Source organism: Schistocerca gregaria, chromosome 2 (assembly GCF_023897955.1).
Source record: "Schistocerca gregaria isolate iqSchGreg1 chromosome 2, iqSchGreg1.2, whole genome shotgun sequence".
NCBI classification, from domain to species: domain Eukaryota; kingdom Metazoa; phylum Arthropoda; class Insecta; order Orthoptera; family Acrididae; genus Schistocerca; species Schistocerca gregaria.
In genome coordinates this window covers 393038586-393182764 of record NC_064921.1, presented here as the reverse complement: position 1 = coordinate 393182764, position 144179 = coordinate 393038586, and the positions used below count along the sequence as shown (strand labels likewise).

The 144179-nt window shown below is 38.5% G+C and overlaps 1 protein-coding gene across 1 annotated transcript; it reads right to left on the bottom strand.

The window, feature by feature from the left end:
• Window positions 1-32586: 32586 nt before the first annotated feature.
• LOC126321930 (heterogeneous nuclear ribonucleoprotein U-like protein 1) lies at window positions 32587-138293 on the bottom strand. Its single transcript, XM_049994241.1, has 17 exons — window positions 137461-138293; window positions 135969-136240; window positions 126681-126865; window positions 119897-119976; window positions 108811-108953; window positions 95459-95555; window positions 85401-85513; window positions 85049-85309; window positions 75510-75632; window positions 72103-72231; window positions 60977-61145; window positions 60031-60327; window positions 57452-57545; window positions 46603-46816; window positions 39721-39859; window positions 38344-38549; window positions 32587-33000 (listed from the first exon to the last, which is right to left on the bottom strand). The coding sequence occupies exons 1-17, from the start codon at window positions 137600-137602 to the stop codon at window positions 32881-32883; spliced, it is 2784 nt and encodes a 927-aa protein (XP_049850198.1). The 5' UTR covers window positions 137603-138293; the 3' UTR covers window positions 32587-32880.
• Between the last annotated feature and the right edge of the window lie 5886 nt (window positions 138294-144179).

The window sequence follows — 144179 nt, the reverse complement described above, 5'->3', positions numbered from 1 at the left end:
CTGGTAAAATAACGTCGAAAAAGCAGTTAAGTTTATCATTGGAAATTTTATTCTACTCACAAAACATCGTTTATAAATTGCACTATTGATAAAAAGGAAATGTTTTAATACAGGATAGTAAAAACCAACTGCGTTCAACAAAAATGTGAACGAATATTCCGTAAATGGGTTTCCAAGTTCTACAATCGATCGAAGGATGACCTACAGCATATCACATCTATAATCTAGGTTTAAATTAAGTTTCACACAAGAGAAAACTATCAAAATGGTCTACAGTGACCCTCAATTATCTTTAATTACTTATCTAACCTGTCGTAAATTACAGTGGCTGATGTGGCTTCTCAATAACTATAAAATAGAAAAATCATCGCGTTTCAGATCTTTATTTCAAGTGGCAAATGTGAACACCATGAGTTTTAATTAACGATCGACACTAGTATTAAGCAAAAAGGGGGTGTAACAGATGAGACTTCTGCAGTTCTGAGTGAAGCCTTATGCGCTCAAAAATGCGGCATCGCGTGCGTTCATTACCTTGTCGGTGTTTAGGCAGCGTCAGGGCGACAGCGGCCGGCGCAGCAGCCATCCAGCTCGCCGTCTCGGAACCAACTCTCCTCTAACTTCTCCTTACTACAATTTACCGAAGTAGATTTAAAAAACTATCTGGCTGTGTTTTCATCTGACCAATCAGGGTCTCAATGTTAACCTTAAGCTCCGCCTACAAAAATTCTGTCCATCCAATGAGAAACGTTATACTTTTCATGGTGGGGCAATGTTTTTAAAGTTTGTAACGTAACAGAGACGCTAAAAAGGCTCACGCTAAAACCTGCAGCTGGTGTAGTCCTTTTAGCGTTATCGTGAGATCTATACTGATCTTCTGGAGGGCTCTATCTTTTAACATGGGCTGGAGGATTGTCCTAATGTAACAGACACGCGAAAAAGTCTCACGCTAAAACTTGCGGGTGGTAGTGGCCCTTTTTGTGTTATCGTAAGATCTATACTGCTTTTCTGGAGGGCTCTAGCTTTTAACATGGGCTGGGGGTGGTCCTTGACGTACCTGAGACACGAAAAAGCCTCACGCTAAAACGTGCGGGTTGTGTAGTCGTACAGGTAGTCTGGCGGCGTGGGTGTCCAGCCCCTCCCTTATCGTAGGGCCTTGTACCTTAACACGGTTCTTCTCTCGGCTTCTGTTCTCGTTTCTCCCCTCGGAACTGCGTCTGCCTCACGGTGGGAAGGTACGACATGCATTTAGGCATTCTTGTGTTAGTCTGTGGTATTCCATTTGCTCACTCGTTACTCGTATTACTTTGGTTAATTTAATGTCACGATTTATTTGGAGCTATGTGACATACTACTGGATTTGCTTATCATGTCAAGGTTTTCATGTAAGGTGTTGGATTTGCCTGACACCTTACAAACAAATGTTGATGAAAACTGAAATTCGAGGTGAACTATCCTTTGACAGTAATTGTAAATCACATATGATGGTTTTTTTGCAAAATAAGTTATCCCAGACACTTATAACAGACAAAAATGTTCAATAATATAATTTTGTAAGAGACTGAAAATTCTCAAGAATAAACCTATTTCTCATTTAGGTATACAACGATACTAGGGAACAACTGTTTTTACACGAATATAAGCCTACTGTTGTCCAAACTTTTGAAGGAGCACAATTTAAGTATAAGCCTACAACTGATGATAATAGTGTCAGTTTATCGTGACACCTGAATTACTCGAAATTTCACAATATGTCATAATACACATGGGTACTGGTGCAATCAATGAAAGATTATGCCGAACCGTTGTGAATAGTAAAACATTAAAATCTAGTATTTCTAATGGGCACACGGATCTGACACACACTAAAAGAAAATTTGGACATCGGCTTCAATACAGTATGTAACTAAACGTGTGAATTGCACAAATTCTATTTATAGTTGATACTGTGGAAACTTCTTCACTGGTGTGCCGAAGATGAACAATGCAGAGTCAGTTTGTCTGTGTCAAAACTTGTGCAACACCAACAAAGCTCATCTTGTGCTTGGGACAGCTAACGATGCAAGATAACCAAACAATGGAAAATCCAAAATGGAATGTAATGTTACAATATTACTCACTATATAGCAGAGATTCTGAGTCGCAGAAAGGCACAACAAAAGACTATCAGAAAATGAGCTTTCAGCCAACAAGGCCTTTGTTGAAAATAGGTAACATACACACGCACACACGCTGTGTCTTTTGTTGTGTCTTTCTGCGACTCAGCATCTCCACTATATGGTGAGTAGGAACTATCCTATTCATAACATCGTTACAATGCAAGATACCTCTTGGATGGGACTATTAACTCATTGTGTTAATACACATAATCAATATACATTTTTTACATGTTACCAGGAAATTTTTTTCATGTACCTTTGTAACTTAATGATCACGTCTGTTAAATTAGCGACTGTATGCCAGTAATAATTATGGACTATTTAATCATTTACTTCCTCAAGTTTCAGAAACAACAAAGAGGTCAGACTTCGTCAGCTTGTATATGTCACTCTTAAACAATGATTCACAAATAACTTAATCTTTAATCGTTACACTGAGGAAAACATATAAGACAACGCCATCTAAATAAAAAATCCAATTACAATGCACACTTCCAGGCGTACTCACACTGAGAGGGATTAGTGCATTATTTAGAAGACAACATATACCATGTGATCAAGAAGTCAGTTTAAATTTGAAAACTGAATAAATCACAGAATAATGTAGATAGAGAGGTAGAAATTGACACACATGCTTGGAATTACATGGGGTTTTATTAGAAGCAAAGAAATACAAACGTTCATTAATGTCCGACAGATGGCGCTTCATCTGATCAGAATAGCAATAATTAGCATAACAAAGTAAGACAAAGCAAAGATGATGTCCTTTACAGGAAATGCCCAATATGTCCACCTTCATTCGTCAACAATAGCTGTAGTCAACGAATAACGTTGTGAACAGCACTGTAAAGCATATCTGGAGTTATGGTAAGACACTGGCGTCAGATGTTGTCTTTCAGAATCCCTAGAGATGTCAGTCGATCACAATATACTTGCGACTTGAGGTAACCCCAAAGCCAATAAGCGCATGGACTGACGTCTGGGGACCTGGAGGCCACGCATGACGAAAGTGGTAGCTGAGAACATGATCATCACCAAACGACGAGCGCAAGAGATCTTTGACACGTCTAGCAATATGGCGTGGAGCGCCATCCTGCACAGAAATCGTATGTTCCAGCAGGTGTTTATCAGCCAGGCTGGAGATGATGCGATTCTGTAACATATCGGTGTACCTCTCACCCATCACGGTAGCAGTTTTGCTGTCCAGCGCCATCTGTCTGATATTCTGTGAACTGTGTATTTTTTTGGTTCTAGTAAAACCCCAAGTCATTCCAAGCATGTTTGTTCATTTTTACCTCTCTATCTACATTATTCCGTGGTTTATTAAGTTTTCAAATTTATACTGGCTTTCTGATCACCCTGTATTTATCACAAATAGACCTGTAGCACGCTTTTCTCTCACTAGGATCCTAATTACGGTGTTTATAATTCTAAATAACCGTATTATATGTGCAGATGACCCCAATGATATTCAGACTCCACCATTCAACAATAGTAACTGATTGTGTATATGACCAGAGAGCTAATTCTCCAGGTGTACCTGGGTGCTCTATAAAAACTCTCCTCTCTGAATTTTCGTGGGCTATAAGAAAAATATGATACAATATATCTGAAGTATTACATTATCAGAAGCACGTGTTCTACTACCAGGTCCAGAGTGCTTTTCCCGAGCAATTCCTAATAAAAAAGTACCTAAGTGAGAACTTGTTTCAGAAGTCAAGTAACGATGACTAACACTACCTTCACACACCCGCCTCGGCCTTGACTCCCATTGTACCCCAACAATTATATATGCATCCAGTTAAGTCTCAACATGAAACTGACACCTGGTCTGAAGTTTTCCAATATTAAGCTCACAAACTATCATAACCTTCACGTCATTCCCTTTACAATACAGATACAAGCCCTATTCTGAACGCCTCATTTCATACACCTCCCTTGTGAATGTAAAATAGTTATAGTTACTTTTTTTGCTTCTAAAACTTATTCTGAATAGGTATCCCTCCTCACTACATATGAAATAGCTGTTATTTGATGATAACATTACATTCTAAAAAAAAACTGCCGCTTCTCAGTTATCTTTATTTCAAATGAAAAATTATGCACAGTATTATTCATAATAATTATTATTGTTATATGTTCTCCTCACATCCACGTCTTCATAAACATTTCATAAGAGTCAGATCCAAATTCATCCAAGAATAAGTAAATATCGACATCATTTTATTCTTCTTCTAGTCTGTGAATCGATGTCATCATCACATTGCAACTCTTTGCTCCCTTAACTTATGACACTACTAATTGATTACCTTGCTGACCTACCAGCCAGTAAAGCCTTATCCCCCTTAGTTAGTAAAAGGCTTACAAAAGTACATTAATGGAAAAAGAATCTCAAGACCAAGAAGGAGTTGTGTGACATAAACGAAAGTTGGTGGGTATTTTTCTACATCTGAAAGATTATGTCTGTTAAATTTCGCACACTTGAAGCGCCACTATGAGCATGGAAATCAGGTTTGTTTTAAATACACACTCTAACAATCATGAGCATTACCTTTGAGATTGGATGTGATGAGTTGATGTTACTCAAGAATGCCTTTAGAGAGGCTAAGACGCCATTATCAACACCTCGCTGAGTTTGAATGAGATCACGTAGTAGGGCTATGAGAAGCTGGATGCTCTTTCTGCGATATTGCAGGACTTGACAGGAATGTAGTCACTGTACACTACTGCTAGCAGCGGTAGTCATGGCCGCAAGAAGGCCAGGTTCAGGATGACCACGTAGTACTACAGACAGGGAAGACAGTCGTGTTCATGTACATCTGCAGCAGCAATCTGAGTAGCACTTGGCCCCACAGTGTAACAGTGCACTGTTAGAAACTGACAACTTCAAGGACAGCTCCGAGCTAGACACCTCGTAGGGTGCATTCCAATGACCTCAAAGCATCACCACTTGCATGTTCACTGATGTCAAGTGAGACTCATTGGAGGGCAAGGTAGAGTTCGCAGTTCTGCCTCAGCGCATTGATGGCTGTGAGTTGGTTAGAAGGAGGTCTCTTGAGGGCCTGCAACCATCCTGTCTGTGAGCTAGACACACTGGACTTAACACCTGGACTTATGGTTTGGGCAGCGATTATGTATGACAATGGGAGCACTCTGTGTCATTATCTCATGCACCTGACTGCAGATTTGTATGTCAGTCTCGTGATTCGACCTGTTGTGCTGGCATTCGTGATGAACAAACTGCATTCCAGGTGGTGTTTTCCAACAGGATAACATTCTCCCACATACTACTATAGCAACTCAACATGTTCTACAGAGTGTCAACATGTCACCTTACCTGCTTAATCACCAGATCTCTCTCCAACCGAGCATATGTGGCACATCATAGGATGACAAATTCAGTGTCATTCACAACCAGCAAGCAGTAAACACCCCTGTATTGACTGATCAAGTAGAACAGGCATGGAACTCCAGCCACAAACTGGCGTCCAGCACATGTACAAAACAATGCAAGCACTTTCAACATTCTATCAGTTACACTGATTATTAATGTACCTGATCTTGCAATGTTAACGACTTTGCGATTGCAATTGGAAAAGCATTTGGTTACAATGCTTCTGGTGTACACATTAAAACAGCTGTTTTGTTATGTAACACTGTGAATTGATATGTGACACAGCATAATAAAAACTCAGTGATTTAATTGCAAACAGTCAGTATTATTTTTTGTGTGTGGACAATAGTACTGACTTGCTTTAGGTCCTATGCTCACTTGGATATTTTTAACAATGGTAAAAGTTTTTTACAAAATGGGTCGTTTTAAAAAATACTCTGAAAATTGTACCAATGGTACACCAGCTGTGTTTGGTAGCGAATATGGCTTCATTGGTCACTAAAAAAAGGGAATAAATTGTTTAATTTTTCACTGTGTCACTCACAAGGAAACACGGTATGAGAAAAATAACGGATTGCTGTTCACTATGAAAGATGTAACGAAAATTATGAATATAATACGCCAAGGTAATCGATCATTATATCACTGAAAGTTAACTGTTTCATTGGTTATTGGCAGAATATTTTATACATTATGAATCAAACACACACAACACTGGTGTGATATACTATGTATCATTTGTTACACTAACCACTTTTCACCTGTTATGCCATCCTCAGTTACAAAGATAAGTGTACGTAATGATCATATAGCAATTGAAAGCTGGTTTGTGTAATAAATGATAAATATTGTAGAATATTACAACAGTGTTGTGTGTGTTTTACACATAATGTAAACAATTTTTGGTAGAAACTGACACAGAATACGGAGATATACCTCTTTATTCCCAAATTCATTGGCTGTATGCAAGAAAATGTTTAACTCTCTTTTTTTCTTACAATATAACTTTTCAGTTTTTGAACAGAGAAGTAAAACTGGATACTATGGAATTTGAGAATAGGTTGGAGGGTTCGTTTTCATGTATCAGAACTAGCTTTTCTAATCTATTTTACAAATGATTTAAATAATATACATTTACATTTGCAAGAAAAGGAATGCACTATTTATTATGAAGATATTAATGGATTCTGGTGTAAACTTATGTTGTTTAAATTGCAACTAAACAAGAAAAATTCATGTTATTTTCCGAGTTACTGTGAACTGAAGCAAAAATGCATGGAAGTAACATTTTCAGGATTTACTACCAATATTGGTGAAGCCTCCAGTGAGTTTCATAGCAGTTTTAAAGCTTTTAAATGTGTAAGGCTGAATAACACTTTGTTTAATAATCCAATGAAAATTAGTCTTGGGAGTGTTACAAGTGATCCTCAACTAGAAGTCTGTAGATTAAAAAATCATCCATTCATACTATACAGAATAAAAACAGATGGAATTTTTTTGAATTATGCCACAAGATCGGTACCCAAAAACCAAGACTTCGTTCATAAACTAAAATCTCTCTTCTGATTAACATTATTTGCGAATGAAGGGCATCAAATTTTATCAGTGTGATAGAATCTCCAATGCCTCGTTGGAACATATTCCTTGCTTCTCTACCACACAAACTGAAATTGAATTACAGCTTGTCAAGACTAAGTTTAATAAATCTAACTTAAGCACATAAATATGTCATTAATATAAGAGTTGGAGGCAAGTAATTAAATCATCAACAATGTTTCAGTAGTGTGTATCTTTTCGTGTATATGTATAGGGCGTTGGTATTACAGAGCCCATGATGCACGACAGACAGTCGCCCGGCGTGGCTCTGAGGCCACCGCTAGTGTCAAGTTGGAGGAGGAAGTACTTAGTGGAGGGAATGTCTCGCGAGTGACACCCATTTTAAGTGCAGATTACGACATTAGAACTGTGACAAGAGTTAAGTACAAAGACGACGAAACCCAAATATTGGTTCCAGAATCTGATTTTGCACAGGGATAAATCAAGGGCTACAAACACATTTATGAAATAAATAACTTTCAGAGACGAAAATGCTGTCTGCTATGGCAGACTAACAAGCAGCTGACGTGTAAATATCATCTGCAGACACATCATTCTTCCAAGATTTTAGAATGTTATTGTATTCGTTGACATAGGCGTTTCAAATAACTTATTTCTAGGTTAATGGGTGCCTCATCACTGTTGGATGCTATTTTCTGCATATAATCCACAATTTATACAGTGATTGGTCTCGCAAATCACGAAGTTCATACGACTCGCTTTTTTCGTTGCACATGAAGTTTATTTATTTATACACCCTAAACGTTCTTGTCGTTCCATTAGCTGCGAAAATGTACCTGCTGACCAATGTCTTCATTTTTATTAGTCATATAAGGAGAACAGCATGAAATCAAATGGAGTACAGCAGCAACTACTCTACGGTTAACGCGACAAAATATGTTTGTTTCGGAATACAGCCATCAGGCGTCGATGGAAAGAAAGTGGTGTAACAAAGTACAACCAAGATAAACTTTTTCGGCAAGTTGCTTCTCTTAAGTTGCACCACTAAAATCAGGGTGTTCACACTTGCAACTGCAGTATGGCTCTACCTGTGGCGGGACTTTTCTTGCATGTTTGTGGCTTATGGAACATATTTTATCCAACTACTCCTTTGACTTACTGCTGGACTTCTGTGAGGGATTCGTGTAATTTCCTGTGTGTGGTTGGTCTGATGGAAATAGAGTGTCTTATTTGCATATTCTCATTTTTCTATAATCACTACTGTATGGCCTTTATCACCCTTCGGTGCCAGCTCATTGATTGTTGATGTTTCTCAGTAAGTGATTCTCCTCTTAGGAGCTCTATCGGATATTTGTAGTCGTCATTATTAGCTCTGATCTATTATTGTTGTTTAGTTAGGAAGATCAGATACCATTTTGACTGAGCAAATGATCTTACTCTGGTTGAGTCCTGTTTTCGTTTAATGCCTTCATTTAGTAAACCAAGTGCATTTGTATTGAAGTGTTTGTGGAGTCAACTCCTCCTGGGAAAAATCTGAGAGCACTCTGACTCAAGGGCGTACCCAGGATCTGATCTGGGGGGGGGGGGGGGGGGGAAATCATACTAGTCTCAGGAAACAAGGACTCGAGACAACATACAGCACTTCTTATTAAATAAAAAACTGCTTTTAATTAACATTTTAAATACAAGAATGCACTTGTACAATCCGAGAAAAACATGCAGTATTTCTCATTAAATAAAACAGTAAACTAGTGCAAAACTGCGAATATCTTCTGGGGAGTCGTACCCCTCGCTGGGTGCGCCCATGCTCTGACTTTTGATGATTAAGCAATACAGATAGCCGTACCGTAGGTGCAACCGCAACAGAGGGGTATCTGTTGAGAGGCCAGACAAACGTGTGGTTCCTGAAGAGGGGCAGCAGCATTTTCAGTAGCTGCAGGGCAACAGTCTGGATGATAGACTGATCTGGCCTTGTAACAATAACCAAAACGGCCTTGCTGTGCTGGCACTACAAACGGCTGAAAGCAAGGGGAAACTATGGCTGTAATCTTTCCCGAGGGCATGCAGCTTTACTGTATGATTAAATGATGATGGCGTCCTCTTGGGTAAAATATTCCGGAGGTAAAATAGTCCTCCATTCGGATCTTCGGGTGGGGACTACTCAAGAGGATATCGTTATCAGAAGAAAGAAAACTGGCGTTCTACGGATCGGAGCGTGGAATGGAATGCCAGATCCCTTAATCGGGCACGTAGGTTAGAAAACTTAAAAAGGGAAGTGGATAGGTTAAAGTTAGATATAGTGGGAATTAGTGAAGTTCGGTGGCAGGAGGAACAAGACTTTTGGCCAGGTGACTACAGGGTTATAAACACAAAATCAAATAGGGGTAATGGAGGAGTAGGTTTAATAATGAATAGGAAAATAGGAATGCAGGTAAGCTACTACAAAGAGCATAGTGAACGCATTATTGTGGCCAAGATAGATACAAAGCCCATACCTACTACAGTTGTACAAGTTTATATGCCAACTAGCTCTACAGATGATGAAGAAGTTGAAGAAATGTATGATCAAATAAAAGAAATTATTCAGATAGTGAAGGGTGACGAAAATTTAATAGTCATGGGTGACTGGAATTCGGTAGTAGGAAAAGGGAGAGAAGGAAACGTAGTAGCTAACACTTGGTTCAAGAACCATAAAAGAAGGCTGTATACATGGAAGAAGCCTGGAGATACTGACAGGTTTCAGATAGATTTTATAATGGTAAGATAGAGATTTAGGAACCAGGTTTTAAATTGTAAGACATTCCCAGGGGCAGATGTGGACTCTGACCACAATCTATTGGTTATGACCTGTAGATTAAAACTAAAGAAACTGCAAAAAGGTGGGAACTTAAGGAGATGGGACCTGGATAAACTGAAAGAACCAGAGGTTGTACGGAGTTTCAGGGAGAGCATAAGGTAGAGGATATAAAATGAAGACTGGCAATGGCAAGGAAAGCGTTTCTGAAGAAGAGAAATTTGTTAACATTGAGTATAGATTTAAGTGTCAGGAAGTGATTTCTGAAAGTATTTGTATGGAGTGTAGCCTTGTATGGAAGTGAAACATGGACGATAAATAGTTTGGACAAGAAGAGAATACAAGCTTTCGAAATGTGGTGCTACAGAAGAATGCTGAAGATTGGATGGGTAGATCAAATAACTAATGAGGAAGTATTGAATAGAATTGGGGAGAAGAGAAGTTTGTGGCACAGCTTGATCAGAAGAAGGGATCGGTTGGTAGGACATGTTCTGAGGCATCAAGGTATCACCAATTTAGTATTAGAGGGCAGCGTGGAGGGTAAAAATTGTAGGGGGAGACCAACAGATGACTAGACTAAGCAGATTCAGAAGGATGTAGGTTGCAGTAGGTACTGGGAGATGAAGAAGCTTGCACAAGATAGAGTAGCATGGAGAACTGCATCAAACCAGTCTCAGGACTGAGGACCACAACAACAACAGTGACAGCAAAAATGTTTAGTAATCCTTGTGTTTTTCCACACACAGTTCCGACTCTTATTACTGGCTGCTGTACCTATCTATCTGCATCAAGGATATTGAGAGAGAATCATGAAGATTCAAGACAACTCTTAGAGGATTTGCAGTTTAAAGTGCCATAATTATGAAATAAAGTGCAGAACGAGTGATTGAACTGTGTTTAATTGAAGTTAAATCTCATTTTCCCGACGTTAAGCTGTTCTATAACCGTATATAATCCGCCATTTAATTATTGGTAAAAACTTGTAGGAGAGTGACAACCTCCCCTTTTCCCCACAGTGCGGTGACGTTAACCTGTAGCATAGCTTGAGGTCTGGAGTATGTGGTTTGAGGCTGTTGATATGAAAGTGGGAAATCAGGAGTAGTTTAAGTGCGGTACTTGAAGGTAACACAGGAAAACATTACTTGCGTAGGTGGTTGTAGTGTCGGCAAAAAGTCCTTGTGTGTACAGTTGTCATGTAAAATTTTTATTCTGTGTCTTGAACTGAGTCGGAACAAAAGTGAAGCATACATATGACTCAATAATATTGTTTTCATTTCATTACACTGATACATATGTCTGACTTTTGCTGTGTTAACATTGAAAAGACCTGTACACTTGTGAAGTATTAAAAGCAACTGTCATATTGGAAGCAGAATAAAACACATTTTTTAGGTTACTTGTCCCTAAATGATATATTCAGGAGAAAAAGGCAATGTTGCTTCTTATTCAATTAGTACATTGAGTCACAGCTGTGTTTGAGCAACCATAAGCGATGCTGAATGTGCGTGTCGTCATATAATACGCACACATGAAGTACATCGATCTCGTGAGGCACAAGGTTCTTATAATGAAGTACGAAGCGCTTTTTAGTTGGTGCTTGCGGCTTCTAGTTGCCATTTGTCACAGAAATCGCAGTATCACTCGATAGCGAATCGCAGAGAAAGAGCGTAGTTCGAAGTTTGGCTAACAGGTGGCGTGAAGACATCATAATTTTGCGATAGATATATATATTTATCTTGTTTTTTTTTCGTCTGTACATATATCTTTGATGTTGTAACGCATTTTTCTTTTGTCCTGTAATATAGAGATAAAAGTTGTTTTATTGGTGTAATATGTAACTGGAAATTATTTCTTTTTTGTAAATAGATAAATATGTTTAGAGTTTATTTATTGTGGAAAGCTTTAATTTTTTTGTGTTTATCATTTACTGTAATAAGTTTGGTAGAAAATAGTTGTGTTAAGATATGTGTAATTAACTTTGATGTTGTATAAACTGTGGGTAAGAGTATTGAGAAAGAGAGCAATATCGATAGTCGATCCAACAAAGGGGTTTTGTGTTGTTCAGCTAGAGAGGCGGACACATGTTTCACTGTGGGAATTGTGACTTATACGAACTGGTGAAGATTGAGTTCAGTGGAAAGCAATGTACGTTTTGAACGGCTGTTTTATACCAGTACGTGATATGATAATAGTGAGTGTAGAAACTGGGCTAAGTAAATACTGAGACTGTGCCGTGAGGCGAAGTAACTATGACAATGCAACCGAGAATGGGCGGTATTGTAGCTTTGTGTCTGTGAATTGAACTGCACTTGTATTTTGACTGTTTTTTCGTACACTCGAGTACTGTGAACTTACATATTTATTCACGTTTCGATGAACTGTCGGTCGCCTATAATCAGTAACAGTCATGCAAACTGTGATATTGTGTGTGAGTACATTCCCGCCCAGGATGGTTTTTCGCGATGGCGGCAGTCATAATACGAATTGACTTTCTATAGAATTCGCCGTCGCCAAGTTTTATAAACTGTATGTGGCATAAGTAAACTTAAATTGTGTGTGCCAGAAACATTAATACTGTGCACGTACGGACATATGTAACAACAATTACATCGACCAACCTGTGGCCTGCAAAACGCCACTGTAATCAGATTTGCAGCTTAATGAATACCACCGCCCGCCCGATTACGAGGAAAAATCATCAGCAGCAATCACACGACCGTGGGAGCGACCATCCTCACAACACACAAGATAAGATTTAAAAGCAGCGTTCTCCTCTCAAAGACTCAAAATTATTGCAAACAATTTTAATTTCCTTTTGGCTGACATACACGTAACATTTGTCTTCTTTGGAATAAAAGTGTTCCCCACGAAGTGGTGTTCTATGTAGTCATTGTTGACTTTCATTAGCAGTATCCATTTCCCTTTTAATTATTTCAATTTTTTTTTTACATTTTAAATCCGCTGCCGCTGCATGTGTATGTTTTATAACTTTTGGAGGCTATGTGTCTAAATTCGTGTGCCGTAACATTTACCAAAAGTATTGTAATGCTTTGCTACTTGGACAAGGGCGCCCGCCATTAGTTTCTGAAACGTCGACCAATGACAGTGAAGCTCGCTTGCTATTGGTGCTAACATTCTATAGTGGGTAATTCAAAGGTGGTAGCTCTCAAACCACATGGGTTGTGATTACTTTGAATGAGAGTCGTGTAAAATTGTGGGTTCATCACTCAACTTTGGTATTCTTCTGTTTATTGATGTTAGAAACAAATTTTTTTGTCAATGTCCTTAAATCTAATTAATATGGCTATTCTATGCTAAACTAGGATAAATGCACGGTCAGATATTGTGATGGGAATTAAAATTTGGAGAAACGTCCATTTACATACGGCTTGATTTGGGCTGCATTATTTAAGACGGTATTTTTCGAGTATTTTGGCGATACTTAGTGACAGGGTAGAATCGCAGTCGTCGTAGTGGCACTTTTACCTGCCCTTTTTAGTTGCTACTTGCGACTTCTAGTCGCGACTTGTCACTGAAATCGGAGCTAATTCCATAGAATGACACCAGGTTTACAGAAAGCAGTACGAAATTCGGTCAACAGATGGCACATGGCGTACAATGTGAAATGCTACTTAGGACTGCTGTGACTGAAATCGCAATTAGATACTGTTCACTTATTGTGATATCTGTGACTTCTCAATCACTGATTTCTAACATATGCGATTTCCTGCTCCGCCACTAATTAACACTTACATGTCTGAGAGGATATAGTTTCTTAATAAGAGTTACCTGGAACTGTACTTCTTGTGCCCATAGGGTGTATCCTGGATGTCCATAGCAACAAATCTTGGTCCGATTCATCCAGATCATAGAGTACAAAGCGAATGCCACATTGTTGTTTTGTGGCATTCAGATGCTTGTGCTTTACCAATACTGCAACTTGTTTGAACAAGCACCACTAGTACACTCTTCTGCCCCCATACTGACTTTCCACAACAATACTGACCAATCTGAACTAGAATCTTAAAAACAGGAGTAACCTGTAATTGTTGGTTGTTTCCTTTGTTGTTCCTGCCTAACAATGACTCATTCTGTTCCTGAAAATTACCATTGTTTAACTTTCTGTTGCCTAATGGTTCCCCAACAATTGCTGCAGTTTTATCTGAAACAAGCTGCCTGCATTATCACTATTACCTGCTAAATCGTGTTAAAAGAAACGTAACCAAATACGTCTCTGTCAACTTTTATTGTACACAAATGCATTGCAATAACAAATAGAAAATTTTGACACATATTATATTATGGTCTACTTATGCAGTGTGTGAAATTTGGATAGGACACCACTTACCCTATTGTGCTAATACACTTAAAAAATCCTTGTTTTTCAGGTAATTTTTCAAATTTTTGTATTTTCGTGTGCATGTAACTCGGTTTTTGTGACTGATATGGGCATAATGAGTTCTGTGTGAGTTTAGGCCACATTAAGCTTGTTGTTGTTGTGGTCATCATTCCTGAGACTGGTTTGATGCAGCTATCCTTGCTAATCTATCCTGTGCAAGCTCCTTCACCTCCCAGTACCTACTGCAACCTACATCCTTCTGATTCTCCTTAGTGTATTCATCTCTTGGTCTCCCTCTACAATTTTTACCCTCCACGCTGCCCTCCAATGCTAAATTTGTGATCCCTTGATGCCTCAGGACATGTCCTACCAACCATACATGGCTACACTCTATACAAATACTTTCAGAAATGACTTCCTGGCACTTAAATCTATAATCGATGTTAACAAATTTCCCTTCTTCAGAAACGCTTTCTATGCCATTGACAGTCTACATTTTATATCCTCTCTACTTTGACCATCATCAGTTATTTTGCTCCCCAAATAGCAAAACTCCTTTACTGCTTTAAGTGTCTCATTTCCTAATCTAATTCCCTCAGCATCACCCGACTTAATTCGACTACATTCCATTATCCTTGTTTTGCTTTTGTTGATGTTCACCTTATATCCTCCTTTCAAGACACTGTCCATTCCATTCAACTGCTCTTCCAAGTCCTTTGCTGTCTCTGACAGAATTACAATGTCATCAGCGAACCTCAAAGTTTTTATTTCTTCTCCCTGGATTTTAATACCTACTCCAAATGTTTCTTTTGTTTCCTTTACTGCTTGCCCAATATACAGATTGAATAACATCGGGGAGAGGCTACAACCCTGTCTCACTCCCTTCCAACCACATTAAGCTTACCACAAAAAATAATACCCTTGATTGAATTATATCTGGCATAGAGGGCACCTACAATATGTACCTTTTAATGTAATGCATTTTTTAGTCACATTGTGGAATTTTTTAGTTTCCCTGAGAAATATGTTGTTGGTGTTTTGATTCATGGAGTGTGTTATCTAAATGGATGTTAATGAGTTGTAAAAATTTCACTGGACTGTGTGGAATAGTTCCAAAGTTATTAAGACCTGAAGTTGGATCTCAAGATAGATTGCCAGATGCAGGTAGCAATTTCTGGGTCACGCCACCTTCTTTCACAAGTCATAATTCTGGAACTAACTGGCAGGGGAAACAAATACTTTGTACATGAGTGTTCCACACATGGTAGAATTAGTGTACTGAATTTCAGGCAAATCTGAGACTATGAGCTGGAGGTGGAGCCCCTGGCTGAACTGACATGGAATGACCCTCTTATTGTGTGCTATCATAATTCTTAATTTTATATTGACATTAATTTTCTCTGGCTGTTTTAGTGAAATGCTGTTATTGCAGGCACAACCTGTTACAGGTTAATGGTTGCTTCATTTCACATTCACAATGCTTACTCACCAATCGAAAACCTTATTTTGGGTGAATGATTACTTAGTTAAAACAGTAATTATTTTCTTGAAACAAAAAGTTTATGGAACTTATTTGTCCTCAACTGCTCATGACCTGGTCAAAATGATCTTTTCTGTTGCTGACCTTTCACATAAAGAGGTGTTAAAGGCCTTGTATATATCTTGTCATGAGTCTGTCTCATTTTGGAACAACTGCCAGCCTTAGTGTTTCTTTGCACTGAGTAGAAATTCAGTGTAAGTTATTTATCAGCACATGAAACCAGTTAATCAAAGGAGAAGATCAGAAATCGATAACAGCATTTACCTTAAGTCTGGTGCTTTAGGAATGGCTAAAATCCCAAATAATTCAACAGAATTCTTTCCCCTCCTTTTCCAAACATTGATGGCTAGAATTGTTAAAGAGACACCCTGCATTGCTGCTGGCAGACTGAGTAGATCTCTGTGTTGCCACTATTGGAAGAAAACTGTGTTGAGAGATTTCACAAGAATGAAATTTCAGGACTGAGGAGTGGAACTTGGAATGTGAGAACAATGAATGAAAAGTGTAAACTAGAAAATGTGAATGAAAAGGGCTGCCATTAGAGTTATAAAACTTTGTGAAGTATGGTGGGGAGGAGACTGTTTCTGCAGAGTACAAGATGATTAACAAGCAGTGTGTCTACAACCGGGAGATCTGGGAAAAACCCGGGAATTTTTTCATCTGGGATAAACTCGGGAATATTTTTGGAATTCCGGGATTTTTTGTTTTAGCTTTTAGTTAAATTTTTGTAATTTTGACTGGTAAGAAACAAAATTCTAACAAAGGATATTGTGTATCCCACTGCTGCGGAATAATACTGGAGCATTAAAACATGAACAAAAGAAAAAAAAAATGAAAATAAAACTTAAGATACAAAGGAGATGCGCTATATACAGCAACTAAACACAGTGCCCATACAAGCATCAGCCAACAGCAAAATGTGTTAAAGGCCTTAGGAAGACTGTTCAGCCGCCCGGTGTGGCCGTGCGCTTCAGTCTGGAACCGCGTGACCGCTATGGTGGCAGGTTCGAATCCTGCCTGGGGAATGGATGTGTGTGATGTCCTTAGGTTAGTTAGGTTTAAGTAGTTCTAAGTTCTAGGGGACTGATGACCACAGATGTTAAGTCCCATAGTGCTCAGAGCCATCTGAACAATTTTTTTTGAAGACTGTTCAGTGCTTCATAACAAGAAGTTGCCTCCGTCTCCGATGAGCATGATGTTCCAACTGTTTACTTTAGATTCGTTTGAGCAGGGCGGGCTCATGCGCATGCGCGCAGTTGAGTCGCACATGTGTAGTACCTTCTCCCGCTTCTGACTACAGAAGTGTGACAGCTCTATAAGCAGCAGCAGCTGCTGCAGCAAAATGCTACGCGGAAAAATTTTACTGACGCGTGCAAGTTGCCAGGTTCACTGGGGGCAAACCAGGGTATCTACCCCAGGCGGCAATTTCAGGGGAATGGGAAGGGGCTGCCAAATTCACATTCTTGAGGAAAAAAACCTTGTTTCACATAGTGCCTAGTATCCAGCGCACGTTGGTCTGTTGATTATTCATATGATTTTGAAACGCATCGCTGTTGGTTTTTGAAAATTTTAGAACATATTCTAAGTTTATTTCTGAATGCATGTATAGTGTACGTCATGTATCTGCCAGGGGAATCCCGTCGCATCTACAAATAAACTTTGCTGCAGACAGAAGGGGACGGGGCTATACGAGTTGAGGGAATAAAGCCGAACGGGTGAATGGTAATCGCTGTTTGTTCATGTGGTTGACTGTGTTTGCGAATGATCAGCATTGTTATAATTACCCGTGAAATCCATGGATTCAGACTACCAGAGTGGAAATAAATGACAAACAGGAATCATAGGTAAGAAAGAGTACGTATTTCTTCTTGGTATACCCAAGAATATTAAATTTTGATAGAACATTTTTGGCCAGACCGCTACACCAGTAAGGACCAGTTGTACTGTCCCCGATAGCAGCCGCCTGAGTAGTGCGGAAAACGTGTTGTATGAACACGTAATGACTTTTAACCGGAGAATGACCGCGGGATAACTAAACCGTTGATTGTGGCAGGGCTAGCGAAGTTAACCGGAGAATGAGTTACAGAGTTAGTGATGACAAGATTGTTTGGTAGAATGAGGAAGGGGAAGAAACGGGGACATCACACAAATTATGGAAGAATAACACGATTCCTAATTTATATGAAAATTTCATACTACTACTTTTCGATCTCATGCTTGGGAAGCTGGAGCGTATAAATGAAATGTGAAACTACTTCCGAACATAAAACATTTTGCTTGTAGTAGGCCTAATAGGCATTTGATATTGGTACTTTGTGAATTGTATTTTCTCGTGTTATAAAAATGACAATTTGTGCCAAAACAGTCTCGTTTATTTGGTGTGCGTTAACAGTAGCCGCAATATTAGACAGGCCTATTTCGTTTTATGTAGCAGACAGTGACAAAATACACGTAATCAAATTGAGAAACCACACAAGTCTTGGGTACTGTTTGTATTGACAGCTTTTTCAGTATCAGACATTTCTTTTTGCATGTAGCAAAACATTTTACGACCTTTGATGAGGTAATAGATTTATTTCACACAAAGGAAAGCACGCTATGTAAAGCTGTAACAAGGTTGGAGAGAAAAAGTGCTAGGATTTACGGACCGAAGAAATGTGTACTCTCTTGCTTGTCTCTAATTTTATGTCACACAAACAAGCAAGTTATTAGCTATAGGCAATAAAGAATGCAAATTTTCTGAAGAGTTCTTGTTCTCCCGGTTACAAATTATCCCATGCAATATTAATTGCTAGGTTTTTTTTCTGATGCACAGAGCAGTCTGAGTTAGAGTTGGAAAGTGGATAATCTCCAAGTGACCGGCATTTACGTTTAGTGAATTTGCCGTTTCCTCTTCGTTTATTGCTGTCACGTCAGGTGAAAACAAACTGGAATTCTGTGGCCCAGAGCTATCAAGTGAATTAAAATACACTGACATGAGTATGGAAGGCTAAAATACGTTATTAGTTTCAGATTTTATTGTATTTTATTTCCACCTTTCTGACAGCCAAGTATTAATCGCCTTACAGAACAATGAAGTTATTTGTGTCTATTTGCTAAAGAAATTCGGCTCTTATTACTCTTTTCCGATGAGGCAGTCAATTTATTTGAAACGAAGTGTTTCATTCCACACTACTGGCTTGTTTCAACTGTTCGCTGCATTTCAAACGTGCATGTTTTCATCTTCTAGCACGTATGACATTATGCCATAATGAAGAACCAAACGTTAGATAATACAGTACTGGTACTCCAAGAAAATTTTCATCCGAATCTGCACAAAATTCCGATGCTCTTGGAGTATCCTCTGATGTCTTGTTTCTTTTATGACATAATGCGCTATCTTTTAATGTCTTACACCTACGAACATACACGCTTCCAGAATCCTAGTAGCTGCGCAAGTGCGGTGACGCCTTTTATCTGGCGCTCTCTGGCAACTACTGATGCGAATCTATTTCTATCAGGTAGCGGGAAAATATTGCGAATAGTTATTTGAAAAGCGTTATTTTCCTAGTAAATTTCCTTTTATGTAAGATGAACTATGAGCGAGAATGTACGATGAATTTCATAAATCACAGAGCATTTGACTCTCATTCAAAAATCAAGTCTTTGAGTACAAACATTTAGAGAAGTTTTGAGTCCAGAAGATCAAGACATTTATGTCTTTATTAAAATTTTTACTGTCACATTTATGGGATGTATCATAAAGTGTAACACACGCAGAAAAGATCAACATTATATGTGAAAGCTTAGCTTCTCTTGCAGCTTATTAACCTCGAGACCAAGATAATATGTGTACGATCTTCGAGACCAAGATAATATGTGAAAGCTCTGCTTTTATTGTAATAACAGTATATATAATAATTTCAACCATTAACGTTTCCTATATGTGTGCACGCCCTACTTAACAGGGATAACGCTATTGGCTGACTACATCACGTGTCCTATGCTCGAATATCCTGTCATCGGCTGGCGAGATCACGTGACATGAGCTATGACTGGCTACAAATCGCTTTGCAATCAGCCTACATGTTGCTGCACATCAAAGATCATTCCGAAACGTCTTTTTTTTTTTTTTTTTTTTTTTTTTTTTCCTTCTGAGTTTGGTTTTAGAAAGAGCCAAGAAGTACTACACCAGAGTATAAAACCATAACCATTGAAAGGACTGATGAGTTTTACAATTCCAAGGTGGGTATACTGTCACTTAACATAGAAAAAGTATATCTTCACCCGGGAGAAAGTGTAATTTTAACCGGGAAATCCGGGAACTTTTTTTTTTTTTTTTTTTTTTTTTTTTCTTGTCTGCGTATACACCCTGACAAGGCAGGAGACCATAAAGGAGGAGAGGTAGGCTTATTGTACAAGAAGAATTTGGTTAAGAACATAAATGAACATCATGCCTGTCAAGTGAAAGGGCGATAGCAACTAAGCTATTGATCCTGTAGATACCTTATTTGTTCAAATGTGGCTGCCTACACCAGAAGCAGTGAGAAGAGGTGGACAAGATATATAAATAGATATAAGTAGTTTTTGAATCAAATGATAATGGGAAATTGGAACAGAGTGGTGAAGAGACACAGGCAAGGAAATAATGATGGAAGTTGTGGACCAAAATGACAGATAAGGTTCTGTGAGAGTCTTTGCTTTTGGATTGCCAATATCTTGTTCAGGAATCATGGATGAATACTATATAATGAAAATGTCTGGTGATAAATCAATGAACTAGATTACAGTTTAATGATCCAAAGGTTTAAGAGCACCAGGATGTCATCTACACTTTTCCTAGAGCAGATGCCAATACATATCACAACCTGTTTGTAGGCTGGAACATTTTAAAAAGAAACAACTTGTGTAGCAGTGGAATCTGTAAAAACTAAAAGATGAAGATGCCAAGCCTCTTTACAAATAATTGGCAGAAATGTTGGGAAGGGTCAGACAGTGTGGATATAGCAGAAGAATGGGTTACCATCAGAGGTATAAGGCTGGAAACTAAGGAAAGAAGCTGGAAAAGTGGAAAAAGGAGGAATGGATCCCACAGAATGTATTAGATAGACTGGATGAGCAGAGAAAATGGAAAAAAATGATTCTGTAGGAGAAAGTAACAACAATGTAGAAAACTGATTAACAAATTGAGAAGGTTTACTGAAAAAGCAAGAGATGACTTGGCGAAAATTCAATGTGAAGAAATAGAACAATTAGGAAAACAAAGGAAAATATATGAAATGTACAGAGCTACAAAATGTAGAAAAATGAAAGAATTGAAAAATTAGCAAGCAAGCAACAAATATTTATGGAAGGCATACAGAAGATCTACATGATGTTATACCTAATCAAGAAAGGTTGGTCTTAAAGGATGAACAAGAATATGACAAAACTCACTGGCAGTTGGACAAAGCAATCCAAAGTCTTCAGGAAAGAAATGTGATGGGCTGTGTTAAAATACCGCCTGAGGTACTGAAGGCCTTCAAGGGACTGGTGCTACAGCTAGAATTATAAATTTGATCAACAGAATATGTCACACAGGTATCCGGCCTGAAAATGACCATGACACCATAATGGTCCCCTTACCAAAGAAATCAAGTGTTGACAGATGTGAAAATTACCGAACAATCAGTTTAATAAGCCACAGCTGCAAAATACTAACACGAATTCTTTACAGACGAATGGAAAAACTAGTCGAAGCTGACCTCTGGGAAGATCAGTTTGGATTCCGTAGAAATACTGGAACACGTGAGGCAATACTGACCTTACGACTTATCTTAGAAGAAAGATTAAGGAAAGGCAAACCTACGTTTCTAGCATTTGTAGACAGAGAAAACTTTTGACAATGTTGACTGGAATACTCTCTTTCAAATTCTAAAGGTGGCAGGGGTAAAATACAGGCAGCGAAAGGCTATTTACAATTTGTACAGAAACCCTTTTGGCAGTTATGAGTAGAGGGGCATGAAAGGGAAGCAGTTGTTGGGAAGGGAGTAAGACAGAGTTGCAGCCTCTCCCTGATGTTATTCAATCTGTAAATTGAGCAAGCAGTAAAGGAAACAAAAGAAAAGGTATTAAGATGCACGGAGAAGAAATAAAAGCTTTAAGGTTCGCCGATGACATCGTAATTCTGTCAGAGACAGCAAAGGACTTGGTAGAGCAGTTGAATGGAATGGACAGCGTCTTGAAAGGAGGATATAAGATGAACATCAACAAAAGCAAAACAAGGATAATGGAATGTAGTCGAATTAAGTCGGGTGATGCTGAGGGAATTAGATTAGAAAATGGGACACTTATAGTAGTAAAGGAGTTTTGCTATTTGGGGAGCAAAATAACTGATGATGGTCGAAGTAGAGAGGATATAAAATGTAGACTGGCAATGGCATGGAAAGCGTTTCTGAAGAAGAGAAATTTGTTAACATCGAGTATAGATTTAAGTGTCAGGAAGTCATTTCTGAAAGTATTTGTATGGAGTGTAGACATGTATGGAAGTGAAACATGGATGATAACTAATTTGGACAAGAGGAGAATAGAAGCTTTTGAAATGTGGTGCTACAGAAGAATGCTGAAGATTAGATGGGTATGTCACATAACTAATGAGGAAGTATTGAATAGGGTTGGGGAGAAGAGAAGTTTGTGGCACAACTTGACCAGAAGAAGGGATCGGTTGATAGGACATGTTCTGAGGCATCAAGGGATCACCAATTTAGTATTGGAGGGCAGCGTGGAGGATAAAAATCGTAGAGGGAGACCAAGAAATGAATACACTAAGCAGATTCAGAAGGATGTAGGTTGCAGTAGGTACTGGGAGGTGAAGAAGCTTGCACAGGATAGAGTAGCATGGAGAGCTGCATAAAACCAGTCTCAGGACTGAAGACCACAATAACAACCAAAGAAATGCAATGCTAATCAATGTACAGCTTAGATAGTGCTACAGGAAGGAGAATGAGAGTATAGGATATCAGTTCAGATTTAAAAAAGGGACAAGGGATAAGATACAAGTTTGATGTGTGAGGATGATGGCACAAAGATTTGTGTAAGTGAACACAGAAATGTGTTTTTCTACTCGGGAAAAGTGTTCCACAGAACTGACCAGTATACACTGTTAAATATTCTATAAAATACTGGTATCAGCGTGTATACGGCCTGAGACAACCGGAGATCCGGGATTTTTTCATCCAGGAGAAAACCGGGAATTTTTTTGAATTCCGGAAATTATTCAGTTTTAATGTTCAGGAAAATTTTGTGATTTTGACTGGTGGGAACCTACACTCTAACAAAGGATATTACTGTATCCCGCTATTGCAGAATAATACTGCAGCAACAAAACATGAACGAGAGAAAAACTTCAGTTGCAAAAGAAATGTGCCGTATAGAACAACAAAACACAGTGCTCATACAAGCGTCTGTCAACAGCAAAGACTGTCAAAGGAATTAGAAAGCCTATGCAATGCTTCCTAACGGCAAATTGCCTGTTTGAGGAGTGGCGGGCGGGCTCTTGCGCATGCGCAGTTGAGTCGCATCTTCTTTCGCTTCTGGTTACAGTAGTTCGGCTGGGCGCCACTACTTAATATTGCCCCGGTTCCGAAACATAGTAAATCTGACCCTGATGCACAGAATAGTCTGAGTTGTTGTGGGGAGATGGATCGTCTGCACGTAACCTGTGTTTACGTTGTGACATTTTTGTTTCCTCTTAGTTTATTGCTCTCGCGTTAAATGATAAACGGATTTTTGCGGCCGGGAGTTATCAAATGAATTTAAATAGGTTTGCATAATTACGGAAGGCTAAAATATGTTATTAGTTTTAGATTTTATTTCCTCCTTCCTATCAGTCAAGTATTAATCGCCTTGCAGAACAATGAAGTTATTTTTGTCGGTTTGCTACAGAGATTTGGCTTTCATTAATCTTTTCTGTTTTATTTGAAACGAAGTATTTAATTTCACACTATTGGCTAGTTTCAACTGTTCGCTGCATTTCAAGTGCACGTATGGCATTGTGCCATAATAAAGAACCAAACATGAGATAATACTGGTACTCCAAGAATATTTACAAACGAATCTGGACATATGAATGTGCATTTTAAGCCAAATTATGCATTTTTGCATGGTTCACGAAATTCCGATGCTCTTGAAGTATCCTCTGATGTCTTGTTTCTTTTAGGACATAATGTAAAATCTTTTAATCTTTTTCACGTACGAACATTCCTGCGTCATCGAAGCTGGATAAGCGCGGTGACGCCTATTGCCTGACGCTCTCTTCCAACTGCTGAAACTAACCTGTTTCTTACAGGTCGTAGGAAAATATTGCGAATGGTGGTTTGAAAAGCGTTACATTCAAACCAGTGTACGATGAACAAAACGTTTGACTCATTTAAAAATCAGCTATTTGAGGACGACCATTCAGAAGAATTTCGAGCCCAGAAGATCAAACATTTACGTCGTTATTAAAAATTTTACTGGCACATTTATGTGATGTGTCTTAAAGTGTAACACGCACGAACAAGATCAACATTATATGTTGGAGTTTAGCTTCTCTTCCAGCTTATTAATCTGAGAGACCAATATTATATGTGAATGCTACATATATTCATGTAAACCATTAACTTTTCTTATTTGTGTGTTCGCGATACTGAAGAGTGATTTTGCTATTGGCTTACTATATCATGTGCCCGTGCTGTCATCAGCTGGCGAGATCACGTGACAATGAGCTATGACTTGCTTACGAAAGCGCCTCGCAATCTCGATTGCAATGCTTATGAAAGGGACATGCAGTGTTTGGTGGAATTTAAATTAATACCTTCGTAATACGGAAATATGCAGCGTACATGTTGCTGCACATCAAAGGTCTTGCAAAACATCGATATATAAAAACAAACATTCTAAGAATTTAGTTTTACAGTGCCGAGGAAGAGTATACTTTCACTTAACGCGGAAAAAGTTTATTTTTAACCGGGAATTTTTTTTCCTCGTCCACGTATACACCCTGGGTAGGGATGGGCTATAGTCGCGCTCGAGAAACGCGCGACGCGAAGGCAATTTCTCGGGTACGCTCGAGAAGTTGACAGTGCTGCGCTCTGAGAAATTGCGCAAACCTTCAGTACACGGAGCACTGAGCCGAAGCGATCGTACTCGTCGTACGTACGTGCTCTGAAAACTGAAATTCTATGATTGATATCAACTGTACTACCGTTATTAATGTGTTCTTAAGTATATGTCTCATAAGACAAAAATCATAGAATTGTTTAAAACAAAGCACAGAATTCGCATAAAACAGAAACTTTATTCTTACAATAGAAATTACCTTGTACATTCTGCATGTACGCTTAAACTTAAAAGAAGTGCTATAGCCTTTTATGTACAGAAACTGCATACATGCGTTTACTTACTGAAGAAAGGAAGGGCACAAAAGTTGTTCAGCAGAAGGCACTTTTACATCCCACTTGTTTAGAAATATATTATTAACCAATTGGCCTTTTAGTCTGCTTCTTTGTTTATAAGTAGTCCGGTTTTCGAAAATATTCCTTCACTGGGAACAGAAGCTGCAGATTTTTCTTGCCACGACAGCTAGACCAGGGTAAATTTTCAGTTTTTTCCAGTAGTGTAAAAAATTATCTGTGCGTTGTAGGTATGGTTCTTCCAAATATCGTACCTCCAGGTCTAGGAACTACTGGCGTTTTGTACGAAATGGTACTCGTGGCTAGTGTCGTTAGCAGCCGAATGAGTAGATCGTACTGTCTCTACATCTGTGCACTCTGCAATTAGGCTTGCCACAGCATGTTTTGAATGAATGGGATTCGTAAATGGTAACGTTTTAATCTTGGGTCGAGAACTGTGGCAACGGCATGTACTTTGTTGGTTTCTATTAATCCTACCCGGGCTATTAGTGAGTTGTGCAGTTGTTGCTGTAGCTCTTGCGCTGTCATGGTAGCCCACTTCCTATTACATACGGTTACGATTAGCTGTCTGATTATTTGAATAGCTTTCGAAAGAGGTATAGGTTTTAGTTGAGATTTCAATTGTTACCACTTCAAATGGCTGTAGTACACACAAACATTCGCTCAAAATATCTCCACCCGTCAGCTGTGAGGTTCTCTACACCTGAATACAAAGTTGATAAAACAGGCTGCAATGCATTCATTTTGCTCCACTAGACATTGTAGCATGTCAAACTTACTGTTCCATTGGGTTTCGGTTTCTTGAATCAACTTATGAACAGGTTTTTTCAATAAAGCCTGGATCTCATGGAGTTTTTCATTAGCATTGCAACTTGTTTTAAAATAGCTAATAATTTTTCTGGCCTTTTCCCACATTATGCAGAGCTCACTGTTGCTGTTCAAAGACCTTTTCAAAACTAAATTGGTTTTGGTGTGTGTGTGTGTGTGTGTGTGCGGGGGGGGGGGGGGGGGGGGGGGGGGGGGGGGAGGCATATCTATGTTGCCACTGTGAATAAGTTGTACGGCCGTCATGTAAGTCATGTAACTCGTGTTGTCAGTTGTGATACTTACAACTTTGTTTTCAATGTTCCATTTTGAAATCACATTATCTGACGCCTCACTAATATTTAGGGCTGTATGCTTTTCCGGGAAACGGAATGTCTCTAGAGCTAAAGCATTCAGGCACCAGTTAGTGTTAATGAAATGACCAGTTACAGCAATGACAGTTACTATTGAGTGAGGTCCAAATATCGGTCATTAAAGAAACACGAGTCTTCCACGGCCAAGTTTACAGCCTCTTTCTGTTTATGGTAATCGTCCTCAATCATGAGGCGTAAATTTTTTCGATTTGGTATCGAGTATTGTGGGTCCAACAGTGAAACAAAACGTATAAAACCAGTGTTCTTGACGATTGAAAATCTTATTTTATCATGGCCACTAGTGCTTCATCTAGCTGTTGTTGCCATTTATTTCCCTCTATGAAGAGAAACTTAAGATTTAGATCAGTGCTCCTGCGCGGGGATACGTTATGCTCAACAACTAGCCCAATAAAATTACATATCACATCGTGCAAAAGCTAGGATAGTTTAGGTTTGATTTTGGGGTATGTTTTAGATTATCGGAGTACGATTAAAAAATCAATGTTTTCTAAGCGTGGCGTCCACTTCGGACACTATCCAAACTTTTGCATGGAATTCACCTTTTGTACCATACGTACCTGGATATTTTGTGTGCCTCGCACTATTTGAAGAATGAGCCTCTGTATCCACAGATGTCGCCGTTTTATTGCTCGATAAATTGCGCAGTTTAAGATGTCTTATCATGCCCGTTGTATTTTTTGATACATTATGGAGATTTTTTACGACAAATGTTGCAAGTAACGTTACCTCCATCCTCCGTAAAGTATAGCCAGCACCATAACGTTCGTTTTCGAGTGTCCATGTTGATTTGAATAACAACTTTACATGACAAACCTGAGACATACTAGTTACGAGCCTAGCGAGCGTGTTTGTCTAGCGGCGGAATTCAATTCATAAAACAACAGCAGCGCGGCGTATGTTGTCACAGCCAACTGGCGCATAGCGGCACACGCCGCCGAGCCATTTCTCGTGAGTTTCTCGAGAAATTCTCGGTGCTCTTGAGTCGCCGCGTCTTGCCATCCCATCACTGACCCTGTGTATACATCGGGATGATAGGATGTTGATAAAGCAACTCTTATGGGACAAAGTGTTAGTTCAACAAGAGAATAAAGAATGCTATGACTGTGCTAGCTGAAACAGAAGAAGAGTGGGTAAACTGTTTGAAATGAAACAGAGCATTTGTACTGCCAAAGTGATGAAAATCGGAAAAGGTGATGACACGGTTAACATATCACTCCACACTATGGTACCAGAGCAGGCTCCATTATTTCAGTATTTGGTAAGCTTGATAACTTCCATTCGAAGTTGTGCAGAGGACATGAGACACGGAACCTCCATGGTAAAGAAAGCTGTCTACAGTGGAAAAGTTTGTTGACAGCCGAAAGCATCCCCATTACTCTTAGAAAGTGGTTAGCCAAATGCTCAGTGTGGCGTGTGGTGTATTGTGATTCTGAAACATGGACAGTCAGGCTCTAACAACAAAAATATACATACGTGGTTATGGAGAAGACTGGAGAAAGTGACATGGATCAACAGAATGATAAATGAGGTGCCGAGCTGGGTAGGAGAAGAGAACTTTACGAGGATGATACAGAAGAGGAAAATATGTTTGATTAAACACATTGTGTAGGAATTGTTTGTTACAAAGGAACATGGAAGGGAAAAGGAAAAAAGAATGATTTAATACAAAAAAATGTTTTAAAATAGATATAATTGGATATTATTGCGTTGTTAAAATTCTTCTTGGCAAATAGGACTTCGCTGACCTACTAGTTGAAGCTGCAGGTGGCTGAGGACTCCAGGAACACTGGCACTTGCCCTTATCATGAAACTCCTCTTCCTGTAATTTCCCTCTTCACTTACTTCAACAAATAAAAAATACATTATACTGTTTCTCCATATAATATTATTCACACACCCATGTGATACATAAAACTCACATTACTTCATATCTTTAAGTCGCACATCTTCAGCGTCCTTATACATACGAGGCAGTCTGTGAGTAAAAAAAAAAGTTCAATCAGTGTTCAATTTTTTAAAAATAAATATTAACTTTGCGGCATCCTGGGGGACTTTCATCATGTACTTATACAATGAGGACTGCAGCTTGTGGTCTTACGGTAGCGTTCTCGCTTCTCGCGTACGGAGTCCCGGGCTCGATTTCCTGCGGGGGCAGGGATTTTCCCTGCCTCGAGATGACAGTGTTGTGCCATCTACGACATCATCATCATCATCATCATCATCATCATCATCATCATCATCATCCTCCTCCATCAGTCCACATTACGGTCAGAAGAAGGCAATGGCAAATCACCTCATGCTAACAGATGTGAAGAGAGGGGGATGCTCAGGACAGAGAAGTGGAGGACAGATTTACTTACACACACACACACACACACACACACACACACACACACACACACACACACAGAGAGAGAGAGAGAGAGAGAGAGAGAGAGAGAGAGAGAGAGAGAGAGAGACTAACATTGTATACTATACATTTGACACTGGCCACATACTATAATTAACTGACACACTGGTTCATACTGTGGGGGAGAATTACCATGCCTGTCTGTTCAGGGAAGTATTCAAAATTCCTAAGCGGGTCTGGCTTCCACTGCTGCAGCGAATGAGAATAATGACTGTGTGTATTGGATACTATTTTGTGTCTGGGCTGTATGCAGGTTCTTACAAAGCTTCCCATTTCTGTTTCAGTGGTTGGTGGGATATAGATAAGACTTCTGTGCTTATTTTGCTGCAATGATAGAAACAACAGACATATTGTGTGCTCAATATGCCGTGTGTGAACTTATCATACTATTGCATCGTGTACTCCTGTAAAGTGAGTAAGGTCTATGCTTTTGTGGATTCTAGAATACTTTATCCTATGAACTTCAGAAATGACATAGGCGTACAGCCAGGTTGTCCATCAATAACACAAATAAGCTGTCAGAAATAGTGCAACGTCTTTAAAGATTTAATAACACGGCATATGGTCCAATGAAATCAGGACCGGTTGCATTTATCTTCACAATGCATAATGAAGGGAAGATCACTTAAGTCACTCTTAGAGATTTCAGTAGCCGACTAGACTTTCTAATCTGCTACATTCCCCAGCAAGGAGAGGTACTAGTATTCGCGTTTTAAGGTCGGAGTCTGCCTCATTTTAAGATCAGAATCTGCCTCAACAGACGACCTCACACATCCCTAAATATAAATGGCAACAAATTACAAGCACATGTATGAACAAACTACATGAATAAATGTAATCTGCACATTCTCTGAAGAAACCAAACAAAGATGAACATTTTATTCCGCGTAATGTGATAAAGATTACTTTGTTTTAGATTACCGACATTGTTCCAAAAGCTGTTATCTGAAAATAAGAGTCAAAATATCACTGAAATCATGTTCCTACTAAAAATGAATAGATAAAAAATGTTTCAAGTACCTACTGTGTAGCAATGGAATATTTTATTCTTTTTATGCTGCCGAGTCAAGTACATCCGATACATTATAACAATATTAATAGATTACCTACAGTTAAACATTAGGGAGAGAGTTTGTTTTCATTCAGAATTGATCCAGCAAATGTCAATAGTGCTGCTCACAGTTTGAACAGTCATATGAAAGTGCTAAACTAGGCATACTGCGATGACAATTTCTGGCTCATTTTACATAATATTTAGGGATTCTCTTCATAAGTTCTTCCAAGTTTTAGAACTACTGGCCAAACAATTTATTCACTATAAAATACATTGTTATAAGTTAATATGTAAATTTCATCCACAGAACACTTCCAACTTCCTAACTTATTTTCTTATACTAAGCTTGCTAGAGTCACTGGATTTGACTGATGAAAAATACTTAGTAGTTCACTTTATTTTCGTTTCAAGAAGCTGAAAACCTGGAAGACCCAAACTTTGGGGTTAGGGACAAATCTTGTAATGGAAAACCTAACTTGATCTTAGCAGTAAACCTATGCTCTAAAAATATTCACAATATACCCCAACACCAGGAATCAAAGCAAACAATATCTCTGATATCATCAACTTTCCTACTATATGACAAATCAAAACAGTGTAGATGCTGTTTTGATACTCATGATCTGTGCTGGTACCGTGACACTCAAATAATATTGGTGTAGTCAAGGTGTCACACTTCAGTTTTCCACTCTTATATCTTCCTCAGTTTTAACAATTTTTGCCACACTATTCTCTCTCTCTATCTGTGACACACACACACACACACACACACACACACACAAACAAACAAACAAACAAACAAACAAACAAACAAAATAACCAATCACTCAAAATCAAGGTCACACATTTTTCATGTGCTGAAACTTGACTAAAGCAATTACAAAACTACTTAAATTTCTTGCAGAATAATAATTAATGGCACAAAGCAGGACATTTATGAGAATTTTGATTTTTATTGATTTGTACAATGTACAATAATTTTAAGTGCTTCGATACAGATATCACTTTAAGAATAGCTATGACAAGAAAGAGAAAATAGATGTGCCAGGAATGCCTTTTTTTCTTCTCTCAACATCCAACACATCACCAGTAGTTGGATGAAGTGTTTGCTGCAATACTGTGTAAACTAAGATCACATTTTAAAACTCCACATAAGTAGTGACAATAGTTGCAAGATTATTACATCTCTAAATTATGGCATCAGCAACAAATTCAAAATCAACATGAAATGTGGAAAAGTCAGTAATATAAAATGTAAATGCAGGAAACAGTTTTGGCAATGTTTTAAATCAACTTCATGAGGTGGTCCAACAACTTTAACACAAAAATTCTTGCAGAAAAAAAGAAAAAGCAGTTGCCTGCCACGGCTGCAATAAGGCAAACACCAATGTCGTTTACCTTAGCTTCTGAGGCCTACAATTTTGATTAATCAAGACACAAAACTGGAATGAGAATGCAAACAAAACTGACGATCGGAGCATAATGTACAATACTGGAACACTAGGCAATTAATAATTACCCAGCAAGTTCACGTTCACCTTTTCTTCTTAAGCATGAAGTATGACCAATTTTACTCCAGCATGAAAGGCCTTTTACTAGTAATGATTTATAGTAAACACAAAGAAAAGATTTGGTAACAGGTGCATTGCCGTCATATGGGTGAAAGAAAATATTTAATTCCTTGTAATGTGAAAACAAAACTTGTTTTCAGAAGGAAAGGAAAAAATCAAGAGGAAGGAAATACTGTTTTTGTACTGGCAAGTATTTCTCACTGAAATTATTTTCAAGGTACCGTCAAGAACATTAATGGGAAAGTACAATAATTTTGAGTGCATGTGTCTGGAATGTGCAAAGAAATAAATTCAGCAATATTCTTGATCTCTATTACCTACCAAAATTGAAATGTGTTGTCTGTCACACAGCATGTATGTGTATGAGAAAGTTATAATTTATTTACTTTTTAAAATTATACTTAATTCATTGAGTGTGCCATCATATTGGCATCATTGCCACCAAACTGAAAACAGCAATTCAAAAACGATTAAAAAAGCAAAACACTTGGAACACACACTACTGCGATGGCAGCAAAGTAAATAAATTAACCAGAAATAACAACAGTACTGACTAGTTTACATTGCACACACAACAGCCAATCTGAGTTGACCTCTCCAATGGAACAGTTGATGGTTAGTAAGGAGGGTGAATTGCCAGAAATGTAGGAAATTACATTTGCATTTTGCAAGTGGATAGATGTTGCTACACTGCTGTTAGAACTAAAGTTACAAGAAACAATGAAATATCTCATGTAATATCTCATGTATCACACTAAGTGCTTCTTCTCCCTTCACCACCGAAATCAATCAGTTTCTTTTAAGTGGCAGATAGTTAATTATTACTTTTTGTAAGCCTTCCCTATTGACGTGTCAAAATTATCAGGTTACAAGAGGAGGACAATGCTCTTTTCATATCACACATTTTCACTTAACAGAATTCAACTGCCAATTTCTCTAGACCACCACTAGAAAATTTTTGAACAACTCTCTCACAATCGGTGGTGGGATGTTTTCAGATGTATTTTACTTAGGTAATACTGTAGTAGAAAAATTAATATTACGCTATGGATGATGCCTGAAATAGCTATGCATATCTTATTGTACTTTATCCAAATTAAAATGATATTTAACGAGTTCCAATAAAATTGAATTTTCAAAATGAATTGCACACCACTATACGTAATGGTCATGGTAATTATACGTACATTTATTCTTTTCTCACTTTCACATAAATCTGATAATTTCATTGTAACACAAAATACAATAATGAACTACAAGAGCTTACTGTCAGAAAATACTTTTTTTCAGTTTTACATGTACTCTTAAAACTACTGAGCTATGAAGCACTGTCTGTCATACCTCAAAATCAAAAATGCTTTAACACTGTGTACTTGTGTATCTAGTGTCAAGTCTCCTTTGTAACACTTGTCTCCTGCTCACATCTAAAAAACTGATTTCATTTTGAATATGACATTTACTTAGGGTAGCCCCCACCAGGTGCTACATGCTGACTGGATCCATAATTGTAACCCTGTCCATATCCCTGCCATGTCCCTTGCTGCTGAGCAGGACCACCATAGGAGTCTGTATTCGCCTGCATAAACAATAAAAGAATACATTAAGTATTATGTAACAAAAATGAAATTGTTTATTCTGAAATATTACATCATCTTAAAATTAAGACACTAATCACAATTCAAATTGTAACATTATGCCTAAAACCAACAGGCAAAATGTGGATGTACTATTTAAAAAGCTGGTATTACCTCATATTCAACAATTAGAGCAACTTCAAAGCACACAGAACATATCTGCAAAACAATGCATTTAAAGAGATGAACTACATTTTGATTTTTGTGAGAGGTCTTTGAACCATTCATCATGCAGTACAGCACATACTTTAAATAATGTCTGCATAAAGCTAGAATCTTTGAATACAATACTCCTTGCTATTTCTCAGAATGTACAAAATGTTACATCTAGACTAACTTCACTGCGGCAACAACAGGACACACACAATATCTTTAATGACATCACCTCAGATCCCCCTATCATTTGAAATAGATAAATTGGCAGCTCACCAGGCTCATTTCAGCATTGTGTAGTACCCACAAGGTGAGGTGCTTTACTGAACAACAAATCTCTTTCCAAACTACGATTTCATCTCCGTTATTGGGCTAAGAATTATTTGTATTTTGATAAATTCTTAATGTTTACCACTTATTTTGAGCTTAAGATATTGTCTACTAGTATACTATTAGTATAAACCATTTGATTGAAAACACCAATGGTAAAAAGTCTTGCAAAAGACTAATGAAACAACAAAACAATCAATTACTGATAAAATTATTTAATTGAATAGTTAGAAAATCTACTCATGAAACGGTGGCATATAAAATTCTTGCGTGTGTCTGCCGCCGCTTGGCGAATAGATTTTTTATCTATTCAATTAAAAGACCTTTCTTTAGCACTAACACCACTGGAAAGCTTTTGTTTCCTAAAGTCTTGAAGTGTAGCCATGCAGAAACTACAGCTGCAGGAGCATAATATTTTTGCAGAATTTTAACATGTACATACAATCATCTCTCCATACAATCCTGCTAACAGTCACAGCAATTATTTATGCAATAACGCCTTTTCTTAAAAGTGCTGTTTATTACAGAGGTAGGCTAAGGTAAATACAAGTCAGAAGGTTTATTGGTGATTAATCTGCATGAAAGTATGAAGAAATGGCTTTGCCAGTCAGTTTACTAAAGGCCACTGCAGCCTTTTTACAAGAACAAGTCTATCAAGACTGTTTAATGAGTACCCCCTGTACCCATCCACTTCCACTTCAGGACCACCACTGGTAAGTCTTACAACAAAGGCAGAACATCTGAAACCACACATGGTTTACTAACTTACACATGTTCGCTGCACTTCTTTTCAATCAAACATCTTCCTTTCCTGGGTAAATCAATGAAGTGCAGGAGACTGACTTTATTATAGATGTGGGGGACATTTTTCCCTGTTAGTAGAAAGCTCAGTCACTAGCAGTGGCCTATGTGCAGCAAGATAAACAACAGCAACATGAAAGCTGATGTTTTAAATTTCACATTTAAAAAATAAGTCATGCGAGAGGATTTCCGAGCTGCACAGATTACAAACAGACCTCCCTGGCAGGCTCCACAGCTAGGATACATAAAATTACAGACTCCCAAACACAAGTTTGTTGCAGAATCTGTGAGCATTTTCCTACATTTGATTATGGCTAGTCTCCTTCAGACAGAAAAATCTCCTGTCCACGAATTAGCACCTATTTTTAAAGCACTTGTCTGACACTCAGATTCCATATTGATAGATTTTTGGGAAGCACCGATACAGGGGCACACTGTGGAATTGAGGTCCAAGCTTATGGAAAAGTTCTTAGAAATGTGTAAGGTTTTTTTACCGAATAGAAACAAACATGTACTACTGGGTAGCAAGTGTTCATCAGAGTTAGAGATGTCATTAAGAGTGCCCCAGGGAAGCGTGATAAGACCGTTACTCACTCTATATACATAAACAACGTAACATACAGAGTGACAAGCAATCCGATCGAGTGTCAATGAGACTAGTGTACAGGGAAGTTTTATTTCTGAGAGACTTAACAAGATACAGCAGGACTTCGACAGTATTTCTTTTCAGTGTGATGAATTACAGCTTGCTCTAAATGTAGAGAAACTTGAGTTAATTCAGACGAGTTGGAAAACAATCCTGTGATGTTCGACACACATTTTTGGTGTCATACTTGCCACAGTCACATTTATTAAATATCTAGGCGCAATGCTATAAAGTAACACAAAGTGAAATAAGCACATGATAACTGTAATAGTGAAGGTAAATGGTTGACTTTGGCTTACTGACAGAATTATAGGAAAGTGCAGCGCATCTGTAAGAGATGATCATGCATAGAACACTTATATGAGCCCTTCTCGAGTACTACTCTGTGTTTGGGAGCCTCACCAGGTTGGATTAAAGGTAGACACTGAAGCAATTCAGAGCCATGCCACTTCTTTTGTTAGCAGTAGGTTTGACTGACAAGTGTTACGGAAATGTTTCGTAAACTACAATTGGAATCCCTGGAGGGAAGATGTTCTTTTAAAAGAACACTATTAACAAAATTTAGAGAACCAGCATTTGCATCTGACTGCAGAGTGATTCTACTGCTGCCAATGTACATCTTGTGCAAGGACTGTGAAGATGAGGTAAGAGAAATTAGGACCTGTACAGAGGCAGGCAGACTGTCTTCTTTCCCTCAATCCGTTTGAGGGTAGAACAGGAAATGTGACTAGTAGTAATGGGCCAAGATATCCTCTCCAACACACACCATATGGTGGCTTACTGAGTAATACGTAGCTCCAGATGAGCGAGGATAAGTAGTGAGTACTCATTGGATTTCAATATTTTATTAAATATTGAATTTCAATATTTTATTAAATAACAGATAAAATTGAACAGCGACATTGCATTAAAAAAAAAAAGGTGGGCGACACCTCACCTCAGCAGAAATCATTTCCAAGCAACGACAACACTGTGAGCTATTCACAGATAATAGAGTGGTACACCCATTTCAAAGAAGGCTACCCACTGAACCACGTAGAGGCACACCCTAAACCATACAAAAAGCGGTGCCATTGAACAAGCACATATTTTTGGTCGTGAAAGACTGTTTTATCACAGTAAAAAGACTTGCAAATGATGTGGGTAACTGCTTGATTACTACATTCAAATTTGACCAACCATTTGTGCATGAGGAAGTGTCTCTGAAGTACGTAACAAAACTGTTGACAATGAAACAGAACCAACATCAGAGAATTGGAAAAGACAATGCAGATAGTAAATCCCATTCTGTGTGACTTGGCTATTTTCCAAGCTGAAATACCCCTGAAAGGAACTTTATTACAGTTAAAAGAAGACGACATGCAGAATGCAATGGCCTGACAGATCAACATTCCAAAAGATGCATTAACAATGGCAGGAGGGCTGGGAGAGAGTGCGCGTTTTCAAGGAGACTACTTTGAAAGTGATTGGATTCTGTATCTTCAAATCAATAAATGTGTTTCTACTAAGCAGAAGTTGAATATCTTGTGTATAGGAATGACCATCACTAAAACGATTGAACAAACCACCACCACCACCACCACCACCACCACCACCACCACAGTATTTTCATCATCCTATTTTATTTTATTACTCTTATATTTATAGTTCTCTCTCTGTTTTTAGCCATACTATTAATTTACATTTAATTTCATTTGCTCTTATCTTTTTATCTCATTCTATCATACTACCTTTGGACTGAGGCATAGTGTAGAATATCTATGAGGGTGAGGATAGCTCATCAAATCATAACTGTCCAGTGACATCGTAGCTGTTTACATTTTGTGCCAAGACAATAACTTTAACATTACACATTTATTCTGTATTCACACTTTCTTTTGTTAGTAACACCAATTACGAGTAACTGTTGCTGTTACCAATGCATATCTAAATATGTAAAAAGAGTTACTTTTCATTATTGTACCACAAAGCCAATTGACTTTGGAGACACTGTATACTGAGGCGACAAAACTAATCAGATAATGATAGGCACATATACAGATGACAGTAGTACCATGTACGCAAAGCATAAAATGGCAGTGCAACTGCCATCTGTACTCAGGTGATTCATGTGAAAAGATTTCTGATGTGGCTACATCACAAAAATTAAAAGACTTTCTCAAGGAATGGTAGTTTGAGCTACACGGATGGGAATTCAATTTTCCCAGATCTACAATGTCAAGAGTGCCAAGAATACCAAATTTCAGGCATAATCTTTCACCATAGACAATCCAGTGGCCGATAACCCTTATGACCGACAGCAGCAGCATTTGAGTAGAGTTGGCAGTGCTAGCAGACCAGCAACACTGCGTGCAATTACCGCAGGGATCTATGACGAATGTATCAGTTTGGACAGTGTGTCAAAATTTGGCATTAATGGGCTGTATCAGAAGATAACCAATGCAGATGCCTTTGCTAACAGCATGATATCACCTGCAGTGCCTCTCCTGGGCTCATGGCTGTATAACAGTTGGACCTAGATAACTGGGAAAACTATGGCTTGATATTTATGAGTCCCGATTGCAGTTGGTAAAAGCTGATAGTAGGGTTCAAGTGTGGTACAGACCTTACAATGCCATGGATCCAAGTTGCCAAAAAGGCACTGTGCAAGCTGGTGCTGCCACCATAATGGTGGGGGCTGTGTTTACGTGGAATGAACTGGGTCCTCTGGACCAACTGAACTCATTGCATAACTGGAAATGGTTATGTTCAGCTACTCAGAAACTATATGCAGCCATTCAACGGTGGAATTTTTATTATCTACAATGGGCCACGACACTGGGCCACAATAGTTCGCAATTGGTTTGAACAGTCTGGAGAATTCAAGTGAATGATCTGGCCACCCAGATCATGTGACAAATCGCACTGAACATTTATGGGACATAATGAAGAGATCAGTTTGTGCACAAAATCCTGCACCAGCAACACTTTTTCAGTTACGGACAGCTATACAGGTAGCATGACAATGTGTTTGCAGTGGACTTCCTGACAAGTTGTTTATTCCATGCCGGAGACACCATAAGATGTTAGGTGGTACCCCATGACTTTTCTCCTCAGTGTAGGTTTTCTCTATTTTCAACTGTCTTTTCTACAGATGGCTCTCTCATCCTGGGGTTTTAGCAACCTTCCCTCCTTTTTAAGCTTACTCATCTTGTTTTCTTTCCTACATCAGAAAGGAAGTAATAAGTTCTGGAAACTAGGAATAGTTTTTTTCCACTTTTAAATGTGTATTGGCAGCACAAAAATTTTGCTTCCTGAAATATTGGCCAGCTTTTATATAAAATTTTAAAGTTGAAAATAAGAGCTTTAATTTTACCTGTCCCCATCCTTGATTGCTGGAACCATAACCTTGATTATAGTACTGTTGTTGATTCCAATTGTATGGTGTAGTGCTTCCATAACCCTGCTGTGAATAGCTTTGTTGACCGTATCCTGACTGCTGCTGTTGTGGCGGCTGTTGTTGATGCTGCTGTTGTGACTGCTGTTGCTGGTGATGTGGTTGCTGTTGCTGCTGCCCATAACCTAATAATGAACAGAAAATTTTCTTTACATGCCACAAACTATGGTACTGGGCAGTTACACACTATAATTTCTTGATTACAGTGATACAAGTTAACTTAACAAGGGTATAATACTAGTACAGAACTGGAACAAAACTTACGTATTTTATGGAAAGCTTATCTGGAGTTTTCCCTACTTTTAATGGGACAAAGAGCAAATGGGTAAGAAAACAGGTGAAAGAATATAAAGGAATGCAGGTCAATAACACAGGATCTTTTGAGGACGGGGAGAGCAGTTTCTCCACCTTGCAGAACAATTAAAATAAAGTGTGACTTTTGACAGTTATGCACTGAGCCAGTAGAGGTCAGTGTTGTTACCATCATGTGTGCAGTGTATCATACCCACTTTGGTGCACAAATTAGCTGTCAGTGAAGCATTGTTAAATAACAAATGACAATACCAAGTAGGAAACTTCTACATTAACCATTTCATGTGGTGTAACGTTAACAATAGCTGCTTTTGTTAGCATTTGCCCTTTACTGAGCTTAAACTACTTTGTTTCTACCCAAGTCACTTTTCACCTGGGTATAATTAAGTTCAATACTATTAAAATTACAAGGTATTCTGCCATATTGTATTACGCACTTTATCCATAGCCAGATTGTTGACATGGAAGCACCTTTTCTTTGCATGCACTATTTTACAACTTCTTCTCTTGTGCTGGTTTATTAAAAGTGCAGCGCGAAACTTCTTCCCATAACATAGCAGCACTTGACAAATCATTTTCAAAGCCAGTCATAATAATCTGACATAATTAACCTGATGACAGGTTCTTGGTATCATTGATACCAAACTGTCCAGATACATTTAGTTCTATGAGGGAGAAAAAATGTGTCAAAGGCAATACAAAGTCAAAATTTTGTTTGGACCATGGATGTTCAACTTGCTCTTCCGAAAGAAGCCATCAATCCCACCTTTTTGTCACTGATTACTCACATTTACTACCTGAATTGATGTTCAGCCCCAACAAAAATTGAAAGCATCCAATTGTAATAGCTTGTTAAGACTACAAATAGGACTGCAAAACTAGACACAGCACTGATGATTGTACTATACTGGTGGGAAGTAGGCCAATGAAACAATCCCAAAGTAACAAACATTTCCAATAAATACATACAATATTTTTATTTACCTTTCCAGCTCTGCTGGGTGTTTTGTTGTCCCCAGCTTTGCTGATTATAATTCTGGCCCCAGCCTCCACCTGAGCTGCCACTGCTGCTTACATTACTAGTAGTGGCCCCACTTCCTTGGTTGTAATTCCCCCAACCTCCCTGTGAAAACAGAACAGTGATTATTTGATATATTCACAAATCTAATTCAGTGAAATATTGAATTTCTGACTTTGCTGAACTCTACATGTAACAAATATTTTATGAAACATATTCAACTACACAAAAGTGATGCAACTCAAATTAACAAGAGCAGTGACATCTCGTTAGAAAATAAATGAAAGGTTTAACTGACAAATCGACATCATCTGTCACAGGGCCTACCACTGTATTACAGTTTACGGAGCCCTCCATTGTTTTCACTTCATTATGTGCTACATGGACAATTTTTTGTCTCCAAGCTTTTGAAGCAACATGTTCCTTTGTAAGAGCAAAGTAGGAGGAAGGGAAATATCAGGGGAGGTAAGACAGATGACGTTGCCATGGACCACTCTGAATCCAGGTTAGGGGCTACATGTGACACAGGAGTATAAAAGGCAGCAAAGATACAGGAAAATGCATCAGACTGAGATGACAAAAATCATGTATTGGTAAACACCACCTCCAGAGCAGTTTAAAACATTATCTCTGAAAATAAAAGCAGCTCTCCACGTTAACTAAGAAGCAGTTCAATTGCCTGCCAACATTAGTCAAAGAATCTGGAAGATCATGGTGGGCGAGCCTAGAGGTAGGAGGGGTAAATTCCATCAGGATATGTGCCACTTAAAGACTCCTCAACGACAATAGTGAGTGGCTTACTAGAAGATAAAACTATAACTTACAGGTATCACTTATGTAGAGGCAACATAGGACAGTGGATTCCTTCTTCCTTCAGGGACAAAAAGCATGGAGATCATTAGAGGAAGCAGTAGCTAACCAGATGATCTATCTCCAAGTGAGTTTACACCCACAGAACTGTGTCAAGACCATCAAAGCAAATGCTGTACAAGTAATGTGAGCAATAGCCTGGGCACTGTTGGTTGAGTCAGTGAAAAATTAAAATATAATTGAGAAAGGCATGTTTAATAAAATTTAGGTGTGGTTTTTTTTTTTTTTTTTTTTTTTTTTTAGCAGAGCTGATAGTCCTACACACACCCAGCATTTAATGTTGTTCCTGATCAGCAGAAGATGGAAAGCACATCTCTGTCCCTGGGTTTAGCATCATCAATGAAAATGATGGTAGCACCCTGATACCCCTTAAGAACTGTGGAACAGATGCCTTAACATGCTGGAGGCAATGAACTTTAGATCCTTGAAACAAGACTGGTCCTATTTGTTGTCTGGGTACTCACCAACGAGTGCATGGGAAAGCACAATCAACACAATCTAATGAGGGTAGATGATAGTCCTAGCAGAGGGTCTTGAGGCACATTTCAACTGGTAATCCCACCCTATTGAGTGTCAAGGGGTCAACAGCCCTTGGATGAAAAAAATAATAGGATATATTGGATGATTAGGCAATTGTTCAGTGGTTATTGTGGAAATGACCAAGAGTTGTTATCGTCTGAACCGAAGACTTAACAGCCACACTTCACTGAAGAGCAGGTATACAGGACTAGTCTATCTCTAGAATAATGTACTGTGTATAATAACTTCAAAGCCAAAGAGTGCAACAGTTCACTTAATGTGAGAGTCAACATATATTTTAGTACGTAACTATATAATCAAGATAGCAGTAGACTATGAACGCAGATTACATTGGAAGTGCAAATTGAAGGTGGCAGAACAGTTTTTCATAGGTCAGCGATTGTTCTCTAATTGTTCTACAGCTGCGTAACATTTAGCTGTTTGGTTCAGTTGATGAAAGTTATTGAATGAAATGTACAGTGTGGTTAGATGTTCCATTTGGCTTTAAATTATGGTGCTTTCAATTGTGTGGCGTGTTTTTCTCATTGAACATGTGTTTCAACAACGCAATATATACAGAAATTTAGTACAAGGAAGCATTTGATGAAAAATGCCCAGAAAAAGCTGTGCCTCATCATGATGCAGTTTGTCGACTTTTTGAGAAATTTCAAGAAACAGGCTCACGGTTACATGCTAAACGCAATATAATACCACCCAAACCTATGAACAGTGGATATTTCAGACTCAGCAGCAAAATCACTGAGCAAGTTGCCACACGAAAGTTATCAGGCTTGCAACCATACATAAAGCAACTGGCACTGAAATTATTTCCGTATGAAATGACAGTAGTGCAAGAACAGAAAATGTGTAAATTGAAAAGTGAATACCGTACTGCAAATGGTTTAACTCTTATTGAGAGGAACACCACTGATATTCTTGATGTCACCTTCTAGACAGACAAGGCCTGGTTCCAACCCTCTGGTTATGTTAACACACCAAAAACAATTATGGTCAAAGATGAATCCCTATGCTGTGCTTGAATTAGCACAAAATTTCGAGTGTAGTTAGCAATATTCAGATGGCCCATTATTGGATATTGATTTTTTTTTTAAAGTAAATGTAAACAGTGAATATTTTTGTTTAATGGTCTTCGATTTCATTTTTCAACTAAAGATGAAATCAACTACTCATAGTTTCAACACGGTGGTGTTACTGCACACACAGCTAACACTACACTTCATCCCAAACAGTATTTTGAGAACTTGGGTCATCTCGAAAAATCTATGGCCCTTCTTTCACTAAGCCACATCCACTGCAATTTTGCTCTGGGGAGTAGAAAAATACGTAACATATCACAATTGCCTACGAATGTTATGTGACTTAAAAACTGACTAAACTGCATACGCGAGAAGCATATCACAATCAGATCTGCGGAAAGTGTTTTCCACTAAACTTGTGCAGTTCAGACTCCCAACACATGTGGCGACCGCACGCCAATTTCCCAAACATCCTGTAATGTGCCATGCCAAGGCTCTTGTATTTTATTGATTGAACTGAAGAGTTGACCTTAGGGAGATATGCCATGGTACTATTACATTGTGCTGAATGTATGCTATGTACATTAGGCCTACAACAGATTCTTCAGTTTTTGTAGGCACAATCTTTTGAAGTAATAATATTGCAGTACACGTGCTAAAGTGACAATAATTTCAGCTGGACAAGATTTACAAAGGGTGATAATTACTCCCTGAAAATACTATAACCTCCAACACATTTGAAACAAGAATTCACATGCCATGATACAGGTTAATCCATAACTCGTAGGGAGATTATGGTTTTAATCAGCTTCAACATCTTAACTGAACAATGCAATTTCACTGGTGATATGAAGATTTTTCAAATCTTTAAATGAACTTTAAACGGTGGGTCCAAAATCATACACAACATCCATTGTGTAACAACTCAGCTTGTAGTAATTGTTCAAAGTGACGACAGAAGGTCTCAATGCATGTACTGCGATGGTACATGCAATTCTGCTGCACTCTCACAAAGCTGCTGGATGTCAGTTTTACAATGGAACAGATAGCTGGTGGTAAACAGTGTACAGCCCTGACCACCAGACAGACATACTGTATACAGCTTAGCACATAGAATGTGTGCCATGTGATGTCATTTGGCATCGCACTGGCACATTAATCTGTGGCACATGCACATCACTGTGCCTGGTGTCAGTTGTCCATTGCATTCAAGCAGCTTGAATTGTGTCCATGGTGAGATGTGTTACCGTGTACAGTGCGTGGCACATAGTCAAAGGTGGAACATTACTCACAGGATTTGGCAGACATGATTTTAATGTACTGTGCACCAGGATGTCGTGCCTGTAAAGCGACACGAATATACAGAGAAAGCTTTCCCGACAGGCTTCTTTCTAATATGGATACCATCGCCCACACAGCAATAAGCACTCATCAACTTGCAGTGAAAAGCACGCTTTGAAGCATACAGTGTGAAGAGTATACTGGTGGGAAAGGTATTACAGTCCTATCATAAAGAAAGTGTGCAAGCACTGGGACCAACAATTTTGTGTTCCATGTACACTTCCATATCAGATGCCATCAGCAACAATTCTTTGTCAATGTATGGGTGCGTGTTGTCCATCATCAGCTAACAGGACCTTCATAATTTCCAAGAATTGGTTCACATCGAAGTTGCGGACCCACTGCAAGTGATATATATCGAATGTTAGACTGCCGAGTCTCTAATCAGGAAATAAGGATGCTGCTTTATACTTTGACAGCGGGACATTGGCAGATAGCAGTAAAATAATATGTAAAGGGGGATTGCCTGGAAAGTAATGCGCCACATTCTTTTCTTCAACAATTCTTTACTGAACATAATGAGAATTACACAAAAGAATGGAGCTTTATCTGCACACACTATTTTACAACGTAATCTCCACCCCATTCTATGACCTTCCTCCAATGCAAAACAAGGGTGTGTATGCCCTGTGGCTACCAATCCTTGTCCTGGTGGTGGACCAATGCTTCACCGTCATTGTCCTCAAAATATCTTCCTTTAATGGCAAATGACATCAGCTAGCTGCAGCAGGTCAGGTGTGACAGCTGTGGATTGTTTCCCCAATTTTTGCCACAGATCGTGGAGCTCCACCGAACAGCCTTCTGATGACCTCACCCTCTGTGCCCAACAACTATCTTAACTTCTGTAGACAGCAGATGCTCCATAGACTTTGCACAAGCATTGCCACAGAGAAATTTACAAAATCGAATTGTAGATACATGGAGCAGATGCACCCAGTCTACAGAAACTGTATATTTATAATAGAAAACTGGCAATATGAATACTTGGGCAATGCTGAGTTTTTCAGCTTGCACCAACATAAAGCATTGTGCAATAATTTCTGCAGATCTGGTATACGACATGGGTGCTTTCACAGCAGCCCGGTCTTTGGTGGGGTAGGGTAGGTTAGCCTGTGACAACACTGGAATCTGATGTGATGAGTGCAGGGACTGGGCAGATCTTAAACCTGGTTCTTCAACAGGGATATTATCTCTGTGGCAATGGGATGGCATTAGAAGTGGCTCAGGGACAGAATAGGACATTGTGGAGGTTGGGTGGGTAGAGGCTGGGTGGGCAACAGAACACCACTTTAGGAGGGGTGGGAAGGATCTCAGGTACGCTGCCCCTCATATCAGGGAATAACCATATGTAATCAAAGCTCTGACAATGTATGTGGTTCAGCTGTTATAGCCTGGGATACTCCTTGCAGGTGGTTCTTGGGATGGTGGGAGAATTGGAGATGTGTATAGGGATATAGCATGGGAAATCTGCACTAGGACTGGTGGAAAGGCCTGCCGGTGAAGGCCTTTGTGTGACCTTCAGTATACAGCCTTTCCCTAGTGGACAGGTTGTATGGGCAAGATCTTTTGGTGTGAAACGAATCACAGCTATCGAAATGCACGTGCTGTTCGTGGTTGGTGGGTTTAATGTGGACACAGGTGTGGATGAAGCAATCAGAGAGTAGGTGGCATAGTAGGTTGAGGAGGACCAGATGAAGCAGATGGAAGAGAAAGTGTTGAGCTTTGTGAAGGAAAGAATGAGGGAGTAGTGGTCCAGAGTCCACATCATGAAGATACCATAAATGAACATGACACAGACCAGGGGATTGGGAGGCTCTGAAGGTTTCCTCTAGATAGTCCCTTAACAGGTTGGCATAACAACCCTCACACCCATGATCTTGCCACTAACACTACCCATCCCAACATCCTTCACAGACTCCAAACCTACAACATCATTCCTTATAAACCTTAATAACTGTAAGGTAGTGTACAAATACTTCTCTGAAGAAAGGTATAAACACAAATCCAAAACACAGCCATGGGTACCTGCATGGCACCATTTCTTTGGAGCAGCGTGCACTTGTTAAAAATACTTTCTAGTAGTTGTTAGACCACAGGCAGAATGGAGAGGTGTCAGAAAATAAATCATGATGCTGAAAGTGTACACTGTACAGGAAACAATATAAACTAACAAACGAATTTCACATTTTGATTATTGTATTACTAGCACTAATGTGTGGCTGTTTCCTGTTCTTCCTAGGTTTACTCTTCATTGTAGTGTCCATACTGTTAATATACTCTAGTCACAGCTGCACTGTACACTCCAGCCACTGCTACACCACTTCTCGCCACTGTAAAATCAATAATTATGCTGAAATTTCCTGGCAGATTAAAACTGTGTGCCCAACCGAGACTCTGACTCGGGACCTTTGCCTTTCGCAGGCAAGTCTCCGCAGTATCCTTTCTTTCAGGAGTGCTGGTTCTGCAAGGTTCGCAGAAGAGCTTCTGTAAAGTTTGGAAGGTAGGAGATGAGATACTGGCAGAAGAAAAGCTGTGAGGACCAGGCGCGAGTCGTGTTTCGGTAGCTCAGATGGTAGAGCACTTGCCCACGAAAGGCAAAGGTCCCGAGTTCGAGTCTCGGTCGGGCACACAGTTTTAATCTGCCAGGAAGTTTCATATCAGCGCACACTCCACTGCAGAGTGAAAATCTCATTCTGGAATAATTATGCTATTTATTTGGGGAAAAAATGATCATCATCCATTACTGCTTGTTTTAATAGAAGTGGAGCCTTTATACCGGACAGCAATGAGAAATCACATTCTATGGTTGCTCTTGAAATTTTAAATTCTGATACAGTGCAATAAACACTGACCTACTTATAATAGCCCATAAATATTAACTCAGAGGCATTACATGAAAATACTTTTAACTTACAACCACAGCGCGAGGAAAGAATACTTGCAACTGTGACGTAATAAAGCCAAGTATTTAGCGTTTGAGAAGTTTTAGTTTTGAAACAACTTTAAGCCCATCCGATCTATTTAACAATTGCACACATACAAATTTGCCAACTTAACAGATAAGGCAGAAAAAAAACTTACTTTGCCGCCAGAACTCTGGCTGCGGTTCTGATTCCCACTTGGACGATTACGGTCATAGCCACCACGTCCTGAATCACTTCTACCACCTCTGCCACCACCATGACTGCTACCACCGCTTCCGCCACCGCCGCCACCACCTCTCCAGCTACTACCACCATGACTGCTACCAGTACTTCCTCCACCTCCACTACGGTAGCCTCCAGAATGTTGCTGCCTACAACAACAACAACAACAACAACAACAATAGTAATAGTAATAATAATAATAATAATAATAATAATAATAATAATAAGACTTATGCAAACAATGTATACTAACTAAAATTTTTAAATGAAAGTTTCTAGTGCTGTCCACTTTGCAGCAGCTCTAAATAAATTACAGTAGGTAAAAAAAGTCTCTTCAGGCTACTCACGATGTGCAGCATGCAAAAGATGTTATTTTAAACTACTGTAATTTTTAAATGGTGGTCCAAATACAAGGGTATCTGACATCATGGCAGCATCACGGGGGATTTTGCTTTTAACTAAAATTGCAATGCAACCCAGCAAAGTCGATACAAGGAATGAAAAAAAGCACTGTAAATAACTAGTGACACCTATGCTTCTATTAGTATACTAACTTAATAGTTTAATTTGAACAGTTTCCATAATAACTTAGTAACGGGAACTGTACACCACAATCTCAGCATTTTCATATTGCATGTACTACATATTGCAGTACTAAATCCATGTTCTGCAATCAGAAATTTGTTTGGCTGTTCAGAGTGTGTTTGATGCCTTGTTCTAAGGGACAGGGCAGAGAATGAGGGGTGGAGGGAGGAACCTACAAAAAGTTACAACGATTATCCTCTATAGACCCTGAGGGGGCACTAACATTAGATGGTGGCCAGAAAATACGGAGCTGGAGGTTTTTGTTTAAATTCTGCCAGCAGTCCTGTTCTCTGCCTGGTCAAACGAAACATGGGCAACATTAATGCCAGTTACTCATCTATGTGCAATTAGTTTCAAATTTGGCACGAGCTATACTGACAAGATACATCAGTAACTATGAAATATTTGTGAGTTTGCATTACATTACAGTCATAACACTGCAGCAGTTCACACACAGCAAGCATCACAATGTCACAAACACACCTGACAGGAGTACTTGCGTTAATGTGTATCTCATACAAATAAAAATTGGGACTGTTTTATATAAAAAATTCATTAATTTTTTATCACTGCAAGCTTGTTTTTCAATGAATAAAATGAAAAAGATCGAAGTTGTTCCTGCTGCTGTGATCTTCCCAGAATCAGCAAATGCAACGAACTGTTCTCTAAGAATACCAGAAACACACTATGACCACAAGGTGCAATACGATGCTGTATGTGCATCTGTTAGTGACGATGCTCTTTATATGACACTTCATGAAACTCTGACGGTCCTGATTGCCAAATGTATAGTGTTGGGCTTGTACACTCCGTTCGGTTATCGGAAGTTGAACAACAGTCAAGTCCGATTTAAATAAAGTTACAGCAATAGTGAAGTCACTGATCATAAACACCAGAAAGTGCAAATGTAAATTACTGCAGTCTAAGAATGAAATTTCAAAGTAAGTTTATCTTCCTGTTTCTTGGTGGAACAGCTGGTTTGATCAGTGTTCCATTTGCAAAGCTACTTCTTAGGTATTACTGGCTTCTTTGAGCTGCCACAAATAAAAGTAGTAATTGTGGTGCACGTTTCATACAAAATTTGACAGTGTGAATAGAATTTACACATATATGGTTTTTGTGCTTCTAACTTTAGTAGAAGACTCAAAGTATCTAATTATTTGTATGCTTTGCCAAAAACTTAATAACTAAGAATTAAATCTGGTATTTTTTTATGTGAAGGACAGCTTTCACAGGCTACACAGCAAGTACTGTTTGCTTTAAACACTGCATCAAGCTGTATGCAAAGATGTGTTTGGTAAGGCAACTAATTCTACAAAGAGCAAACTGGCTCTGCCAAGAAACAAAGAACCAAAGCTTCCAGGATTTGAGGCTTTTGCTCTGACAGCCATTCTCATTGAACAAGACTATGAACTGTTTGCTAAATGTTATTTAGATTTGTTGTTTACTCCAATAAACAATGTCAACAGTGAGTGGATTTCCTCTTACTACAACACAATAGTTACACACACACACACACACACACACACACACACACACACACACACACACACACACACCAATCTTAATGGACATTGTCTTGAGCTTTGCATTTTTATTGGTCAAAAGAAAGAATCATACAAAGTTTAAAAAATATATATTGTAAAATATCAGTTTTTCTTTCTTTCATCAAATAGAGTGATTAAACAATAATAATTTAATAAAGCACATGCAAACTGAGTGATACAACACACAATGCAATGAGGGAGTAACCAGGTCCCGAAAAAATTATATATCTAATAATGTCAGAGAAATCTATGCTAATTTTACCAAATTAGATGCTGTATTTTCTGATACATTCTGTTTTATACTGCATTCATGTCAAATCCTTACATCATGTTCCTGATACGTGGTTGCCAACTACATGATGAAATGCAAGAGATTTTGTCACACAACTTTAGATCTGGATCAAGTATGCTACATGATATCCATAATTGTAATTTTAAATGCAGGGTCATTCCACGTCAAATCAACAAATGAAACCATCATTTTCAACCTTACCATCTTGGATTTAAATGAAATTAAGTATGCCTATAGTACTCATAAATAGTACCACAAATTATTTTTTTCATATTTTGCTGATAAAAAGTTACAGAGTAATGGACTTCCAAAAATTGAAAACAATGACAAAATTTGACTTGTGGAATAATGTTATTTTCTTTATAACTCGTGTTCTAATTAAGCTACAACAATAAAAGAGCTTTCCAATGAAGTAAATGAGCCTTTATATGATACCAAACATCATTAGTTCACTATACAGATAAACATTGTTTGTAAAAACAACATTGTTGAATTTATTGAAAAAAAAAAAGTGTGAAAGATACCCTTTACATCTACATATTCCGAAAGTTTCCACTTGGGATGAGCATGGGATCACTATCAAAAGCAATTTTATGTTTACCACAATTCTCCAAAATCAGTCAGATAGGTGAGTTTCTTTTATTTTGCTACACATGAAAATATTACAGTGTTAGATTTTGTTAGATGATCCACAAATTGTACTTTTGAAATGAATAACTGCTTATTAAACTTTAGTGCAAACTATTTATTAACAGCTGTAAAACAACAGGGGGAAAAAAGGAAGCTATCTCTCATTTTAAAGATTATGTATAAAATGATTCTTTGGTGTTACTATCTGCAATCTATTCAGTATTTTATCTCTGATTAATATTGTGAGCAATTTTCACCTATTGATGAAAGTGACCCTCACATTCTTTTGTTGTGAGGCAGCTGTAGTGAAATTATGTGATTAACTCTGAAATGTGTTTTGAATCTAGCTTGAAAGTACTTTTGTACAAACCTCACAAGATTCTGTAAGTTTGTATGCCTTCAACCAGTTAATGTTTGCATACTATTAACACAATGAAATATTTTTTTTACAGGAAGTGAAAGAATAGAGAAGTAATATTGTGTAGTATTGAATATAGAAAGCTGGGGCATTCAACTTCAAAAACTTTTTTTTTTATGAGTTTGTTCACTTGAGAAATATAAAATGCCTAAAATTTCAGCTTTGTGCTGTAATCCATTTTTATGAAAAGGGCCACAATAACCACAAGAAAAACTTACGGCCTGTTTCACAATGGATGATAGCAAGAAAACGTTTCTCAACTTTAACTCAAAAAGTGTGTGACAACTGCCGTAAAAAAATTGCACAAGTAGAAATTTGTGATACGTCTAGCACAGAAAATAATGATGATTTACTGTGTTCTGTGGTGAAACAAGAAAGTGAAAAGGTTTTATGTGATAGTGACGTACAAGACATAGCAGCAAGTGAGGCTTTAGAAAAGTTGAATGCTTCTTTGCAGTCCATTGGTGAATCACCAATTAAGAAGAAACAACTGTGTGAAGCAAAATATCCTAAGGAAAAACTAATTAAATTTAATTCAAACAAAGGTATTATTGCTTCCTTCCGAAAAAGAAGAAGTAGTACATGATCATGCAGAATCTGAGATAATCAGTCAGCTAAAAGATAAATTTCGTACATGTACATCTCTAAGTAAACAGATGGAAATTCTTACCATTTTACCTAAAAGCTGGAGTGTTAAGATGCTTCAAGATGAATTTAATGTAACAAATTACATGGCTCTAAGAGTAAAAGATTTGGTGAAGGCCAATGGAATTTTGTCTTCACTAAACTGGAAATCTGGCAAGACTCTTGATCAAATAACTGCCGATTTTGTTAGAAACTTTTATTGTTCTGGTGAGATAAGCAGGGCAATGCCGGGGAAAAGAGATTCTGTGCTTGTGAGAGATAACAGAGAGAAACTGCAAGTACAAAAACGGCTAGTTTTAAGTAATTTGAAAAAAATTTACACGAACTTTAAAGACAACCATCCAGAGCCCCACATTGGATTTTCCAAGTTTGTGGACCTACGTCCCAAAAATTGTGTTTTAGATGGAAGTAGTGGTACACAGTGTCTGCTTGTGTACTACCCATCAAAACTTCAAACTGATGCTGACTGGATGTAACATTCCTCAGCTGACAAAGGATGAATTAATCGAATAAAAACTTACAAAGACTGCATTGCAAGAGTTGTATGTAATCCGTCATTATCTGCTTGTCATTTTGGTGAATGTAAATTCTGCCCTGGGCCAGAAACCTTTAAGACATTTTTACAAGATTTGTTGAATACTAATGATACTGATAATATAACTTAATCAGCAATGCGTTTCTGTTGATCACACATCTCTAGAAACAATCATAAAATCAGCTGACAACTTTATTGATTGTTTTTTTGATAAATTAAAATCACTTACACGACTTTCATTTGTTGCTAGTCAATAATCAACCTTCCAAAAGAGACTGAGAAATGAACTTAAAGAAGGCAAGGTCTTGGCGATCTGTGACTTCTGAGAATTACTCCTTTGTTATTGTTGCTTATTACAAGGATGGGAACAAACTCGAGCACACAAGTCTTGTAATCATATCAGAATGCCTAACACGACCCTGTTGCTGTGCATTTGTTTTAATCGTACTTGATGGACTTCCTGACTTAAATTCGGTAGAAAACCAAGAAAAATATATTATTTTTATGATAGAGCAGCAGCTCATTATAAAAATAGGAAGAACTTTATCAACCTGAGCCATCATGAAGATTTCCAAAATGAAGCTGAATGGCATTTTTCAGCCACCTCGCATGGGAAGGGAGCTAGTGATGGTGTTGGTGGAACAGTTAAACGACTTGCAGCTCGAGCAAGTCTGCAAAGGCCATACAGTGATCAAATAATGACACCAAAACAACTTTATATGTTTGCCAAGGATAACATAGAAGGAATGAACTTTTATTATGCTACTAAAGAAGATCACAAAAATGAAGAAATGAAACGTATGGTGAGATTTGAGAAATGCTGCAAAATTGTACGGACACAAATACTTCACACTTTTATTCCTTTTAGCAACGACAAAATAATAGCAAAAGTGTATTCAAACACTGTTGATAGTAAAATTGAACTGGTGACATTTTCTGTCAGTGATACTATACTGTTCAAAGAAATAAAAGGATATCTTGCTTGTGATTATAATGGTCATTGTTGGTTAACCTGTGCACTTGAAAAAAAAATCTGGAGAAGGATGAAATCACAGTTTCTTACATCCACATGGACCATCACCATCTTTTATATTTCTGAGTCATCGAGACATTCTTTCCATAATCAGTAGGGAAGCAGTGGCAATCATGAACCCTGAAACTGCTACAGGGCGAACATGTAAGTTATCCAGTGCAGAAATATTGATGTGCAACAGACTGATTAGTTGAAAGTATGAAGAAGTGCACTAACAGGACACCTATTTGTAAATAATAGTAATTACTACCTGAATTTAAGTCTGATCTCAGGTATTTATTTTTCTGCGTTTTTTTTAATTTATTTATGATATGGATATAATAGAGGGAAACATTGGAAGTGGGTTACATATTACTGAGTATATATGGATAAAATTGTATAATAGGTTACGGTAGTAGATAGTATAATAGATTATCGTAATCTACTATACAATTTTATCCCGCCTATATATACTCAATAATACATAGCTCCTTTTTATTTATTTATTTTTATAAGTTTTCATTTTGTATTTATTAATTACAGAGGCATGAAACGTATGTTCTTTTGTCAATTATAAGTTATTTTTAATTTCCACATTTTCCAACAACATACAGCTGGTGAGAAGTATGCCTAATATCTAAAATAATTTAGTCTTTAGGAATTTTTAAAGCACTATCCTTAAAATAAAATTGCTTTTGATAGCGATCCCACGCTCATCCCAAGTTGAAACTTTAAGCGTATCTTTCACATATACTTTTTGAGAATTTTAAAAATACAGTTTTTCAAAATTCGTTAAATTCAACAATGTTGTTTTTATGAACAATGTGTATCTATGTATTAAACTAATGATGTTTGGTATCATATAAAAGCTCTTTAAAAGAGCTTTCCAATGAAGTAAATTTTGTTGTTCTACCTTAATTAGAACACTAGTTGTAAAGAAAACAACATTGATCTGCGAGTCAAAAATTTTTCATCTTTATAATTTTTGAAGGTCCATTACTCAGTAACATTTCGTCAGAAAAATGTGAAAAAATTAATTTGTGTCACGATTTATGAGTAGCACTTGTTGATTTGACATGGCATTGCCCTGCAATGTGAACTGAAAGCCAGTGACTATCTTTTAAGTAAGTTTAGTACATCAACAGTGAAATAATGAAGATGAACACTCAATTTTGACAATTTTTGTGTTGTCAATTTGTCTTTGCAATGGTTGTGTCATTTCTGCAACAGAGGCTCCAATGTCTAAAATACATACATGAAAATAAATTTTGCATCACCCCAGTTCCCAGAATGCCTGAAGATAGATGTTCACTGTGGATATTGTATCACAGACACAGTCCCTCTGACTGTTCCAGGATGTTACTAAACCTGCCCACAGATGTAAAAAAAACCATGCATGACCAGTGCCTATTGGATGCAAGGGATCCGAGAGCCGGTCAGTTCCAGTCATTCCACAAGGAGGGAGGTATATGGCATGTGTTGTCTGTAATTGAACCATGCCTAAACAGTAAATACCGCAGTTCAATCGTGTCCGCATTGTTACTTTGTGCCAGCAAGAGCTCTCAACAAGGGAAGTGTCCAGGGGTCTCTGAGTGAAAACAAGCTATGTTGTTCGGACATGGAGGACATAAAGAGAGACAGGAACTGTTGATGACATGCCTCACTCAGGCCGTCCAAGGGATGCAGTGGATGACCCCTACCTATGGATTATGGCTCAGAAGAACCCTGACATTATGCTTTTCGTGTAGTCACAGGACACTGTGTTATGACTCAAACCATGCCAATAGGCTGCATGATGCGCTACTTCAATCCTGACACCCATGGAGAGGTCATCTTTGCAACCACGACACCATGCAGCGCAGTACAGATGGGCCCAACAACATGCCCAATGGACCACTCAGGATTGGCATCATGTTATGTTTTCTTCACTGATGAGTGTTGCATATGATAATCATCAGTGATGTGTTTGGAGGCAATCCTGTCAGGCTGAATGCCAGACACACATTGTCCAGCAAGGTGGAAGTTTGCTGCTGTTTTGGGGTGGCATCGGGTCCGATATACATCGCTGGTGGTCATGGAAGGGGCCGTAATAGCTGTATGATATGTGAATGCCTTTCTCCTACCTATAGTGCAGCTATATTGGCAAGGCATTCGTCTTCATGGACAACAATTCACAACCCCATCATGCACATCTTGTGAATGACTTCCTTCAGGATAATGACATGGCTCAACCAGAGTGGTCAGCATGTTCTCCAGACATGAGCCCTATCAAACATGCCTGGGATTGATTAAAAAGGGCTGTTTATGGATGACGTGACCCACCAACCACTCTGAGGGATGTACGCCAAATCGCTGTTGAGGAGTGAGAAATCTGGCCCAACAGTGCCTTGATGAACTTGCGGATAGTATGCCACAACGAATACAGGAATGTATTAATTCAAGAGGATGTGCTACTAGGTATTAGAGGTTCCGGTGTGAACAGAAATCTGGACCACCACCTCTGAAGGTCTTTCTGTATGGTGGTAAGGGAACAAGCGAATTAGTTCTACCAAGGTTTAACATACCACTGCAGCAAAATGATGTGCTGCACAATGTTTATAGTACCAACAAATGATGATCACCGAACAGTGAGTCATTTGTATTTGTAGGTTTAGGGAGTTTTTGTATCCAAACTGTGTGGAGAACTTCTATTGCCTGTGCATGTTGAGCATCATGTACATAGCATTTCTGCAGTGCTGGCAGTAAGGTCACACTTTGCAGCACCTGCTGGTTTGGCAATTACTCCATGCAGCTGCACCTCCTGCCTCTGTGACATTTGTTGCATGGAATAGCACATACCAAGGTAAGGGACTATGTCATGAAAGGAAATAACCTGCTCAGCTCTAGGGTCTGGTCTGAAAGAGGTGGCCCTAAACTGTCTACAAATTTGTAATACTAAATGCAGTTGACAAATCAACATTGCATACAGCTGTATACGGGATGTTCTATGTTTTATAAGTTGGGGAAAGAGGTTCATGTCTCCAAAAATTGATTTCTGTTATTTGGTAGCTTGCTGGACATAAATAAGTGTGATTTCCATTTTAAGCACAGGCCAGACTACACAGTACATGAAGCACATGAAAGAAAAAAAGAAATCACGGGGAAGATATATTCCAGAGAAACACATCAATAATTTCAGATCTGTAAGCTACAGCACCTGAATTGCTACATTACATTGCTACATTGCTACATTATTACTAGCAGCCGAGATGACAGGCATCTTACCCACATAGCTGTAATGGATCGTGCAGCCACGTCTTGATCCCTGAGTCAACAGATGGGGATGTTTGCAAGAAGACAACCATCTGCACGAACAGTTCAATGACGTTTGCAGCAGCATGGACTATCAGCTCAGAGGCCATTGCTGCAGTTACCCTTGGTGCTACATCACAGACAGGAGTGCCTGCGATGGTGCACTCAACGACGAACGGCAAAATGTCATTTTTTCAGATGAATCCAGGTTATGTTTACATCATCATGATGGTCGCTTCCGTATTTGGCAACATCACGGTGAACGCACATTGGAAGCGTGCATTCACCATCACCATACTAGCCTATCAGCCGGCGTGATGGTATGGGGTGCCATTGGTTGCACATCTCGGTTACCTCTTGTTCGCATTGACGACACTTTGAACGGTGGGCGTTACATTTGAGATGTGTTACGACCCATGGCTCTACCCTTCATTTGATCCCTGCGAAACCCTGCATTTCAGCAGGATAATGCACGACCGCATGTTGCAGGTCCTGTATGGGCCTTTCTGGATACAGAAAATGTTCGACTGCTGCCCTGGCCAGCACATTCTCCAGATCTCTCACTAATTGAAAACGTCTGGTCAATGATGGCCGAGCAATTGGCTCGTCACAATACGCCAGTCACTACCCTTGATGAACTGTTGAAGCTCTGTGAGCAGCTGTACCTGTACACACCATCCAAGCTCTGTTTGACTCAATGCCCAGGCGTATCACAGCCGTTATTATGGCCAGGAGATGGTTGTTCTGGGTACCGATTTCTCAGGATCTATGCACCCAAATTGCGTGAAAATGTTTGTACCCTTTTTATTTTTTAAACAAGTTCTTATGCACTAGATTTTTCCAAAGTGGGCTTGGCCGGATTACGTACAATACTAGTAACTGAAAATTGGTTACATCTTCAATATTTATGTGTGGAAAATGAAGCTATTTTGAACTGATTCTGATAAACTAGCTCATGTGGATAAAATTCGTTATGAAATATGTTTTAAGTAATCTTGTGTCTGCATTTTGGTGCAGAATTCGCATCTATTTCACATTTATCAAAAAATGCAAATTTTGCTGGTCTCTACTACTGACAAAACACTGGTGTATCCATTAGAGTCCATAAAAAACGGCAGTAATGTATTTGTGGCCTTAATAAAAGAGGCCAGTTCTGCTATAGTGGAAACAGAACAAGTGTGGTGTTTACCTACTTCATGGCAAGTGCACTCAGTGCAAGCAAAACATTAATACAATATTATTATTATTATGGAATTTGTTTGTACAAGTTCTTCAAATTCATCAGAGAGAAATGTCCAAAATGCCAACAGAAAATATGGACACTCAAATGCCTATTGTTGTGCTGAAGGCAGTGTGTGTGTGTGTGTGTGTGTGTGTGTGTGTGTGTGTGTGTGTGTGTGTGTGTGTGTTCGCTCGCTTTGTTTGAACATTGACTTTGCAGCACTGTTTCCATGCCATGCAAAAATATTAATGGATTGGTAGCAAAATGTTTCACAATACTACTACTACTACTACTACTACTACTACTAATAATAATAATAATAATAATAAATTAAAAAAGTAACAGAAAAACTGGCTATGGAATACCCTTTTTCCCCATGTTTCTTCCTACACTTCTTGGTACTCTGATACACACAGTTCAATAGAAGTAATAATTATAGTAACAACATGCCAAAAAATATGTTGATAGAAACGGGAAAGGAAAAGGTTAATTTGTTTAACTAATTAATAGGAAGTTTGGCAGGTAGAGGAGAAAGGGGGGGGGGGGGGGATATATGAAACTGCTCTAGTTGTGTACAACGTTTCAAGGAAAATCACAGAAACAATACCTGTCTCTCCAGCCACCACCGCCGCCGCCACCACCACCACTGCCACCACCTCTTGGCTGCCAACTACTGCTACGCTGCCTGTTGTCTGGGCCACCTTTTAAATTTCAAGCATAAGCAAAGATTCTATGGAGTACATTGTATTAACTAAAAAAATAGCTTCACCTGCAACTAAATGCCACATTATAAGTGACAAATTACTACAGTCATGTCAGTAATGCAATTAATTGTCATGTGCTAAATTTACTTGAAGAATGAGCCCAAACTATGAGTACAACACTTAAAGTTCCACTTTCAAAGGCACTTTACATTCAACAATTTCATTATGTCAACTTTCAATGGCAACATAATCTAATGACACTGTATTGCAACTTTTACAAAAATGGGCTGTAACACAAGAACATATACAACACCCACACCACAATTCATGGCAAGATAAACAGACGCTAAAGATCTGAAAAACTAAAACATAGGAGGCTGAAAGCTGAACCAGTAAATCTGGTGTGAAAGAGACACAAGAAGTTAAAGGGAGTGACGGTGGAGGAAATTCTCAAAATTCAATTTATTTCCCATGCCACCATTTAGCTCAATTCATAACGTTCTACTTTTTCCCACTAGAAACATTGAAGTGTGGAAACATCATCATTCAATGCCAATTTCTTCTCCAATCAATGTTCTATGGTAAATAAAAAACTGCTATAATGTGCACAAAATAAAGAAAACTGGGATGACGATGTGACAGTTCTCAACACATCATTGTAATTTTATTGACAGTAATGCTCACGTGACTGGCTGCAATGTTCCTTATCAGGAACCACGATTTTTTTCCTCTGAATTACCACCAGTAAATAGAGTATAAACCAGAAAGTTACTTCCCCTCCTGAAGTAGTTGACAATTAGTGGATACATAATCTTAAAAAAGCTTTGTCAGCTTTCTCTATCAGAGGAAATGGTTTTTCTACCTGTCTCCCTCTGAAGTACTCTTGCAAGACGAAATTTACTGTTTTAGATGGCTTTTGCTCTCTGATGAGAAAATTTATCCATGCCTGATGAACTATGGTACAATACTAAAAACTTAGGGACCTGAAAAACTCAATTGTGGTAAGTGCAAATATGGATGCAAATTCTGCTTCAGCATGCAAAATTACTTAGTAAATCTCATTTCATTGAGAACTGTATCCCAACTACCTACTTTATCAGAGATATTTAGAAATAGCTTTATTTTCTGCATATGAATTTACAAATTTTTGGTTACTGGTACTGCACAACTCCTGGCAAAGCTCAATGTGGAAAGCGAACGTGTGTAGGAATGCTTTTGTAAAATAAACAGAGCACCAGTAAGTGAACATAATTTTGTATCAGTGTGCTTTTATGTTATGCTCTCATGCCATATAAATTGTGAGGTGTTGAATGATCCCTACGATAGAGCACATATGGCATTGTTTATTTCCGTGGCCCACTTCTCTCTATCCAGGTGGTTGAAGTTCTCGTGTCCGTACTGTAGCAAGCAGAAAATACAACCAGTCAAAATATTTCGACCACATAATATGCCAAGAGTGTCTTTGCCTTTAAGTATCAGTAATTGAGTTATTCTATGTATAGTGCCTATCAAGCACAGGTTACAGGACTATGAATGCCCACAAAAGAGCTCTTTGAGTTCCCTGAGAATGCACGTGTGTGTGTGTGTGTGTGTGTGTGTGTGTGTGTGTGTGTGTGTGTGTGTGTGCGGCGCGCGCATTGTTGATGAAGGCCTTAATGACCGAAAGCTTTATTTGTGACAAGTCTCTTTGTTGTGCCTATCTGTGACTCAGCACCTCCGCTATAGGGTGAGTAGCAACTTTGCTATTCATAATATTGTTACTTGAAAGAACTCTGCAATATATTTATCACGCCTTTCATGCTACAGAATCAAAATCTGTGTCCTGCACATTTTGTAATTATCAAAATGGGTATAAAAGAAAGTTAATATTGAGACACATCAAAAATAAGAGAAGCACAAATTACCATTAAAAAAATGCTGTTGCTTCTCAACATTATCATTTGTTGAATGCTGAGAGACAAAAGAAAATTAGCGAAGACTATGCCAGGAAAAATTAAAGTTTCTGCAAAAACAGACAGATGAATCAAAAAGCTGTTTATTAAAAAGTAGTAGTTGAACCATCTTTTCTATTGTCTGGGCAATTGTCTTTCTGGTTACAATAACCAGTTAACTAACGTGAAATGAGAAACGACTGATATAATTGCACATCAAAGGGCACCAACTGGAAACAAGGACATCACCATCACATCTCAAGAGCAAACATTAAGAAAATAGGCGGAGAAAGTGAAAGGGAAGGTTTGTTATGGTTCTCAGGAAACCAGATTCAAGAGAATATGTGTAGATGAACAATTTAACGCAGAAGAAACTTACAAGATTCAAGAAAGATTACTAACGATCACACTTACAAAGAGGATGTGGGAGCAAGATACATACATATAATACCAATGCACTAAACCACTAGTCATAACAAATATTAATCATTGCTTTGAAGTATCGCTATACTTTTAAATTGAAAAATAGCTGAAATTTAATATTTACTAACCTCTTGGTCTGAATCCTCCACGATATGACTGCGATGAGTATGAAGACGAATAGGACGATGACCTTTCCCTGTTATCTCTATGATAACCACCATCTCTGTTGTCACGATTATCCCGGTTGTCACGGTTATCACGATTATCTCTATTATCAAATCGTGGTCGCTTATTTTGCTGGCCATATCCAGCATCTCTGCCTTCTCTGTTATACTGGCTTACTAATGTTCGAGACTCTGCTTCATTAAGCTCAGTGTAAATCACTTCAGTGAAGATGTCTCCAACCTCTGGCAGCATAAAGTTGGCTGGAAAAAAATTGTGTCATTACAACCACATGCAAATTACTCTCTCTCTCTCTCTCTCTTTCACACACACACACACACACACACACACACACACACACACACACACACACACACACACAAACACACTTTTCGAGCCCAAATCATCTGATATTCTGAGAAGACAAAGGCTGGAAGTTGGAGTGTATTAAAAAATAAAGGGAAAGAAAAATTCAGCAAGTAATATACAATTACATAACAATGAAAAGAAATTGTTTTCCCCTAATGTTGCACTTGACTGTCACAAAAACTAGCAGAACTGACACTCCTTTGTACCCTCAATACACTTCCCAATACATCAGACACTTATGGGCTTGAAACAGCTGTATGTGTGTAGTAAGTGCACAGCCGAAACAAGGAGATTGAAAACTACAATAAAGTATCAGAACATAAGATAGCTGGGAAGAAGGCAGTGAGGGGAGGGAATGGCAAACCTGAAGCTAAGGTATTTTGGAAGCAGGATTATATCAACGGGCCTGTTCACAGTCCACAAAGGATAAGTTAAAAATTAAAGTAACAGGGCAGAAGAAAGCAAGTAACTAAAATTTTAGGAATTCATTAGACCACTGTTTGGCCTAGTAAAATAGTGAAAAAAGTAGTCCACATAAGTTACCTTTCATCTCAAGAACAGCTGAATCAGGAACATCTTTGCCTTCCAGCTTCTCACGCTGAGCTATGCGTCTCTTGAACTCTTCATCTGTTGGTACAATTACTACCGCTCGGCGTACGAAGCCCTCAAAACCCCTCATTTTGCGTCTTTGGGCTGATGGATATACATTGGTCTGTGTAATGTATAGAGTTGTAGTAGTCATGATAAATACAGTCCCAACTGTAGGACACTGGGGCCACCAGGACCCCAGGATCTCCTTCCAACATATATATTACTAGCATTTCTGGAATAAGTGCTAAATACATTGGTTTAATAACTGGCCATAGCCTTCAAACTCTTGCTTCATCGATATTCCCCCCACATATTCCCAAACTTACCTCCAAGCTGTGAGCTTTGGAGAACCTTACATTTAGTAACTATTGTTCAAGATATTTTTCAATGGAAAACAGTGAGGCTTAATGCCATATCATTTAAGTGCTACACTGACTGAATGACAACATTCATAAAGATACTTAATTTTACATTAACATTTTCCATCAATTTAAATAATAATGGAAGGGAAGAGAGAACAGCTTCAACTTAACTTCTTACTCCATAATCAGACTTAATCCTTCCTGTGGGTTTAATGCCGCTACAAAAGTAAAACTCCACTTTCTTTGCAGATTTACATACATATAAATTACCAAAGAAATTAAATATCTAACCATAAACTAAACCACATTCATTAGTTTCCATCACAAAATTATAACTGTCAGTATAAATTATTCAGGATTTTCTCATCTGTGCAACCAAAATGTTAAGATGACTATGTGTTACTCAAGTTTTCTATTTTTCTTTTTAAATATGTAGACAATAACATATACTGCTACCAGTAGCACTGTCAGAGTAACTCACAATGTCACCGAGATCAAGCCGGTACAATGAATATCTTCCAAAGCTTGCAAAACCAACTGAAACGCTACCTTGTATTATTTCATGTACATTTATAAACCTTTCCAGTTATTTCTATAAGAAGAATAAAAAAGTTAGTGGTCATTAGCTTTAATTAGTTTCCATTTTAAGATTAATTCTATATGCTGGAGCTCTCTATGGAATACACAGCTGGGGTAACTGGAACATATGTATATATACATACACATATTCAATGAACGCGCACACACACATTGTTAAAGACATAGACAGAACTGTCAAAAGTACTGACATCAATAACTAAATGACCGGCTTCTTTTTCAAATACTACTTTTACATATCTAATTATATTACATAAATATTATTTTGATATTCTTCCTGATTTTGCATGCTGCTGACAATAGCCAAAACTTAATCCTACTGATTAAATACAAGACAAATAATTGATGCATTGCTCCTGGCATTTCCTGTTGTCCATCCAAGAACAGCGTGAGGCCTGTTGCAGATTTAGAAATACTTATTCTACTGAAGATATCTACTTGCAACCTGTAAAAATGGTTTCTTAAACTACTAGTCCTCCAGCAGTACATTCACTTGAAAGCAGTTCTCATTTTGGAGATCTCTTAATACTCTGCACATATTCCTGCTCTTCTCTAATAGAAACTATGATAGTTGTAAAAGCCATATTAAATAATCTTCACTAATCAGTGAAAACAATAGGCACAAATATCTTTTGGGATCTGTTTCTCCCTTCTACATTCCTTAACTATGGTTGCACAGTAAACTTCCCAGACTTACATCATATATTAATTTTCAGTTGACAGAAATATTCTACCTTGTCACTAATAAGTATCGGTTACCTCAATAATAAAGTCTTGTGTATTGGTTGCACTAATATTTTGATTTTGAAGTATTATAAAGATACTTTTACATCCAAAATAAAATACATCTAAACTTAAGTGTAAATATAAAAATGTGCTGCGTAGTAATTAAAATATTTCAAAAATGGAATGTCAATTCCTGCCTATCAAAGAAACTGCTCCAAGTAGCTAATGGCAGACACTTTTGTCCCAAGCCAACACAGACTACTTTTTCCTCAACAGATGTTGAGATCCATTTTGGTATCAGTAATAAGTATTTACAAACAAAATAATTACCTTAATTTTTTTGATTCTTCACTGTAAACCAATGTAAATGACTCCTGACTACTCTTAATGGATATGAAAGACATCTCTTTTAGCCATTTCTTTAACATCCTAATCAGCCCCAACTTTAAAGTGGATATTAGAGCTACACTCACCTTCAAAGCTAGCTGTTGCCCCACTGTGACGTACCAATAGTAAAGAATTTTTACCTTTGTGATATTGAAGTCCGGGCACTGGAGCAACTTAATGACTCACCTGTGTAATACTAAAGGGACAAGAAGACTTAACACAAGGATATTACAAACTAAAAACTTGGTTGATCAAAATTTGCTGTATTACTCAATGGTCGGCCAAGCGCATAAAATGTCAGCATTATATAGATCAAAACTTATATAACATTAGGTTCAAATTTCACAAACAATTGAATGTTTTGAAGGTTAAGTCTGATAATACTATAAGAACATTATCCATATGTAGTACAATCCCCTGACCACCTGCCCCTATTTCGATAAAAATCTTAGGCACTTCACCCCATACAGCGATTCTTCACAACATGCATACTTCTGGAAAAGGCTAAGGAAATGAAAACCAAAACTAATAAGGTGGAGAAAGCAAAAAACAGCAATAAATTTTATTTATTCATTTCTGACTTACTAACATATTAAACTTATTTACATAATTCCAAAATAAATAGAAAGCTATGATGCACATAATCACAATCATCTCCAGCTTTTTTCCTTAACATGCAATTTTGACAATATTTGAAAATGTTAACCGCTGCTGTGTGGCACTATCGAGGATGGTGTGGTGCAAGCACAGCATGAAACAACATTTCGAGGTTAGTCTGTATGCAGATGAACTGTTGTAACACAGAATACACATGAGATGATGATTTCTTGAAGTTTTGGGTAAGAGTTTTACAGTTTTCAAATTTGGTTGGTTTCAAAAAGTTGCAAGATACACTTTTAAAATCTTGCATAGCCATTTTATTCCATTTTCAGAAGTATAATATTTTCCAACAATTGCAGTTGGAAACATGTCCAATCTGACAAGGACTGAACAGGGATACAACTGAAATTCTCATTATTTGATGGTAGTGCAATTTCACCTCAGAACATACAGGACATGTCAATTCATGATTCTGAATTTCTCTGGAAAATAAATACTTTAGACGTCTATCTTGCGTGTTAAGAAATTAAACATTTTAATTTTATCTTTGTTTTTGTAAATGATACAGTCCTTTGATAAAATTATGTTCTTCCAAGTAACTTTTAAAATGGTAGAGAACTAAAAATGTACGAGTGTTATACCAAAAGTAAGGTTCCCAATAAGCTACAGCCTTGAGGGAAGGTGCTAGGCTAAATCCGACAACAGTGCCATGCGCATTGGTTCCCCCACACTCTAGCCCGCCCATCCAAGATTTGCTACGTCGCTCAATGTAGGCTTGGCAGCCATCAGAGATGGAAGTATTGATCACTGCTCCCACTAAGTGCGAGGTTCGAGCAGTTATCACATTTTCTCCACACAGGAAAGTTACCACCCATGGAGATCCATCGGTAACCGAATAAGGTATACGGTGGAGAGTACATGTCCATTCAGTGCATCTGCAAATGGAGCAGGGTTTTTGCTGAGGGTTGCACGGAAGTTCACGATGAAGAACGGAGTTAATGACCACTGGTTTTGGATGCGATTATCCAGAAGATCAACAGTGAGCTGCTCAAAGATTGGAGGGTCACTGTCAGTGAACTTGCAGAATGCATTCCTGAAGCTTCATACAGCACAATTTAAAGAACTTTAACAGAAACAATGGGTCCCCCAGATGCTGGCTGAGTGACTGACACAATGTGCAACACCTCGACTGCACTCGCAAGCTTCAACATTGTGAGGGGGAGGCAACAAGGAGGAATTGTTGGACTCTAATCATCACGGGAGATGAAATATGGGTGTTCCATTACTCCCCCAAAACAAAACAACAATCTTGTCAGTTGCATCACTTCTGTTCATCGCCACCAAACAAATTCAAACAAACGCAGTCGGCAGGAAAGGTTATGGCGAATGTGTTTTGTGATCAGAAGGAGGTACTCCTTATCGATTTCATGCAACATGGGACGACGACACACACTGACAGATATTGTGAAACACTGACAAAAACTCCAGTGAGCAATTCAGAATCGCACGATTGGACGACTGAAGAAGGGAGTAGTACTACTTCACGACAACGCTTGTCCCCACGTCACTCCTCAAACACAGGCCTTTTGAACAAATTCGGGTGGACTGTTATGCCCCATCCCCCGTATAGCCCGGTCTTAGCCCCCAGAGGTTATTACCTCTTCCCCAAGCTAAAGGAACACTTAGGTGGCAAACCTTTCACGAAGGACGATGAAGCCAGAGCAGAGGTTACAAGCTTCCTCAACAGGTTGGCGGGAGACTGCTTCAACTTAGGAATACAAAAATTGGAGCACCGCCTTCAAAAGTGTGTTGAAAAAATCAAAACTACTTTGAAAAATAGACGAAAATGTAAGCTTTTCCACAATGTATAAATTAATAACAATAAACAATGATTTCTATTTGTAATAAATACGAGAACCTTACTTTTGGTACAACCCTCGTATAACTAATAAACTGGAAATACTGGAGCCCTGCCAGATGTTTTGTTTCAAAGCTCCCTCTATGGATGTTCAAATTTCAAATTTAGTTCTCTCTCCCCCCCCCCCCCCCCCCCTACACACACACTTATGGGTCTACTTATAACTTACAAATTTACGAAAAACTACAAAACAATTGATTTTTTCCTACTTTAAATTTCTTTTCAATTTGGAAATTCACAGAACACTAATTTCCAGATGCAACTGATAATTATAAACAATACCTTCTGTTTCAACTATTTGTATTATGTAAATATATTCTACTAAAAATTCACATTTTCCATTTTTTATGAATTATTTACTCAAACCCCTATCACAAAACTCCCAAAAATTGCACAATACATTCTTTGGTTACCGTTGTAGTAGTTACTGCAATCAAAGTGGGTAATATTTTTCCATGTAAAGAGTTAGAAATTTTTCTACTTTATGCATATTTCACATCATTGAATTTCTAGTGCAAAATATGCATGTTGGCAACACTGTTCCAGCTCTGTTCTGATTATAACAAACAAGTGAGAACTTGCACATGAATCATTCAGCATTGTTTTGTATTTGGTTGAACTTTTTGTTAGATACAATGTCAGTAAGGCAATACAGGAGTGAGGTGTGTGTGGGGAAACACAAACACACACACACACACACACACACACACACACACACACACAAGAAGGTGGTTGTTAAGAAAAATGGAGGACACTTTACAATTGTTGGAAATCTGTCAGAGGTATTGCAGAAACATCTTTGTCCTCAACAAACTGTGTTACCATCAGATCCATTGTGCAGGATCTGCTACAGTCCCTATAACAAGAAATTTAGTGATAATCAATTGGAACTATCACCATCACCATAATATAAAATCGAAGAAAACAGTGCAGATATTTATATACCCTTGTGTAAAGTAGCTGACACCTTGAGTATTAGCATTTCTGTTGTAGCCCCCAATATATCTCCCTTTAAACTCCCAGGCAAGGTAAGAAGCACAAGAAGAAAATGGTATGTACAAAGGAAAGTGGAAGAACTTGAAAAAAACTATACACAAGCAACATCTTCAAAAATTTATGATGTATAAGGTTGCTGCACTTTGTGCAGAACTTTAAGGTATTGTCGTGCATCCAATATACAGTGTAGTTTCAAAACCTGAACACATTATTTTAATTTCAAAAGCATAAAAAAAAAGTGTTTGGCAGTGTCCAGATTCATACTACGGGGATCCACTGCATCATGATATGCTACATGTTGTTCTGGAGTATTGCCTAAGTGATGACAAAGACTGCAGCAGGCGAAGTCCTAATCAGGCTGGTGTTATCTCTGTTAGTGAAATTGGTGAAAACATAAGAAGATACATGACAAGATCAGTAAGAAAACCATGTCTCCCAATGAAAAAGGAGAACCTAAATTTAGAAACTCGCCTCTCAAAATTCTACTCCTTATGATCAAATTGGGTGAAATGCCACCTATTTAAGGAAGTATGCACATGCACTTTAAACTTATTTGTTCCCAAATAAGCAGTGTCACAAGAAACAAGTTAACAGAGAGACGGAACAGATGGTTTTTGAGTATATGCCAAGAGACGCAAGATAAATGCTAACTGCAGGAGTGTGCAGTGTGTCCTGGCACTGAAGAGGTTGACCATTGAAGCATTACACCTTCAGGATAGTGATGATAATGTAACCTATGCATTGTGGGAAAGAGAAGAGTTGGTGAAGAGGACAGTGGAATTGGGAAATTTGCTACAAAGGTTGGGTACTGGGTCACATGAAAGGAGTAGATCATCATTGCATCTGCAGGATTCAGAGACAGGCCATAGCAGAAGTAAATTCAGCGACATCTCAGATCATGTTGCTTTGCAGAATGAAGTTCAGAGTTACCACTGGCATACATCACAAGTGTCAATATGCACATGCTTTTTCACTTTCTTGGAATATGCACATTATTTAACTGATGATGCAGCATTTCATTTTAAAAACCACTTTCAGCTTTGTATGCTTGGTAAACATAGTGCATGCATTAAGACAAAAAAATGGATATTTTTAGCATCCGATTATCGAGAAAATGCATGTGATGGTGTTAGAGGTCTCTGTAAACATCTTACAACATGATTTAATGACCAGCATGAAGGTGTTGGCCCTACAAGAGATGCTATTGGATTTGTACAGACTATATCAAAATTATTGCAAAACACGAAATTCATATTTCTAAATGGAAGTCCATTTAAATAAGCGACAAGAGTGTCTGCGATGAAGCCAGCGATAGAAATTCAATCAAGTCACTGCTGGGTTGCATCCCAGAATGGCATATACATCGCAAGAACGATTCTGTGAAATGCAGCCTGTCTGTCTGTCTGTCTGTGTCTGTGTGTGTGTGTGTGTGTGTAATGCATACACCTCAGTATACTTTAGAACACTTTGTTGTGAGCAACTTCATTTCTCATGTGGATAAATCAGTGGTGGGTGGGACAAAGAATTAGTGCCTCATGAGCTGCAAGATTTAACTATCTCCTTTATGACACCTCATGACCTGGAAAATTATTCGAAATAGCCATCAACAACAGATCAGTGTGCAGTTCTGATTTCCCAAGTACTTCTCTTGCTGGATCATTCTCCATCTGCAAAATTCGCTCAGCTATAAGCATTAAATGAGGGGGCAGAGGGAAAAAAATTAACTACTTTCAACAGTGCAGTACTGATGGTTAAGAGTGCGTACAATTTTAATTCATGAAATCAAACAATGGAAACTCCCATGTAGGAATATCAACAATGTAAGAAAAGATAGATTGCTACTTACTATAAAGAAGACCAGTAAGTTGCAGAAAGGCACAATTAAGACACACTTACATAAAGCTTTTGGCCTCAGCCCTCATCAGCATAAGAGTAACACACAATACACACCCACAAGCAAGCACACCTCATGCACACGTAACAGCTAATTCTGGCAGCTCGGGCCAGAATGTCTATAAGAAGTAAAATCATGACAAAATTATTGTAAATAATACCAGAAACCAAAGAAAGTATACACAAAGCTTTTCATATACCTAATTTTTTTAATAAAATTCTTGCACAAAATGCACAATTAGTTCCCACTGACATAACTCTGTAAAGTAATTATTTTGACAACATGTACCAGTTTTTCCATTACATTTACTCAATACCAGCAAACAACTTAATTTTTTAAGTGTCCAGTGTTTTTTGACCTTGTGAGTAGCTAGAGCTAACAAAAATTTCTCACACTTCACACCGTAAAATATTGCCCAATCTGACTGTACACACCACAAGTATGGCAACCAAATAACATATGCAATTTTTAGAATATTCAGGGTGGGTTTATTAGAGAAAATAATTTGTAAAGAATCACAAAATTTCAGATTTTCTCACCTTTATATAGAAAATTTTGACAGCTTAAGAATTTTAGGCATTAATATTGTAGCTGACAGTTAGCAGCCTTCCATTTTATCATCTCTCAAGACAGTTATATTCTGTAACTATTGACATTTTCAAAACTTTATTCTGAAGTCTGCTAAAAGTTACATATTTCCATTATTTATTTTTCCAAATTAAAGATAGAAAAAAGCTCGGAAGTCTGTATGTGTTAATGATGTCTGATGGTGCACTGGTTGTAGTTTTTCTACTTTCCCCTTCACAACATCATTTTCACAAATACTCTCATATTTGGCAAGGTCTATAACATTTTATCTACCCATCATTTTAGTTTGAGAGGTGTCTTGTGGAACTCCCAACACACACACACACACACACACACACACACACACACACACACACACACACACACACACACACACAGACACACAGAGAGATATATAAATAAAATAGAAAGAAACTTCCACATGGGAAAAATATATTAAAAACAAAGATTCCAAGACTTACCAAGCAGGAAAGCGCCGGTAGATAGGCACAATAAATAAAACACACAAAAACACACACACACACACACACACACACACACACACACACACACACACACACACACACACACACACAGAATTTCTAGCTTTCGCAAAAGGCGGCTGCTTCGTCAGGAAAGAGGGAAGGAAAAGGAAAGATGAAGGATGTGGGTTGTAAGGGAGAGGGTAAGGAGTCATTCCAATCCCAAGACCGGAAAGCACGCACGCACGCGCACACGCACACACACAGTTTTCGTGTGTGTGTGTGTGTGTGTGTGTGTGTGTGTGTGTGTGTGTGTGTGCGCGCGCGCGCACTTTCCGGTCCCGGGATTGGAATGACTCCTTACCCTCTCCTTTAAAACCCACATCCTTTCATCTTTCCTTTTCCTTTTCCTTCCCTCTTTCCTAACGAAGCAGCCGCCGGATGCGAAAGCTCGAAATTCTGTGTGTGTGTTTGTGTGTTTTATTTATTGTGCCTATCTACCGTCACTTTCCCGTTTGGTAAGTCTTGGAATCTTTGTTTATATATATAACTTTGCAACCACGATATAACAAGTTCAAAGTTCACTCTTGACCTGTATTATCCGAGATGAATCACACAGCAAATAATGTGATACTGCTCCAGTTATCAGACGTATCTAGAAAATCAGGTTCTCAATGTTCAGTCTAAGGATGCACATTGTCTTTGCAATGGTCACCCTAGCAGAGAGAGAGAGAGAGAGAGAGAGAGAGAGAGAGAGAGAGAGAGAGAGAGAGAGAGAGAGCAGCATGAGCTGCACCTTAGCTCAGAGATTGTTAGAAACAAAATTTCCATAGCAAGAATATAGGGACTGCTGGACTGTAAATACCTTGCATCATTAACATATTATTAACTAAACTCCAGCCAAACAGGCCTTGCAGGCCCCACTGAATGCGGGTATGGAGGGGCATGTGGTCAGCATACCAGTCTCCCGGCAGTATGTCAGTTTACATTAACATATGATGATCATTTGAAATTGTATAATACCTTTAAAACTTTTTATATGATGGTTGGAATTTTGATAGTGGCAATTATTTATTTATAGCTTGTACAACATAGATACATTGAAAAGTTACAATGTCTTTTAAAGTGGTCGCCAGCATAGTGTATAACCAGGTGCCAGCGATGTGGAAGGTTTAAGATACCTTTGGCAGCGCCATTTGCGTTTATAGTTCCAAGGGACCAGTCTATTCCTTCAGCTGATTTTACAAGGGCTTACACTCTGGGGAGAGTTTGGGTGGCGCGTCACTTCTCACCCTCACTGACTGAACTAAGCACCAAAGCATTGTCCTGTAAAATGATGGATGGGTGCTGTAGAGTGTGGCGCCACTTCTCCCTTTATGCTAGTCGCAGGGCGTGCTCTCAAAATGAACAGCTTAGAGACAGAACCGGCAACTTTTTTTTGCAGGGTCCTTCAATCATTTTGCAGGAATATGGCACATGTTGTTACTGATTTGTTCAACTGATGAGGGCGAGAAGTGCTGTACCACCTGTCGCACTAATTCAACTTAAGCCCTTGTGACTTTCAACGTTATTCCTAATTTTAAGGAAACACTTCATGGTATTTACTTCAGAATTGTTACAGAGATTTGTCAGGCACTAGACTGTTCCACTTGAACAATCGTTATAACTGGCACTGCTAAGGGTACCTTACGAATTAGACGTCACTGACAGATTACACACAATGCTGATGATTACTTTGAAGGACAGAAAGTTTTAAAGATTTATTTATTTGTTAAGTTGTAGGTAAATAGTTGTCACTATTAAATGCCCAACCCTTGTGTTTAACAGCTCTGATGTGTGGAACAAAAAATGTTACTGAAAATATATGGTGAGGCAAAGAATTTTAAAGACAAATGAGCATGGTAACAAACCCAACTGCTATAATATTAGAAAAAGAGGGGGAAATAAACTGATTGATGGTCATTACCAACACACTTTTATTCTCGTACTCTTTATCTATGACACACAGCTTACCCACTATTGCAAACAAGTACTTTAATAAACTGTAACTGTTATTTTCTCCCAAAGGCAAGCACCATCTGGAGGGAAGTGAGATAGTTGCTCATATCTGCTGTGAATGTGTTCTTATGGAGAGGTTAACACCACATTTTGATTTCAGACTTCAAGTCTCACACACGTGATGCTAGATCTTCCGATTTTAAGCAACTGAATATCGATAAAATCATTGCTTCTGAATTCAACTTGCTAGGAAGGAAGTTTACATATTTTGTACATATATTCAACAATATCCAATTGGTGTTCATCATCTTTCCTATTCAGCTACAACATAATGAAAATATCTTAAATGTAGTTATGTATGATTACATAAAGTTTTGATTTCAGAAGATGCACAGTTCCATATGAAGACTGCTTAAATTTCATGGAAACCATACAGCTGCAGCTAAAAATGTCTGAACATTAACAATATTTGGCATCACTAGTACCTGTTAATAATAATAGCAGACAATACTCCCATTAATAAAAAGTTTTTAATTGCAGCTAATAACTACCTGATCAAGTATGTAATTCCTCCTCCGTCGTGAAGCAACTTCCAGTAGCTTATTGAGACACTTTGTGCTGTTATCAATAAGAACGTCCCATCGTCCAGCATAGTTTCTCCTCCTCGGCAGACCCATTACCTAAACAATGTATTGTTCTTCAGGCATATGAAAACAGTTTATTCTGCAGTACTTCTTTGCAAATTCTCAAATTTCATTTTTGATTTAAAGCATTAATTTCCTAATATTGGAATATTTTCAAGGTTCTAATGAATTTGTACATCAACTGTAACAACCATTAGTTAACTTGCAGAGGACATCACACTAATACTGTAACATGCCAATACCCTTTATAATGGTCTCAATCCTGCAAAGGAGAGAGTCTACAAGTTTACTCAGGTATGCCAAATCTAGGTGAAACTAATCAGCCACTCACTCATTACCTCATATAGCTACCAACTGACTGTTGACTTATGTTACACCGACAATTCCAAATAGTTATAGTACTTTCTGTGGAATTACAATCAGGTGGTTTATCAGGCCACATGTGGCGTGGCAGGAACTTTTGTGTGCATCTTTGAACACCGGCTGTTATCTTGGAAGATTAGAAAAAAGTAATACTTTGATTATTAGGAGTGTTGACATAAATAGCCTGGTATATGTTAATTGGTAATATAAATGAAGCAGCCCACACCATGGTACAAAAGAAAAACACCACAGAATCAACTCTTGTCTGAATTACACACACTGGCACAATTAGTTAAACATTTCACTGGGCCACATGTACACTTTCACACTTTTTGTCATTTGAAGAAAGACAAAATCTCAACTTATTGGACCACACTACATGCTTCCAGATAGCTATTGTCCCGTTTCTGTTTTGACTGACCTACTGAAGAGAGCTTTTTGCCGCTGTGAGCAATGGCTTTCTTTGAAGTACCCAATTCCAAATTATTGCAAGCAACCACTTTTTTTGCTTGAAAACTGGCTGAGATAAAACAGTATTCACAAAAAGAAGCAATTCCCGATTGGTTTGACTTCATTGACAGATTATGACTATTTCCTCCAGTCACTGTGAAGTGCTTTCTTCAACCATTGTTCTTCCGCTATGTTACATGGCTGCGAGTGGTATACCTTTCGGTGTAAACATGGTCATCCGAGAAACATAGCAAGATCATGATGTGATTTGCTCCTTACATCCGCAATATAAATTTGAGTGTAACTAATGTTTAAATAATGACTGGCTGAAGAGATATTACCCACAAATGATTATTGTTTCCATACTGCAAAACTTTATTCTCATAGTGAGGTGGTAGTGCCTCCCTGGACAATTCATTTACGGGCTTATCAAACAAATGGAAACTCCTGTCCCATATGCCTGTAATCTATCAATGAATTAATTTCCAAATCGGTTTACATTAGTGCTGCTTGAAAGCGAATTAGAGTTTATCATATAAACTGCATCATTAGTTAACATTATAGCAATTGTCCCTTCATTGTTGACATATAGTCAAGATAAATAATTACAGGCCAGGAGGAATGACAAAAATAAAAACTATGGAAACAGGGTAATTACCTTCTCAGTTCTCTAGCTATAATAAACAACAATACTGGTTTCAACATTGTAATGCGGGCAAAAACCTCAAAAACGGGAAAAAATGCAATTCCGTAACGGACTAAGATTCTAGATTTAAGATTTAAGGTGAGGTGTGTTGTCATACCACCACTATATTCATCACAAAGTTGTATTAAGAGGTTACACAAATGAGGACAAGAATGACAGCATAAGACAATTTACTACAGAAAGGCCATTTTCACTCCTTTCTACCCAACTACATGTGACAATGTATGACCTTCGGCCTTTAACTCTTTCCCCTTGCAATACTGTGTCGGATTTTTATGATTATTAGAAGCTCATGTGGTACGGAAAAAAAACGTAAAACCAAACTACTAATATTTGTCATTTCCCACATTGCGTATCACTTTTGTCTTTTTACTTACCATGAAAAATGCTTAAGCTTCCAGTAACTACACCCCCAGTAGCTAATGATACAGTAGTAAGACAAGGAGTATCGTTTGACAATCCTGGCACTGCCAAATTAACAGAAATGCCACAATCTCACAGCCTCATTCAATATAAAACCTAATGTCTGTTATCAATTTGGAGGGGTTGGGATTGGAGAACATTGTTTAGTGTAACATGTGGACTGAACGAAATGCTTGAGCAAATACTCAACTTTATTGAAAAAGTGCAGGCAAAACTTCATGGAACTGAATGAGACAGTTGCTTGAGAATCTTAAATTCTCCATTATATAGTTTAATTTTAGTTTCCTCCCCAACATCCTCCAGCCTTTTTATTCTTTGGCCAAAGAAATTCATTACTGATTCCAAAAGCTTGTACTGTTTTCAGTCTTATCAGCCAGATGAAACTTGCCACTACCAACAATGCCTAAACAGAATGCAGGTATATCATGAAGGCAATGAGAAGAAAGGAGCACGTTAAGTGTGGTCCTTCCCCTTGGATTGCACAAAAGATATACTAGAAAGATGTCAAAGAGCTGTTTGTTTTCGGAGGGCAGTGTTCGGCAAAGTAAGAATCACTAAAAGATTCAAGTGTGCGCATCTTTGGTCGACATTAAATGTTTGATAAAGTGGAACAGTTTTTTCCTATTCATGGAAATTTGTATAATGAGTCTGACAGAAAAATATCCATGATGAAACAGGTATCTAGAAGAGCTGACACAGTGTTTATGGATAAAGAGTATTATGAAATGATTGCCAATGAAACGGCTTACACTGGACCAGCGGCTATTAACAAGAACAAAATGTGAAACATTCCTTTTTTATATTCTGCATGAATATCGGTATTTCTAAGATGCCTTGATGAAATTGCCTGTGCATAACGCTGCTGGTACCGCTGATATTGATGAAATGATTTTGTATGTATTCTGATTAGAGTTATAGTAGCATGAAAATGCAAAACACTACTAAAAACTTAACTTGACCAAATGTATGAACATCTTCCTCAAGAAAAGGACCCTTTACAAGAGGCTGGACATACTTTTTTCATAATGTTTTCCTTCGTTCCTGAAAAATTAAGATTTCGGGGTAAGGTCCTTTCGAAACTGACTATCATATATGGAGCTTTTTCTTCGCCGACTACAGATTTGCAATTCCTCAAAATTGAGGCACCTGAAGATCCAATTTTCTTCTTAGAACACAAAACCAACAATATGTGACCTGATGTGTTATAAAAAGTTAGGGTTAAGAGAAAAATTCTAATAGTACTGACCCTTCAGAAGATATTTAGTAAGTGTGATATATTAATTTGGAATGATTTGAAACAGCTACATAATGAGTACACAAAATTTCTATTGCCTCAATTCACAAAACATGAAAGAAAAACAAGATTTTGTACCTTCATCTTATCAATCAAGTTGTTGGTGCCTAACACATTGTATTTCTTGTCTGGGTGTTTCATATACCACTCATTTGCCCATGTCGTTTTACCGCAACCGGGAAGACCACACATCATTATCATCTGAAAAAAATTGTATCGAATAAGCATAAATGAAATTGTGCAATTTCTACAGAATGAACAACATACATTAAAGCCTAACTTCAAGCAATTAAATGAAACTTGTGCAGAGCCAACAAAAAAGATAGGACTTTAATATCTGCCCCCCCCCCCCTCGAAAACCCAAGCTTTTTCTTAATAGAAAGGGCTGTTTTGAAACAAATGGGTCAGTATTTTTCTATTTGAAATTACAATACAATAATTATAATAATAATTTCTTTTTTCAAATCTTAAATAAGAGTGCATCAGTAGGGGACACAGGTCTATTTATACAGACAAATCTACAGATCATTATTATATGCACAACTTCCAACCCACACTCAGTCCCAAGAGCCCTCTACTTCAATAATTATAACTATTAAATGAAAGTTGGATATAAATAAGAATAGACTTCTGTGTGAAAACCTGTATGTACGCTGTTTTATTGATTTTATCTGGATGCTCCTGTCCAGAAGTTTATCTGTTACAGTGTTCAGTTCTTTGTTCCTTAGATGCATAGCTCAGAAGGAATTTTCTGCTTCATTAGAATGCAAGACAATGTATATCAGGGAGAGGAAACATGTACGGAAGCCAGAGGAATACTGTTACAGCAAAGCAGTTGGATGCTAGTACATTTTATGTTATAGGGTGGTTAAAAGACCACCTTGTTACTATTGCTCAGATAATACATACTGACTGCTCTATCACCAATTTTTTTTTAAAATTTGTTTTAACGATGAATCACATTTTACAGAGTCAAACTTTGTTGCGCCACAAAAATGTATTCAATGGCCCCAGTTTTCCAAAACACCTTTCAGTATTTAAACTTCCACGCAAATTAAAACATAAGTGTCAGATTGGAACTCAAGTCTGGGACTTCTGCTTTTTGTTGGTAAGAGCTCTACATACTGAGCTACCACAGCATTACTCACCACCCACCGTCACATCTTCACTTCCACCACTACCTCTCCTCTAAATTCTAATCTTCACAGTTCTAGAGCATACTTTACAGAACTAGCACTCTTGGAAAAAAGGGAAATACACTGCACCAGAAACTTATGAGTAGGGACAGGGAAAGATTATTTTTAGAGGTTATTTCAGTGTTTTTCTTGCTAATGCTGGCATTTTCTCGTGACAGTTTATTTTACACTTCTGTTATTAATTTCTACCTTTTTGAAAAAGGAAAATACATCAAATGTACAGTTAAGTGAAGTGTTCAATAAATTCTAGCATAGGATAAGATATGATGGCATGCTGAAAAGTAATGCCTCCAAATTTATGTCAATCTCTTAAAGCTTTTTTAAATCAAACACTCTTTATTAACATTATATTTTTGTTCTTCGTATCTACGTATCTATTTCTCAACGTAATCACCAGCAATGACCAACGTATTTCTCCCATTGAGAGAGTTTGTTGATACAGTCACTGCAGAATGTTTGACTCTGTTGACATTGGCACAACCTGATCTCTACTTGCTCTGCTTCATCACTATCAAAGTGAAGTACTAGAAGTTCTGAAAACAAATGAAAATTGGGTGGGGCCAATTAAGGACTGTATGGATTACAATAGATAACGGGGGAACTCAACGTGTCTGACTGTTGCAGCACTCGCGAGATCTGGCACCGTTAGGATCTGTGTGTGGATGGACTCTTCGAATTCAAAACTAAATTACAGCACGCAGCGGCAGCAACAGTCACATTATATACTGCCATGTTACAAGGTACAATTCAAAGCCCTCTAGTGGCAGAGTACTGCAAATATGTATGCATGCAGAATAAAGATGTAGAATGTTAATGATGATTGTTTTATTTAAAAAAAAAATTAGAAGTTTTCACATAATACTTCAGAGGCATTGCTTTCAGGCATGCCCTCATAATTTTAGAGAGACTAAAGGGAAAGGGTCATTATATTGTCAAAATGTTGTTGTTCAGGACGTCTTAAAAGTGCTTTATGTTGACATACTCCTTCAAAGATGAACACACTGTCATTTAAACTTCATCAAGTGTCAAGGTAAGTCACAAATAAAACCACAGCAAACTGCTTTCAGAACTGGCAAACTTTGTTCAAGTCCTATTCTCACCTTAGGAACACAGATTAAGTCTTGGGTAAGAATCTGAACACTGTTGTGACAAACCAAAACATTTTGCTCTGTAAAGCTATATGGAACATTCTTAGACTACCATTTGGTTCAAATAATTCTACTTCCACTATGAATTCTATGTATTGTTTGATGACAGAAAAGGCACATGGGAAAAGCAGAATTGTTTACCACAAAGTAATGTGCTACCACCAACACGGTTCAACCTACAAACAAATTATCAGTGACTTTCGCTGGGTGCCAAACACTTTATGCAGATCTCGTTCTTGATGTATAAGTATGAACAAGTTTCCATATTCATTTGGTGTGATTCCTGGAAGAGTACACTTACTTTTACCTTCCGTTAATGTGTTAATGAATTCTTGGAGTCTGTTTACGATTGTGTGTTTAGCATGACAAAGCAATGACTGGATGAACACCAGAATGCATAAAATGTAGTAAAATGCCCTGGAGAGCGTCTGGTAAACTAAGAGAGACTAACATGTTTAGAAAGGAAAGTTCAGTCGATGTAAGTAACCAGCTTTGATCAACAGATGTGACACTGATTTAGTACTGAAACCATTCAAAAACACGACTTTCAGTGAGCAACGGAAATACTCATATTGGGAATTGCTAGCAAACAGGCTAGAGTGGAATTCAGAATTGTAAATAAATGAAAATTAAATTGTGAGTAGAAGGACATTTAGTTGGGGAGACATAGGAACCACAACAGTCCTTTGCAGGGTTCTAACAAAATACAAAACATGACCTAAAAGAAGGTGCGTAGATGACATTTAAAAACATGCAACAACAATGCTGTTAGTATTTCTGAAGACAGCAATGTATGAAGATTGTCTTTACCCAACAATGGCTGTTAGATGGATGTAAATTGTAGACTGATAATTTAAAACAATGAAATCTGTTTATACTTGTGATCACCGTATTTTTCTTCTTTTTTACGGAGATCTGTTTGGAAGAGACGTAACTGAAAATATCTACTGTACTATACATTAGATAGTAATAATGTACGAAAAGATAAGACTGCTACTTACCATAAAGAAAACACATTAAGTTGCACACAGGCACAATTAAAAGACACACAAAGCTTTTGGCCAGAGCCTTCATCAGCAACAGAACAACATACACCATTCATACACACAGGAGCCCATCTGGGCAAATCAGGAAAGCAAGTGGTGGAGGTGAGGATCCAGATGGCTCAAGTAGTGAAGCAACCACCATTGAAATTAAGCTTGGTCTGTCCAGCTGCATGTTGTGCCACAAGGGGGTCTACTTTGCTTTTGGCCACAGTTTGGAAATGGCTGTTCATCCTGTTTGACAGCTGGGTGGTAGATTGCAGCAGAGCTGGTAAATGGCACGACTGCCTTCACAGGTGGCCCAGCCACTAATCGGGTAGGATAAACCTACGACAGGACTGGAATAGGAAGTGTTGGGCGGACGGATTGTGCAGGTCTTGCACCTGAGTCTTCAACAGGGATACATTCCTTGTGGCAAGGGATTGGTACTGGGATGGGGGTTGGTATAGCAATGTACTAGGATGTTGGGGAGACTGGATGGCTGATGGAATACCACTTTAGGAGGGGGGGGGGGGGGGGTAGTGTGTTGGGCAGGATAATCAAAGCCCTGCAGAAGGATTTGGTTCAGTTGTTCCAGTCTGAGATGGTACTGGTTGATGAATGGAACAATCCTTTGTGACTGGTTCTTGGGGTTGGGTGGAGGATTGGGTGTTTGAGAAGAAATGTCACAGGAGAGCTGTTTGCAGACTAGGTCTGGGGGATAGTGTGTCTATCTGAAGATGCTGGTGAGACCTTAAGCATACTCAGCAAGAGAGTTCTTGTCACTGTGGATACATCATCCCTGGGTGGCCAGGCTGTAGGAGAGGGATATTTTAGTGCCAAATGAATGACAGGTATCTAAATGCTGGTACTGTTGGTGGGTTTAATGTGGACAGAGGTGTGGATGGAGACAACAGAGGGGAGGTGTTCAAAGTCTAGGAAGGTGGCACACTGGGTTGAGAAAGACCAGGTGAACTTAATGAGTGAGACTGCGAAGGAACGGAGATAGTGTGAGTTGGCCCAGAGTCAAGGCCACAGAGATGATTTCAGTGAACCTGAAAAGATGGCCCATTAAATAGTTGGCATGGTGGAGAGGGGGAGAGGGGGAGAGGGGGAGAGGGGGAGAGGGGGAGAGAGGGAGAGAGGGGGAGAGGGGGAGAGAGGGGGAGAGAGGGGGAGAGAGGGGGAGAGAGGGGAGAGAGGGGGAGAGAGGGGGAGAGGGGGAGAGGGGGAGAGGGAGAGAGGGAGAGAGGGGGAGAGGGAGAGAGGGAGAGAGGGAGAGAGGGAGAGAGGGAGAGAGGGAGAGAGGGAGAGAGGGAGAGAGGGAGAGAGGGAGAGAGGGAGAGAGGGAGAGAGGGAGAGAGGGAGAGAGGGAGAGAGGGAGAGAGGGAGAGAGGGAGAGAGGGAGAGAGGGAGAGAGGGAGAGAGGGAGAGAGGGAGAGAGGGAGAGAGGGAGAGAGGGAGAGAGGGAGAGAGGGAGAGAGGGAGAGAGGGAGAGAGGGAGAGAGGGAGAGAGGGAGAGAGGGAGAGAGGGAGAGAGGGAGAGAGGGAGAGAGGGAGAGAGGGAGAGAGGGAGAGAGGGAGAGAGGGAGAGAGGGAGAGAGGGAGAGAGGGAGAGAGGGAGAGAGGGAGAGAGGGAGAGAGGGAGAGAGGGAGAGAGGGAGAGAGGGAGGGAGGGAGGGAGGGCACCATGTGGGTGCCCATGGCTCTGCTACAGATTTGTATGCCTCCCCTTCAAAGGGGAAAGTAGTTGTGGGTTAGGATAAAGTTAGTAAAGTGTATGAGGAATGGGGTAGTGGGTTTGGAGTCTGAAGGATGTAGGAAAAGTTAATTGTCCAACATCAGCAAGACCATGGGCATGATAGATGTTGGTGTATAGGGAGGTGGAGTCAACAGTGACTAGTAGGGATCCTTGAGGTAAAGGGGGTGGGGTGGTGGACAATGAATGAAGGAAGTGGTTGGTGTCTTTGATCTAGGAAGCTAGATTATGGGCAATTGGTTGGAGGTGTTTGTCAATGAGGGTCTAAATTCTTTCAGTGGGGAATAATAACCACCCACAATGGGGCAGCCAGGATTTTTGGGTTTGTGGATTTAGAGGAGCATGTAGAATGTGTGTGTGTGTGTGTGTGTGTGTGTGTGTGTGTGTGTGTGTGGTGAGGAGGGAATGAATTCAGGGGAGAGGACCTGGGAGAGCCTGTGGCTTTAAGCAGGGTCTGGGGGTTGCGTTGGCCTTCTGCAATGGGATCACTGGCAGTTTATAGGCAGAGGAGTCAGATAATGGGCAGAGGTCTGCCATGTACTCACTATGATTCATAACAACAGTGACGGAGCTTTTGTTTGCATGTGAGGTGATTAGCACAAAGAGGTTATGAATGGCTATTCTATCTTTTACTGAAACGTAGGTGTTCTGAGGGAGGGGCTTGGGGAGACACAAGGAATTCCTGGAAGGTGACCCGTGGGTGGTTAGGTGGGCAGGATCACAGTTGGATGGTGGTATGAACTGGAAGAGGCAGTTCAATGTTGGGATTATATTGGTTTTGGTTGGAGTGACTGGTGGCAAAGAAATTTTCCCATTGCAGGGAATAGAAGAAGAGTAGATCTTAGACAAGTCATCATGTTTAAATTTGAGAGTTGAGCTAAAGGCAAGGCCTTTGATAGGACAAACTTCTGTGGAGCTGATGATTTTGGTGGAAAGATTGACAGTATTACAGGAATGCTTTGGCTTCATCTCCATGATCTGGACTCGGGGCAGACACACCATATCTCCATTCCTTCACAACTTCAACACCACCTCTCCCATCCACCTCAACCCAGCATGCCACCTGCCTACAAATTGACCACCACCTTTCTGATGGCCTCATCCACAATTGTCCACATTAAGGGGAGCTGGAATGATGAAAATGACAATGTTTTTTGATTTTTTCATTATAAAATTATCTGGAGTTTTCTGAACAAAACAAATCAAGTTTTACCCTTCTAAGTGAATTCTCAGTGTGTTTTTTATCAGCGCAAAGTTGACGCGCCGCGTAAACGGTTGTAGCAACTTTGTGTGTCACCCCTAATGGCACCGCTCGCTACCTGCAAGCATGCTATCTTTGCAGAATTAGACTGTTTTGCTTTCCAAAGTTGTATGGCTTTATCTCTGTGACAAGTGACTGTTCATATCAGTAAACATAAATGCTATCTCATGTGTGTTTACTTGTGGAGTTTGCTTTGTGTTGTTTAGCTGTTCAATTTTGCGTATTTGACGAATATCGCTCATACTTGTTTTACGTATTTGGTTTGTGGATATCAATATGCCCCGTTTCAGCAATCTAGTGTTTAAGAAAAGGCACAATGAGTGGAAGAAGAAATCTTTTGTTGTTTCGAAGGGAGATTCTCCTCAGACTGCTTCACCGACTGCTCCAAATGAATCTAATAGAACTTCTTAAAGCAAGTAACTGTGACAGCAAAGAAAAATTTGAAAACTATGAAAGTGACAGTAATGATGTGAATGAAATAATTAACATTTTCTTACTCTCTAATATTTTGAAACATAACATATTATGCAAAGAAAGAGGACTGGAATTGAAAATAACTTCACACATTGGTTTGGCATGTAAATGTTATTGAAGTGTAACAAATGTAATGCAGAAGTTTGCAATGTGCCCTACGTGTGATGACTCATGGTATATTTACCAATCAGGAAAGGAATATGCCCATAAAAACAGTTTGCCAAATACTGTAATTGATGTAATTAAGCCCATATTCAGAGAGTTATCACAGTCAAGTTTATTGGGAAAGTATTTACATGTGAGAACACAATCAAAATGGAAGTGTAAATAATTTAATTTGGATTAGGAGTCCCAAAAGAGAGTTTGTACACATAAGAACATTGCATTTTGAAGTGTATGATGCAGTGGCAACATAATATGAAGGTAACATTATCAAATGTGATGTGCTGAAACGTTTAGGTTTCCAACCAGGACACACCACCATTTCCACGATGTGCCTAATTGATGAAGAAAGATTAAGAGGTACAGGAAGAAGAGACAAAATCTTCCAACATGCAGCAGAAGGGAAGAAAAGACCAGTGAAAAGGAAACTAAAACTGGAAAAAGAAGAGGATGCTGATAATCCATCATATGGGGCAGGAATGTGTTACAAACTTTGGAAGCCATTCCTCGTAACTTCAAAATGTTCATGTTTGAGGAACATTTTCTCAAAAACTGCTAACAGTATATCAACAAAATTTATACACAATATTTTTTACTTCTTTTCCTTCATTTTTATAACAAACTGTAAAAAAATATTGCATAATTCAAGAGTTACAGAAGAAAAAGCGCAAAATTTTAGAGGAAAAAGAATGTGTTTAAAAAATTGTAAAACAGAAACCAATAAATATTTCTTAACATGTCGTTATAACTTTGTAGAGAAATAGTCACTGAACACGTAGTCCAAATTTCAAAGCAATATGTTTAATGATTTTAGAAAAAAAATGTTCCTCTATTTGCAAAAATTAACAGAGGAGATGGATAGTTCTGGTTCCCTTTAAATCCACCAACCACTAACAATACCTACATCTCGACAGCTGTCATATTTCACACCAGACTATCCCTCCCACCCAGGGATGGCGTATCTGCAGTGACAAGAAACCCCTTGCTCAGTAAGCTGAGGGTCACGCCAAGGTCTTCACATACAGGCACTTCCCCCATACCTAGTCCACAAACCAATTTCCCTTGCCTTTTCCCCCTCCCACCACCCCCAACCCTCCCACCACCCCCAAGAACCAGTCACAAAGGAGTGCCCCCTTCATCATCCAGTACCACCCTGTACTGGAACACATCCTTTGCCAGGGGCTTTGATTATCAGCACACACTAAAATGACGGCCACCCTAACGGAGCTTCTTCCCACCGTTCCTGAAGTGGTGTTCCGTCGACCATCCTCCACAACATCCTAGTCTATACTACTCCCAATCCCAGTGCCAACCCCTTGCCACAATGATTGTATCCTTGTGGAAGACACAGATGCAAAACTTGCCCAGTCCTGTTGGCATTCTAGTACCTGCATACTCCACCCGACAGCATTTGTCCCCTCCCCCACTCGTACAATACTATCCCTTTCCCTTCCCCGCCCTCTACAGATTGTTGCTTGCATACGACCTGATAGTTGCATTCTGGCTCAAGCTGCTATAGTTGGTCACGTGTGCACGATTGTGTGCATGAATGGTGTTTGTTTCTCTTTTGGTGATGAAGACAGTGACTGAAAGCTTTATGTATGTCTTAATTGTGTCTGTCTGCAGTTTTCTTTAGGTAAGTTGCGATCTGTCTTTTTGTATATTGTTGGTATTCCACTGGGAATTTTCATTGTTTGTTTTATTGTACAGGTAAAGCACATTGTCGGAGTAGAGTGCACTTTACTGACTTAGTCCATACCACATTTGAATAATTGTACACATCCTAGTATTTAAGATAGAAATTGAATCTATTCCCTTATATTATACTATAATACCTTTACAAACTGTCAAATGCTTACAGAGAAGTCCGCCATTAAGAGGCCAATGTGTTACAAACGTAGTTCAAAGTAATTTAACTTCCACTTTTAAAACACGCATTTCTTTCTTCTCTGTCTATAATAACTACTTCCAAGCCAATGGTTTCATAAATCTGACATGTTCATGGGAGTTGCATCTTTATTCCAGTTTTTAGTGTCACTTTTCAATAATAATCAACTTCTGAAGGTGCCATAATTCGAAGTTAATTTTTGAGTGCGATATGCTGTACATAGCTTTTAACAACAAAATCTAAATGTTGGAACAGTGCCATGGGCCGCCAACTGCTATAAACGATTATTTATAACCCAGCTGAAGAAAAAAGTTCTGTGTCAGGACAACAGACTATAAGCAACTTGTGTAATCTGGACAAACTCTCAAGCAACCAATACTGAGTTTCAAATGAAGAGAGAAATGTCACACTTTAGCAATTTTTTTTTTGGAAAACTGTTATGCATCACTCAAATAATAAAATTAATTAATTAATTTAAGAAAATCAATATTTAATGAGCATTTGCCTTTAAACAAATAACTAAATAAATTTGCAAGTACATTTGCTTAATATTAGTAAACAATTTTACCTTAATTTTCCCACATTTGCACAAAAATAATATACTATTTTCTAGCAGTTATAGATAGATAGATAGATAGATAGATATCACTAGAATCTAAGTCAGAAGTTTCTTTGGTGATACCAGTTTTTTAAAAGGCCAACATTACCTCACAGTCCTCTCTCCTCTCTGGACGTTTTGAACCAGCTATCCTTTTTTGAAGAGGGATTTTTGCAACAGGCACATAACCATTTAGTGGTGGAAACCACATGTCTTTATGTCCAAAATTACATTCAAACTTCACGTTTTTCGTCAAAACATGTGGAAAAAGTGCTTGGCCTTTCAACTCTGACCGTGCAATCTCATATGCAACTCCTTGAGATTCTCCATTCAGGGTAAATGACATGATTATTGGTTCACTGTCCAAATCCTGTCAAACAAAATTTCAATATATTTAGTACTCAGAAATAGAAAGTAATACCTTTACTAAGTCATACACCATATATTTCAACACCTCTCACCAAGTAAGCTCCTACAACATCTCCAACAACAAAAGGTCTTCCATAGTCCTTGAATTTACAATCAGTAGATGCTTTCCCTGTGCCTCCATATCCATATGACAATGGTTCCTCACCTGTGGCAAAAATAAGAATAGTTTCAAGTTATAAACACCATTTCTTAATCATCATTAACAGATGGCAAATGAGGCACCTGTGACAGCACACACTGCTAGATTTAAAAGCTGAATGAAGACATTGATATAGTCTCTGAAAGTGAAGCAACTCGTTAACTAAAGATTTTAGCATACGGATTTGTAACATTTCAGAAGTCTTAATTCATTGAAGCCTGTATCTAAATAGTCAAAACAAGCATTGTTATGCAGTCTGTTGACTGTCACCTTGGTGGTACACACTGCCTATTTCACACACCACCTCAGGCACTAGCACACAATTGTGTTGTTAGAGGGCTGAACCCTCGAAACAGGAGCACCTTTAACTACTAGCAATCGGGGGAAATGTCGACCAGAGGCCCATCAAGTACTGATGCAGCCACATCTAATCCACTGTATGTTACCACAGGCTCATAGCAAAGTCTCATGATAAACATGCTACAATTACTGCTACTGGATGTAACTAATCACAATGTAAGATACTTACACCACAAACTTATGCTGTCAAGAAGAAAATGTTGTGTAATGGCATCTACTCGCAGCCCTGATTTGTAGCATGCAATCAACAATAGAATGCCAAGGAAAAACAATACAGCAAAATAGAAGTTCGTTTCAGATAACCTACGAGCTATATGACTGGAATCAGTGTACAGAACTAATAAGTTTGTACATACGTAGTTTGTATACTTTCTATTATAAAAAACTGCAATACAATAACTGTAGGGAAAACTCTGTAAATGTATGATATACTCATTCGTCATAAGAATAAACTTCATGTAAACATTATACTGTGTAATAATCTGCATTTGCTGGAACCTCATCATATTTTGTTTTACGTGGAGTGGAAGCCAACCTGGCTCGAGGACAGTAAATACAATAATGAGGAAATGTTTCATTATGTGTGTTACACATACATCGACTCAGGGATCACGGTAACAGCTTTACCGGTGCATTTAACTTTGACAGCACTGGCAAGGCAAGTGATGTGAACAAGGTGATCCAACTAACCTACAGGGATATGACCAGCTGCAGTAAAGACATAAAAAGAGATGAGCAAGAAACAATATGGGTTTAAGTATAATTCAATTTTAAAAAAGAAGGAAATTATATAAGGCAAAACTCAGGCGATATGCTCTTCAGTTGACCTGACAGAAAACATAACATGCCCTCGATCTTAGCTAACATAGTACAGTAATTAAAAACAGAGTGTTGAAAATTTTTCTGCATGAGCTATTTATGGGATAAAAGCGCACTGCTGATTTCCCATGTAATTAAATACTGAAGCAACTGAAGGTATTACAGACAGCGTCTGGTAATCTCTGTACATTTCAGTACAGCTCTGTTGATAATGAGATGATCAGCAACAGAACGTCAAGTCATCAAAAAGTCCACATTTCCTCCTCCTCCTCCTCTTTATGACATGCTGTTCTGTACTTCATCACCGTGCATTATTTATGGTACATTTGGCAGCTTAAATATCTTGTTATTTCTTGCGACAAATCTCTCAACTTTGCTCTAGATCAATTCTATTGAGTTCAGACAGCCATGTTACGGTGACAAATTTAAGAAGTAGTATTTGCACAGTGTGCTTGACACCAAGAAAATTGTTTTCCATGTTTCTATGACACTTCTCACTCTGGCTTGTGAGAGACCACACCTGTCCTACAAAATAATGTGCACCTTCGAATAATGAGTACAGTAGAACCCCACTTTTACATTCCTGGAATTAGCATTTTCCCACCGTTTACAATGTTTCTTATCGCTTGTCAAATTTACTACGTGTACAATGGTAATTCACACCCGATTTTGCACCAATCTATTTATAATTTTCCCACAATTCACGCTTTATGAAAAAATGTTCGTGGAAAAAACTGACAAAATGACGCTGGAATAATGTGTATGCTAAACAGTGTTTGCAAACATTAGGTGGTTAAGTTTTTTGACACCAGGGTGCTCTACTTAGTGGATTTGAACTGGTAAATGTATAAAGTTTGAACAATTTGTGCCATATCTCCCGCTGCTGCCGAACTCTATTCTGTGTGGTGGCTAATAGGAGTAACTAGGTTCATACGAATGAAGATAGCAAGACCAATCACAACCATTCCAAAAGTGTCTTACTACAACAAACGCACAGTTCTGCGATTGTCTTAATCATCGTCACACCTCTGTCGAACCAATTTAGTGTGTTTCGTCTTTTGTCTGCTTGTAGCATTAGGCGACATCTTTATTCCGTCTGCACGGCTCAAATGTGAGCAAAACGTGTTACAAGGATTTATTCTCTTTAAGTGCAATATTTACGCATGTATTTTTGTGACATTACATCACAAAACAATGTGAGTGATAGTCTGAGTGTGGGGTTTTCTACATAACCGAAGAAGCAGTAACAGATAACCTCAAAAAGACGACTATAGTTCAAGAGACGCAGAACTACACATATACAACAACCGCACAAAATACTTATGTAAATATTTGCACTTTATATAAGAGATAAAAATTCTTAAACCACACTGTACTAAGCATGAAAAAATATGTAACTGGTGCAGTGTTTCATTAATTAAATAATGAATGACAGCTGCTGGTGTTCCATGGCATTGGTAATGATGTATGAAATTGAGTCAAACTTTTCTCCTTCCAATCATTAGTTCCCATTTCATCAGCAGTTTTTATTAGAAAATAAACCTTTATTAGATAATAAGTTCGTCCCCGCCAAGAGTATTTTGATGCCTATTATGTGCATGTACATAAAGTGGAAAAATGCAAGGGGGGTATCCTATATATAACTTTTACGGCTTAAAATACTATTTCCCACATTTTACATTTGCCTGCATATTACACTAATTTGAAGTCCCTTATAAAGTATAAAAGTGGGATTTCACTGTGATTTTTCATGTTCCTCAAAAAAATTGTATCATGGAATGTTTCCTCAACTTCAGCAATCTTTTATAAGACATCAATACTTCAGAATTTATATTTGCAATTAAAACAAAATTTTGCATGCAATTTGTGACTAGAAATTAGAGGACACCAATTGTTCTTGAAAAATAATGGTTAAGTATGAGTTAATTAACTTATATTTAAAGAATTCCAGTGTGTGTGTGATATATATATTCAAACTGCCACCTCAAAACACAACTGTTTATCATTCTATGACACTACTGATTACACCATGCATGTATCTTTAATGTGACCTACTCGAAAACAGAAGGGCTCAATTTTCTCAGCAAGCTTGTGAAAAACAAGTCATGAACAGTTTTCCGCTTGCATGTTTCACAACAAAACACAGAGCAGTGTCATCAACTTTCACAGTACATATTTTTAAGGAGACAATCAGAACACAAGTACTGTTTACGGAGACTGAATGTACAAGATTTTTTAAATTAAAACTATTTACTTAAAGTGTGATTAAGAAAAATGTTGATGGCTGTTAATACATCAGAAGGTCAAAGTTTCATTGTAAATGACAGTAATAAGATATCTAATACATAAGTTGGGCCTACTTTCAATAGTGAAACATCACCAGTGTAGAGCTACAAATACTGACCAGTCATCACACTCTTGTTTGTCGTCTTCATGTTTACTCTTACGATGAGCAAAGAATAACAATGTGTATTGTGACTGTCACTCTCTTCATACATCACACAAAGGCTATTTGATTATATATGCAACTTGTATTTACATGCGGGTTTTATAAAATAGTGATAGAAGCTAAGTAACAGGATCTCCTGTAAAGTATGCCAGCACAAGTCATTTTGTTTTTGAATGAGAATTGTTCAAAATGTGTGATCACATGCAACTGCAAATATTTTTAAAGAAAGCAGATTAGACAATCTCATGAACAAAAGCCCCAAGACAAGGAGCTTTAGTAACTGCGGTATTTAAATTCGCTAACAGTTATGGAACTTCTACACAGATTTCAGTGTTCAACACGAACTGTTGGATTTCACACTTTAGGACAATTTTTATTCTGTAATTTATGCATTTCACTTATTTGCTATTTGCCACTTAATATCAAGAGCCATGGTTACTAGCAGCAAACCCAACAATTTAGGAACAACAATGCACTGAACTCATCATCGCTTATAAAGAGAGATTGGTCTTTGAAGCTGCTCACTGAAGAGTGAAACAGAATACTTGTTGGCTGTTAACAAAATATAACATAATGCAGTATAAACCCGCTTTTATGTTGCCGGAATTAACATTTTCCCGCTGTGTACAACATATTTTTTTATTGCTCCAGTCAAGTTTCCTATGTCCACAATATTGATTTGCACCCAATGTTGCATCAGCACATTTATAATTTTCCCATGATTTACAGTTTATAAAAAAAAATGCTCGTGGAGAAAAAAAAAAGGTGTCAAATTATGCTGGAACACCGTTGCATATCAAGTAGTGTTTACAAGTATAAGGTGGTTTACGTTTTTTGACAACAGGATGCTCTGCTCAAATGATTTGGAGCAGTAAAAGTTGGAACAATTGGTGCCTTATCTCCTGTCGTTGCCAAACTACTTGGCATCATGGCTGATAGGAGTAACTAGCACCCCATGTACAAGATGCTCCCAAAACTGGATTTCATAAACCTATTTCCCAATTCCCCCCCTCTTGCATGGTCAAGGATTATTAGAATAACAATGTGTATTGTGACTGTCACTCTCTTTATACACCACACAAAGGCTATTTGATTATAGATATATATATGTATATATATGACCAATCACAACCATTTCCAAACTGTCTCTACCATGCATCTGCAGTTAGTGTTGTGATCCTTGTCACACCTATGTTGAATCATATTTAGTGTTTTTCATTGTTCGACCAATTGTAGCACTAGTTGACACCTTCACTCACTCTGCGATGTGCAAATGTTTTTGGTTTAAACACAGCATTAAATACTTTTTTTACGCCGAGCAAAACATGTTTCGAGAATTTATTCTCGCTGTCAGACGCAGTATTTACGTATGTATTTTTTGTACTATTACACAAACAATAGTTTGCATGTGTGTGGGATTTATCTACATAACAGAGAGCACACAGTACCAGATATCCTCAAAAGGCCAAATACAATCCAAGAAACGCAAAACAGATACAAACACCATAGAAAATACTTATGTAAATATTTGTAATTGACAATGAGAAAAAATGTTAAAAAAGGGGCAAGTTAAGTATGAAAAAATGCATAACTGGTTCAGTGTCCCTTGAAAAGTGTAAAAGGGAAGTTCACTGTATACACAAGAACACACCTAATCTCACCCGCCTTTGCCCGCAAATCTGAATACAATTACGTGGGACTGAAGAATTAATGGAAACATCCAATGCAGAATTAAAAAAGTACTTGTTTTTGCCAGTTACACATGACAACGTATCTTTAAGGAAAGTGGAAGTAATGCCCAGACTTGGAGGATACATTGAACACTACTCATATTTCTGTTAAAGTTTAAACAAAGGGGAACTAAAGCTATAATTACTTTCCCCCTTGGAATTTTAGTGCTGCTATATGGTTTATTGATGACAGCATCCTGACGGGTAAAATAGTCCCCCATTCAAATCTCCAGATGTGAACAACTTGGGAGGATGTCCTCATTAAGAATAACTAAACTGACATACTATGGGTTATAATGTGATATTCCTTAATCTGGTAAATAAGTTTGCAAATTCAAAATAAGAAAAGAATAGATAGAACAAGTTTTGGAACACTGTTCCAGGGAAACAGCAATCAAAAATTTTGGGATGAAAGCTTCTAAATAAAAACAGTCTAAGATCACCAAAATTTAACAATATTATGAAAAAGGAAAGTTGCCACTCACCACCATCGGGCTTCAGTTGCTACAGATTGCAGTCAAGTGCCTGAGTTGCGTGTGTGTGTTTTTGATGAAGGCCTTGCTGGCCGAAAGCTTTATTTGTGACAGGCTTTTTGTTGTGCCTATCTGTGACTCAGCATCTCAGCTATGTGGTGAGTTGCAACTTTCCTTTTCATAATGTTCTTACATTTAATCATGGATTTTCCATAGTTTGATTATTAAAATTTATTCATCAGGTAACAATCATCAAGCCATTAAAACTCCATCACTGCTGGAGGGAGTGGTTAGGAGCAGCCCACTATGATGTAGTAACAATAGTTGGAATTGGAGTTTGGAGACAAGATACTGTGAGAAGAATTTGACAATCACTCTAAGACCTAAGCCTAAACAAGTCCCATGGAGTAGATGACATATCTTTGGAATTATTGAAACCCTTACTGCTGTCAGCCACGAGGAACACCTAGTGGTTAGGATAAGGCCAGCAAAATATCCCCAGAATTAAAATAGAGTGCAAAAAATTCCACAAAGGGCAGGTGCGGCCAGATGTGACTGCTACCAAACCATCAATTTGCTACGCCAGGATTGCAAAATATTCACAAGAAATATTTTTTTTTTTAAACAGAAAAATGAAAAAAGAGGTAGTGCTCAAACTTGGAAAGATCAGTTGAGTTCTGTAGAAATGCAAGATGATGTGAAGTAATACTGAACCGGCAATATATACACGGAAACCTGCCCACTGTTTTAGTGTCCAGACGGGAAGCAGTGACTAAGGGCTGGGGGGGGGGGGGGGGGGGGCGACAGAGAGAGAGAGAGAGAGAGAGAGAGAGAGAGAGAGAGAGAGAGAGAGAGAGAGAGAGAGAGAGAGAGAGAGAGAGAGAATGTTTACAATTCTTATCATATCATTTTTTTAAAATTAGTTGTCATTTTCAACTTGAAAAGCTTACAACTTCTTGAATTGTACAGAATTGGTTGAGGTTCTGGACAGATGGTAGTAACACACACCTTGAGCGAACGCTAATTAAATGGTGTATCACAATGTAATACAGGACATTCATGGTTGATAACATCAACTTGCAGTTTTCTTAATTTTTTTTATTTTCCAGTAGAAGTAGAGCACAATCAGATTACAGGACAACAGTGCCCAGCTTCAGGTGCTCAGAATATAGATACAAATCAACTAAGAGGGTGTTTAACATGGCGTGACTATTCTATGTACCTGAAGTCAAGACTGTTGTTCAAAACCTGGTTGTGCTCTCCTTCTATTGGAAAATTAAATTTAATAGGAGTGCATGTGGATGTTGTCAATCATGAACAACCTATACAACATCTGTGGATGTCCTATCAAGAGAGACATGTAACATACCTATCGTCATATAAGAGCATCCACACAAAGTGAGAGTAGTCCAAGAACAAATGTGAATATCAAAAACTGAAATGTAACAGACATATCAGATTGTGGAAGCTAGACTAGCAAATTTCGTACAATGATATAATTATCCTACAATTAATGTTTAATTAGTCAACATTTTATGAAGAAAACAATTTATTAACTTTGGAAAAAATAAAATGGAAACTTAGTATGGATAAGAATAGTGGACAAAATCATTACAACTGCAAGGTCGCTACAGGGATTATACAGTATACAGGGTGGTCCATTGATAGTGACCGGGCCAAATATCTCACGAAATAAATGTCAAACGAAAAAACTACAAAGAACGAAACTTGTCGAACTTAAAGGGGGAAATCAGATGGCGCTATGGTTGGCCCACTAGATGGCGCTGCCATAGGTCAAACGGATATCAATTGCATTTTTTAAAATAGGAATCCCCATTTTTTATTACATATTCATGTAATATGTAAAGAAATAGGAATATTTTAGTTGGGCCACTTTCTTCGCTTTGTGATAGATGGCGCTGTAATAGTCACAAACATATGGCTCACAATTTTAGACAACAGTTGGTACTAGATAGGTTTTTAAATTAAAATTCAGACCATAGGTATGTTTGAACATTTTATTTTGCTTGTTCCAATTTGATACATGTACCATTGTGAACTTTTCATTTCTGAGAATGCATGCTGTTACAGCACGATCACCTGTAAATGCCATATTAATGCAATAAATGCTCAAAACGATGTCCGTAAACCTTGATGCATTTCACAATACATGTAACGACATTCTTCTCAACAGGTAGTTCGACTTCCGTAATGTTCGCACATGCATTCACAATGCGCTGACGCACATTGTCAGGTGTTGTCGGTGGATCATGATAGCAAATATCCTTCAACTTTCCCCACAGAAAAATCCTGGGACGTCAGATCCGGTGAAAATTTTGACCATGGCATGGTGCTTCCACGACCAATCCACCTGTCATGAAATATGCTATTCAACACTGCTTCAACCGCATGTGTCGGACATCCATCATGTTGGAAGTACATCGCCATTCTGTCATGCAGTGAAACATCTTGTAGTAACATTGGTAGAACATTACGTAGGAAATCAGCATACACTGCACCATTTAGATTGCCATTGATAAAATGGGGGCTAATTATCCTTCCTCCCATAATGCCGCACCATACATTAACCCGCCAAGGTCGCAGATGTTCCCTTGTCGCAGCCATTGTAGATTTTCTGTTGCCAAATAGTGCATATTATGCCAGTTTACGTTACCGCTGTTGGTGAATGACGCTTAGTCGCTAAACAGGACACATGCAAAAAATTCTGTCATTGTCCCGTAATTTCTCTTGTGCCCATTGGTAGATCTGTACACAATGTTCAAAGTTGTCACCATGCAATTCCTAGTACACTGAAATATGGTACGGGTGCAATCGATGTTTATTTAACATTTTCAACACCGACTTTTTTGAGATTCCCGATTCTCACAAAATTTGTCTGCTACTGGTGTGCGGATTAGTCACAACAGCAGCTAAAACACCTACTTGGGCATGATCATTTGTTGCAGGTCGTCGTTGACATTTCACATGTGGCTGAACACTTCCCGTTTCCTTAAATAACTTAACTATCGGGCGAACGGTCCGGACACTTGGATGATGTGGTCGAGCATACAGAGCTGCATACATACACACCTGTTGGGTATTTTGATCACAATAGCCAAAGATCAAATTTCTGCAATTGTTAAACGGTCCTTTTAACATGGGTAATTTATCACAAAGCAAATACCGTCCACACTGGCAGAATGTTACGTGATACCATGTACTAATATGTTTGTGACTATTACAGCGCCATCTGTCACAAAGCAAAAAAGTGGTCCAACTAAAACATTCATATTTCTTTACTTACTACACGAATATGTAATAAAAATGGGGGTTCCTATTCAAAAAACGCAGTTGATATGCATTTGATCTACAGCAGCGCCATCTAGCGGGCCAACCATAGCGCCATCTGGTTTCCCCTTCAAGCTAGATGAGTTTCGTTCTTTGTAGTTTTTTCGTTTGATGCTTATTTCGTGAGATATTTGGCCAAGTCACTATCAATGGACCAACCTGTATTGTAAACCTTGCGAAGTTTGTCAGAGGACATTACAAGATGCTGATTCACACTAATGAGTCCTGCAACCAAATAGAAAATGTATGTTATACCAATTTAATTTATGACAAGGCAGGCAGGGTTACTGAGGTGATTGCAAGGTTCAGTTTTGTTATGTACTTGCTGAGAAGTTCAGATACACTACAGTTTTCTTTATCATCATGGAGGGAGAAAACTGAAATGCTGAAGGAAAGCAGATTATTGTTTAACATTTCACTAATGAGGTCATTAGATATCAAGAACACAGTTGAACAGAACAAATACGGGGAAGGAAACTAGCAGTGTCCTATTCAAAAGAACCAACCTAATATTTGACTGTATCTCACTCAAGTAATAGATGAACTTCTACACATGGACTTCCAAGATCATGATGTACTGTCTGGATGGATAGTCCATGTTTTAATAAAGCCATTTCACCGAAGTGTACATGCTATTTATTTTACATAAAACAAAAGCTTATTGGAATATTAATATTCAGAAATTATACAAATTTGAAAGAAATATCTAATAGACCAAATATAAACTATTTAAAACAACCAGCAACTATTTCTAAAATGAGACTAGTCTTACCAAGCTGAGTAGATGACTGTTCAACAGACCAACCAACTCTTAAAACATGTGGATTTGGCTCATCTTCCAAATTTGACACAGGGCAATTTTCCAGTAACTGCAAAGAAAATAATAATAATAATAATAAATAATAATAATAATAATAATAATAATAATAAAGCTGCATTTGAATATTCAGTTCCGTTTTTTCTTTTGCATACCTTCCAGGTAACAACAGGTAAGACATGACATGAGGCTATAATTTTTGCATCTGCTTTTCTACTCACAAATGCAAGTCACACTAAAATATTAACTATCCACAGAATTGAGTGCACAATAAATACAAGGAATTTGCAATATAATAATAGTGATGATGACCAGCGTAATCAATGTCATTACTACCAGACACGGTTTAATACGCAAATTTTTACTTGTTTACTCATACTCCTCAACAACCTACACTTACTTACATACTACACCAGGCACCATATAGTATTTTGTGGAGGGCACCTTGTACCACTATTAGCCATTACCTTTCCAGTTCCACTTGCAAATTGAGTGAAGGAAAAATAACTGCTTATATACCTCCACATGAGTCCTAATTTCTCTTGCCTTCATGGCACATTGGCAAAATGTACACTGGTGACAATGGAACAGTAACTGTTCCACACCCTTCACTAATTGTTAAACATACTGCTCAGTGTGACCGCTATTTCCAAGCAAATATCATAACCAGCATGCATCTACATGGATAATCTGCTAATCACAATTAAGTGTCTGATAGAGGGTTCACCTTCACAATAATTCTCTGTTATCCCACTTTGTAACAGCACAAGACCCGATTTTCCTAATTTTATTATAATGATCGTTTCTCCCTATGTACGCGCCAACAAAATATTTACGCATTTGGAGGAGAAAGTTGGTAATACATTTTGTGAGAAGATTCAGTCGCAACGAGAAACACCTTTGTTTTAATGGTGCCCATCCCAAATTCTGTATCACGTCTGTGACAATCTCTCCCCTATTCTGTGATAATACAAAATGGACAAGCATAGAGTAGGCAGCCTATTTAGTAGTTCTGTTAAATTTTCTAAGTGTTCTACCAACAAACCAGTCTTTGGTTTGCCTTCCCACAGCGTTTTGCATGTTCTTTCCAATTTAAATTTTTAATAATGGTAATTCCTTGGTATTTACAGCCTTTAGATTAGGCTGATTTAACAGGTAACCGAAGTTTAACAGATTCCTTCTAGCACTCATTTGGATGGCCCCACGTTTCATTATTTAGAGTCAATCGCCAATTTTTGCACTCTTTGATATCTTTTCTAAATCATGTTGAAATTTGTTTTGATCTTCAGATATCTTTACTGGACAATAAATTACAGTATCATCTGCAAACAACCTAAGAGAAGGCTGCTCAGATCGTTTCCTAAATCATTTATAGACAAGCAACAGCAGAGGACCTATAACACTACCTTGGGGCCATTCCATGTCAAGTGACCTATGAGTACCTACTCTACCATCTCCAACAATTTCGATGAAATTTTTCCAGGATGTACATGTAGACCTTACCTGACCCACTGCCAAATTACAGTTTCATAAGTAGTATGGTGGGGCCACTAGCCACCTTTTCATATAGGCTCGTTTTTTGACACGTTGACTTAAATGAATGAATGAATGAATGAATGATCAACTTTGATTTACCGTTACTCAGGATATAAGAGACCTGTTTTGCAGAAACTTTGTGATCCAGTTCAACTTTTTGGGTAAAATACCTTAGCTGTGAAACAAAATGTCACACTATGGTAAATTCATCATAGTGTGCTATCAAAGTGGCTCATAAATCTTATTGCACCAAATTTTGACTAGACTTTATTGCCTTGTATCAACTGAAAGAATAACTTTCTGAAACTGATACTTCAGATGTCTGCAACCTGTCAGCATGTCATGAAGCTCTGCAGGTGGCATTCAGGTTGCTCAAATAATAACCTATTTATCTGAGCCCACCTTGTCTGATAAGAAAATGTTTTTGTTTTGTAGATAGACCATTTAGTGTCAACAATGGAGTTTGGTAACATGCTTCAACAATCAGTTTGAAGCACACTGTTGTGTAGTGAAGTGTTCATATGATGTGTGTGCCTTTTTGAATGATGTAAAGTGTGTTGTCATTACTGGATAAACATCTTTTTTCGGTAAATAATTATTTCAAGGTAGGGGGTGACTCTTTAGAAATACTTATCAGGTTATTTAATTTTTTTTTTCTGTTGTATTCTCAAGGAAGTTCCCATTATGTATGATGGTGTAATATTTTTCAGTTGGAACTATACACCACTTCTACTTTATCTAATATTGAAACAAACAGCAATTGGAAGCATACATTTTATTGTAGTGTAATGGATGTGAACAAGGTTTCAGTAACATGAGTCATTGGCCTTGCATATAATTCTGCATGTCATCTGAAAACACACACGCATCAACAAGGCATCATTCCAATCAAAGAATTTTCAATAGAGCAACAGAAATTAATAAACCACAGAAGTGAGATATGTCTTACTGAAAATGCACAGAGCAATGCTTGTAGACAAATATGACTTTCTACAGAGATGATCTTGTAATCCAATTGGTGCAAAGAACCATTCTGTTAAAAAGGGTTCACGGATTGTCAGTTTGGAAACAGCAAACAATTGCAAGCTGTGACTAAGAGCAATGTGAAACCTGGCCAGAAGATCTGACCAACTTCCAGAAAACAATTTTTAGCAAAGAAAGCAGAAAAATCACAATCAACTTCAAACCAGTTGAATTGAAGCATTTCCAGAAGAATATATCAATTCAAGTCCAACTCCTTCTGGGGCCTCCCCTCAAAAATTTCAGAGTATCAAAAACGGATGTGAAAGGTTACACAAAACAAAAAAAACAAGCGAAGCTCAAGAGGCAACTGCGAATAACATTGCTGCTGCTGGATAGGTCAGCAGCGCAGTACAAAAACTTCAAAAAATTTCTGAATCTCTGCCACCATCGAAATACTTTGGCAACTCAGCTGAATGGAACTTTTTTGCTACAAGCCTTGGAAAATCTCCATGTGATGGAATTGGAGAAACTGTAAAGCCCTGACAGCAAGAGCAAGAATTCAAAGACCAACTGAGGACCAGATTTTGACGAATGATTTGTTTAGATACTGTACAAAGAATATCAGAGGAACCCAATTCATTTTTGTTTCAAAAGAAGAAATTGAAACATTAAAAACTGAGCAGGAAGCAATGTTCAAAAATGGCTGCACAGTATCAGGAACAAGGTAGAATCACCATTTTGTGCCATTAAACGAAAAGCAAGCTTGTATTAGAAGAGTATCCAATGACTTTTTTTTTGTGGCAAATGTTGACCAAAGTCATAACAGCTTCATTCAGAAATATTACAGCCTTACAATTGGACCAATACATTGCCTGTATAGTTTGTTGTTGTCTTCAGTCCAGAGACTGGTTTAATGCAGCTCTCCATGCTACTCTATCCTGTGCAAGCTTCAGATGACATGCAGAATTATCTGCAAGGCCAATGACTCATGGTACTGAAACCTCGTTCACATCCATTACACTAAAATTAAATTTATGCTTCCAATTGCTATTTGTTTCAATATTAGATAAAGTAGAAGTGGTGTATAGTTCCAACTGAAAAATATTACACAATCATACATAATGGGAACTTCCTTGAGAATACAACTGAAAAAAATTAAATAACCTGTACCTACTGCAACCTACATCCTCCTGAATCTGTTTAGTTTATTCATCTCTTGGCCTCCCTCTATGATTTTTACCCTCCGCACTGCCCTCCAATACTAAATTGGTGATCCCTTGATGTCTCATAATACGCCCTACCAACCGATCCCTTCTTCTAGTCAAGTTGTGCCACAAGCTGCTCTTCTCCCCAATTCTGTTTAATACCTTTTCATTAGTTATGCGACCTACTCATCTAATCTTCAGCATTCTTCTGTAGCACCACATTTCATTTCAAAAGCTTCTATTCTCTTTTTGTCTAAACTATTTATCATCCGTGTTTCACTTCCATACATGGCTACACTCCATACAAATACTTTCAGAAACAACTACCTGACACTTACTATACCCGATTTTAACAAATTTCTCTTCTTCAGAAACGCTTTCCTTGCCATTGCCAGTCTACATTTTATATCCTCTCTACTTCGACCATCATCAGTTATTTTGCTCCACAAAGAGCAAAACTCATTTACTACTTTAAGTGTCATTTCCTAATCTAATTCCCTCAGCATCACCCGATTTAATTCGGCTATACAGTAGAACCCCTCTAATCAGTCACCTTCGGCACAGGGACCATGGTCGGAACGAGAAAAAGGTTGGATTATCTGAAAAATCTAATATTTATTGCAAAAACTATAAAAAGACATTTAGTACAAAAAATAAACGATCTAAAAACTAAAAGATGTGTACAGTAATATAAAAAGATGTTTTTTACACAGTGTTAAATAGTATATTAACTAAAAAAGTCTACCAACTCTATAATATGTATTGGTTTTAAAAGGAAAAACGACAAATTACAGTACTGTACTGCACATAATAGCGTATTTACGATATATATTGTAAACTAAAAAATGTTCGTAGCACTGTATATAAGAAAGAAATTTGTTACAAAGAAATAAACTACTGTATGTATAAACTAAGAAATGATTATACTGTATGTGCTGTTTTTACAGTAAAAACGATAACAAATTACTTGGAAAAAATTCAGGGATATGTTTTTGATGAGTTTTCCAAGGATCAATCCAGCCTTCACTGGCAGCAAATATACTTTCAGCTTCTAGTTTTTTGTGCAAAACTATCGCTGTTTCTTTGAGAATTGGCCCCAGTATCGGAGTTCCTTTCCTTCTTTCTTGACAAAACCACATCCACAATGCCTTATCAAGCTGTTCAAGTTTAGGCGTTTTTAATGTTTTGAGATTCTTCAGAGTGTTTTCACTATCAATCTTAACTGTATAGGAGTCAATGTCTTTCCGATTCTTCCTGCAATCCTTAATTGTCGTAGCATCTACATTGAGTTTCTTTGCAATTTTTGGAGCGAATCCCCTTCGTCCAGTTACAACTGTACACACAATGAATCTACAGTAATAAGTACGGTAGAGAACACAGAATAAAGCAAACAACGAAGTTTTTTAATCCCAACAAAGGATGGAACTGCACAATAACTACAGTATAACAATATGCACACCGCGCAACTGCTACGGTCGCAGATTCGAATCCTGCCTCAGTCATGGATGTCCTCAGGTTAGTTAGGTTTAAGTAGTTCTAAGTTCTAGGGGACTGATGACCTCAGAAGTTAAGTCCCATAGTGCTCAGAGCCATTTGAACCATTTTGAACGAAGTGCACAGCGATAGACACCACAAAAAATGGCCAGACAGGCGTCCAGTCAGTGACAAGTCGGCACAGGCTCGCGAGCCTCATCATGGTCGGACTAACCGGAGTGACGGACCATCCAAGGTCGGGTTAGAGGGGTTCTACTGTACTCCACTATCCTTGTTTAGCTCGTGGTCTTGCGGTAGCATTCTCACTTCCCGCGCACGGGCTCCTGGGTTCAACTTCTGGCAGGGCTAGGGATTTTTCCTGCCTCAAGATTACTGGGTGGTGCTGTGTCGTTTTAATCATCATTCCTCCCCATAACGGTCTCAGTACAATGGTGCGGGTCTCCCGCATCGTCCCCTATGCTCCTCGGAGTATGGGACACCACCACCACCACCACCACCACCACCACCACCACCACCACCACCACCACATATGATGAAAAATGATGGACTGATAATGTGTCTGAAGTTTCAGAAGAAGAAAATGATGTTAGTCAGTTTCATGCACCCCAATAGACCTGCACATTCATTCTATTGGCCAGTTAGGGAGGATGCTTGTTGGATTCCAAACCAACACATTATTTGTCATTCCAGCGCCATTAGCAACAAAAACCGGTTGACATTACAGCTAGTTAGAATCAACTGTAATTGCTATTAGTAACAAATTTCAGCAAATGAATAAATAAGAACTGAAATATTTGGCTTGGGAACCATAAAGAGTACAACTGGTACATGTATTTTTTAATGTAATATAAATGTAAGTTTATTTGACACAAGATTTACGGGGCCACTTGGATAGCACAGTATGATGAATTTACCATAATTTGACCTTTTGTACTACAACTACACTATTGTACCCAAAAAGTTGAACAGGATCACAAAGTTTTCTTACATCCTGAACAATGGTAAAACAAAGTTGATTATTCATTTCAGTCGCAATGTCAAAATATGAGCCTTTATGAAAAGGTGGTTAGTGGCCCCACCATACTACTTATGAAGCTGTAATTTCGCAATGCTTCATGTGTGGTCTATATGTACATCCTGTAAAAATTTCATCAAAATTGGAAATGGTCGAATGGGGAGCTTGTCTAAATTTAGGCCACTTGACACGGAATGACCCCTTGGGAAATGTCAGAAATCACTTACGTTCTACTCGATGACTTTTCCTCAATTACTATGAACTGTGACCTCTCCAACAGGAAATCATGAATCCAGTCATATAACAGACAATACTCCACAAGCATGCAAATTCACTACAAATCGCTTATGAGGTACGTTGTCAAAAGCCTTTTCGAAATCCTGAAATACAGAATCAACACATTAACTCTGCTACTATTCTTAATTTCAAACAGATATGTTGCCATAATGACAAGACATCCACAATACCACCACACTAACATGTCTGTATTTTATGCTTGTAACCCTTGTTGCAACAGTTAAAACGAGCAATGGAATATTGTGGCTATATCTCTACAACGGTTCAGCCAATGCACCTATACGCATTGGAATTTCAGAATAACAGCTGCACTGATGTTTGAATGTTAAGTGCATTGTGAGGTGTGGGGAAAATAAAGTTCAGAAAATATGAGAGGGTGAAGAAAGAAATAGTTACTGAAAAGAATGTCAAGATCAAAGAAATTAATGAGAATTAAGACCAAGTGGTAGCTGGAACCAAGGACATGTAATGCCAAGTTCCCATCCACAGAATTCTGAGAAATGGGTGTTGTGGGAGTATCCATATAGCACATGTGAAAAAAGTCACCAATGTCACTGCTCTCATGTTGTAGAGCATGATCTGCAACAGGACATTGTTTCCAATGTACACTTTTCTGTTCATGCCCATTCATCAGAACTGATAACTTGGTGGTAGTCGCACCAATGTAGAAAGCTGAACAGTGTTCACATTACAGCCGGTACACAAAATGTGGCTCTTCCTTTGACAGTATGTGTTACACCGGTTACAGGGTTGGTAACCGTAGTGATAAGAGGTAATTGTAAGGCAAGTCTTGCAGCGAGGTGGTTACAGGGGTAGGAGCCATAGCGTAGTGAAATGGGTGCTGAAGAAGCAAAGGTTTCACTGCGACATTGTAGGGATTGGGGAAGTGACTGAAAGCTATTCTTAGTGTGATGGCAACATATCAGACAGGATGCACCTCACTTAAGGGCATCATTTTAGGAACTCTTAGCCTATCCAAAGTCTCCGGTTAACATATGCAAGCCCAGGATAGTAATGACAGAAGTGAACTCTTAAGGCCCTTTTGAGGGATCAGCAGCAGTGCAGGATAGGATCTTATGACCCAGGAAATCCGTTTCTGAACTAGGCTGGTGGGTTAATTCTGACCGGTGATGGCAGAGGTGAGAATGGTGGTGTATTACTGTAAACAGTCTGCATCAGAACAAAGGGGACTCGAATGCCAAGGCTGTATGGGAGGAACATTTGACATGGAAAGGATAACAACTGGCAAAATGTAGGTATTGTTGTTCATTAGTAGTTTTAATGTGAACCGAATTATGTGACCCTCAGTGAGGATGAGGTCAACTTCACGGAAAGTGACACGGGATTCATGAAAGGAGCAAGTGAAATTTAATTGAGAGAATGTATTTAGAGATTTTACTAACTTTAACAGGTCAAGTCTCACCTGAGTCCATATGGCAAAGATGTCATCAATGAATCTCAAATAAACCACGGGCTGAAGGCTTGTAAATCCCACATAAGTTCCCTCCAAGTGACCCATGGAAAGATTTGTGTAGGAAGGAGATGTCCTGGTTCCCATGGCTGTACCACTGATTTGTTTATCTGACTCTCAAAGGTCAAGTAGTAGTTGGGAAGTATGAAACTGATCAAAGTGACCAGGAAAGATGTCATAGTTTTGTGATGTGGTGGGCACTGGTTGAAGCAATATTCAGCAGACAGACAGACCATGTATGTGGGGGATGTTGGTATAGAGGAAGGTGGCATCAATGGTGAGAAGCAAAGTGTGTGATAGGAGTGGGATAGGCACAGATGTCACACAATCTAGGTCAGTGCTTAACAACTCACTGATTTTGAGTGTTAGTGTAACTGTGCCTTTTCAGGCACAGATTCAAGATCGTAGTAGTAGGTAGGGTTGGGAAGGGAGAAGAGGTGTGTGTGCACACTAGGTTTTCTGTGTGAACACTGGACTCAAGCTGACTGTTTAACTTTTAACATAACATAATCAGCTGTAACAGTGATCTTGCCTGGTTAAATCATACTAACTCGTCATGCAGCTCCAAACTTAACTTTGCAGTTCAATCCCCAAAGAGAAGAATTCTATCTGTTTTCTGAAAAAGATGGATCTGCAAAATGTTTAGTACGTCACAGAAGACTAAATTCTTTTAGGAAATTTAACTTGCAGCGATGTTTTGTGTCTTACTAAGCAGAAGAATATGGAAATGGAAATTGCAATGGGCCTGATCATGCAAAGGAAGTTATTAACTTAAAAGGAAGCTATCTGAAGAAGATGATGATGAAAGTCAACTGAGTCTTCTGTATTAAGTGAATTACAAAATTGGTGCACCTTCATGGTAGGTGATTTGATGAAAGTACCTACAGCAGCTGCAGATGAACATTTTTGCCTTTCTCAAACAGAACTGTTTCTGATGGTGCTGTCCAGAGCCAGTTAGCAAAATATTTGTAAAGGTTTTGCAGAATGGGTTCTAGTTCTGGACAGAACCTTTTATATCATGGGCACAGCCCAACTTGCCGTTTTTATTAGAGGCATTAATAAGAAGCTTGATATGAGAGTGCAGCTCCTCTACATGATAGAGATGAACATTACACAACAGAAAGTGCTTTTTTAAGCTACATTGAAGAATGTGTTGAAAATATAGGATTAGCTGTAGAATTTTTTAATTTCTGTGATTACAGATGAAGTGCCAGCGATGAGAGGGAAGAAATCAGGGTTTGGTACACTGCTGGAGGAGAAAATGCAAAAACTTCCTGTGCTGAATGAATCAGGAGCACTCACTGTATAATTCACAAGACTATCTCCAAGAAGTACTACTATAAAATATGAGGAATGTCTTCATACAAGCGTCACGTAAGCAACATTGACTAAAACATTATCAATTTAAGAACTTCCTGAAGATACTGAGAGCCAGTAAGATAGCCTGCCCTACTTCAGTGAGATCTGCTGGCTTAGTCATGGTGCATTATTAAATCTGTTTCTTGTCTGTCAGATAAGTTAAATAATTTTATGGAGATAAATCATGAGTCTCTGGATAGCAAGAGCTCTTGGCGAAAAGTGATCTCATTCTCAACAAATTTAACAAGCTTCTTTGAACATTTCACTACAGAATAAGGATCTGGTGATTACTCATTTCATAGACCAAATATGAGCTTTTGGGAGAGTCTTCTGGAGGAAGGAAATCCAGCTCATTTTCCAAAATTATTGTTCCAGCAAGATGCTGCTGTTGATAAACTTTCAATGCTGTTCACATATTTTAGTTTCCCTTAATGAAGAATTTGAGCAATGTCCAAGATCTGACAGATCGAACATAAAAACTGAACACGATACATTCTGATTATTGTAAAAGCAGTGCGATTCCTGTCTATTTTGCTGAGATGCACAAGTAATAGTAACACCGTTTCATTTTATACATGGGAATGCATTCATTAAGCCACAAGGATACAACGATCCTGTAAAGTGAACTCAATACTGCACATCACAAGGTGGTGTGAGACAGCACTCCAGCAAGCAACCACACAGCTGTTTCTGATACTGCAGTGACGCATGCGTGCGTGCTAAGGCGAGCGCACTGGCAAACCCACATCACCCTCTTCCACACTCAGCTGTGACTCGTTGTCTATCATTTTGTTATTCTGATCTGGCTGTAAGTACAGCATCTGCCATCAAAATCCCATCCCTGTGATACAAACTGACCTGTAATCCCTCCTTCAAATCTCAGGCCCCTCTCAAGGACTAACACCTCAATCCGTATAACTTCTTATCCAAACCAAAGCACATATCTTCACCATTAACATTCTTCCTAAGGTCTGCAAACCCGTTCATCCTAACCATGCCCATAGTCACTGGCTTCAAAGCACTCACCAAACATATATCTGCCTCCAACCTACAGTGCAAAGATATCCCTTCTATATCAAAGATAGCAACCACTTACCAGATAATTTGAATCTGTACTTGTTCCACTCCCATCACACACCTTTCCTGCCACCATGGTTGCCAACTCCCTCTATAACAACACAACCCGTGTACATGGTCTTTTTGTTGCCGAACATTTCCTCAACCATAGCCCGCTTGATTCCAGACCTACAACATCCATCCTACTCATGTTGACTTTATATTTGCCTTCACCTCCTTTATATTCGAGGGGCAGACATACCAACAGATCAGGGGTAAGGCCCTGGGAACCATGACAGTTCCTTTCTATGCAGTCCTTTTAATGGGTTGCTTGGAGTTGCTTCTCCAGGGATTCACAAGCCTTCAGCCCCTGGTTTGATTCAAGTACATTTAATGACATCTTTGCCATAGGTACTCAGGTGAGGCCAACCCATAAAAATTCCTGGAATCTCCAAATACATTCTCCCACTTAAATTTCACAAGGTCCTTTTCTGAACCATGCTACTTCCCTCGATGTTTGCCACATCCTCATTTCACATTGAAACTACTAACAAACAACAGTATTTAAATTTTCACAGTTGCCATCCTTTCCCTGTCATGCATTATGGCTCCTACCCTGTGACCATCCTCACTGTTAGATTTGTCCTACGCTCCCTCTTATCACAATCTATTGCAGCCCTATAGGTGGAAAAACATACTACCTAAGAAAGAGCCACTAATGAAATGACAGTGTACCAGCTTCTGTCTATTACACTGTACAACTACACCTAGTTATAAGTCAGAATGAATGGATGTAGACGGGGGGTGCAAACTGGCAGCACACAATATCCTGTTGCAGAGCATGCTTTACAACATGACCATGGTGATTGTTTCACCATATGTGCCATCTGGATTCTTCTCCCAACACTAGTTTATCAGCAATCTGCAGGTGGGAACTGACATTACATGTCTGGTTTGACAACTACCTCACCTTACCCTATGGTAATTTCTTCAGTCTCAGTATTTATTGTCAGCAATTCTTCCTTTCAGTCCCTTTTAGTTTTCTGTATCTTTATTTTCTGACCCGTCTATCTTCCCCCTCCCCACCTCACCTGTCAACAACATACACTGCCCTCAACCTTTTTGTCAGTAATCTCCATATTTATTACTTGAGGTGTAGCACATTGTTCCATTTCTGCCTTGCAATCAAATTAAAGGTATTTATGTAAAACCACTGTTTGTGTAGTTAATATATAGATAATTTTCCATGTTGTGCACTTTGATTTGAACAGGGACAATGGGAGATGCATGAGCACAGGCCAACCGCAAAGAGTGATGCTGTGAAAAGTCCCCACCTGCTGTGGAGGTGGCATTTACGGTTTGGCATCACAGCTTGGTTGTATGAAAGCTCAGAACAAGTATATCCGCTGCCAATGTTACCACCTGCAGAAACAATTGAAAGAAGCTAAGGAAAAAGTCATTCTCTGATGTTCTGAGTAATAAGTGATTTGTCACCAAACGAAAACGTTAAATATGGTAACAACCAAATACAGAATAGTTCTTCAAAAAGTAGTTATACCATTCCATAGTGAGTTAGTGTAGATGTGAGCCATTACAGCCCTTCACACTCTGCACATGAAAAAGGTAACTCAGTACAAGAAGTGGCACAGCATAGCAGGTTCCCTGCTTCAAAGGACTAAGGAAAGGCAACTGTCTGAAAATAATCAAGTTAAAAGTTAGCAAGAAGAGTATCACAGGGCGACATATTTGATTATTTTACAACCAACAGCAGGAACCCTTTAACATTTGATGCCCTGCCTTCCAACCTTAAGCTCACGCCTTCAAATCTTGGCCAGTGCAGTCACCAATCACTCTTCCCTTCTCATTCCATGTTTTAAGTCTCCCATGGTGACTCATGGATAACATTATTGTAATTCACCTCATTTCCTATACCTTGCTAGTTCTTTTCATTTATTCCTCTTTCTTCCCCTTCAACTGTTCCGTCAGAAGGAGCTACTGTCTCTAAAGTGTGCACATTAATATAACTTTTAATTATGTTCCCCCTCTGCTGCCACTTTGTGAGGGATTTTCATCAATCCAATTTTATTACAACACAAAATGTGCAATTCCGCCCTCTTCTCTCACCAAACAAGTGTCTCCTGTTTCCTCATGGACTCCTTTGCGAGCACCAGAAACAGGGAGCACACTGGTCTGAAGCCACCTTACTTGCAGGTTAACCACATCCACCAGTTCTGGCAGTGGTGCATTCATCACTGTCTATTTGTCTCCTAAGCAGGCAATAGTTCTGTATAACCATGTGTACAACCGATTTAGTAGTGGTCAATGCTAAATAAAAAGCAATGCAAAGACAACGTTCCACACACACAATTTGAATGATACACTGACTCTTTATGTGAGCAATTCTGGTGCAGAACAAAGTTGTTTAGGCACAAACAAACCAACACTTTTTCCTTCCCACCCCTTTATCAAACTATCTTTTCTGTCTCCCATGATCTCCGAGGAACACAGCTGTTTTGAATTAACACTAGCAGCTTTCTTCAGAAGCGAGTCAATTATTTTCACCTCTCTTGGCCACTGGTATCAATAATTTAGCCGATCTTACAGTTACCAACAGTTTGACCATCACAAAAATGACATCTAGGTAATACCAGTCTACGGAAAAAGTTTACAGGACTTTGCAGTTTCTAAAATATCCACAAATTTCCTCTCTATGTCACATTAATTAATGTCTGTCAGTATATACCTAAATGACAGATTGCTGCTGCTATAATATACAAACTGATGGAATGCAAGCAGTGGTCAGTACGAAGTTATCCTGGAAGTTTCTACAACTGTGAAACAGTTACACAGTTAAACACCACTACAAAAGCATATGTAACAGTACAAACAGCAAAAACTTATTTTAACATACCTTGACTTCGTAACACACTTTCCCTGATGTAAAGCCATATGAGGCTCTCGCTCCAGCCCAGATATAACCAAAACCTTGTTCATGCATGGGTGTGGCAATTGTGAAATTTTCCTTGTCTATGACAATATTCAAGTCAGAATCATCTGAAAGAAACATATTTCAACAAAATAATTCTTCAAATTCCACAAGCCATTTTGGCAATGCCAAATAATTTATTATGCACTGAATGAAAGTGAAAAAGTGTGATTCTTCCTTTACTTTAAAGAATCCAGAAAGTAACAAAGATAGAAAAATATAGAAAGAGTTCTATAATTGAAGCCGAAAGGTTGTGCTAAAATCAGTTACTCAAAAAGTATAAATGCCCTTGCATGGGTATTATTTTCCTTCATACTGCATACATATGAATAATAGACATCCTTATATGTGAAAAATTACAATGACATATTGATACTATCAGCAATGTGGCAACTTCCTTATGTATGGAAACTATGCCTTAGTATGGACTTCAAACTTATCCTTAAAGGTAATGCTTTTATTAGAATAGTCACAAAGCATTGCAGAAGGAGATGTTCAGGTTCTACTCTTAGTATGGCATTCAAGTTCTAAACCACATTTAATAACTATGGGATACATAGTGCTGAAGAGTAATTTTTTTCCGACAGCTTTCCACCTTACCTGAAATACATGATTATTAATCTTGAGGAGAATAATGAGATACACTTAACCTCAAACCAACAGTTTGAAGGGCACAAAATTCTAAATCAATGTACAATTAATATTCCATACGGGTGACATGTTGAGCTGCATGGCAGACAAGGACAACAAAATGACTGTTACACATTCAATCTATCCTTTTCATGCTACGGACAGTGCATGTTTAGTGTTTCACAAAGCAATTCCTTCTAGAACTTAATTTTCATTAAGTACTTGACCTGAAGCTCAGTGATGGGGAACAAGAGTTGCAGGACTGCCAATACATCAATATTGAAAGATTTTCTATAGCTATTTAGTGCAAGTTAAACTATCTGGCCTTACATTTCCTTTGTAATGAGCTGTTTATATGACACAAAGTTCATTCTCAGCTAAAGAACCAGACCATTCTACTATGCTAAACAAATGAGGCAAGGAATGTTATCAGCTAAAGGAAAAATAATTTAACATTAGAAGAGAGCTACAGTTGTGAATTTGGGATAATATCTACATTGATGGTCAGGCATACAATTACTGCTTTGTTCACTCCTGACATCAAACAATCCAGGACATGCATACATTTATAGTGATATCCATATCAACAATGCCATAACGACACCTACCCACTTCACAAGCAGCAATCATAACAGTTATAGCAACAGTTTATTAGGCACAGCTATCTATGACAGAGGCTCCCATCTGGGCAGTTCCGAAAAGCTATTGGTGGTTTGAGGGAGAAACGGCACGGGAGATCCATTTGCACGCTAGGTCTGGGGGATAGTGTGCCTGTCTGAAGGCACACTCAGCATACTCAGCAAGGGAGTACTTGTCACTGCAGAATCATCATCCCTGGGTTGCCAGGGATATTTTGGTTTGAAATGTATGGCAGCTGTCAAAATGCTGGTATGGTTCTTGTTGGGTTTCATGTGGAGAGAGGTGCGGATGGAGCCACCAGAAAGGTGATGGTCGAAGTCTAGGAAGGTGGCATACTGGTTTGAGAAGAACCAGGTGAAGTGGATGAGGGAGAAAGTGTTGAGGCTGCGAAGGAACAGACATAGGGTGTCTAGGCCCTAAGTCCATGTGGTGGTGGTAAACCTGAACCAGACTTGAGGTTTGGCTTTTTGGGAGGCTAGGAAGGTCTCCTCCAGATGGCCCATAAACAGTTTGGCACAGGATGACGACATATGAGTGCCCATGGCTGTGCTGCAAATTTGTTTGTATACCCTCCCATGGAAGGAGAAGTAGTTACGGGTTTTAGGGATTCAGGAGGTAAAGGGGTGTGGGGATGATGAAGAGTTGGTGTCTTATGTGGGAGGCTAGATTGTGGGCAGCAGGTTGGAGGTGTTTGTCAGTGAGGGACAAAATTCTTACAGTGAGGGCACAGTAACGAGCCACAATGTGGTGTCCAGGATTGTTGGGCTTGGTGATTTTGGGGACCATGTAGAAGGTGGGGGTGTGTGGTAGGATGAGGAGGGAAATGGTTTCAATGGAGAGTTTCTGGGAAAGGCCTAAGGCTTTAAGCAGGGACTGGAGATTGTGTTGGACATGGGGGATGGGATCATTGTGGCAGAGATCACAGGTTTAGTAGTCAAATGATTGGCAGGGGCCTTCTGCCAGTTACTCACTGTAATTCGTAACAGAAGTGGTGAAAACTTCATCTGCAGACAGAATAACATCAGGATTTATTTTGTGGTTATGTATGGCTACTCTTTTTTTCTACTGAAAGTAGTTCCGAGGAAGGGACCTGGAGAAGGATGATGAAGCTAAGTTGGACTACTCCACCTATAGACTCCACCAGAGTGATCCCATCCCGAAAGTCCAACAGTCTGCAATCCATGCCATAGAACCTTCCCAGAACCTCTCCCCTGAATCCATTTTGTTCCTCACGCTTATGGTAAATGCCCCCACAATCACACCTTCTGCATGCTCCCCAAAATCTACAAACCCTTCAATCCTGCATGTCACATTGTGGCTGATTATTATGCCCCCACAGAAAGAATTCACTGACCTGCACCTCCAACCAATTACCCATAATCTAGCCTCCCACATCGAAGACATCAACCACTTTCTTCACAGACTGCCCACCATCCCAATGCCTTTACCTCCTGGATACCTACTCTTCACTGTTAATACCACTTCCTCATACATGAGCATTTCTCTTGCACATTGTATTGCCAATATTGAACACCAGCTTTCCCAACCTTCTCAAGACTCCAAACCCACTGCCTCATTCCTGGTACACCTAACCAAGTTCATCCTAATCCACAACAACTACTACTACTACTTTGAATTACAGGTATACAAAGAAATCTGCGGCACAGCCATGGGCACCCATATGACACTGTCCATGCCAACCTGTTTATGGGCCTTCTAGAGCACACCTTCCTAGTTTCCCAAAATACTGAACCCCTAGTCTGGTTCAGGTTTACTGATATCTTCATGATCTGAACTCAGAACCAAACTATCTTATCTTCATTCCTTCACAACTTCAATACCTTCTCTCCCATCCGCTTCACTTGGTCCTCCTCAACCCAATGTGCCACCTTCCTAGATGTTGACCAACTTCTGTCTGACATATCCATCTGCATCCTGTCCACATTAAACCCACCAACAGTACCCACATTTTGACAGCTGTCATCCAACAGTACCTGCATTTCAACAGCTGTCATCTGTTTAACACTAAAAATCCCTGCCATACAGTCTGTCCACCTGAGTAACAAAAACTCCCTTGCTCTATAAGTGGAGGGTCTCACCAAGGCCTTGAGAGATGATACTATCTCCCACATCTGGTTCACAAACAGATCTGCTGTGCCAATTCCTCTCACTCCCCTCCCAGAACCACCCACAAAGGAGTGTCCCTCTCATCAACCATAACCATCCCGGCCTGGAACAGCTGAACCAAGTCCTTCCCCCAGGGCTTTGATTACCTATCATTATGCCCTGAAATGTGGAACCTTCTACCCAAAATACTTCCCATTCCTCCTCAAGTTGTGTTCTGTCACCAACCTAACCACCACAACATCTTAGTACATCCCTATGCCACTCCCAGTCCCAGTACCAACACCTTGCCACAAGGATCATAACCCTGTTGAAGACCCAGGTCCAATATCTGCACAACCCACCCATCCAGCACTTTGTATTCCAGTCTTGTCACAGGTTTATCTTACCCCATCAGTGGCTGGGGAACCTGTGAAATCAGCCTTTTACTTTACAGCTGTGCTGCAATCATTGAACAGCTTTTTATATTGGTGTGACTACAACCAGTTGTCTGCCAGGGTGAACAGCCACTGCCAAACTGTGGCCAAGAGCAAGGTACTCTACCCTGTGGCACAACATGCAGCTGAATGTAACATGCTTGCCTTTAATGGCTGCTTCACTTCTTGGGACATCTGGATCCTCCCTGGGACATCTGGGTCCTCCCCTCCACCACCACCAGCTTTCTGAACTGCCCAGATTGGAGTTATTCTCCGCTCCCATAATTATCTTGACTTCAACCTACAGTAACCCACTGTCCCCACACCCTCTCCCAACGGTTTCCATCTCCCCTCATATCTCCCCATTCTTGTCTTCCACCCTCTGTTTGCTACACTGTGCCAGTGCACCTATCCATATTTCCCCACTCCTCTTTTTGCTTATTTTTTCCCTGCCTCTGATCCCCACACAATCTCCTGTCTCTTTGATTTGCATTGAGTGCTGTCATTAACAAATACTGGATGAATACAGCCCGGGTAATGTGTGTGCCATGAGTTATACTGCCTCAAGACATATACACAGTTTCTAACTGTATATTACTTGTATTAAACATTTAATGTAAGTTTATACCTCTTGATGATTAAATTAATATGGTATTTTAAATTTTTAATTTGATTGATAATTATATGAAATGTTGAAAATCAAATTCTTATTGCTGCTGGAAGCTGTTAGAAAGGCAACCATCAACTTGGACTTCGCAGAATTTTAGCTGGTATTTGCAGAAGTTTAGGCTGTACTTTTCCTGAATTTTTGCTCAAAAAGTCATGGTGTGGCCAAAAATTGAGATTTTCCCCCCTCTCAGACCATAAGACGTCAATTTCAAAATGACATGTACTCCCATCTTCTGGATAGAAAAATTTAATAAAGCAGCTGCTCTGAAAACAGGAAAGTGACTTTGGTTCTCAAAAATGTCAGCTTGTCCGTACAACTTATTCCCTTCCTAAAGAGCCACTGTACTGCGACTGATGTGAATTAGTGGTTCTAAACTGAATAGCCTCAGTCAGTACCAATAGCTCTTTCAGCACTGCAAACATAGCCAGCCTGTTAGCAGAGAACAATGTGTTCAACACATCTCTGTGCTCCTAAACAGAAGCTGATGTACATAACACATGGAGTTACAAATCGCAGAAACATACGTATTTTAATTTTATATGGTTTAAATTTGATGTATTCAAAAAAACCATGGAAACAGTATGTAGGAGTATCAAGAATGTAGGAAAAGACAGACTGCTACTTACCTTAAAGAAGACATGTAAAATTGCAGACAGAAACGATTAAAACACATGCATAAAGGTTTTGGCCATAGCCTTCAACAGCAGAAGAGAAGCACACACCATTCATACACACAAGCAAGCACACCTCACGACATGAGCACCTTGGTCTAGAATGCAACTATACACTATCATTCCGTCCCCTTCCCTGTCCCCACCAGACTGCTGCTTGCATCCAGTGCGAGATACTGGAGTTGGAGGTTTTGTGCAAGAGGTGTGCTGGCTTATGTTTATGAATGTAATGTTTCTCTCTTTGCAGAAGAAGGCTATGGCCAGAAGGTTTATGTAAGTTTCTTTTATTGTGGCTGTCTGCAACTTAACGTGTCTTCTTTACGGTAAGTAACAATCTGTCTTTTCCTAAACTGTAAGTATTAAGTGAAGCTACTCTTTGCTACTACAAAATACATTCAGAAGCATCACACAATGGAGCAGATTTACTCTAGACTATAAGTTTCACCCAAATCAAGCATAACCATTTCTCAGCCTCACCAGCATCTGATTCTTCACCCACACTATATAATCCAAAACGCTGTTCAGTCACTAACACCAACTAGGTCACCTTCAAATCCATAAGATTATTGGAAATTTCAGGTTTTTAAAACTTTTCATGACAAGTTCTACTGATGTCAACCCCAAAGCATCCAAAATCCAGTGGCATGTGTCTGACGTGAAAGCATATTGTGAATGGCCTCTTGGAATCACAGTTGCAACGTTCATTATGATACCTCTATAGAACTGTGTTATACTAGCATTGAATTTATGATTAATAATCACATCCAAAGGCTGCAACACACTTAGGTCACCAGGAATAATCATAAGATAACAGTTTTTTTTTACCGTCAGGTTTTATTTCACTCAGTCACCTGTGTGCCAGCATAAATTATCCAGCACAAACACTGATTTTGAGTGAAGATGAGCTCCAGGGTGATAATTCCGCACTGCTGAAATCCATTCTAGGACCAGTTCCTCCGTCATCCACTCACTGCTGTGGGCTCTTAAAATGGTATCAACTGGGAAGGTTTCTTCCTTAGGAAGGGTTTTTAGATTAAAAGCCATGTATGACACCAATTTTTGTCAATCAGCTCTAATGCTTAACATCACTGTGCACAAATGCTTTTCAGTACCACATTTATGTATTTGCACACTACATTCCCATACGTTATTTACTACAATACTGCCGGCATATTGAAATCTACCTGAATTTTGTCTGCATTCCCTATCTGGGAAGAACATAATTTTTGCATCAAAGTTTGATTACATAATGCTGAAAAGATACCAGACTGTTTCCTTAAGTCTGAGGCAGTTTTTGCACAGTTGTAGTTCTGCAACGCACAGATTATTTCATTGCATAAATTACCAGACCCCATCTTGCAGCCTTCAGTTTGAATCATTTTTGTTGTAACAGCATAGAAACATTTCCTATTTTGAATTACAAAAACAAGCAAGTCATTTTCCACATCTGTAAAGTAGCACTTTTGTTCTCAAAGTGCATACTGACAGACACACTACCAATGAATAGGTTTGTGTTCTTAACATCAAATCTGCATTCAGCTTTCAGTATTGATTTTTGTAGCTGATAACTTTAAGTTTAAATTTCACTCTTTCACTAGTACATTCCTTTCCACAGTCACTCACAAACAAAAGATCAACTTTTCTCTCGCCCTCAACTTCCTTACACCTCCCGATAAATCTGCTGCTTCCATGACACTCAAGTGAACTTCCATGACACTCAAGTGAAAGTCTGGTGCAGATGGTTTGCCACCTAGTGGCAGAGCAGGTGAAGCTTAAGATTTTAGCATGATGATTCTATTCTGCCAGCAGTTAACCCAGGAATTGGAAAGGGAGAGATGCAACTCAAGAGTCCTGTCTAATTTAACTCTCTCATAAATTTAGTAGTGTGGCTTATATTTGAGATTTACTTTTTGCTATAATCTCGTGTCAAAAGTTGAGGTGTGGCCTATATTCATGCAAATACAGTAATATGGATGGTTGTGCTCATGATTTTCATCAGCGCCCTCCATCTTCTTTCTTGTCTGTATTTATGTTTTTTTTCCCCTCATTACTGGCAATTGTTTTTGCATTTGTCTTTTCAGGATGTTTTATCCCTTCTTTGTAATCAGTAACCTTCACCACTTCACTGCTTTCTGATGAATTTCATTGTTGATTCCCTATCATATGTTTTCAGGTCTTGTTTGGTATGCAGTCGGTAATTTGATCTTTGAATACTCTTGTGTTCCAACATTCTCTTATGCACTGCTAATGAACCCTGCTTTCAGAATTTAATGTTTGTCACATTTTGTTTGAGCCTGTATCTATAAAGCATGAGAAGGTCAAGTGTGTCATATCACCACCTCCCTATTCTCATCTCCCACCCTTTGACAATGCACCTACCCATCATTCCCTGTTCCACTCCCCCACCTTCCTCCCACATCCCTGCCCTACAATCCCTTGACACTGTGCCTGTTGTCATCCTAGACTCTGCACACTCCGCCAGACAGCGTTCATATCGCCCCCCATCTGTACACTATCACACCTTCCTCTTCCCTCCCCCGACTGCTGCTAGGATCCCATGTGATAATTGCATTCTGGCCCAAGATACTGGAGTTGGCAGTCATACATGCATGAAGGTACTGCTTTGGTATATGAAAGGTGTGTGTGTGTGTGTGTGTGTGTGTGTGTGTGTGTGTGTGTGTGTGTGTGTGTCCCTCCCTTTTGCTGATGAACGCTGTAGCAGAAAGCTTGATGTACATATCTTAATTGCAGGTGTCTGCGACGTAACATGTCTTGTTTGCAGTAAGCAGCAATCTACCTTTTCCTACACTTTCGATATTTCTACCTAGAGTTGCCACTGTTTCACTCCAAAGAAAATTCATTCTGCTGTAGTACAATTTAGACTAAATGTTTGAGGAGAAACAAGACTAATTAATACTTTTTGGAATTGTAAAAGTGTTGCTCAGAATTAAGTTTTCTGTTCTATTAAATCCATCATATATACTGTAAGAAAAGAATATGGATCATGCAACTCAAAGCTACACACAAATTTTCACTTCTTATAAAGAGTACAGCACATTAATGTGAATGGGAATTATTGAATGTTGAAATGACTCTGTGTGCAAAAGAGCAAATGATTGAACTCGCTCCCCACTTGAGAGTTGTGGACTATTGCTCCAAGAACATTTTAATCTTCATGCCAATCATACACTGAGGTAACAGAAGTCGTGAGAAAGGAGATGCGCATATATAGATTGTGATAGCATTGTGTACACAAGGTATAAAACAGAAGTGCATTTGTAGTGCTGTCATTTGTACTCAAGATGATTCCCATGAAAGGTTAGCCGACTTTGAATTCGGAATCATAGTTAGAAATAGATACATGGGACATTCCATTTCGGAAATAGTTAGGTAATTCAATATCCTGAGAGCCACAGTGTCAGGAGTGTGCTGAGAATACCAAATTTCAGGCATTACCTCTCACCACTGACAATGCAGTGGTCCATGGCCTTTTCTTAACGACCGAGAGCAGCAGCTTTCGTGTAGAATTGGCAGTGCTGACAGACAAGCAATACCGCATAAAACAATGTGGGACATATAACAAACATATCTGTTAGGCGAGTGTGTTGAAATTTGGCATTAATTGGCTATGGCAGCAGATGATAGAGGCGAGTGCCTTTGCTAACAGCACATCATCGCATGCAGTGCGTTTCCTGGGCTCATGACCATATCACACGACTGGAAAACAGTGATCTGGTCAGATGAATCCCGACTGCAGTTGGTAAAAGCTGCAAGTACGGTCCAAGTGGCACTGCGCAAGCTAGTGAAGGCTCCATAATGGTGTGGGCTGTTTTTACATGGAATGGAGTGGGTCCTCTTATCAAAATGAACCAATCATTCACTGGAAATGATTGTGTTTGGATACTTGGAGACCATTTGAAGCCATTTAATGGTGGCTTTTTATTGATGACAATGCACTACGTCATCAGGCCACAATTGTTCATGATTGATTTGAGAAACATTCTGGGAAATTCTAGTGACTGACATGGTCACCCAGATCACCCAGCGTGAATCCCACTGACCATTTATAGAAAATAATCAAGAGGTCAGTTGGTGCACAAACTCCTACAACAACAACACCACTTCTGGAATTATGAATTGATATACATGCAGCATGGCTCAATAATTCCACAGGGGACTGTCACAGATTTAGTAACTTCATGCCATGACAGGTTGCTACACTACACCAGGCAACAGGACTAAAGAAAATTTTAGGAGGTATCCCATGGCGTTTGGAATCTGTGTGTATCTGACAGTATTAGTCATTAATGTCATAATCAGGGTAGGGTGTGGTACACTTTTTTTTTTAATTTAAGGAAACAGAACCTTTTCACCTGCATCTACTAGATATTGGGTGTGACAAAAGAATTTACTGTTTAACAAGCTTTTTAAAATTTGGACACACAAAGCACAATTACATATAACGGAAAAAGAAATTAAGAAAATTTTGGCTTCTCAGTAAGAAAAAAATTCTAGAAATAGAAATACTGACATTCAACAAGTGCCTGAACTTAAGAGATCTTAGTGTTACATCTGGAGTGTGGTTGTGATTTGGGCTACAATCTAGACAGAGTGAAACTCACATTAGAAGAAGGTAGAATAATTTGCTGTGGACCCCTAGACTTGGAAATTCAATATTAAAGTATCTGCAGACATGCCAACCTTGAAAAGTGAAAAATCAGGAGAAGTTTAGCGGTAAATTACAACACACCCCTGACGATTAAAGTTGCAATAATTCAATAGCTGTAACAACTCAATTACATTTGCTTTATTATTTATTATAAATGGGAGGGGGGGGAGGGAGTCAAGGTGGAAATTGTCGAGTGGAGGGGGGGTAGGAAACCTAAAGATTTTCCCCCTGAAACATTTATCCCTCTAACTTCCCCCTACGCAGCCTAGTTCTCCCTAACTTGGCAACACTGCCTTGTAGACACAACAACGCTAATCACTTCGCTTGGAACGACTATAGACTACTCCTTGTCCACGATAACTTTGCGATTGTGCTGGTGCTACCAGAAGTGAAGGAAATTGGCACTAGCTGAAAGATATTCATTTGTCTCGAAACGCTGACAACGATAAGTTCCTTATTTCCTTGTAGACATGAAGCGCAAGCTACGCCTACTGCCACTCCCAACAGCCACCGCAAGAATCTTCCAAGTTAACATAGACAAGTAGCAGCCATACCTTGTCATCCAAAGGCGCAGGATTTTCAAATAGTAAGGAAAGTATTGAAACTGCTCTGATAATCTGGAGATCGGTTTTCACGGTCGGGAGAAGGAAAAATCTGGAGTTTCCCGCTTGAATTGGGAGAGTTGGCACATCTGTATCTGGTATAAGAATACACAAGGAGTTTGTATACAGACATGCAGGAGGAGGATGACAAAAAATAGAACAAACGGTGCAAATTAATAAGGACAAAAGTATGTGCAAAACAAATAAGTGTACTAATGGTGAATGACTTGGGGTTGGGAATGAGTCACTCATTTATCACTTCACTGAATTCAGTAAATCAAAACAACAATTCTACCACCTAATATGACCATACACAGATATCGTATGCATACAAGGACTATCTGCATTTACAAATTTGAACAACACTTTTCAGCATCATATATTACTGTGACCAGTTACTCCTTTACTAATGTGTTCAGCAATCTTCCCCGTACTAAAAAAAGCACACTATCACTCGATACGTGCAGGAATAACGAAAGGCTTCAACAATTCATTTTTAACTAAGCTTGTATTAAAAATATGGGCTTAATGTATTTTCACTATTCACAAAACAGCTGCCTGTGCCAAAATAAGACACAGTATTTACTCACACCAACTAAGGAGCACAGCATTTTCATCATACTCCGGTTCATCATCTCTACGCTGTGGACCACCTGCAGCGAACCCTCCCCTGAAAGAAAAGAACAGATAAACAACATTATCTCTAATTTCTAAATTTAATTTTCAGTTTTTATAGGGGGAGTTATGACAACATTGAAAATATATTTTTCACTAAATCAAGCTTGTGTACTTTGCATATTAACACTATTACACAACGAAGAGAATGTAGTCAACTACTTTTAGTATCCTGCTTGTTTCTGACTCCAGTTCCTCGCACTCTGTCGATTTAATTCAGATACACGCTATTACCATTATTTTACCTTTGTTGTTATTCACCTTAATACATCTTTTAAAGACAGAGTCAATTTCTGGTCCTTTATCGTCAGTCAGAATTACTATGTCATTAGCAAACCTCAAATATTTATTTTTTCCACCCAAAATTTTAATTCCCTTTCCAATTTTACCTTGTCTTCCCTTACACTTTGCTCAATATACAGGTTCAATAATATCAGAGACAGGCTATTACTTCTCACTCCAGTCAACTATAAATGGATTAGAGTAACAAAGTGATGAACAGTGAAGCAGAGTTGAAGGTGGAAGGGGACGATGTTGATGGTTTGCAGATGCGTGTGCATGCAGCATGGCTGCCAGTGCATGTGTGCTCAGTATGGCTGTAGGTACCAAAAACTAAAATTCTGTACTGACTACCTTCTTCATACCACCTTTTAACATATGGTATTGAGTTCGATTTACAGGATCATAAAGTAGTTATGGCTTAATGCATGAACTCCTGTGTGTACAATGAATCTATGTTCCTATTATTTGCATATCTCAACAAAAGCACCAGGAAGTGCACGTCTTTTACAATAATCAGAATTATTCGCATTTAGTTTAAGCAATTTTTATGGAAGGAGCGCTGAAGTGGATCTGCAGTGTTCTTTTGTTCATCTAAATACAGTAGTCACAACATTAAAAATAATATTAGCTGCTGAAGTACTTAGAAATCACTGTAGTGTGCAAATAGTACATTATACTAGTGTGGATGGGTATTCCTTGATAACATGAGATTTATTGGGGAAATGGTACAGGCCATTCAGTCAAAAATATGAAACACCAACACAAAGATAAAGATTAATTATAGCAAATGGTAAATGCCACTTAATTCAGAATAACATTCGTCCTTCAACACTCTCGTTATCTGTGCTCTGGTCTGTGGAAGAATCTCTGAATTTGCCAAGGATATTATCTTTCGAATACTACTTTGTACACTCTACTTTTCCATGCTTCCTTAACAACCATATCTGCCTGGTATACAATGTTACTCCTCTTCTCTGGCATTAATTGTGGCACTGCATCCCTTATAGTTCTTGAATTTCTGCCACAGTAAAGCTTTGTTGACATGGAATCTTTGATCTGCATCAAAATCATTTCAAACCATCTCAGAAAAGTATCGCAGTTCAGCTAATCAAGGGAGTCACTCAGTTTCCTGAATTTCTGAACGAGGAGACAGTTATGAAACCAGACGAAGTCCTACATGCAAAACAATAATTCTTGAGCCTTTTTCCATTATAGCAGAACATCCACATGTACTATCATCTGTGCGGTTTTTTCTGATGGTACGGCCAGCATTTATCCAGGCTCCACCAAGCCACACAAGGTAATCGGATGGCTTTTTAATGATGTTTCTTAAAATAGAGCATGCCACAATACGATATCACCTCTCTCCATTACAATTTTTCATCCACAATTTTTTTTTACTTGAAACTTGCTACCAGTGAATAATTCTGCCTCACGAAGAGTAACGCACAGTCTTTTTAAATATGAATGTTCTTTTCTCTTTTAACATCTACACATGTGGCGATGAACATCATATTTTTTTTGTTAGTAGTTGCTTTATGTGACTTTTTTTTTTTGGGGGGAGGGGGGGGGGGGGGGGATTTGCTTCGCCACACTGCTAGACTGCTGCAGCAAAAAAGTAATATGCAATCAACAGAACATGTCATCTGCTGAAACATCTGACAAATTAGATGGCATACATATATGTAAACAGTTAAAAATGTGCACCATATCAGGAAAGGACACCATCAAGCACAGGCAGCAGTAGGCACCGTGTGCGGCAGAGTTCAGGGTTGCCACTCAATAAATGTCAATAACCAGAACAACAGTGTCCTGTACGCTGTCAGGCTAAAATGACCACTTCACGATGCGAAGGCCGAGGGGGAGTCGGGAGAGGTCAAATGTCCCAGAGTTGGTTCTCCTGGAGGGACGACCATTGTGCACCCCAAAATGATGATACATGCTAATAGGCAGGGACACAAAGTTCATTCGAGGGAACAGAATGACTAACAGGTCGAGGGAGGAGAACTGCAGCATCAGCAGCCTCGTTCCCTGGCACGCCGATGTGACCAGGGACCCACAGGAACAACACGTTGGCTCTTCCCACAGCAAGCGAGTGGTGGCATTCCCGGGTCCACCTTAGCAAAGTGCGCAAAGGTTCTGAAGATCACAGAGAAAATCTGAGCAGATGACAATTTGGAAGTCTGGCGCAGAGCTCTGTAGTAAAAAATAAGAGTTTCCTATCAAATGTGAGTCCCTAGATTTTTTGTCACCAACGAACAGAAGAAGGGATGGGCTGAGATGTAGGAACAGTTGGTAGAAATACCCAGCATCACCAGAAGTTCGTACAGGCAGTCTTGTCAGCACAAAAGCAGAAGCTATTGTTGTTGCTCTGAGAGTAAAGACGATCAACACATCACAGAAGATGCTGCTCAAGTAGACAGGTTTGTTGAGAGGTGCAATATATCACAGCAGCTGAGGTCTCATCACCTGGCGGGAGACAATCCATAATGGGATTAAGACACCACTGAGCACAGGACCCTGACACACCCCATTCTCTTAAATAACAGTGTCTGACTAAACTGAGCCCACACAAACCTTAAGAACACTGTCTTTTAAAAATTCCTGGATAGAAAGGGACAGGCAACTCCCGAAATCCAACGTGTACATAAGACAGAGGATACCTGTCATTCAGCAGGTGTCATATGCCTTATCCAAATTAAAAAATATGGCCACAGTTCGACACTGTCAGAAAAAAATTGTTCATAATGTGAGTTGACAAGGTGACAATATCCTCAACTGCAGAGCAATGCCTACGGAATCCACATTGGGCTTAGTGAGGAGACTGAAGCCACCACATCACCTTGCAGATGCTACTGGTGGGAGAAATTGGGTGGTAGCTGAAAGGAAGGTTGGTTTGTGATTGTCCTTACCAGGCTTACGTAAGGGAACGACAATGGCTTCACACCAGCAACAGGGAAATGAGCAATCTGTCCAGATGGTGTTACATGTATGGAGGAGGAAGTGTAGGCCCTCAGGATTAACGCCATCTGATCCTGGAGCGGATGACAGGGACAAAAAGAGTGCAGGTTTAATCTACCTCATACTAAAAGCAATAAAGTAACATCCATGATTCTGGAAAGAGAAGGAAACCATCCTTTCCTCTGCCACCCATTTCAGATGGAGGAAAGCAGGATGGTAGTGGGGGGGAACTCTAAACACCTGTAAAATATCGGTCCAAGATTTGGAGACATCAAAAGGATCGACAATGACATTGTTCGCTATGGTCAAGCCAAGAACCAGGCAATGAATCGCTGTTCTCGAAAGCTGACAGATTACCCCAACCACCAGAAGTGGGAGCAAAATTGTAAAAAGAGCTTTAGGAAAAAGCCAACTAGATTTTTTGTTATCCCTGAAAACACGGCAACACTGTACACATAGTTGTTGATTATGGAAACAATTCACTATCGTGGGATGGTGTTTAAAAATGTGGAGAGCTTGTCTCCATGTGCAGATCACTTCGCAGCACGCCTCAGTCCACCAGGGGACGGGGGCAAGTCTCAGTGAGAAGGAGGTGCGAGGTATGGAACATTCCACGACAGTGAGAATAGTGTTTGTAAGGTATTCTATCTAGTCATCAATGGGGGCAAATGGTGTTAATCTAAAATGGATAATGAGAAGTAGAATTGCCTGTCGGCTTCAGAAAACTGCCAGCTGGTCGGACGCACAGATGGCATGTGTGTTAGCAAACCAGTAACACAGGGTATATGGTCACTCAAGTGTGCGAGTGAGAGGACAGACACTCAAGATGATGAACAAGCTGAGCAGTACATATCAAAATGTCCAAGTGGGAAAAGAAGTGCATGGAATCAGAAAGAAATGTGGGTGTATCCTTGTTCAAACAGATTAGACTGAGCTAGCTGAAGATACCTACTACAAGAGAGCCCCTCTGATGGGTGTAGAGAACCCCAAAGGGGATGGTGGGCACTGAAGTCACTGAGCAGCAAAACGAGAGGGGGAATTTAGCAGTAAGATGCAAAATGTATGCCCTCATGACAGCACAAGACAAGGGTTGGGTTGTTTGGGGAAGGAGACCCGACAGCGAAGTCATCGGTCTCATCTGATTAGGGAAGGACGGGAAAGGAAGTTGGCTGTGCCCTTTGAAAGGAACCATCCCGGCATTTGCCTGGAGCGATTTAGGGAAATCACGGAAAACCTAAATCAGGATGGCCGGACATGGGAGTGAACCATCGTCCTCCTGACACCAGACAAGGGTGTGTAGACATAGCATAGCGTTCGTCAGGTGCAGACCAAGATGGTTGTCTATATGTGCACAGGTCGTCATGGAAGTAATCTGTTTTGGATTTCCGTGCTTCTGTTTGCAAGGCATGCGATTTAGCTGGTGCAGGTGATCGTTTGTTGGCATGGTGTGCACCCATGGAAGGGGGAAGATGAGAGTCTGACCTTGGAGCTGGACGATTTCACAACTATGGGACCAATCTGTAAGTCACAAGTGTGCATCGACATATCCTTTGTAAGTTGGAGTGTAGCAAGAAATGTACTATAATTGCCAGAGAGTGGTATATGAGGTTTGCATCTAGCTAATATTTTCTGAGTAATGATAGTAGTAAGTAGTAATCTTTTCCTATGCCTCACTCACCTTACGTGATTGTCCACAGGGACCAATCAGCATATGAGAAAGTACCAGCTCAGGTAATCACCCCTTTTGGGCCTAGCCCTTACCTGGGGGAATGTATGTGCCAACACAATTCTAATAAGAACTTCGGTTTCCTGAAGAACTTGGTCCCCAAGAGAGAGGAAAAGAATAAGAGGAGGATAGACATGCAGCATAGAAAGGAAAGTAGTGCTGCAAAGGCTGGGGCCCCATGGTAGCCAGAGTGGCGAGCCGTGGGGAGAGGGGGACGGAGGAGGAGGATGGGGTGAGCAACACCTGGTTGGAATGAGTTGAAGTTACTGATGGTTCTGTTCTCTTTTTATCAGGTGTCCGTAGTTTATGACTCAGGTTCTTCCTTCTTGGCACAGAATTTTTCATTAAAAACTTTTAACGTTTTTATATATCTTGAAAGTGCATGCAGTTCCTTAGGCTACCTTTGTCAGATGCAACTGTCACAACATTATCTCTCACCACCTCTAAATACTCTCGCACAAAACCCAAAACTTGGTATGTCTGACCAAGAGAAACCTGAGAATATTACAGAACTCTCTGTTTAGCACTTATTTTCCTGCTTATTTTCAAGCTCGACATCCTGCAGCATGAAATAAATTTGCTGCACAGAGAAACAAAGCACACAATGAAGTGGACCAGTACAGTTTAGGAGAGATGGGGTGGGGGGTGGGAGGGGGGAGGAGAGAGAGAGAGAGAGAGAGAGAGAGAGAGAGAGAGAGAGAGAGAGAGATCAAACCCATATCTCTTGCTCTCCACAGGCAGTGCATGACCAACTACACGGTCCAAGCACAAATAGTCCAGAAGCATCTATTATAACAAAAACCATGAATGAAAAGCTGAAGTCTACACATCTCATTAGCAATAAAGATGTGTGTCCATTTTGGATCTGTGAAAGTGGCAAACAGCTCATCAATCCGTGCTTAACAAATGTCGAAAGAACATGGGCACATGCTTTACAGGTGGAACTCCTGAAATTTGTGCACTACAACATATTGTTAGATCTGCACTTTTGCAAGTAGTGGTAGCTACAGGAGATTTAGTTTGCCTAGAATATTAAAGTAACTAAAGAGCACCATATGGTAATATTTTCCACACTAATTTTAATCAAAGAGCCGCACACAGAATAGAATCAAATTTGGATCACTGTTCTTGAGCTGTCTCATAGAAGAAATTGTGGTACCTTAGAGCTCAATTAATAATTGATAGAATCAAAATCAGCTTTCAATTATCTTGATGAAGTAAATATGTACACCACAACTGAGTGCAACAATTCTGACACATTGAGTTTCCAGAAAAACCATGTAATATCACAACTTATTTGATGTTGTTGAATAACAGTAAGTACATACTCATAGTACTTAGTCATTAGATACAGAACAACTTCCTATTAGGGAAGAAACCTGTTGTTCTCTTTCAAAGAAACAATCCCAGTCAGTATTTGAGTTATGTTATTTACAGAAATTGCAGGAAACCTATATTTGAACTGTATCCTACAGCAAAAAGAGCTGAACCACGTCACATGCTCAATTTAACACTAAGAGTTACTGGGTAATCTATTGCTAGTTGAGCTTCTGTAGAATCTGAGTGCCCAAGCAGAAAACTACAGGAGGTACCACAAACACAATAAATGCAGACACTGTGGAGGGCCCTGCTTCTATACTTCTCACTTGTACAAAAGGTGTGCAGTTTTGGCTCAAATAATAGGCAACTACAGATTTTATACGTACCACACATTTTTCAAACATAGTTACCTTCTGTGTGGACTTGGAGAATGTTTACGCTTCTCACCACGTTTGTCTTCACTGCCCTTATTGTTATAAGAATCTCTCCTTTCCTCCACTTTCTTATCATCAGTATTTTGTGACTTCACCTCAGGTTTAATATCTGTGGTAGTATCTTCTTTCTTCACTTCTGGGTGTTCCTCTTTCACATCCACCTAATAACATACACTAACTTTAAAATTCTTATCCTGAATACTGAAACAGTAATGGCATACTTCCACACAATTTTTGAAGGACATGTAAATGTCAAATTAAGAAGCACAAAAACAAATAGAGCAAAAGAATTAATTTAAGATTAGTCATTACTTAGCATAAAATGCCTTAAGCCAATGTTCTATTAATCCACTACACCCATTGCCAATGGTATGACCAACACTCCATTAATGACACAAAAACCATCCATGGAATTATTTTCAGAAGTGGAGACGATTTTACAAGCAAATACAGTAATAAGGGGGTGGGGGTGGAGGGCAGTGGTGGGGGGTGAGGTGGAGGGCAGTGGTGGGGGGGTGCAGAGTTAACAGTTTCAAGAAAGGGGTAGATTGCTGCTTACCATGAAGATGGTACACTGCGTTGCAGCACACACACGACCGCATGGGTGCATGTGCTGTGTTTGTATAAATGTGTGTCTTCTTTGTTGAAGGCACTTCGGCGGAAAGCTAAAATTTGTAACTGTCTTTTCAATGTGGCTGTCTGCAATTCAGGAGCTCATCTTTGAAGTGACTAGTAATCCATCCTCTTCCCAATATTGTTGATATTCTAACAAGGAGTTTCTATTGTTGACAGGATTTAATGCTACTTTTACTGCTCTTCTGGATCACACAGCACTCTGAAATTTTTTTGTCCATCACTTCTCAATAAGGGCCTGCCAGGCAGGTTCCAGGTTGTTACCTGAGACCCTAACATACACAAAATCAAATGGGTGATTAAAAAAGTTGACCCCATCCCTGGGGATCTCTCCTAGTGAGTTAATTACAGTTGGTCTACACCCACTTTCCTCTTGAAAATGAAGGAGGATCAATGTTTACCCTGCTTACAAGATCATTAAGATAAGAATACAAGCACTAATATAAGGACAGCACCGGAAATTGTCTGTTTCCTTGTCATAGGCTCCTTCACAGCATTTGCCTTAATTGATTTTGCCACAGAAACACCAATCAATATGGCTAACGAATTTAACTCTCCTCTCCCCAAGTGCAGTTTGACAACCTCCGTTTTACCTTAACAATCGGTATTTTAATATGTAACCCGATCCACAGGGTAACCTTATATTTTTGGAACAAAAGCAGTTTTCAGCAATGGCTGTAAACACAAACATAACCTGGGGGCACTAATCTGGCTTCCGAGCCAGGTAATGAAACAACTGTTCCACGTCTTTCCAATGAAAGAGTCTGTATTAGTAAAGGGTGATTTCAATTCTTCTTCACTTGCTTTACATTTCCCCCCTTGAAGAGGACTAAATCAGAATGTGTGTCCTTTAACAGCATCTCACCTTTGTCAGTATGATATAAGGCACTTTCTTTTAAAATTTGGAATTCCCTTCACCCTCGTTGAGATGTGATATGTGATGGGACACACTCCTCCCCCTTGTATGAGATTTACCCCATACTCAGTAAAAATGAAATCTGTTTTATTTGTTGGTTGAAACAAATTAAAAACCATATTTTATTTATAAAGTATATTAAACAGTGTTTTTAACACTTATCAGAAATACTAATTTAAACATGCCAACCCTGAGCAGTATTCGGATGGACAGACGAAAAGAAACAGACGAAGAGGCTTGACGAAAATAGCATTAACTGTTATCGTGGATCCACAAATGGATCCAAGAGTAACTCAACATATACCCTTTTTGCACTATCCATATGCCAACAAGAATTTACGAAGAACAGTGCAGTTGAAAGACAGTTACATCACTGTAAAATCTGTATATAGGATTGTTGCTATGATGTTATGAATATAGTCTTGTCCAGATCTCAAGTGATGTGGCACTTTAGTGTATTATCTTCAAAAACAGAGCACTATCAAAACAGCTTACTGCAGTTTTTATTTTATTAATATTTCTTTAAGCCATGGGGGGTGGGGGTGGTCCAATAGTAGAAATACTTCTCCCTGAAGTTTCGTTGCCAGCTGCGGGCAACATCATCTGAGGTGAGTCTACGTCGAGGACTGGCGGTAACATGCAGTCAACTATTAAATCTCCATCTATTTATTAGCAATACAATGCAGGTTTGCAATTGGAATAAGGTGGATGGGCTAACATTTAGATCCATGGAACATAGTGCGGAAGTGTCTTCTAATATAGTCGTAGACTCACCCGCAGGTGGCAACGAAACATCAGGGAGAAGTATTTCTACTATTGGACCACGGCCTCTTAGCCCCAAAGTTTTGATTACTGAAGACGCCGGCCGTGAAAGCCTACACGCTATGATTAGAAGTAAATAAATTATCTGAACAGTAGCATATGCACCCTCGGTGACATAAAAGAACTTCCTTCACTCTGTTCAACTGGCACTGAATCTGAAAACCATACACAGCCAAAGTAGAATGAACTAAAATCAGAGGTAATGAATCACTTCTGTGAAGCCAATAGGTGTGTGGTTTGAGACAGCTAATGACAAGATGTATTCCGGGTGGCAAAATCTGGATCTCTTCAGTAGCTACAGCAGCTATGATTTCCACGATCTTACCTGAAAGAGCATGTTGGTAACACCAGCGACATGCAAGCTTGGCAGACTAAGATGTCTTTACAGCTGATTTGTATAGTTAATAACCTAATGTGTTTTAGGTTTGATTACAGGAGAAATCAGTATTGATTTTAATGTAACAACCTTAACATACTTGGTCCCAGAATGCTATCAAACAACTTTTGGAAAAATCGTTCACTTAAAGTGCAAATACACAAATATGATGGACGATACTAGGAAGTAATAAAACCAGCAGTTAAGGTGGGGGCGGAGGGGAAGTGCAAGTACAGATGGGTATCTTTTCCACCTTTAACTCTCATCCTACACTTTGGCCTCAACTTGTTGAACCAAAGTCTGCAAACTATTGCAAAACCTGTGTCACAATAAGGGCAATATCAATGCCCTGTACTGATAATGTTAAATTTAACATATTTATATTCAGTTTTATGACTAACTATACAAGGTACTAACAATACTTTGCCAGGATATATATCTTATACATTCATGATCTATCAAAAATCTAATTTTGTTAGGTATCAAAACGTGAATTTTTCATGAAGAATTTAAAAAATTTAAAGAAAATTATGATCAAATTATGAGTGCTATCTTCACATAAGAATAATACGAGTGATGGTAACAGGTAAAAATTTCACAGCTGTTGCTTATGGGAGTTCCTGTGATAATGGGGAATATTTGCAAAAATGCAATTTTCAGAAATCACACTAACTATTGAATGAAAGAGCCTAAAACCTAAAACTTTCCAGCTTTGTAATCTTCTTCTTCTTGAGGGCCAACCACAAGTCATATATCTCTCTCTCTCTCTTTCTGATCTTGCTGCTGCTCTCGTCTTTTTGACTAATTTCTGCCTTGGAGACACTCCGCCTATCCAATTCTTGTGGGATTGCTTCTATGCTATGACCACACTTAATTCCAAGTCTCCTCAGAATCTTTATTCTGCCTTTATTTCAATCACTGAAGAACACTACAGCATCAGTGACTCACCAATCTTGCAGTGTTTTCCAGACCACAAATACATTTTTGGGCAACCTGATCCATACATTATCACTGACACACTCATTTCAATTTTTTTCTCTTTGAGGAATTTTTTCAGAAGATTTGGATGTGTTAAGACCTCTATATACTAGCTTTACTACTGCTCCAACACTTTACAGGACGGTGTTTCTATGGGTATATATGGTTCCTTCTGCTTAAGCTTTGCAGTATTTACACTAGTCAATTAAACCCAAGTTGTGTAGTGGCTAAGAGAAACGTTGCTCATACTGCTTTCCTATTCATTTGAGGTTGTTTGTATTCCTTCTAGCAGCTTGCCCACAGTAACTTAGCTGGTTGATTGTTTCACCAAACTACTTCCAAATTCAAGCTTTTTGCTATAAAAATTCTACCCGATTTTACAGTCAGATACCCATTTATTTCTACACGGCAAACACACACAAACTTTTGCAATTTTAAGTCATCATAGGGCCTGCTGTCAATAACTGACTGGAATCACAATCACCAATGAATTTAGCACAGCGAACCCCATATTGTACTTGAGAGCACAAAGATCTGCAAAGCTGGAGCACTTTCCATTTCTCCATAAGATCCATCATATGTCTTCGGACAACAGTCTTCATGTATCTGTGTCTTTTCGGTATCGGTACTCACTTTTGTTCTTCCACAGCAATGTTTTGATAATACTTCAACAGCAAGCACCCAACACATATCAATGCTTATAGCAGCTGCACGTGAATTTTTAGACTGAAGGCCACTTTCCTGCCATGATCCAGCAAATTTAGTCATTTTCTACACTTGCTTCCACAGTTGGATATTTCACTGCTTATACCGCATTTACTTTTATTGATTCCCCTAAAGCATCTGTGTATCCTGAAACATAAGTAGGGGGGGGGGGGGGGCATGATACATTCATAAGACCACAAAGCTTTTCCAGCCCAAGGGCCTTTGATGATTCATCTCATCGCAAAAAGGTTACTGTTTATATATTTTCCAGATGTGCAAAGTTATTTCTTAGTCTCACAACTTTAACAAGAAACCTTAAACTAAGAATAAAACCATTCCTTTTGAAGACATTCCCAGAAACTATTACCTTTTCACCACACAAATTACAGCATGCAGTTTGAATAAACAATGTTTTTAGTACCTTGAAACATAATATTAAACATATCACTGGCACTGGTTTCTCTGTACATTTCATTTCTGTTCAGAAGCTGCTTCTTGGAAGCACTTGGCAGCAAAGAATTTTGTCCAGTGTTGCTTGCCCTAACCTCGTTCTCTGGTTGTTAACTTATAACCGGGCGTGTTCTGTAGAATCTATTTCTGTTATCTTTTCTCTTCTTAAATATTCCCTTTCGTGGTGTCATATTAAAGACAGAAACTCAACTCAAGATGTAATGCACCTTACAAAGTTTCGATGATACCATGCATTATACCACAAACAGGAAGTGGTATCACAGCAGCCAATGTAGACAACCTATGCAGCACAACATTTACCCTAAATCAACTCTCATAGAACAAATAGTTCCAGAGATATCTCTTAACTGAACAAGTGCTCATGGGACCTGTAGAAACTACATGTGCAGTAAATTGTTTCAATATAATTTAAATTACTTAGTAATAAAAAAAAAAAATATGCATTAGTTCAGTAAATGTTACTTCCTAAGATACTGCCTGGGCAGCACTTGTGGTAGAAACATCCTTGTAACAACAGTGTGTACTTAACAAGTCACTGACTGAGTCACACAACACCACAGAAATCTTGCTGCCATTTCGAAAATGTTGGACAGGATAATCAAACTAACCATTTCAATGCAACACCAACCCTTTGCGCCATTAGTACATCTATTGCTGCATTACTACTGCCTATTCATAAGTGTATATATTTTTCCAATATGGAACTATTATGAATACTTTACGAGTGGTTTATATATGAAAACTGTTAGTCCTATAACAGATTCATGCATATCGATCGATAGATAGAAATATTTTGCTAGAATAGGAAAAACTCGTGGGAAGTACTATGTATACCACGTAAAATAAAGGTTAAGGGCACATAGTGAGTGCACTGAGAAGAATAGCTAGGACTATCACTAACCTTTAGACTGTCAACAGGAAATGAGGGTAAATTCACTGCAAATAAAGATTGGAGTAATGCCTATTCAGCTTACTACAGAGTAGAATGTGTGTGCAATGCTCTATGAGGTTTGGATATGAGAGGAAGAATTATTAGAGCAATTTATATGCTGAAACTCACTTGCACAATACTTATCAACACCACTGCTACCACAGCTCAATGCATCATTGCCTCCAACCCACCGATTCATTAGACTTGTAAAAATGCACGAATCAATATCTCCTTTCCAATTTAATAGTGTTACAAGAAGGTTATTGGCCTTAGTCGCATAACCTGTGCTTGGATCTTACAACTAATCTTGAAATTTAAACAAGTGCCGATGTTGTCTAATAACAAAGACTTTTGTTAATAATAATAGTAATAATAATAATAATGACTTAAGTTTTCCAATATTTCCATCTTAAGGACTGGAGGTAGCGATTATTATGATAATTATTGTAAATATTTTAGCATACAAGCACTAATATTAGTAACACAATCCACAGCTACACATTGCAGGAGTCAAGCTCCCATCATCTGTCGTCCGAGTTAATACCACGTAAAACGACTTCAAAAGCAGCCAGGGAAAATACAAAAACAACTTTTTTTGAATATGAAGTCCTAGTCTTACTTTAAAAAGTCAACACCAGATTCCTGCTCCGCTTACCCATGCTTCTGCACAACCTCCAAAGTATTGCTTCCATAAGGCAGTGAACGCCAGCCACATCGGCCATTGGATTAATATTTCAAGTTTCTCAAGAGGGTTGAGTTTCTTTCTTTTATCATCCATTTATATATCACTAAATTCTCTTCTATGTTTCAGGGGGTGACTAGTCTCATGTTTTGCAACATCTGATCCACTGTAGTTGTCCAGTCGTAATGCACCCTACATCTTGTCAAACTTAAGTTAGATAATGTATTTAGGACACAAAATGTGAGAATGGTAATGGCTTCTTCAATGGTTCTTTAATATCTTTTTAAGATTGGTGTAACTACTATAAATGCGAACTACCTGGCACAGATAGATAGCACGATGTCTCTCCACACCCTTTGTAACATCTTTCGAATGTTCTGAAATTGTTAACGTCTCAATGCAGTGTATCAGACCTGTAAATACATTAACAAACTAGTAAAGCATGGAGAAGCAGCTAATGTGACTGATGCTTACCATCTTACGGAAGCAACGATTTGGAGGATGTGCGGTAATGTGGACGAGCAGAGTGGGGAACCCGGTGCTACCATTTTTAAAGTAAGATGAGGACTTCTATGCTGAAATAACATTCTTTCTTTTATATTTTGACACAGTGCTTTCGATGTGCATTTTATGCAGGATTAAATTCTACAGCCTAATGATGGGAACTTTACACCCGAAATGCATTGCCATGGATTATGTTCCTAATATTGTTGAATTTATGTTAAATATTTGTAACAAATAACTGCAGTGTTGAAAGTATGAGTAAACTTACTAGCCAAGTTAAAAAATAAACTTATTTTTAGATTGCATAATCTGAACTAATAATTGGCTGTTTGAAGAAATTAACTATCATTCCATTCTGTTTTGAAGCAATTCTTAAATAAATAATTGATTCCGTGTAATGCTTTCCCACTTGTTCTAACAGGTGTTGCCATGTGTTATCGTACTGAGAAGGCCCTCATATTCTACAGATAGATTTGCTCATTGATTGAGTTGGTATCTTAAGAGACATTCATTCAAAGCTGGAAATATCCATTATGAAACATTGTGAGGAAGGGGTTTGCTAGGCTGTTAATATCTTATTTTAAATAAACATATAAAAGGCACTGACAGCGACTAACTTTGCAAAATTTCTCCACATGTGAAAGAAATGCTAGAAGGCTCCATTATCTACAGGATCCCTGAAATTTAAATTTTAATAAATTTCATATTTACGGGACTGTTTTTGAATCTATATATGCCTCTATAATACGTCCTTTAGAGATAACAAATCATTCAATGCCTAAGTAAATTACATGACCAGACACAAATCTTTTAAATGGTAACACTAACTTGCCATTATAGTAACAGATACAGAAAAGGGGTGTTACATCAACTGCCAGTTTTGTCGCTCCTTAGTCTACCTGATATAACATCAAAATTTTGGTTCCTGATTTGTCACATCTTTGCATTAATTCGGAAAAGTAGTATTAGTACTGGTAACTAATCTGACCTGCCAATCATTTACATTTTACTCTTCCTGTGCACAGGTGTTCCTGTTACAGATATTTAGAGCATTCTGGTACTTATGTCAAACAATGTTAATGATATCACCCAAATATAGATTACATTGTGGTGCCAGACTGATGTGCCCCACACACACACACACACAACAATTAATTCATAACTGTCACCAAATTAATTATTTTAACAACATTCAAGGCAGAAAATGCCATTGCTAGAATATGGCTGGACCCTGGAGGCAAGCAAACAAAGTAACAAAAATGAAATGGAACAGGCATATGAAAAAAACCAGTGTGTGAAGGGCAAGCCACATAACTTCATTCATATCAGAAGGTGTTCATTGGCTACCCACGTACTATCCTTCCACTGGCAACCTCCAGCCTGAGAAACATTGGCAACATCAGCTCTACACTCCAAGCATGTGTAATTAGTAAATAAATGTTTCTGGAAATGCAGATTACATTATTCATTATTGAGGAAAACACTGTATGTGTTCACCACTTTCTACAAGCTTCAGAAACACCCCTTGCACTCTGAATCGCTTCTCATGATGCGTGCCGCTGAAACTGTTCTGCTACACACTTAACCTTCTGTTAGTCACACGCACCTCAAAGGGGGCGTGAATTTGCACTAGAGGGCAGAACTCCTGCAGATGAAGTCTGTATCACTTTGAGAACTGTAGCAGGCCCAATCACTAGTCTTAACCAATGACTATCTGTTTAGTTTCAAATGCAATAAAGTTTAGAGTTTATACGAAGTTTGTTTCCCACTTTATCCATGGGTTGACAAAACACCCAGACACCTAGAAATTATTATTACGCATAAACTGATACAGCACCTCACAGATACAGCATTGGCCCCGATATAAACCCTAAAGTAAATCATATTTTCTTTCATACAATCTTAAACAAGGACAAGTTCAACTAGAACAAAGACAATATATGCAAACCGTCAGAACCAACCTGATACCTGTCTCGACTAGATCTGGGAAAATTGTTTTATAAGTAACAATAATATTGCATCTATTCAGACTAAATTTTTGCAGAGTGAAAAATTACTTTAAACTAACCACAAAAGTGGGATACTTAGATATTCATTTAAAACTATCATAAAATGCGATTATAATGTGTGATATACACTCAGTAATGTTTATAATTTTATAACCACAATACAAGGATGAATTCTATTGCTAAGCTTCATGTGAAACTGTCAATCCAACTGACTTTATGCAACCACAGCATACTAACCTTTGGAATATTTTTGCTATCTTTAACATCAGCCTCCAAAGGGTTCTTCTCTGTCTTAATGTTTGCCATATCTGCACTGCTTTGCAATTCTTCCTTGACTTCTACTACCTGTGGTTCTGCTTGACTTTTTGTATTCTGTTCAGTATTTACAGATTCCTCTTGCATTTCAGCATCTTCATTTTCATTTTCTTGCTTTTCTTCTTGTGTTTCTGAGCAAGAAATGTCACCTGCCTCTTCTGTTGATGTGTCAGCAATTGATGTGTCTGGAATCTCTGTGAACAGATGCAGTTATTGTAGTCCTTTTGGAGACACACTGCATTCATGAAGCTACTTCTTTTATATCCATACACTGAGCTAGACTACGCTAATTTGTAAGTAATCCAGCAAGTCTACAAACACAAAACATTCAATTCTGAACACAAACTACTGATTTGCCTTTCAAATGATAACTGATTTATGCACATGAGTAACTCGTGTAAAACATCTATAATGATTAAACTTTGCATTGCTGACTTCCACAATCTAATGAGCAAATAAACCACTTAACTGCATGTAAATTTATCAAAAGGTCGGCACAAGGTAATAACTACAATTATACATTTCATGACATACATGCAACATACAAAAATGCAATTATAACTACGGCATCTGCCCGAAGTTGGTTATATGGGGTGTCGCAGCCTAGAGAAGCAATAACAGCAACAAAATTTTCGTCGTGGTCTAAATTTCCCACGTATAAGCTATGGGTCACTGTATGCAAAGTAAAACAGTAAATATCAGAGAATCCGTGGAAGCCAACTAGGGTTATTAATATTCCCCGCGAATTAAATATGTAAATAAGGTGCAAGATAGACCTATGTTCCCACATGCCCGTATGAAGAAACAGACTAACATTCAGTCTCAACACTTCCATGCGAGTGTGTTAAAATAGCCCAATCCGGACGCACTGCTACAATATCGTGAGAGATTTCACACAAAAAAATATAAATACCAATCACAAATCCACACTAACACCAAATAAAAAATTTCGTTTCGGAATGAACACAATCTCCAGAAAGAAATATATCTTAAGTAAACGCAGATCACGCATTTTACGAAATGCAGATCATTTCTCCAATTTAAAAATAATGCAAACCGTATGCCAACGATACTAGTACTGCTGCTTTGCAACAAATGGTCGCCGATCATAAAATCAAATTAGTTCCCGGCATCATGTGCTGTACCTACATATACGACATTAAACCCAATTTCTTATAACTCGAGCACAATCCACCTGAACATAATCTTTACACACCACAAAACCAACAACTAATGATTTAACACCATCAATTAACCATTCCTAATTATCACATATTATTTGACATTGTATCTTATAGCAAAACATGGAAAATAAATAATACACTAGTACTGGTTACTTTGCTCAATTACACATATTCATGATCGTTGCCTAAGCAGAAATGGATACTAATGCTGCTTCAAAACAATACTATACCTTGTCCAGTCTCTTGGCGCAAAGCGTCTTTCAACCTGTCGACTAGCACTGCCTTCACACCCTTTGTGTCTAACCCCCGGGCAGCCAACTCTGCCCTCAGTTCTACCACTTTCATTTTCCCAGGATCCATCAGTTCACTCATTTTCACTTCAAAACAAATACGGTCGAGGGAATTTCGCACAAGTTTTTCCTAGAATAAACGCAACAAATCTTAAATGCAGCACTACTGCAATGGCGTCGTACACACACTTTTTTGTAATCGGTGTTGTGATTGGTCGGTAGAGAGCGTAAACACACAACTTGGAATTAGGGAACCAACCACGGGCTACGTCTTTTCACGAAATAAACGCATTCATTGATCATTTCCTACCGCGGAGACCTCTCATTGGCTGACACAAGTATACAAAGACCATGAGGCTATAGATGTGACTCCGTACAACCTTTAGAGAATACAACAAAGAATATAAAGAAATTGGTAATAATGACACAGGGCACCTCGTACGTTTGATAATATTGTCAGCCGTCTGTGTACTGACAGTCCGAAAGCGCGTGTTTGAGGCATTGTCAATACTAAGAATACTGACTAGCAGAACTGACGGGCCTCAAAATATCCTCAACATATACTGAAGATGTGAGGTCAAAAAATGACGGTTATATAATCTTCTCCATTCTGATGTTGACAGATCTACATAAACCGTCTACACGTCGAATGTGTTTGTCCCCACAATGCCTCTTTCATCGTGTACAATCGCAGACGTATCTGAATACAAAGGCATGCACAAAATTTACGGAAAGAATGCACGTACGCACAGGCGTTCTCGTGTCCACAAGTTGTGTCATTGCGCAAGCAGTCTGTTATGGATCCCCTACTTTTGCTTGGGAGCTTCTGCTGCGTTCAATGTGATGAAAAGGTGACAGAAAAAAACAACATAAAAACGACTGTAAATGAGGAAGTACCTAACTTACAGGGGTACAAGAAGCACAATGTGACGGCAATGTTTTGTTTGCAAATTTTAGAAGGAGCTCAGAATGAGATTCTAGATTTTCTGCTTAAACTGATTGCTTCGTATTTCAAAACAAAGAATTTTAGTGATTATTCTTTCAGTCGAGGAATATTTAAGGGCAGTTCTTGGTCATATGAAAGTTAACTAACTCAAAAAATGGTTCAAATGGCTCTGAGCACTATGGGACTTAATATCTATGGTCATCAGTCCTCTAGAACTTAGAACTACTTAAACCTAACTAACCTAAGGACATCACACAACACCCAAAAATCGCGAGGCAGAGAAAATCCCTGACCCCGCCGGGAATCGAACCCGGAAAGTTAACTAACTTTCGATAAGTAATTAGTATTTTATTTTATGATTCGCTGACATCGTCAGTTGAAGCAGGAGGCGATCAGTTATTTTGAAAGTCTAGTGTCCTTTTATAACACTTTATTGCTACATCGCAAGTATTTTTACATAGATAACCGGTTTCAGTTAGTTCAATGATCATCTTCATATCCATAATAGTTCTCTGGTTATGGATCTGAACATAGCCATTGAACTGGCTGAAATTGGTTCTCTATGTAACAAAGCTTGTCATCTACGCAATACGGATACTAGACACTCTAGTATTTTGTTTTATGAAAAAAGTTGTTTTCACAACTTTAATCATGAAATATTATCGGCGGATAAACATCTTCAGTCTCGAAAAATCTGGAAATTGCATAGACGCCAGAATCCACAAGAACAGATTTAGCATTTTCAAAATAATTTAATTTTTATATCATCAGTGTTCTTCGTTTCTACGTATTTCTGGTACCATAGTTTGTTGGGGAGCTACGAGTACCCCATGTTTCTCAGTTGCACTGTAACGTCGCCATACCTTGAATATTTGCCTGCCGCTCTCATACACTCTTTTTGTGAATTCCTGACTTATTCTCCTGTGTTTTCGTATTCGAAACTTACGGTCTTTACAGGAATATTATCAGAGAATTTTTAACAATTAGTTGATGCTCAGGGCATAACATCTCAAATTTTTAAATAATCTATAGAATCACCATTCTCCACGATTTTTCTTTGTGTTTAATCATCTAAAATTTAAACGTGCTTACTTGGTCGTCACAGACATTAATGCACATAAATTACGCAACAACATAACTTCAACACATTATCCAGTGAAATGCACATAGGCCCCAGCTGTATGTTATCCGCTAAAATGTGTCAAGAGTCCCAACCAAGACTGGTCGATTTCTTGTTGGGTGATTTAAAGTCTTCTATATTTGTTTTCGTTTCGTTCAAAACGGAAGCTGGTTTCTTAGCATTTTGTTCCTGCTACAAACTGCAAATTGGCATTCGGCGAGTGGGGAATAGGGCATGTTGTGGGAAGAGGTGGGATGCAGGGAGGGGAGGGGGTGCGGGGGACTAATGGACTCCACCTCCATTTACTGTAAGTAAGCAGTAAAAACAAAAGAAACCAATGTTATGAGCTCCACGAGCCTCTGGTTACCGACTTCCTTTTCCAAATTGGATAGAAGGTAACCACTGCCATGGGCCATCAACTACACCATCTCTCTTTTTTGAAAGAGTCACAATGAAAATAGTGCAACAAAGCAGAGACAGTGACAGTACAGCTCAGCAACAAAGCAGGCGATAATGCACTCAACACTGACTGATGGTACACTGCACAGTTGGTGACGAACATAACCAAATCACTATGTCACAAAGTCTCCCAACTCCTTTCGACTGTTACTGAATAGAAATAGGGAGTCTGTGTGCTAAGTCATCATTTCCACATATAAATTACGACTTTGTGTGTGGCAGATTAAAACTGTGTGCCAGACTGACTCGAACTCGGAACCATTGCTAGGAGACGAGGTACTGGCAGAAGTAAAGCTGTGAGGGCGGAGCGTGAGTCGTGCTTGGGTAGCTCAGTTGGTAGAGCACTTGCCAGCAAATCGCAAAGTTCCTGAGTTTGAGTCTCAGTCCGGCACACAGTTTTAATCTGCCTGGATGTATCGTTACTATATTTGTTTATGCTTCATATAAAACAGAAATTGGTTTTGTTGCATAATTTTCTATAGTCATTTGATCCTACCTACAAATACTGCTTGATTTAAAAGGATTCTAAGCATACTGTTCGAATTCAGCTTTATTTTAGCTCACATTCATTATTCATACTTTCTTGCATTTAATGGAACAACCCATGTCAGCAGTTTTTAATGGAATTGGTATTCAAATTTGTTACATCTTGTCACAGAGTGACGTAAATATACAAACATACATTAATATTTGTTCCTAGATCATTAATATGACTTTTCATAATGATGTGGAACATGTCACTTTAAAAAGTTTCTTTACACAAAATGATTAATATTCTTTTTACAATTACTACTTCATATCTAAAAATACTTCTATTGAGCAGAAGAAGTTGTCATACAAAAATTCTTTTAATTTGCTTTTGAATGTTGGTTGGCTGTCTGTCAGACTTTTAATGTCATTTGGCAAATGACCAAAGATTTTTGTGGCAGCATAGTTCACCCCTTTCTGTGCCAGAGTCAGATTTAATAGTGAAGATTGCCTGTTCTTACAGTGTTGTTGCTATGCACTTCACTGTTATTTTTGAATTGGGATAGGTTATTAATAACAAATTTCATAAATGACTGTATGTATTGTAGGTACTGTGAACATCCCGAGTTCTTTAAATAAACGTCTGCAAGATGATCTTGGCTGGATTCCAGCTATTATTCTGATTACACACTTTTGTGCAATGAATAATTTTTCTCTTATTGATGGTGCCATATGAAAGCAGTGAATGAAAACAGACATAGTAGGCTAATTTAATGGTATGCTTATCACCAAAATTTGCAGTAATCCTAATAATATAAGTAACTGAATCTAACCGTTTCAGCAGATCATCAATTTGCTTCTTCCAATTCAATTTCTCATCAATGCACTCACCTAGAAATTTGGAATATTCTGCCTTAGCAACAGATTTTTGTTCATAATCTATATTTATGAATTGGGTTTTGCCATTTACTGTACAGAATTATACATACTGTGTTTTCTCAAAATTTAGTGAGAGTCCATTTGCAGAGAACCACTTAATAATTTTATGAAAGATATTGTCTACAATTTCCTCAGCTGATTGCTTCTTGTCGGTTGTGATTACTATACTTGTATCACCAGTAAAAAGAATTAGCTTCCCATATAGAGTGGCAAGTCATTAATATATATTAAGAACAATGAGGGACCCAAAACTGAAGCCTGTAGGACACCACTCTTGCAGCCTCACCAGTTAGAGGACTCTGCTGATTTTTGCAGACTATCTGTATTGTTAAGTTCAACCTTCTGCATTCTTCAAGTTAAATATGAATTAAACCATTAGTGCCCTGTCCCACTTGTACCACAAAACTTAAGCTTCTCTAGAAGAATTTAATGAGTCACACAATCAAAAGCCCCAATGGGTGATGTTTGTTTATTCAATGCATTTAATATTTGATCAGTGATAGCTCATACAGCATTTTCTGTTAGAAAGCCTTTCTGAAAGTCAAATTGACATTTTGTTAGTACTTCATTGTTACAAGTATGTCATGCTGCTCTTGAATATATTACTTTTTCAAGAATTTTGGATAAATCCATCAGAAGTGAAACTGGGCGATAGTTGTTAGCATCAGACCTTTCCCCTTTTTTATGCAATGGTTTAACAACGGCATATTTCAGTCTATCTGAAAAATGTCCAGTTTCAGTGAGCTACTACATATGTGCCTGAGAATCCTACTCATATGTTGGAAACAACATTTTGGTACTCTGTTGGAAATGCCATCAATTAAATGTGAGCCTTTACTTTTGAGTGAATTTATTTTTTACTAATTTCAATATTATCAAATTGCATAGGTATTGCCTCTTCCATTAACTACCTTGCATTTTCTAATGAATAACTGGATGCTATTTTCTCTACAATACTTAAAAAAATGATTAAATACGTTATCTGCTTCTAAGTTCTTGCTAACAAACTTTTCATTGAGTTTGATAGAAATACAGCCTTCCTGTGCTCTCAGTTGCCCAGTTTCCCTTTTAACAATATTCGATAATTGTTTTAATTCTATTATCAGATGTGCTAATCTGAGACATAATGCACATACTTCTGGATTTTTTTAATAACTTTTCTTAATAGTGTGCAGTGCATTTAATATTTGATCAGTGATAGTTCATATAGCATTTTCTGTTGAAAAGCCTTTCTGAAAGCCAAATCGACATTTTGTTAGTACTTCATTTTTACAAATATATGATGCTACTCTTGATTACATCACTTTTTCCAGAATTTTGGATAAAGCTGGCAGAAGTAAGACTGGGCGGTAGTTGTTAGCATCAGACCTACCCCCTTTCTTATGCAATGGTTTAACAACAGTATATTTCAGTCTATCTGAAAAATGCCCGGTTTCAGTGAGTTACTACATATGTGGCTGAGAATCCTACTTATCTGTTGGAAACAAACTTTTGGTACTCTGTTGGAAATGCCATCGATTACATGTGTGCTTTTACTTTTGAGTGAATTTATTTTTTTCCTATTTTCTGTAGTAGAGATAGTTTGAATTTCAGTTTTATCAAATTGCATGGGTATTGCCTCTTCCACGTATTGCCTTTCATTTTCTAATGAATAACTCCATCCTATTTTCTCTACAACACTTGAAAAAGTTATTAAAAATGTTTTCTACTTCTGACTTCTTGTTAACAAACTTTTCATTGAGTTTGATAGAAATTCAGCCTTCCTGTGCTCTCAGTTGCCCTGTTTACCTTTTAACAATACTCCAAATTGTTTTAATTTTACTGTCAGATGTGCTAATCTCAGACATAATTCATATACATCTGGACCTTTTTAATAGTTTTTCTTGATACAGTGCAGTAGTTTATATAATTTGTCACTCCTCCTAGCTATGAGATACATTTCCCTTTTCTGTTTTCAAGATATTTTTACCCCATTATATGGCTTCTTACAATTACATTTCAGTAATTTCTCAGGGAAACTGTTTTCAAATATAGTCACAAATGTATCATGAAATAGGTTACATTTTAAATTTTCAGTTGTTTAATTGTTAATTGAATGCACTATTTTGGAGTAGTGTTTTGCATTACTCTATCTAGCGATGTCATTTACTGTAACTAGCTGTGCATCGTGATCAAAGCATCGTGATCAAACAGACCATTCTTAACAGAATAGTTTTCATTTGATTAAATTTATCTTAGTCTATAAAAAATTATCCATCAGTGTGCTTCTTTCCTGTACCACAAGAGTAGGAAAATCAATAACTGACATCAAATTGAAAGAACTAAGTAACACTGCAAGCCCAAACTTTCAATCAGACTTTTTCAAAAGTACATTGAAATTCGCAGAAACAATAATTTGGAACTGACATTCATATATGCTGTATTTTGACACTGGTGGCAACAGCTATAAATGCACTTACATATTTCTAACATTGACTCTGACACTCTGTTTAAAGAATAAGTGGAAAACAAATTGCTGGTCCAGGGAATAGTTTAAAATGAGAGAGACATACATATGTAAATCTGTTAAATATAAATGTTATGCATAGGTACTGACAATTACATCAACTTTATCTGGATGGACAGTGAAAGTTTCAATAACTTCTTTGGGATTACTTTGTCCTCACACTGAAGATGAAAACGCAAGTAATACGTGAAAACTTATTCTCTTCCACAAGGTCATCTAAT

Bases quoted from the DNA above. Each gene is read 5' to 3' on its own strand.
- LOC126321930 (XM_049994241.1), bottom strand. From the start codon at position 137,602: ATGAGTGAACTGATGGATCCTGGGAAAATGAAAGTGGTAGAACTGAGG. The intron at 85,310-85,400 runs GTGAGAGGTGTT...TTTGTTTGACAG, and splicing joins ATGTTGTAGGAGCTTACTTG to GATTTGGACAGTGAACCAAT. The intron at 60,328-60,976 runs GTAACTTATGTG...ATTTTTTTCCAG, and splicing joins AGCTGTTCTTGAGATGAAAG to CCAACTTTATGCTGCCAGAG.